General features: G+C 53.7%; 5 protein-coding genes, 4 non-coding genes and 1 pseudogene across 38 annotated transcripts; 2 read left to right on the top strand and 8 right to left on the bottom strand.

Annotated features, from left to right (window-relative positions):
• Positions 1-22,472: 22,472 nt before the first annotated feature.
• Pdgfb (platelet derived growth factor subunit B) lies at positions 22,473-38,300 on the bottom strand. 7 transcript variants are annotated; one of them, XM_004845583.4, is made up of 7 exons: positions 38,169-38,300; positions 30,650-30,746; positions 28,428-28,517; positions 27,582-27,787; positions 26,279-26,423; positions 24,138-24,288; positions 22,473-23,895 (listed from the first exon to the last, which is right to left on the bottom strand). In XM_004845583.4, exons 1-6 carry the CDS (start codon positions 38,229-38,231, stop codon positions 24,164-24,166), a joined length of 726 nt encoding a protein of 241 aa, XP_004845640.1. In that variant the 5' UTR covers positions 38,232-38,300; the 3' UTR covers positions 22,473-23,895; positions 24,138-24,163. The 7 variants fall into 7 exon arrangements, with proteins under 7 accessions (XP_004845640.1, XP_021114642.1, XP_087069997.1 ...); XM_021258983.2 differs by having other exon boundaries at positions 22,473-23,726; XM_087213871.1 differs by lacking the exon at positions 38,169-38,300 and adding an exon at positions 38,023-38,159.
• On the top strand, positions 36,568-45,399 carry LOC110349379 (uncharacterized). Of its 19 annotated transcripts, none has more exons than XR_015452291.1 (5): positions 36,568-36,672; positions 39,102-39,267; positions 39,634-39,713; positions 41,359-41,483; positions 41,779-42,149. XR_015452291.1 is itself a non-coding variant. In XM_021258979.1 (2 exons), the coding sequence occupies exon 1, from the start codon at positions 38,230-38,232 to the stop codon at positions 39,262-39,264; it is 1,035 nt and encodes a 344-aa protein (XP_021114638.1). In that variant the 3' UTR covers positions 39,265-39,267; positions 41,896-42,149. The 19 variants fall into 19 exon arrangements, 6 of the variants coding, with proteins under 6 accessions (XP_021114638.1, XP_021114637.1, XP_021114636.1 ...); XR_015452290.1 differs by having other exon boundaries at positions 41,359-41,532; XR_015452286.1 differs by lacking the exon at positions 36,568-36,672 and adding an exon at positions 42,529-45,393 and having other exon boundaries at positions 38,230-39,267; positions 41,779-41,895.
• Positions 45,400-85,147: 39,748 nt separating this feature from the next.
• Rpl3 (ribosomal protein L3) lies at positions 85,148-91,407 on the bottom strand. The gene is made up of 10 exons (XM_004845582.4): positions 91,379-91,407; positions 90,277-90,469; positions 89,513-89,681; positions 88,757-88,892; positions 87,461-87,647; positions 86,900-87,060; positions 86,145-86,246; positions 85,730-85,825; positions 85,369-85,488; positions 85,148-85,246 (listed from the first exon to the last, which is right to left on the bottom strand). Exons 1-10 carry the CDS (start codon positions 91,379-91,381, stop codon positions 85,202-85,204), a joined length of 1,212 nt encoding a protein of 403 aa, XP_004845639.1. The 5' UTR covers positions 91,382-91,407; the 3' UTR covers positions 85,148-85,201.
• LOC147827467 (small nucleolar RNA U83B) lies at positions 85,900-85,994 on the bottom strand. Its single transcript, XR_015452385.1, has one exon. It is a non-coding gene; the product is annotated as a small nucleolar RNA U83B (small nucleolar RNA).
• On the bottom strand, positions 87,301-87,394 carry LOC147827466 (small nucleolar RNA U83B). The gene has a single exon (XR_015452384.1). It is a non-coding gene; the product is annotated as a small nucleolar RNA U83B (small nucleolar RNA).
• Positions 88,893-88,948, bottom strand: LOC147827465 (small nucleolar RNA U82P). The gene has a single exon (XR_015452383.1). It is a non-coding gene; the product is annotated as a small nucleolar RNA U82P (small nucleolar RNA).
• On the bottom strand, positions 90,848-90,911 carry LOC147827464 (small nucleolar RNA SNORD43). Its single transcript, XR_015452381.1, has one exon. It is a non-coding gene; the product is annotated as a small nucleolar RNA SNORD43 (small nucleolar RNA).
• A 7,295-nt stretch (positions 91,408-98,702) lies between the features above and the next one.
• Positions 98,703-111,727, bottom strand: LOC101722521 (PRAME family member 12). Of its 2 annotated transcripts, none has more exons than XM_004845904.3 (4): positions 111,330-111,727; positions 100,490-100,830; positions 99,646-100,236; positions 98,703-99,461 (listed from the first exon to the last, which is right to left on the bottom strand). In XM_004845904.3, exons 2-4 carry the CDS (start codon positions 100,804-100,806, stop codon positions 98,813-98,815), a joined length of 1,557 nt encoding a protein of 518 aa, XP_004845961.1. In that variant the 5' UTR covers positions 100,807-100,830; positions 111,330-111,727; the 3' UTR covers positions 98,703-98,812. The 2 variants fall into 2 exon arrangements, with proteins under 2 accessions (XP_004845961.1, XP_021114635.1); XM_021258976.2 differs by lacking the exon at positions 111,330-111,727 and adding an exon at positions 101,841-102,009.
• Positions 111,728-111,831: 104 nt separating this feature from the next.
• Positions 111,832-137,456, top strand: Syngr1 (synaptogyrin 1). Of its 4 annotated transcripts, none has more exons than XM_004845579.4 (4): positions 111,832-111,992; positions 128,373-128,610; positions 129,680-129,825; positions 130,927-131,373. In XM_004845579.4, the coding sequence occupies exons 1-4, from the start codon at positions 111,894-111,896 to the stop codon at positions 131,089-131,091; spliced, it is 648 nt and encodes a 215-aa protein (XP_004845636.2). In that variant the 5' UTR covers positions 111,832-111,893; the 3' UTR covers positions 131,092-131,373. The 4 variants fall into 4 exon arrangements, with proteins under 4 accessions (XP_004845636.2, XP_012927935.1, XP_004845635.1 ...); XM_013072481.2 differs by lacking the exon at positions 130,927-131,373 and adding an exon at positions 134,154-137,456 and having other exon boundaries at positions 111,833-111,992; XM_004845578.3 differs by lacking the exon at positions 130,927-131,373 and adding an exon at positions 134,088-137,456 and having other exon boundaries at positions 111,834-111,992.
• On the bottom strand, positions 123,439-130,927 carry LOC147827463 (coiled-coil domain-containing protein 152-like; annotated as a pseudogene). Its single transcript, XR_015452282.1, has 3 exons — positions 130,679-130,927; positions 124,186-126,439; positions 123,439-124,077 (listed from the first exon to the last, which is right to left on the bottom strand). The product of XR_015452282.1 is annotated as a coiled-coil domain-containing protein 152-like (transcript).
• Positions 137,457-138,255: the final 799 nt, after the last annotated feature.

Here is a 138,255-nt window from a genome sequence, read left to right as displayed (position 1 = left end):
AACATTGTCCTGCCCTGTGGGGCCCAGAATCTGCAGCTGCCAACCCATCTGGGGCACAGGGTCTTCTTGGGACCAGCCTAGAGTGTGGGGGACATTTGTGTCCTGGTTGCCATGGAAGCCTCCGATTCCACACTGGGCACTCTCTCCAGTGTCCTGATGGTGACCCCAGCACATCTCTGGCCAGCAGGCCTGGGAAGGGTTGGAAGACAAAGCTGCCTTTGGCTGCAGGCGACGGGTGGCAGAGAGTACGTCAGCTGCTCAGCCGGCCAGAGACCTGGACACCAGCCTTGTTGCCCCCCGGCTGTGTCTCCACACGCATCTTGTTTTTTGTCATGATGTGATGTGGCAGATGTTTCTTGTCCATTTTTCTGCTGAAGTATCCCTAGACCTCTGCCCCGACAACCACTGTCCTGGTCACCTCTCCACGGCACTCCTCCTCCTGTCTCCCTCCCTCTCTGTCTATCCTGCTCTCCGCAGCTAGAGGGAGCTTTTAGAAACACAATTCAACCATGTTCCTCCTTGGCTTAGAATCCTTTGGTGAGTCCAGCAGGCCTGTGTCCTTGGGTCCACGTCCCAGCGTTTGGCATTTGCATCTGCACTGAACACGTAAAAGCTTTTTCCTTGTCATCATTCCCTAAAAAATACAATAGAAGGACTATTTACTACTGTAGTAGTCCTATTGCATTAGGTTCGATAAGTAATCTAGAGATGATATGAAATACATGGGAGGAGGGGCACAGGTTATACTCAGATATTGCACTGTTCTCATAAGGGATCCAAGCATCACAGATTTTGGTATCCCCAGGGTTCCTGAGCCAAAGCCTGGCAGACACTGAGAGACAACTGCATTTGCAAAACAGGTACCTGACAAGGACTCATATCTAGAATATATTAAGAACATCTACAAATCCAAAGGAAAAGAGAAGCGGTCAGCAGAAAAGCAGCAAGGGACTCTGAGCAGGATCTTCACAAAAGAGCTCCTCCAAAAGGCTTCTACATAAATATAGGAAAACATTATTATTCCCCAGGGGAAGGCAAGTAACAGCCACTTCAAGAGACTATTTCATACCCACTGAAATTGCTAAAATGAAAATCATAAACAATTCCAAGTGTTAGGTCACGGAGCAACTGGATCTCTCGGGACACCGCTGCTGAACGGAGTGGAAATTGCTACAGCCACTTTGGAAAGCTGTCTGGCTTTAACTGCTACGAGCTGAACACACTTCCCAGGATCACGGCCACTTCTGCAGCAAGAGAGAGCCTACTGTGTGCTCACCTGTGCTTGGGCTGCCTCCTTCTTCCTCCCTTCTGGCTGCATCCCCAGCAGACTGTTTCACTTCTGTGATCTCTGCAGTCCCAGTCTCTCCCCGCTTCTGGATGTTTCTCCACCCCAGGCCCTTGTCTCCCTCCATGGGACCAGGAAGGGTGCTCCTGATCCCCGGGGGGAAATCCAGGGGCACGGAGTCATTCATGAGCCCAAACATTGACTAAGGGGGCAGCTGTTCACTTGGCCAAAATAATCTCAGCCTAACCAAAGGATCCCTAAGGTGACTTTAATTAGTCTTCCCAACAGGATTTCCCAGTTGCTGCTGGCAGGAGCATAAACAGGGGCTGCCTAGCAGAAAGCAAAAAGCCAGGACTCACAACAATCACAAGCACCTGCAGCACAACAGCCCAACCTGGTGCAAACCCAAAAGCACGGAGCAGCCGGGCCTGTGCAGGGTATAGGGTTGGGGTGAGGGTGTCCCTGTGGCAGCTGAGAGCTCCAGGCCACCCAGATGTCCCCACAGGGGAAGGGCAGAAGAAAAAATGGTGCACGGTTGGTGTGACAGGAAAAAGCAGCTAGGCATCTGTACAGCCACACGCATCAAACCAAAAGAACTAGTTTTGAGTAAAAAGAGAAAATAAAATAAAACGGGATTATTGGCGCAATGCATATGTGGAAACATAACACTTACACACAAAGCCTACTTGTTGAGGACATGTATGTATTTGAGGGCATCTATCAACTAATTACCCTGGAAGCCTTTGTGGGGAGGGGAATGACAGTTTGGGTTCAGAGATGGAGTTTTTGTTTGTTTGTTTGTTTTTGGTACCGGGGATCGAACTCGGGACCTTGAGCTTGCGGGGCAGGCGGCGGAACCACTGAGCTAAATCCCCGGGCCTGAAGGAGGTTTTCTAACGCACACACTTTGTATAAAATTGTCAGGTATAGTAGCGCATGCCTGTGATCCCAACACTTGGGAGGTGGAGGCAGGAGGATTGCCCAAAGTTTGAGGTGGGGGTATTAGGAGTTTGGGGTCCTCGGGAATCTGCCTTCTTGGAGGGGTTCCTGCAGTTCCGGGACAGAGGGTTAGTTATCTAGAGTGGGCTGTTACATGAGAGCCTCAGTCTCACTCCTACTCATGCCTCCTCTCCGCACAGACTGGCTTTTCTTTCCACTTGTTTCCTGGGTTGCGATGCAGCATTAGGCTCTCATCAGAGGCCAAGTAGATGCAGGCACCATGCTCTTGAACTTCTCCACTGCCAAACTCATGAGCCAAAATAAACCTCTTTCCTTTATAAACTTCCCAGCCTTGGGGACTTTGTAATAGCACCAGAAAACAGCCTAAAACACTAGCCAGACACCTCAGAAAAATCCGTGGCCCCACCCATGCCAGCAGAAGTGTGAAAGCAGGACGTTTAATACGACACAGCATCTCCTAGCTTGACAAGCCAGGATGTGGGTGTCAAGAGGGAATCACGTACTATGCTGAGAACCAGGCAGACCTCAAATTAATGAAAAAGATCATCCATACGCAGCAGGTCCACAATAACCAAAACGTCACAAACACCTGAGACAAGAGAAAAGACTGAAAGGCTCAGAAAAGCAATAGAAAATGTAAAGAAGGACCTCAACCATAGGAGAGCTCAAAGAGTCAGCCAGCTGAAAGAAAGTAACAATAGACATCACTTAACCCGAACCCCAGAGAAAAATTGACTGAAAAAATTGAATAGGGCCTCAGGGAGCTGAGGAACAATAACAAAAGATCTATTGTGGGTGTCATTGGAGCCGCTGAGGATGAGAGAGCACTCAGAGAAATGAGGACTAAGAATCCGTCTCCAATTTGGCAGAAGACACAGCTACTGAATAAAGAGGCTATGAAAACCTAAAATAAGGTAAACTTGAAGAAATCCACTCATACTCAAACTTCTCCTGAAAACAAAAAATGAAGAAAAATATCTTGAAGGAAGTGAGAGAGAAATGGCAGCTTAGAAAGATGGGATTTCTCATCAGAAACAGCAGTGTCCAGAAGGCAGCACACCACTGTTTAAATGCTAAAAGAAAAGACCTGTCAGCTCGGAGTCGTACATCAGAGAAAATACTCTTCAGGAGTGAAGGGGAAATCAAGACATTGTGGGACTAAGGAACATGAAGAGCTTGACACCAGGAAACCCGCTCTAGGAGAGCTAAAGGAAGTTTTCTCCAGAGACAGGAAATAGTGGAAGAGGGAGACTGCAGCATAAGGAAGGCAGGTGTAACAGAACATGGAAAGACGTGCCCAAACCCTGCAGGCTTCCTGCTCTTCTTGTGTTTGACAGTTGAAGCAAAAATTATAGCACTGAGCTGGGTCTGGTGGCACAGGCCTCTAATCCCAGCACTCTGGGAGGCTGAGGCAGGAGGATCACAAATTCAAGCCCAGTTTGGGGAATGTACAGATATAGCAAGTCCCTGTCTCAAAATAAATTTAAAAAAAATTTTTTTTAGACAAGGTCTTGCAATGTAGTTCAAGCTGGACTTGAACTCACTATGTAGCACAGGCTGGCCCTGAACTTGCAGTGATCCTCCTGTCTCAGACTCCCAAGTGCTTGGGATTACAGGCGTCTGCCACCATGCCTGGCCTGTCTCAAAATTTGAAAAAAAAAAAAGGACTGAGGATGCTGCTTAGTGTGAAGGCCCTGAGCTGAATCCTCAGTACCACAATCAACCAATCGATCAGTCAATCAATAAAATTGTAGCACTGTCTGATGGGATTCTCAGTCTGTGTAGAGGAATAGTTAAGACAATTATTCATGATAGAGTAAAGGACTTGAATGTAAGTTTATATACTTTACTGAAACTGATAAAACCACCAGTATACTATAGTGTGTTATAAAATGTAATACCCAGAGAAACTACTACTAAAAAACCTACATACTCGGGCCGGGGATTTAGCTCAGTGGTTTCGCTGCCTGCTGCGCAAGGGCAAGGACCCAAGTTCAATCCCCTGTACCAAAAAACCCCAAAACCCTACATACTTAAAAACACTGTAGATAAATAAAAATGGAAGTCCAAAGAATATTCAAGTCATCCAATGGAAAGCAAGAGAAAAAAGAAAAACAGAACAAACAGAAGCATAAAAAACAAAAATTACAGAATTTAACCTCTAACATAGCAATAGCTACATTCAATGGGCTTTTTTTTACATTAAATGTTGATGATCTAAATACACTAAGACAGAAATTGCCAGAATCAGTTTAAAAATATGTCCCAATCATATGTTTTCCACAAGAAATTAACTTCAAGTAGAACAATACAGGCAGGTTGAAAGTAAAAGTATAGTATACTGTGCAAATCTTTAACCAAAAAAGGGGAAGTGATTATAGGAATATCAAAGTAGACTTTAAAGCAAAGATAATTATCAGAGGCAGAGAAAAACAAAAAACATGATAGAAGGGTCAATCAATGTCAAAGACATAGCAATTCTAACACGTATACACCCAACAACAAGAATGTAAAACAGATAAAGCAAAAAACAGAAAACTGAAAAGAGAAATAAACAAATCCTCAGTCTTCAACACCTCTTTCAGTAATTGATGGGGAATCAGAATACATAGAGAATCAGCAAGGACAGAGAACTCCACCACACCATCAGCCGACAGACTGTTGTCAACATTACAGAAGACTTTACTCACAACATGGAGTGCCTATTATTTTCAGTTGTCTTTCAATACGGACCAAGATGGACCTGAACAATATAACAAACCTCAGTAAATTTAACACAATGGAAATCATACAAGGTGTGTTCTCTGAACACGGTGGAATCAAATGAGAAATCAGCAACAGAAAGGTAACAGTAGTATCTCCAAACACATGGAAACTAAATAAAATACTTCTAAATACAATATTTTACAGATTGTTATGGTTTGTGTTTAGATGTTCCCCCAAAGCCTCATGCGGATGAAGTGGGACTTGCTTTTTCAGAGGTAGTTGAATCTGGAATGTGTGATGGGGTTAAGGGTGTGTGATTACTAAACCACTACACGTGAGTGATTAGTTTGGCACCGCCCTAATCATGGTAGCCTAGATGGGATAAAAGAGGCAGAAAGACGCAGTGAAGGCCTCTTGTTACCTTTGCTACCTTGTGCACGCCATGTTGTTTCTCCTCTGTGATGCTTGTTTGCCATCCCTGTCTTAGAGCCGTCCAACTATGGACTGAAACCTCTACGAACTGTAAGCCAAATAAACCCCTTCCCCTTTAGCTTTTGGATGCCAGGTGTTTTGTCTCAGCAACGAGAGAAAAGTAACTAACACAGATCAAGGAGGAATTCTTTTTTTTAATTTTTTTTTTTGGTACGGGGATCAAACTCAGGTCCTTGCACTTGCGCAGCAGGCGGCAAAACCACTGAGCTAAATCCCCAGCCCAAGGAGGAATTCTTAAAAGAAATCCAAGGATACATTGAACCCCCAAAATGAAAATACAACACAGCAAAATGTATGGCTACAGCTAAAAGAATACTAATAGGGATGTGGCTAGCACTAAATGTACACATTGTAAAAGAGAAGTATTCCATGTAAGAACCTAGGAATAGAAGAACAAAATAAATTCACAACAGAAAAAGCATGGAACTAAAAGAAATAAGAGCAGAAATCAATGAAACTGAAAATAGAAAAGCAATAGAGAAAAATCAGTGAAACGGAGAGCTGGCTCTTTTAGAAGACAAAAAAAAAGCCAAACTTCTGGCAAGACTGACAAAGAAAAAAAGAAAAGGAAGGAGAAAGTGCTAATATTGCCAATATCAGGCATGAAACATGGGATATCACTACAGACATAATAGATCTCAAAAGGATAATAAAAGAATACTATGAACTATCAATCATATTTAAATTTGACAATGTTATATTAAATGTGCCAATTCTCAGAAAAATATAAATGATCACAACCCAGCCAATATGAAATCATTTGAATAGCCCTGTAACAAGTAAGGTGATTGGGCCAGGGATTTAACTCAGTGGCGCTGTACCTGCCTTGCAAGCGCAAGGTCCTGAGTTCTATCCTCAGTACCAGAAAAAAAAAACCAAGTAGGTGATTGACTATAATTTTAAAACACTTCCAAAAGAGGTCTTCAGGGCATGATGGTTTCACCAGAGAATTCTTCCAAGCATTTAATAAAGAATGAATACCAATTCTACACAAAATCCACCATTCATTCATGATCAAACTCTCTGAAAAAAAGAGCTAGATGGGAAACTTCCTTAACGTGATAAAGAGTGTGGAGATGGCCGGGGATTTAGCTCAGTGGTTCCACTGCCTGCCTTGCAAGTGCAAGAACCTGGGTTCAATCCCCAGTACCAAAAAAAAAAAGAATGTGGAGACAAAACCTATACCTACAGCTAACCTGATCCTCAGTGATCATGGATAAGGCAAGACTGAGCCGAGATCAGGACAAGGTCAGTATATGCCATACCCTTATTCAGCACAGTGCTGGAAGTGCTAGCCAGTTCAATAAGGCAAGAAAAAGAAATAAGAGACTAATAGATCTGAAAAGAAGAAGCAAAACTGCTCCCATTTATGGATGACATAATGGTCCACATAGAAAATTCCAAAGATTCTACCAAAAGTGTCCTAGAACTCATCAGTTCAGCTACACAGAGAAATACAAGATAAATCTGTAGAAATCAACCTTATTTCTATATTCTAGCAATGAGCACATGGTCACCAAAATTTAAAATACCATTTAAAATGGCTCAAAAATATTTAGGTATAAATTTTGAAAAAGCAAATACACTGAATTTGCATGCTGAAAACTATAAAACAGTGGTGAAAAAAATCAAAGAAGATAAGTAAATGGAAATACTTACCATATTAATGAATTGGAAGAGTCAACATAGTAAAGATGTCAATTCTCATCCCAGATTGGCATGCAGATTTAATGCAATTCTTTTTTTTTTTTTTTGGTACTAGGGATCAAACTCGGGTCCTTGCACTTGCAAGGCAAGCGACGGAACCACTGAGCTAAATCTCAGGTCCATTAATGCAATTCTTATAAAAATCTCAGCAAGATATTTTATAGATATAGAAAAGATTATTCCACAGTTATATGCAAAAGCAAAGGAACTAGACTCTTTGAAACAATTTTGAAAAGAACAATGTGTGAAGAATCTTGGGCCAGGGATTTAGCTCAGTGGCGCTACTCCTGGCAAGTCCAAGGTCCTGAGTTCTATCCCCAGTATCAGGAGAAAAAAAAAAGAATCTGACTAGCTGATTTATTGTATATAATGTGCATAAGACTTATTAGATACTGATAATGATCAGCATTGCGGTATTGGGAAGTGAGACACACAGATCAATGAAACACAGTAGAGAACTCAGACACAGGCCACAGAAACATGCCTGGCTGATTTGTTTATCAGAATGCAAAAGTAATTCAAGGGAGGAAAGACAGACTTTTCAACAAATGGTGTTGTAGCAGTTGAACATCCATAGGCAGAAAGAAAAAGAACCTTAAACCAATTCTCACACTTTGTACAAAAAAGAACTCAAAATAGATCATTATCTTAAATATAAATGTAAAAATACAAAACTTTTAGAAAATAAAATAGGGAAAATCTTTGGAATCTAGGGCCAGACCAACAGGTCTCACAGTTGATGCCAAAAACATTATGTACTAAAGAAAAGGTTGATAAATTGGAGTTCATCAAAATTTATATTTCTAGAATCAGGCATGGTGGCACATGCTTGTAATCCCAGCACTCGGGAGGCTGAGGCAGGAAGATTGCTACAAGTTCAAGCTAAGCCTGGACTACATAGTAAGCTCAAGAGCAGTCTAAATTACATAGTAAGACCCTGTCTCAAAAAACAAACAAACAAACAAAAAATCCCATTTCTAATGTGATGGACATGGTGGCACACGCCTGTGATCCCAGCACTCTGACAGGGTTAGGCAGGAGGATCGCTGTGACTTCAAGGAGAGCCTGGGCTACATAGTGAGTTCAAGGCCAGCCTGAACTTTATATCGAGACCTGTCTCCAAAAAAAATTTTTTTTTACAACATTTGCTCTGTGAACAACCCTGTTATGAAGATGAAAAGAGGGCCGAAGATTTAGCTCAGTGGTTCTGGCACCTGCCTTGCAAGTGCAAGGTCCTGAGTTTGATCCCCGGTACAAAAAAAAGAAAAAAGCAATGAAGATGAAAAGAGAAACTACAGACCAGAAGAAAATATTTTCAGCCATTTCCCCAACAAAGGACCAGTATCTAGAACATATAAAGAATTCCCAAAAGGCAACAGTTTAAAAAAATCCAATTAGCAAATGGGTAAAACACAGGAAGAGACATTTATTTCATCCAGGCGGGTATACAGATGGCAGATAAGCACATGAGAGTACAAAAATAGGTGTGCTGTCATTAGCTATTAATGAAATGCAAATTTAAACCACAATGAGACGCACCTATCAGCATGGTTGAAATCAAAAGCAGTGGCCAGCGCAAATGTTGGTGTGGATGCAAAGAAACTGGGTCTCTCGAGCACTGCTGGTGGGAATGCAGCGTGTAGCCACTCTGGAAAGCAGTTTGGCAGCCTCTGCGAATTAAACATGCAAGTACCATACAACCCAGCAATTGCACTCCTGGGCATTTCTCCCAGAGAAACAAAAACTTATGTTCACACAGAAACCTGTACAGGAATGTTTATAGCAGCTTTATTCATAGCAGCCCCAACCTGGAAACAGCTCAGACGTCCTTCAGTAAAGGCAGAGTTAACATCGGCATGGAACACGGCACTACGGAAAACTACTCTGCAATAAAAAGGCCTGAACTACTGATACACAGCACCCTCGATGACTCCAGAGAATCAGGCTAGGTGAGAAAAGCCTATCCTGAGTGGTTGCAGACCATGTGATTCCGTTTATAGGACATTCTTGAAATGACAGAGTTACAGAAATGAAAAACAGAATAGTGGTTGCCGGGGTTCAGCAAGGGGCGGGGCCTGGAGGCTGACAGTGTGGCACGAAACGGCAACAGGAGGGGTCTGGCTGGTGCGAGCATGCTGGGTCACGGCGGTGCCCATGGCCATAGCCAGGCTCAGACATCTTTTGTGAGTTTTGCAAAATGTCACCATTGGGAAACTGGATAAAGGACACTTGGAATCACTCCTGCATTTTGGTTTTGGTTTTGTGCTACTGGGGATTAAGCCCAGGGCCTCACACAGGCTAGGCAAGAGCTCTGCCACCAAACTACACCCCCAGCCCTTTATGTTTTTGAGACAGGGTCTCAGTGAGCTACCCAAACTGACCTTAAATTTGTGATCCTCCTGCCTCAGCCTCCAGAGTTACTGGGATTACAGGCATACTCATCATTCTTGGCTTGCTGTAATTTCTTACACATGCATATGAATTAATAATTGTCTCAGAATAAAAGGGTTAATTAAAACCTGGGTGTGGTGGTTCACTCCTGTCATCTCAACTACTGAGGAGGCTCAGGCAGGAAGATGGCCTCAGGTTTGAGGCTACCCCGGGCTACTAGTGAGTTCGAAGCCAGCCTGAACTACATAGCAAGTTTAATTTTTGAAAAATAAAGCCAAATCACCCTTCCTTCCCCTCTTCTCACTCTCCACTCCGTGAAAGCTGGGGTTGATGCCCAGCTTTGGCCACCAAGCTGCCACCAGGAGGGTCCAGCTGTGTGTATGGTGCCATCGTCTCTGAGAAAACAGAAGGGGCCAGAGGCAGACGCTAAAGGCACCCAGAGTTGTTCTAAAGATTGGGAAGGTGTAGCATGTGCCAGAACAACAACAAAACAAACAAAAGCTGAGAACGAGGATGGTTGGTATCAGAAAATCTAAAGTGCTGGGCTTGCATCAACCCTGGTTGATTTCCAGGGACGGTGAGGACCCAGGTGACGAGGATCAGAGAGGGGGAACATAAATCACCAGCAGTCCACACAGGTCATCTGAGAAGCAGTTTGGCCATCAAGGCTTGGGGTCTGTGCAGGGCCAGCTGGCTGGGAACCCAAGGAAAAGCCGGGCACTGCTCTGCAAACTATGTTCCAGCACTTGACCTCCATGCCAGGCACCCTTGTGCTAAGATAAAGACCTGGAGCTAGGTGTGGCCTGGTGGTATATGCCTGTAATCCCAGCATGATGGGAGGCTGAGGCAGGAGGATCATCAGTTCCAGCCTCCCTGGGCAACTTAGTGATTCGGCAAGACCCTGTCTCAAAATAAAAAAATTAAAAAGGATGTATCTCAGTGTGAGGGCCCTGGGAGCTCCCCACACACACATCAGGAGGACCAGCATCACCGAAGCCCGAGGGCCAGTCGGCCATGGCCATGGTTTGTGATCATCTGTCCCACAATGGGTGCTGAGGGCCAGCTGTGCGCCCAGCACAGTTCTAGACTCCAGGGAAGATCAGTGGACACACCACACCCATGTATCCCAGTCCCCCAAAGAGCTCACACACCCAGGATCGTGAGTGCCCCATCCAGATCTGCACCCTCCACCTGCACCCAGGTTGGCCCCAGCCTCTCTGCCATGGCATCTGTGTCTCTTCACGTGCTCTCTCCTGGGATGGGGAGAAAGATTCCCAGCGGAGAGCAAGAGGATCAGGGCTCAAGTCTGGCTCTGTGAATTGCTTTGAGTCCATTCTCTCCCCTTTGAGGCCTCAGTTTCCCCTGTAAAGAGGGAGCAAGGTAGTGGCCTCAAAGTTCTCTTCCGACACCTCCACAATCTCATCTACTGACAAGGACAAGGGCTGTGACTGCCTCTCAGCGTGTCTCTCAGTGCACACAGTAAGTCTTCAGAGAACGAGTAGAGGATGCGATGTCTCCAGCAGAGTCCAGCCGTAGAACAAGCTGGTTTTCTCAGGCACCTCAGGACCCTGGAAGCCCAGACATGGGCAGGCGATGCCATCCTGCAGCTCTGGGGACAGGGTGGGGACACCAGGGAGGCTCACAGCCGGCTCAGGGCAGGAACTGCCAAGCTGACCCCTGCTGATCCCCACTCATCTCCCCACTCTTCCATTCCTGCCCCCAAGGCTGGGGGGCACCTGGGAGCGGGTTTGAATTCAGGTCTCAGGCCCAGACCCACTGAGTCACAGTTGGATCGTAAGATGCACTTGCTGTGTTTTGTTTTGTTTATTAGGGCAGTAAGTGCCTGATTTATCAACAATCGAGGGGCAAAATTTCACAAATGTACTACTCACTTTGCTGGCTTACAAACAAATCCAACTTATGAACAATTGTCCCAGAACAGAACTTATTCAGAAGTCTGGGACTTAATGGTCTATGCTTTCGATACGAAGTGCTTCTGGGCTATCAGAATGAATCTTTTTTTTTTTTTTTTTGGTGCCAGGGATTGAACTCAGGTCCTTGCGCTTTGCAGCAGGCAGCAAAACCACTGAGCTTATCAGAATGAATCTTGATCATTTTTACTCCATGACCCCTACTCTCCCCTCTCCTTCCCTTCCCAGATCCCCTCCCAATTTGTTCCTCCTGCTTCCTGCCATCCGGAATTCCCTGCGGCCCAACCATCTTTGTTCAATTAACCAAGGAACCAATGGGTGAAATATTTCTTAGATGAATTCTAGTACCTTCCATGGACCCCTGGGGATGAATCTGCCATTCCCAAGCCCACCATCGAAGCAGCCACCAGACTCCCATAAACACAGAGTCAGCCCCACCTGTCAGCCTGGACACCTGCTCAGCACACACCTGTGTCCGGGGGTGGGGGGTGTCCCCATGCCCAGGCGACCATCCTGTCCTTGCAGGAACCACGTGGCCTCTTGGTGGGAGCCCAGCTTTGAAGAGCTTGTCTACTGTAAAAGTGAGAAGCCAAAGCATGTCCCCACCCCAGCCTCCTCCAGCACATGTTTGTACACACATAAACCCACCTGTGCCTACTTGCTCCGGTGCATGCACACATGCTCTAATGCACACTTGTCCAATGCACTCAGCACACCTGCAAGGCCACTCACCCAAGTACACACACACACACACACACACACACACACACACACAGAACCAGGCCAAGTACCTCCCATCCCCAGCCCTGCCTCTGTCCTTGGTGACTCACACAGTGACTCACAGGCATTTCCCCCCTGCCCTCATTTTCCAGGGAGAGACAAAGACAGGGCGAGGGAGAGGAGATGTCTCAAAATTAGACCTAAGAAAGTGACTTTGGGCCAAGCTGGGGCCAATGGACAGCCTGGGTCAGGGCCCAGGGGTTCCCATCTGTGCTCCCTGGGAAACAAGCTGAGTCTCCAGCAAGTCCCAACTCCTCCTCCCCTCAAAGGCTCCTGCCAAGGTCTCTTTCCACCCTATAGCAGCCTGGTGCAGGAAACCACCAGAATGAAGTGGGAGACAGCGACATCCTCACTGAAACACAGCCCCAGGATGCCATAGCCTGGGAAACCCACCATTCACCACTGTGGCAATGAATCTTTGGGCTAGGCAGGAGCCATTTGGACCCCAGTGGATAATCACCAATAACAGCAGGGCCTCGACGCCACCTCAACTTCAGGTATAAATCCCCAAACACCCAGGCCCTTGTGAGCTCTTTACCTACAGCCACTGGAACACATGCAGGACAGGGGGGAGACAATCACTGGCCTCAGAGACAGAAACTTGAAGGTGGGCAGGACCAGATTTGAACCCAGGGAGGAGCTAGAGGTTCTGGGGAGCTTCCAGAAGATCTAGGCTGGGCTTCAGCTGGCAACACCACCCTGGCTTGGGTGGTTGTGTTACCTGCCACCCTTGGTCCCACCCAGAATGTACACTGTATGGAGTGACAGGACCAGGTAAGGGTGGCCAATGGGATGGGACAGTCCAGAATGAGGTCAAGACCACTGTGGCAAACACATACTAGTAAAAATAAATTTTAAAAATGGAACATGAAACAACAAAAAAAGAACTAACCTTGCTGCCACCCAGATCTCAGACTTCCAGCTTCCAGAACTGTAAAAAATAAATGTCTATTGTTTTTTTGTGTGTGTGTGGTTTTTTTTAAAAAAAAAGGCCCACTGGAGGTAGGAGGACCCTGCCATTTCCTAACTGAGAGACCCGGGCCGATCAGCAGCCCACCTCTGCCTCAGTTTCCCCATTTAGGTCATTTCCAGCTATCACTGACTGTGCTGGGGTTCAGAATATCGCCTGTCCTTGCCCAGGTTGGCTGTGGCAGGGACCTTGGAAAAGGGACACATCCTCACCCCTGGCTGAGGAAAGCCACTCATGTGTCTTGCTCCCCATGCCAAGCCCCGCTCCAGAGCTCCTCCTGACAGCATCATCCCAGACCCCACAGACCTCACCACCCTCAGTGGCACTGGGGGAGGCAGCTGAGAGGCTGGGGTGTGGACTTCCCAGGCCTCGACAGGTGGCCACAGCATGAAGCTGGAGAGGCCTTTGCTTTCCGCCTTGATTAGCCGAGACATTCCTGCATCAGTCATGGGAAGGCGGCTGGCTGGGAGCCGCAGTCACCCGGGAAGTGCAGACAGGCTGCAGCTGGGCCAGCCTCTCCCCAGAGCAGGGCGGACAGGGGAGCCCCAGGCCACAGCTGCTGCCACTGGGAAGGTCTGTCTCACACCCTCCCAGCCTGGCCTCACTCCTTACACACACATACACACACTCACACACTCACACTCACAAAGCTGAGCAACTCCGATACCCTCACAGGTACACAGACTCCCAGCCACACCCACGGACAGCTGTGCACACACACACCCCCGCTCACCACACGCTCAAGAGATAGGGTGCATTCACACACACTCAGGGACACTCCCGCTGGGCCAAGCTCCCTGGGGCAGAGATCTGGCTGCCTGGTGCCCAGGACACAGTAGGTCATCTTTGACCCGCCTGTGTGACCTGTGTATTTCTGTCATCCACCGCTGTGCCAGCTCCTCACTAGGACGTGAGCTCCCCGTGCACAGGAGCCTGGTGTCCCAGTGGCCAGCACAGGGCGTAGCGATTCGTAGGGGTACAGGGCACATGCCCTGGCGGAATGCATGACCAGCAGCCCTGCCTGCCCACCACGCTGTCCCCGGCTCCTGCCCTGGCCGTGCTCCTTCCCTGGCAGGCCTGATCCACCCGCCGCACCTTGAGGTCAAGTTCACCTGTGCAGGATGAGCCCAAGAGCAAGATGCCCTCAGTCCTGGTCTCAGGGAGCCCGGCAAGAACAGGCAATGACAACACAAGTGCCACGGTGAGGCACACAGGTGATTGTGCAGGGGCCCCCAAATAGGATGGCTCTTCCCGTGGCCATTCCCACTGAGCTCCCACTGGTGCCCAGTCATCACCAGTGTCACTGTTCTTTCCCTCCTGTCCTCCGTGTCACCTGCAGAACCCCATGTCACCCCACTCCTTCACTTGCCCTTCTCCTTCCCTCATTCTCAGGGCCTTTGCACATGCCACCCTTCCCCTCCTCCACTCATCCTGGCTCCTCCTACCTCTTCTTGCTTGGCAAAGTTGCTCTCAAGGCCTCCCATGTGACAGCCCCACCACCAGTCCTGTCCTGAGATTGTCGAGCTGCCTCCATTCCCAGTGGCCCATGGGCATCCCGAGGGCAGGGATGATGTCTTGTAGTCTCTATGTCCCTGGGCCCAGCTAGGCTCAGCACATAGAAGGCTTGAGTTAATGTCAGATGTCAGGTCCTTGGGAACGGGCAGGGTGATGGCGCCTTCCCTTAAACCACGTACCCCGTGCAGTGGGTGCATGGGGACATCTTGCCTGTCCAGTGCCCACTGTGTGCCATGCTTGTGGCACACAAAAGGGCTGCCCTGGAGCGGGGCTGGACTGCAGGGCTGCCTTGGGCCAGCGGGACTCAAGCGCAAGTGTCAGACCCAAATCCCCTCCCCAGGAACTGGGGAGAGCAGGGGTCCCGCCCAGCGTGGCCTCTGCCCCGGAGAAGTCTTCTGTCTTGCTCTCTCCTCTCTTGCAGGGTTAACTCCTCTCTCATTCAGGAAGCCCTGGTCCCTGGAAGGCAGCACACAGCCTCCTCCTTCCCAGCAGAAGCCCTCACCTTCCCCAGTGATTTCACAGCCCGTGCCTCCTGTCATCCTCAGGGAGAGACAGGCAGCTCCACCTCTGCCTTAGAGAGGATAGAATGCTCAGGGAGCCCAAGGATGGAAAAGAGCATGAAGGGAGGGCCGGGGATGTAGCTCAGTGACACCACGCCTGCCTCGAAAGCACAGGGTCATGAGTTCAATCCCTGGTACCAAAAAACCCAGAACATGAAGGTAGATGAGCAATAACCTTTCATGGGCTGTATGGCTGTGCATTGTATACATAGACACTCAGTAGTAAATATAAGAAAAATCCAATGTGCAATGGCTTAGGAGAGAAAAATAGAGATTAACTTTTCTTCCATAGCAAGAAATCCTGATTGGCATGACCATGTTCCTACTCTTGTCTAGACCTCTTCATTTTTACTGCCTCATTACTGCAAAGTGGCTGCTGATCCTTCAAGTGTCATATCTGCTTTTAAAGCAGGAAGAAGGAAGAAGAAAGTGCTGTCTCCCCTGGAAGCCTCTGCCTTTTTGTTGAAAAATAGCTCCCACTGTCACCTTCCCCAAATACCCAACAGACTTCCTCTTACATCTCATTAGCCAGAATGGAGTCCCATGGCCACGCTTTGACCAACCATGGGTCCGTCCAGAGGAATCGGATGTCCTTCGTGGGGTTAGGCCAATCGCAGCTCATCCTCTGGCACTGAGACTGGAGCATTTCCGCTGGTTCAACCAGCAGATTAAGGTTCTGCTTAGCGAGAAAAGAAAAGGGAGGGCCTGGGCAGAGCCTGTGCCTCTACCACCAGGCAAGCAGTTCACGTGCGTGTGATCCTCCTAACAGAGCCTCAGAGATGTTATAAAGTCAGGGCTTTGGTGCCAATTTGGTACATGGGAAAGACCTAGCTATTGGCAGAGGCAGCACCTAAACCCAAGCCTGAGTCCTTAACCACTCTGTCCGCTGCCAGATCACAGGAGCCTCGGAGGCCAGGGAAGCCTAAGGGCCCCAGAATCAGGCCAACCTCCTCACATGCCTGCCCTCGGTGGCTCTGAGTGGGCAGGGCCTGCCCTGAGTGCCCAGGTCCCGACAGGCAGCTGTGCCAGGGTCCGGGAAGGGGCAGCCCCTCTGACCCCTGGAGCCAGGGCTAGAGCTGCAGCTGAGTCCCCGATGCATGTTCCTCCCTCCCTCCAACATCTGCAGTGCCGGGCACCGTGCCAGGCCCCGGGGGCGCAGGATGGTGGCCCAGGTACAGGTCCTGGCTTCAAACTGAGACCTTGCCCCCAGCCCTTCCTAATTCGGGGAACTCTTGAATAGAACATTTGGACGGGTTCAGAGGAGAAAAAGCACTTCTGGCCAGGAAAGCCAAGGGAGCTTTATTTTTTCTTCCTCATTTTTTTTTTATTGTGGTAAAATACACATAACATAAAATTTACCATCTTTATTCCTTTAGGTGTACAGCTCAGTGGTGTTAAGTACATTCACATTATTATGCAACCATCCCCACCATGCATCTCTGGAATTCTTTTTATCTTGAAAAACTGAAACTCTTTGTACTCATTAAACACTAACTGCCCATTCTTCCTTCCCCCAGTGCTGGCAACTGCCACCTCACTGTCCATCTCCATGACTGCAACTATTTTGAGGACCTCAAGAAAGCAGAACCAGCCAGCATTTGTTCTTTTGTGTCTGGCTTATTTCACTCAACATTGTATCCTTGGAGCTCATCATGCTGAAACGTGTCAAAATTCTCTTCCTGTTCAAGGCTGTATAGTATTCTTTTGTGTAGATGGATCATCTTTGATTTATCCAAATTCCTCACTGGTTGCTTGGGTTGCTTCCACCTTTGTGCTATTGGGAATAGTGCTGCTCTGAATGCATCCATACAGATATCTCCTGGAGACTTATCTTTCAGTTCTCTTGGGTATATATCTCTTGGGTTCATACCATTCTTTTATGGTTAATTATTTTTTGAGGGACTCCTATACCTTTTTTCAGAGCTGCTATACTGTTTTGCATTACTCGGGCATAGTTTTTCAGTGAACTTGAGGCTGGCCTTGAAGATGCTTGGGGGGGTTAGGTACAGAAAGTCCTCCATGTGGGCCCAGAGGGGAGGGCACAGCCAGAACATGGAGGAAACAGTAGGTCAAGTGTAGACGTCTGGGAGCAAAGATCCAGGCAAGCCACAGAGGGCTTTGAGCCCACTTGGGGACAGGAGCTGGGGCAGGTGTCAAGCAAGGGAGTGATGACCACTCTGTCCCCAGGAAGCCTCAGGGGGCAGCTGAGAGCAAGGTGGGCTGCAGAGGGATATGCTGGGGACAGAGGACGGCGTACCAGAAGCCATGGCCACAAAGGGAGTGCCACTCAAGGACAGGGCCAGCCCCTCTCGTGGAGATTTTGTCATTCGATTTATGGTGAGTTTTTGATTTCTTAAAAGCCTGACTGGAACAGTGGCTCACTTGGATTGCTAAGCTCCTGGTGCCCTTTGACCCTTGGTACCCAAGCTAAGAGCCCCTCTCGCCTGGCCCTCATCCTGGCCCCACAGGACAGTGACCTCGTCCCTCAATACCAAGGCCCATGTGCCCATGATGTGTCCAAAACTGCGCCAGGACCTGGGATCCGGCAACAGGTGGAAGCACTGCACTTCTCCAGCCTGCAGGGACAGGAACGTGGACTCTGCCTGCACCAGCTGCACAGATACCCCAGCCCAGCTCTCTCTGAATATCCATCCCTTAGCAGCCTCTCTACTGAATTAATAAGAGTTGGTTTCTGTTGCCTGCAACCAACAACACTGCCCAATATACAAACTGGTGGCAAAAGTGGCTCTAGGCAAAGGCTGTCAGGAAACTGGGAGAAGCCAGAATTGGACATCAGGGCTGCTTGGGGCTGAATCAATAAAAACCAACAGAGTAAGGACAGATCCAGAAACCTGTAGTGTGTGGTGGACACAGGATGTCAGCTTTGTTGCCTGGAATCAGTGAAACGAGGAATCACTGAAGACAGAGCTTGGTGGCAGAGGCTCAGGGCTTAGTGAGGAGGATGGAATGACTGGTGTCACTACAGTGTGGCCCTGGCAGGCAGGGTAGTGTGAGGATCAGAAGGCAATATCCTAAGACCTTAAATTCTGGCTCAAGACCCAAGAGAGCCTGGCTGGGGGTGACTCAGTTTTGGAGCACTTGCCGGTGTGCGTATCAGCAAACGACATCATGAGCAGATGCTGTGGCCTCCTCAGCTCTTCGGGAGATTCTGGATGATTCTGGTCACGCTACACTGAGTCCCCCTCCCACTGTGCGAGGCTGGGCTGCCATAACCAGCACCCTGCATGGACATCCTCACATCCTCAGACTACAGTCAGCTCCCATACACCCCAAGGGGGCTGCAGGACTGCCTATCCACCCAACCAAAGTCTGTGCAGAGCTTTCCTATTCATGTCCTTGAAAATCCAGGGACGACTGTTAGTGGGCTGGGAGGATTCATACCAGAAAGAGGGGACACACTCTTTCATTGGGCTGAATTTATTAATGAAACTTGCTAATCAGTAGCTCTGGATTTGAGGTTCTGGCTTCATCAGCTGGGGTGATTCTGACTGTTCCCTCACCAGATCTGGTGGGAAGCTGAGCCAAAGCAGTGCCCACACTAACTATGGGGAGGATGGAAGTACAGCAGTGTGGTAGGGAGATGGGTGCACAGGTGTTGGATGGATAGTATGGATGGTGCATGGATAAATGAATGAAGGCGTAGATGGATGGTGGGATGGATGGACATAAGGTCAGATGGATATATGACCAGATAAATGGACAGATGAATGGATGGATGGATGAATGGATGCACGGGTGGTTGGATGGATAGATGGATGCATGGATGGGTCAATGGACAGAGAGATGATAGCTAGATACGTTGAAGGCAGATTCAACAAGATTCCAACCCGTGAGATTCTTCTAATCAAGGAAGACGCTGAATTAGGAAGATGCTGAGTCAAAAAAGATGCATGGAATTAACTGAGAAGTTGAAATATCTATAGTTTGTGGTGACCTCAGAGTCTACAATTTCTTAGCCACATACAGTGCGTGACAATTAGCCAGGCAAGCAGAAGCTTATGGTGACATACTACAGACCTTTTTGTTCACTCATCCAATGAGTTTTTTGAGCATCTACTATGTACCAAGTGCTTTCTGGGCTCATGAACACAGTAGGAAACAAAGTAAGTCCGCAGGGAGTGTCCTTATGGGGAGCTGGGATAGACAAGGCACACAGTGCTTGCAGACCAGGCCAAGTGAGAATATGAGCTATGGAGATGGAAGAGCAGGGATCTGGGCAGGGGCTGCACTCTGGGGAAGGTGCAGGGCTACACATGGGCAGCTTAACAGTTGCACAGAGCCTACAGTAAGGGCAGTGCCATGGTCTGCTGAGGTTTCTTTTGCTCCATTCAGACAGAAATCATGAGTCAGCAAAGTGCAGCTCTGCTAGCAGCTCTGGGCTTGGAGCGCCAATAGCCCTTGGCCCTCAACATTACATCTCTGGTCCCTCGTACCATAAGTCAACACCAGTCAACACCGGATGTCACTGGTCACTGCTACTGCTGGCCACTGCTGGCCGTCAGTCACCTGACTCCAATTGCTGGTCTCTGATGCTGCGGGCAGTACACCGGCCCCACCTGTTACTGGTGTCTGTCAAGGATCTTCATTAGACACTGATCCCTGGAGCTCTTCAGGAGTAATAGCCTGTAGAGTTTGTGGCTCTTTTGAAAGCAACCACTCTGTCCACACCACTCAGGATAAGAATCCTAAGTACTATAGATTTACAGAACCTTCCAAGCCCATACTATGCAAGAAATCCATGAGATTTACCAGAGTGAAGCTTTTTTTTGACAAGATCTACGCTGCAACACAAGAACTCCAACAGACCAAAAGGAGCCATCCAAGTCCAAGAACTATGGGAACAGTGCTGCTTATATAGCAACAGTAGGCCTGTGATTGGTCCAAATCCAAGCCTCGAATTGGTTTGAATTCAAGCCTGCCAATTGGTCCAAATTTGAGCCTGCTGATTGGTCCAAATTCGTCTAAATTCAAGGGTTCTGATTCAAGCCTATTGATTGGTCCAAATTCAATTCTGCTTGGTTAAAATTCAAGCTCTCTGAGGTGAGGACAGACATCTGCTGGAACTGGTGTGGGGCCTCCCGGATAGTTACAGCTGTCATCCAGGCAGTTGTACCCAACATCCGCAAACTGCTTGACAGCTGTTGCATCTCTTCAAAACGTACAGGTCAAAAAATACCAGGTAGGGCTGGGGATTTAGCTCAGTGGTTCTGGCGCCTGCCTCACAAGCACAAGGTCTCGAGTTCAATCCCCGGTACCAAAAAAAAAGTACCAGGTAATCTTCAGGAGCACTAGTTGTGTACACCGCTTATTTGGGGTTTGAGGTGGCTGGGGGTGTTAATAGCCCAGATCCCTCCCCGAGCTCTCGTGTTAGGGGCAGTTCTTCGGAGGTGGCAGCATCTAAAGTGGGGCAGGCAACATGGCTGACAGCCAATACACAGGAGGACACCAAGGCAGGTTGTTCCAGTCCATCCTTGCGGGGGGGGGGATGAGGGGGGTGAAGAGAACAAGGGGGAAAGATATTGACAGCTGTTGACAACATGCCCCCCTCCATCCATCACAGGAAAGGTGTTTGAGTCCAGTGCTTCTCATCTGCCTCAGCAGGCTGAGCTGGACCACATCACAGAAGAGCAGTGACTTCCCCAGGGTCACACAGCAACCATGGGCTGGATGAAGACTAACCTGGGTCTGTGGACAGGTGTTGGGCCCCAGGCATGAAATAGCGGAAACACCAGAGACAGAGTCAGTAGGGGAGGGATTCATTCAGCACCCGTGTTCTCTCAGCCTGCCCTCTGTCCCTCCACCGTTACCTTCTCCACTCATTCCTTAAAACAAGCTCGCGAGTGCCGCGACTGGATGTTTTACTTTATAAGCAGGACGTGTTCATTAAGCTGTCGCTTTAGGGAGGCAGCCCATGCTGAGCCTCCAGAGGTCACAGTCACGCTGTCTGCCTGAGAGGAGTTCCCACCCAGACTCCACAGGGGCAAGGGGAGAGACAGCTGGCTGCACCGGGAGGTTCCTGCAGCTGTCAGTGGAACAGCCCAGCTGTTGGCAGCTGCCAAATGCCATATGCGCTGTCCCCATGCCCCATCTCCCACCAGAGGCTTCTCTGGACCCTGGGAACTCAGAGCACTGGGGCCCAGGGAGAGGGAAGGATCCTGCAGACAAGATCCATCCAACAGGCAGGCAGATAAGCATTTGCAGGTAATCCCTTGGATCTGCACCGCCCACCACCAGGGCGGAAGCCACTTCCTCCAGTGCAGGGAGGGAGTTGCTATGAAAGTCCCTGGCAGTGATGGGCACACTGGCAGGGCCACATGATGGTGAGTGAATGAATTAATGAATCAGTGGATCTGTCAGTCACGGGGAGTCCAAATGTTACTCGGTCTAAGCTCAGCCGCGTTGCAACCCAGCTCTCCCCTGGAAGTGTCACACACTTCCAGTGACAGGGAGCTCGCTGGCTCCAGAGGCAAAATGGCATTAGCTTTTCAAAGCCAGATTCCCCACTTCCTGGCCTTCCCAACAGCCCCAGTAGACACTACAGGTGTGACCCAGAACACATTTAGCACCTTTGTTATGGGTTGCTACCCAAGTCTTTGTGAGCAAGAGAAAGCCCAGTGGGGCTGAGATTTAGCTCACTGATAGAGCACGCTTAGCACACGGGTGCCCTGGGTTTAATTCCCAGTGCTGCAAAAATAAAAAATAAAAGAGAATGCACAGAACCCCAGGGCTGGACCCACAGACCCCAAGTCTCTTCCTGAGGCCAGGATCCGGCAAGCTTGGGCTCTGACTGGGTGATCGAAGGCTAAACCCAGACCCCAGGCCCACTGATCAGCTGTTTGCTTAGGAACCCGCAGCCCCTCAGCCTCCTCCTATACTCCACCCGCCACACTGAAGCCTAGCTCGCCTGGGACAGGTACAGTCCGGGCCCTGGGGCCCAAGCATCCAGAGCAGCTGTAGGGTGGGGATGGGCCATCCTCTGCTACACAGAGGGCTCCTCCAGAGCTGAGGCCCTGTGTGCGCATGCGTGTGTGTCTGCGTGCACACCCGAGCCTCCGGAGCGAGAGGAACACGCAGCAAGCTGTCACCACATCCTGCCAAGGCAGAAAGGTTAATTGTCACGCACGATGCCAACAGACAGACCTCCGGCGGATTCATTTGGTTTTGTTTTGTGGTTATTTTTTTTACAACTTTAAATACGGAATATAAATAAATTTTACATTTAAAAAATAAAAGGAAAGCCCCCAAAAATATAATCACCAACTTTACAAACCGAAGGAAGCAGATCTTGGAGGGGGGGAGGGGAGGTCCAGTGGGAGAGGGAGCTCAGACCCCCACCCCAGGGTTCCTGGGGCTCTTTTCCCTTTTCTCCCCACCCCGTCCACCTGCTGGGGTCCTGGGAGGAGCCACCAGGTGGGACTCCAAGAACCCAAGATGGGTGAGTACGGGGCAGGGCAAGAGGGGCTCCCCACATCTGCCTGGAACAGGTGGAGCTGAGGCCTGGGGAATGGAGGCAAGGGCCCACACACCACTGGCTCCCTCCCATCTGACTACTCCAGGCTGAAGGCTGGGTCAGGGGCACAGCCCATCCCCAGGGACCCTTGGTGTGAATTAGGAAAAGGATTCCTTTCCTCAGACACTTGACCTACATCTGCCAGAAACTGTCATAATAAATAGACAAATGGGTCGTATGTAGGGTGTGAAGAGTGCTCCCTGCATGCAGTGCCCTTGTGGAGTCCACACTCTGCACAACCTTACATGGCAGTCTTGGCTGGGTTGAAGTATGATGGGCAGGTCTATTGCCCTGGCCTGTGGTCTTCTGTCCTAGGGAAGAATGACTGGGGTCTCAATCAGGGGCCTAAGAACCCATTGGTAGAGCAGACCAAAGGGCCAGGAAGAGTGGAAGATGCAGGGTAGAGGTAGAGAGATGAAAGGAAACAGAGGAGGAATGAATTGGGGTGGACAGGGGAGGCAGGGGGTGCCCAAGTTGCCATCTACATTCACCCAAAGAGCAAATTTCATCTGTAACCTGCTGGAGGGGGCACACAGCCCCTGCCCCCGGGAGTCTGTCTCCGAAGATCTCACATGGAGGACATGAATGACGCCGCCCGCAGTGAGCAGAGCTGACTGGGAGGGTGATGGCCATCTGGGTGTTGTGGGAGGGGCTCCCCCAGTCTGTGCTCCCTGTGTGGTCTTGGCCACTGTCCGAGGCCCCAGTCTGCCTGGAGGGGTCCCCTCAGAGCTGGCCGGGTCCTCAGTGCAGCGCTCCTGGGGCCAGGCGTGGGGGAGGGAGGCCCTGTCCCCAGCAGTCTCTCTGCTCCTGTCCCATGTTCTCCATGTCAAGGGAGGAAGCAGCAATGGAGCCAAGTCCTGTTTCCTCCTCCAGCCGCAGAGCAGGATGCCAGAGGTCGCTGGCAGGGACAGATGGATGGATGGACGCATGGAGGGGATGGTCGCGTGGAGGGCGGGGGAGCACCATTGGCCGTCCGAATCAGGCATCGAGACAGACGGACGAGGGGGACAACATTATCACTCCAAGGACCCCATGGGGGCAATACAGCAAATACCATATTAAATACCCTGTGGGCCGAGCAGAGGGACTTGGGGTCAGAGATAGCCCAGGCCTCTGGGCCCACTGTCCTCACAGGCCAGGCCAGGGAGCCCCCAGGATTCCCACAGGCTTAGGGACAACAGTGTGGCACCCAGACCTCCCTCCCCCGGGGCCAACCGGGGTATAGCTGGCCTGGTCCCCAGAGCCCGGCTGCAGGTCAAGGGGAAGGAAACACGGGGCTCCAGGCCTCAGTTTCCCTTCTGGGCCTCACCTGCCCACATTCTCCTGCCGCCACCCCTATGCTCCGAGGGTCTCTTTCAGCGTCTCCTTGTCATGCGTGTGCTTGAACTTGCGGTGCTTCCCCTTGGGGGGCCTGCGGACTCGCACTGTCCGGACGGCCGTCCGAGTCTGGGGAGTCCTGGCTGCTCAAGAAAGAGAGAGAGTTTGTGAGCATGTGGACAAGCATGGGGTTCATCTCTCCGCCAAGGCCCACTGTGACCTGGGCTAAGGAAAGGGATGACAGAGGAGTCAGAGACCCTATTACCCAGGCTCCAATCAGCTTCACTGTTCATCAGCTGTGAGTGCCTAAGAAGAATTACTGAACCTCCTCATGACTCAGTCTCTCCATCTGTGAGATGGGTAACAAGACTGCCCACATCACAGGAGTGGTGAGAGGAACGAGGGAGCTGGCAAAGTTCTTTGTGCAGTGCCTGATAGACAGGGTGGGTCAAATGTGACTTCCAGTTTGTTGTTACCCACGGACAGATGGGGTTTACTTCCTTCCCCTGGAACCGAGACTGCACTTGAGCTGTATGACCAACAGAAGGAGCCAGAAGCGATGCCCTCTGCTCCAGGCAGGAGCCTTCGGAGGACCCAGAGGCTCCCACTTTTGCACTTTTTGGCGCCCTGTCCTTCCATGAAAGAAATCTGTCCAAGCTGGTGGAGAGGCCATGGGATGCCATGCTGGGACTGGAGCCCAGGAGGTCTGACTAACCACACAGTGCACGGGCCACACCGCCGAGCCTCAGCCTGGCCAGGGACAGCTGCCCCTGGTGGCCAACACCTCCACAGAAATGCCACAGCTGCGCGGGGGATTTAGCTCAGTGGTTCCAGCATCTGCCTCACAAACGGAAGGACCCAAGTTCGATCCCTGGTACCAAAAAAAAAAGAAATGCCACACCTAAGCCAGGAGACTTTAGGTTACCTAGACTCACTGCTTTAATGCGACTCCCAAGTTACAGTGTGGACTCAGTCATTAATTACAACGTGTCCATCTGGAGCTGTCGGTGACCAGCCCCTGGGTGACAGCCCAGCTCTAAGCACAGGACAGAGGCCGAGAAGCAGTGCTGCCTCTAGGCTTATTAATAAAACATGAGGACAACAGTCCCTAACAGAAAGGCACCGACAATCAAAATCGTCACTTACCTGATTTTTTAAATGTTCACCTCATTGTATTCACTGAATAATTCGATTCTTATGGGAAACGTTTAAGACAGGTGAGAGACAGAAAGAGCCAAGAACAGAACTTTGGGACACCCTGGACAGGCTTTGTGGCCTCAAGGAAGACATCATCGCATCTGGGCCCTAGGCATCTCCTCTGTAAAATGAAGTGGGCCGGGTCATACTCTGGGGCTTTTTCGACTGTGAACTCCTGAAATCTACGGGCACAGAAAGAATTCCAACTCCACTCATCCATCTGATGAGTGTTTGAGCCCCTCAGGCCTATCCTAGCTCTGCAGCCGCCCAGCCTTTTCTTGCCCACCTCCAGCGACAGGGAGTTCACTACCCCACACGGCAGCCAAGTCCATTCTGGAGCCTTGACTGGTCACCAGCTTTTCCATATCTGGAGCTAAGATTCTTCAGTGGCTTTTCCCACTGGTCCTAGTTCTTCCTTCCATCTAGGGCCACAAGAAATTAGAGTCCTCATCCAGAGCAAGTTGTCAAATATCTGAAGATGATGTGCATGGAGCCCTCTTGTATCTAGATCTTGGAATGGTCTTCCCACCATTCCACGCATTCACTCCCCCAAGCAGGGGACTGCGGTTGTGACACTGGAAATGGGGCTGTTCATGGCAGGGTAGCTGAGGCAAACCTCTGAAGGCAGCTTCAGAGCTGAAGCCCAGAGGAAGAGAAAGAGCCAGGATCTGAAAAGCTAGGAGAAACTTGGTCCAGAGACCAGTATGTGCAAAGGCCCTGGGGCAGAAACTCACTCCGCCACTCAAGGACAAAGCCCAACCAGCGAGGGTGGCATAGTGAAGGGGATTGGTTGCTATCCAGGCCAGGCCAGGCTACATTCTCAGTGTAAGGTCTTTAGGCCAGGGGGTTCTAGACTGACCCATGGGGCTCCCAGCTCTGCAGGAAGATGAGGCTTTTTGTGGAGCGATTCATAGTAGCCCCCGGGAAGGAGGTTACCTCGCTGCTCCTGGGAGCTCCCCTGGCTTCGGGTCACAGGCCGGGCAGACACCACTGTCTCACACTTGCAGGCCAGGTGGTCTTCCAGTGTCACCGTGGCCTTCTTAAAGGTCGGCTTCCCCCGCACAATCTCGATCTTCCTCACCTAGAGGACAGGATACCAAACCTTGCTGTGGAGCCGCACACAGCCCACCACCTGCTCTCCCACCCAGGCCTGCACCAGAGGCAGAGCTTTCCTCGAAAGCCCAGAGCGGGCCTGCTCGGCCCTGCTTCGGGCCAAACAATAGCAGGGCCTTGCCCTCTGCCCTGTCGGAGCTTTTCCATCAAAACAACCCCTCCAACCTGGCCTCTGGCTTGGCCGCAGCCCCAGGCCCCCAGAGAGTGAGAAAGGCATTTCCGGGTTGTGCATGGGGCCCACGGTGTCCTCGTTCCTGGAATGCCTGCCGTGGCCAAGGCCAGGGGCTGCACCAGAAGCCAATGGCTGTCTGGAAGGAAGTGGGGGAAGGTTTATCCAGGAGGGCGACAGGAAAGGGAGGTCAGGTGTCCATCCATGGGGCTGGAAGCCTTGGGGACAGGAGATACCGTGACAGGGGCTGGCCGGCTAGACAGTGGCATTTGTAATTTCAGGCTGTGGCCCTAGGCCAGGGTTGGAAGGTGGGCAGGGTGCAGGGCATAGGCCACCAGTCATGTGTGGCCAAGCAGGCGACATACTTGGCTAGGGCTAGTTCAGAGCCCCCGGTGTAGACCCAGCAGTGTGGGCCACCCACATGGGCACAGCGGCCCCAGGGTGCAGAAACCTGTCCAGGTGATCAGAAGACACGCCCAGTGCAGTGTGTGCTTGGTGCTCCCTGCCACAGACAGCCTTGGGACCCATGTCCATGTGCCCACTTCCTCCCAAAAAGAGGCAACACAGCGCTAACCATTTGCTGGGGTAGGGGTGGGGCAGTCTTGGCTTCCACAGTGTCAATCACCTGAGGAGTCCTTGATGAAGGCACAGCTTGCCAAGGTGACACAGGAAGGTGGCAGTGTGCAAGGCCCTGCCTGAGTCTTTCTCTGAGAGCCCCAAATATGGGGCAGTTGCGAGGGAGCTGCCCAAGGCATCTGAGGTTTCAGATACTGGCCGACTCTTCAAGGCGGGTCATGGGGTTTCACCCCTGGAATAGCATGGCAGTTCCCACACCCATCTTTCGGTGACCATAACCTGGGTCACCTTGGTGGACGAATGGTGCAAGCCCAGGGACATCCCAGGATATCCCGAGACACCCCGCACCAACACTGAAGCCGAGGGGTGGGGGCCACACACCTGCACCGGCCGCAGCTGCACCTGCGTGGGCCGGCATTGCACGTTGCGGTTGTTGCAGCAGCCGGAGCATCGCTGCACCTCCACGCAGGGCGGCCACACCAGGAAGTTGGCGTTGGAGCGGTCGATGAGGTTCCGGGAGATCTGGAACACCTCAGTGCGCGTCTTGCACTCGGCAATCACAGCTGGCTCGGCCACTGTCGGGGAACCTGGGGGACGGGAACCTGGTCAGGGGGGCAAGGCTGCAGAGCTCTGAGAGTCCCTCCCACCCTCACACAGCAAGCACCCTCTTCATCTGCTGGGGCTCCTGTCACTCACGTACAGAGAAACTGAGGCTGGGAGAGCTCCGCTAACCCACCCACATCACGGATGGAGCCAAAGAGCTAAGGGACCCACTGCCCCCTGTAGGCTTCCCAGCTGCATCCACAGGGCTCTGGAGACTTCCGCGGGACAACCCGGAGGAGGCCCCAGCATGCGCACTTGCCTGCCCGGGAAGAGCTTCTCTGGGGCCTAATGATCTAGGGGCTCCCTGGCTCTACCAATTTTAAACTGTGTGATCTCATCTACTTCTTTACCCTCTCTGGGCTCGTTTTGCAATTCTGTGAAGCCGACTGATGATATTCATCTTCAGGGGCACAGTGAGGAAGAGATGAGAGGAAAAGCTCTCTATGCAGGGAATGTGATACAGGCACGGGGTAATGTGTAATGACTAAAGCCAAGGCTGGTCACAGGGGCCTGCTGGCTCCAGCCCGGTAGTAAAGAGAGTCTGGGGATGTCCTGGAGTCACCCTCCCCTGCCCCCCTTGGCTCCCAGACTTTGAAGGGCCACTACTAGGGCCCTGGGTCTTACCCAGGCTCCTCCTCCCGCGAGATGAGCCTTCAGCCTCACGTCCTGAGTGGGCCCGGGTCACATTCAGGTCCACCTCGGCCCCATCCTCATCTGCAAGAGAAAGTACCGGATGCTACTCTGCATGGCTGGTTAGTGACCATGTATGGGGCTCCCACGGAGCTCTGGGCAGCATGAGGACCATTCATCGAACCCCAGGGAACAGCCCCTCCATACTCAGGCTCCTGGACCTCCAACTAGGAAACTCTGGGCGGCCATGCTTGCGAGTGGTGGGGGCCTGGCTGCATCTTTGGGGCACCCCTAGCCCCATTCTGGGTTCTTCAGCCACATTTTTGGCCAGAACCCATATGCATGGAGTTAAAAATAACCCTTCCCCTTTGCTACTGTAAGTGAACCCTTCTCGGCCTCCAGGGTGGGGCAAGGCCCCAGCACTGCAGCAGGCCAGTTCCCAGTGCCCCTCCGCCCAGCGTTCCCATAGGAAGTGCTGAATGGAGAAATTCCCAGAATCCCCGGGGGGCCAGCAGGCCCTGATCGCAGCCCCTCCGGAGCCGGACAATGGCCTTGCAGGGCTGGGGAGAGAGAGGGTGGAGGGATGGGGGTGGAAACTGAAGGCAGAGGAGGCTGGTGAGCCGCACCACATGCCCTGCTAGGCCTGGGTTGTATCCTTGTTCTCAGCCTCCATCTCCCTTCTCTCCCTCTTCTCCAAGCTCTCCAGGCTGGACAGCTCTCACCTCACTGCCACCAGCACTTCTTGGGGACATTGTCCCCTTCTAGAGATGGTGGCCAGAGTTACCTACCGGAAAGCAAGGCTGGGGAGGAGGCTTTGAGCTGAAGCTTGAAGGCGGACAGCCCCTTCTGTCTCTCTCATACCTGCAAGCCAACTAAGGGGTCCTGGCGACAAGCCCCCCTCCCCTGGCACCAACAGCTCACACCCTCCCGTCAGCCCTAGTCCTTGTCAAAGACAAAGGGCCCTGCAGGCTACTGTTCATTGTCCGGGATCCCAGGGGATCCTGTTTGGAGGAGACCTGCAGTACAGCCTGTGACTGGTCCACCTCTGCTGGAAAGGCTCCCATGTCAGAGCGTCTGTCTGTCCCTCTCATTCCCTTCCTTTCTCCCTGCTATCTCTGGAATGTCCCTGGTGGGGAGGAGATGGGGAAAAGATGGGCTTTCTGGAAAGGTTAAATTGATTAGGAAAAAACAGCTCCATGGCTGCCTCAAAACAGGCCCGCTATTGAAAACCTCATGTCCAAGATCCCGACCCCCACCAAGGGTGTGGAGGGCCGGCTGAAGGGGGCGGGGCCTTGGAAAGAAATGGCAGAAAGGCTAAATTTGGAAGTTGCCCCATTGTGTGGCCAGGGTTGGCCACTTGGGCACCGGGTGGGGGTGCTGGGAGATGTCGGGTGGGGGCCCTGGTAAACAATAAGTGGGCCCAGCTGGGGCCCCTCCTGCCTGCCTCACCGCCCCCCAGCACAGGCAGGACTGAAAGGGCCCGGGAATGCTTTTGAGAGGGAGCCAGGGGCCCAAGGGGAGAGGAGACAAAAGCAGGAAATGCTGTTCCCCCGTAGATAGCGTCTGGGCAAGGATTACAAAGTGACAAAGAGACAGAACCCCAGAGGGAAGGGGACCCGGGGGTGCAGGGAGGTGCTGACCAGGGCTCCAGGGACCAGGCCAGAGGTTAGAATAGAATGGAATTTGCTCTGAAGACAGCGTTTATAAATACATTCCCGGCCCAGCCCGCCAGCCCCGCCACGTGTGTGCCACCGAGCACGTGCCCACTCACTGAGCTTGCTCTTGGGCACAGGCAGGGCTGCAGGCTGGTCCAGCCCAGGTGTCCCCAAGAGACCTCACAGACTGGGCCCTGGGCCAGGGGGGCAGGGAGATGGCTCCTCAGGCACCACCCTGCCTGGCTGTGCCCACACCTGGATAGGTACTCAGCACATGCCCTGGGCACCTTCTCCCTGCCCGCCCTACTGCAGCACCCCACCCTCTGCACCACGCGGGAGCCCCACAAGGGTGCTTCTCCTACCACACCCCACGTCCCAGGTACCGGCCCATCTGCCTCCTGGGTCCGCCCTGGGAGGGTGTAGTCAGCCCTCTCTGGGGTGCAGGTGGTCAACCATGGGCCCCTAGTTCTCCGGATGTCCATGGAGGGGTGGCCTTGCCCTACCCACTCCCAGGTCCCCTAAGGGCCACCAGAGGCCAGAGTGCTGGAAGATTCGATTTACCTACGGAGTCTCCATGCAGCAGGCGCTGGAGGTCATCGAAGGAGCGGATGGACTGGTCACTCAGCATCTCATAGAGTTCCTCGGGAATGGGGTCCCCCTGCCAGGCAGACAGCAGAGGGCTGAGTGAACTGGCAAGCGGGGGCCTCTCTCCCCAGCCACTGACTTTCTCCATGGGAACTTCCTATGGGGCCCCTTCAGACTGGGGCAGGCAGGATCTGGGCTGACAAGCACCAGGACCCTGGGGACTTGAATCCCTGAGACGCGGCTCTGAAACTACCCTGGCTTCACCCTCCAGCCAGGAACCCCAGCCTGCCGCCAGCTAGACCTGCCTGTCTACATTGTCTCCCCCATCAGACTACCAGTCTCGGGGAGGCTCCAATAACCCAATTTCTCTCTGCTTCTCCTGCCACGTCTGATAGCTAAGGCCAGCTACTATACATCACAGGTGATCTAATTATCCCCATTCTACAGATGAGAAAACAGAGGTTCAATTAGTGAACAACTTCTGCCCAGAATCCCACGGCCTATTATTACAGAAGCTCACTGGAGCCCAAGCCTTTGTGACAACAGAGCCTGCACCCCAACCTCCTGGAAACAAGGCGTGCTTAACAATTCTTGCAAAGTCTTACGGTCTCAGAAGGCCACATGTTCCAGCCATGCCTATTTTGACTCTTGCCAGAAAGAGAGGAGGGAATCCTCAGACCCAGCCGGGAAACCTGAAAGCTAACCCATGCCTGTGCCCGGGCAAACCCTATTTTTAGAGCTCCTCTGGCCTGTCACCAAACACACTTGAAATTTAATAAGCACCTTAATAGGCCTCGCTCAGAGCCGGGCTTTCTCCAGGGAAACCTCAGGTCCTACAATACAGGTCCTGATAGGAAGGTCCCCCCTGCATCCCCATGATCCTGGGAGACCCAAAGGCCTGGGGCCAACAGTCCCAAGAGGAAGAGGGCACAGGAGACTGAGCAGCACAGTCCCATGCACCAGCCACCACTGCCACATGTCTGAAGGCTTGGCCTGACACAGCTGCACACATACAGGCAAAGCGCGCAGGGCCATGTGGCCTGGGGGAGGCCGGAGGGCACGAACACTGGGGAAAACCACACTGTGCCTCAGTTTCCCTGCACTGAGAAGGAGAAAGCCCTGTCCTCTGCTCACTGAGCACCCTGGGACTGCAGTTCGGGAAGCTAAACTCAGACTGCAGTGGCGGAGGGCCGCATCTCAGTCCCCCAAAGTTCTGTGGGGTATGCCCACCGTGGGCTGGAGCTGTAGGAGCCAGGAGCAGAGTGGACGAGACCCCTTTGAATGCTCCTTTCTTGAAACCCCTCTCCGTGGAGCTGGGAGCCCCTCTGGTGCCTCAGGGCTGCTGCAAGGTTGCGGGAAGAGAGGTGGGGGCCGGCCTGAGGATTGGGCACTTCCCTCACCATTCCAGGCTGTATGGCTGGCTGGCCGGGATGCGCAGGACAGAGGAGGGGTGCCAGCCCAAGCCCTCATTTTCTCCCCACCCCACCCCCAGAAGACAGACCACTCCTTTGATGATCTCCGAGTGCTGACCAGGCACCAACCTATGGGACAGAAGGCTGGCAGCTGGTGTCCAGTGAAGACCAGGGAAGGCCACTGGCCTGAGTCTTGTCCGACACAGAACTGGTGGTCCACAGGGCACTATTACCAACTGCCGTGTGACCTCAGGTTGGTCACTACCCCTCTCTGATCCTCACTCTCATCTGTCAATCAAGGGGGTTGAAAATATTCAATTTGATTCTAATGCCACCTGGGGGTAACAGTAGCAGCAGAAGAAAGACAAAGTGGGGGTACCCAGCCCAGGCACCCTGGATCACTCCCAGAAGGGGAACAAGGGGTGTTGTGGAGTAATGATTCAACTGACCTCCAGGGATGGGGCCCAAAGGCCAAATGGCACTTGCTGCTTGTGCCAAGATCTGCTTGGCCACTGGAGAGCTGGCTTTGGCTGCCAGCTGGGGAAAAACAAGCAGACAGACCCTAAACAAACCCAGTGGATGCCCCAGACCCAGGCCCACGATGCAGAGGAGCTGACCTGTGGGAACACACTTGGGTCTTTGGAGGTGTGGAATGCATACAGTAGGTGCTCAATAAATGTTGGTAAAATTAGTGCAGGACCCTATACCATCACCCTGAGGTCCTCTCCAGTATGATTCTCCCATCCCCTCCACCAGGATGGCCACCTGGGACGTTCTTCCCCCCACATCCAGGCAAATCCTCTCCTCGGGCCCATGGTGCTCTAAGCAGAGAGGCCACTCCTACACCTGCTGCTGGTGACCAGACCACTAGATGCCCAGCATTCACTGAGCCCCCTGGATTGGACAGCGACGCCACACGCACCCTCACCAACCACTGACCACAGCCAGTCACCGGCCAAGCAAAATGCAGTACATTCCTAAGAGGCTGGCACTATTTTTATCTCCATCTTCCAGATGAGAAAAACTGAGGCTTTGAGAAATTAAATAAGCAACCACAGGTCTAGATGACCGGTAAGTGGCACATCTGGGCACTTCCCAGACCCCAGAATGAACCCCCTTTTCTGCCCTGCATGGAGTGCTGCTCCTCCGTTCCAGGGCCACTGGTCCTGGGCACCTTTCGAGGTTCCTGTCAGCTCTTTGCTCCCACAGTAAAGAGCAGTAAGAAGACACCGGCAGGCTCTGAAGACATTTTTGGAGGCCACAACTATGGGGGGCTACTGGCACTTAGCAGTAGATGGGCTGCTCAACACCCCCCAGTGCACAGGACTGTGCTGCAAAATAAAGCATCACTGGCCCCAAATATCCGTAGTGCAGGGGTTGGGAAACCCTGCAGCAGAGGAGATCAAGGGCTTCAGATGCCAGGGCAACCTGGATCCTCAGGTCATATCTTTTTTTTTTTGTACTGGGATTCAAACTCCAGACCCTGTGCAAGGCAGGCAGCGGAACCACTGAGCTAAATTCCTGGCCCTTGGGCAGATCTTTTAATCATCGAAAATCTCGGCTTCTTAACACCTCTTGAGAGTTATTCGAGGCATAACTGCACCCAGCAGAGAAACCAGCAAATAACGGGTACTTCGTGAGTTGACACTGTCACCATTATTACTTCTTTCAACGTGGCACCTTTGAGAGCAGCAGCAAGTGGTACAGGTGCCCTGGGACATTCTCCAGGATGACAGTGGGTGGGTGGAAAGCCACATGATCATGGTAGGGTGCGTGACTGCACTACTCCCTGTGCCGGGCCACAGGAAATGGCACCCTGGTCCCACTGACACCACCTGGTCCTGTGTGGGTTGAAGGGGCCCTTCCGGGCAGGACTGGGGGTGGTGACGGGTGGAGGCAGCCAGCCTGTGGTCAGCTCCAGGATGCGATGTCCTGGGGACCCTCGTAGGACACCTGTTTACTCAGAAGCCCTGTTGGGCGTAGGAGGGTGACAGCTCTGAGCCTGGTTTTCCTGGCCATGGGTTCTGGAGCCCTCTAGGTGGACACCACAGGCAGGGAAAGAGGCCTGGAACCCCAAAGAAGCTGCCCTAGATCTTAGGTCTGGGGCTCCTGGCAGGGTGAGGGTGTGGCAAGGAAGCAGTTGGGGCAAAGCCAGCCCTGGGAGCCAAGGCAAACAGCCTGCTCCCCACCCCACCCCCAACACCAGCTGCAGGAGGCAGGAAGGGCACAAGCAAGCCAGCAAGCGTGAGGCCAGGTGAGTTACCTGCTCCCAAGCAGGCTGGCAGATCAAAGGGGCTCAAACCCCACCCTCCACCTGGGCCCCAGCACACACAGGAGAACACACACACACACAAACACACACTCCCCCCAAAACCAGGGGCGGTGTCTGCAGCTGGCAGAGAGAGAAGCTGACAGGGCCTCCTAGTGCCTGCCTGCCTGCCTGCGACTCTCAGCCCTTATTTAGATCGGATGCCAAAGCCAAGCCCTTGAAGAAGCCCTCTCCAGGCAGACCACAGAAGCCATTTCGCTTGCACCAGGTTTTCCCACCAGCAGTTCCCTTCCTCTCGGCTCCTGGGACTCTCCCTTCTGCTCAAGCCTCCCCTCCTCCAGCAGCCCAGCCCACCAACCACCCTACCTCTTGCTGGAGCAAGAAAAAACATGAAAGCAGAAAGAGCGCAGGAGCTTCACACAATCCTGGCAGCTCACTGCAATCACTACCCCTGCTCCAACCCCAGAGCAGGTAACGGCTGTGCAGGAAACTGTTGGCTGATCCAACCTGCTCAGGTTTGTTGTAGGTGGCAGAAACTGAGGCTTACTAGAGAGACACAGCCTGATTCTTCCTTCTGTGTATTTCTCTCTGTCCTTTCCAATCCTGACAGTCCAGGTCCCAAGACAGGGAGGAGAAACATGCTGGTGTCTCATGAAGGGGGTGGGGGTGGGGGGACTTTGGCAGACTGATGCCAGCAGGAGGGCAGTGTGCCACGTGGGCTGCTCTCAAGGGTGAGGATTCAGTGAAGCTGCACTGATGAAGCACCTAGCTGGCCTGGGCCCCACCCACACCCAGCATTCACTGTCCTGGCCACACTTACTATCCAATCTCCAGGTACTGTGCTGGGGACCCAGAGTAAAGCGCTCTAGTGCAGTCTGCAGCCCCATGGAGGAAGATAGACAATAAACAATAGAATAAACCAGAAAATGAAGAGTTGCCATAGAAGGAACATCTGGAAGAGGGGAAGGGAAGACTGTGAGGCACCTACAGTAAACACCTTGCCTTAGTCTCTGGCACACACTTCCTGGCTCTTGCACCAGAGCTTCCAAATTGTTTGACCTTGACCGTAAACACCTCCAGGGCTGGGGGATTCCAGCAAGTTGGTCTCCCATCCCCTAAGGCCATCAGCAAACCAGGAAGAAGCTGGGTGGTTAGAGGCTGGGGGGGGGGGGCACTCTGCTTCCCGGAAGAAGGGTGCTCAGGCAGAGAACATCACATGACAGTGGGTGTCACCTTCCGGGAAGCCAGCTCAGCTGATGAGGACAGGACCTCAGAGGCCTCTGCAGACCCTGGCCTGACCCCGCCCCACAGCTCCCACCTCCCTTCCCAGGTGGCTGAGGCCTCCACCAAGAGTATGGGCAGCTCCACGGCCACCCTCGGCAGCAAACCCTCCCTGAGTCTCCCTACACTGGCACCTAGTAGGTGGTCCTCCCATTGCCATGTGGGCCCCTTCCCCCAGGGCCACAGAAATTTTTGCAGGGTTAAAATAGCACTTCACAAACTGCAAAGCTGCAGGTACAATGGCCCGGCCCTACAGGGGTGTGGGGTGTGGTCAAGGCTGCTGGGACCTGAGTGCGAAGAAAAGCTGAGTTTCTGCACTCGGTCCTCCACCCCAAATGCACACATGAGGGGGTGTGGGAGAGGAGAGGTGCTGGGGGAATGGTAAGGGGCGGCCGGTCCCAAGCACCAGACATCAGGAAAGAGGGAAACAACCAGGGGTAGAAGCAACCTCAACACTACGGGCAGCATCCCTGGTGTCCCGGAGATTCACATAAAAGCTTGTTGAGAGGAGAAATACACCGGACATCCCTGTGCCCTTCAGTCAACTCCACACCATTTTTGGCCACATGAGAGTGTTTGAAAAAAACAATCACAGAGGGGTAAGGTTTGAGGGGCCTGAAGCAGCTCTGACCAGGCAAAAAGAAAAATGGTGAGAAAAAAAAGACTGCTGTGGTGCCAAGACCTGATAGGAGAGCTCTCTTCCTTCTAGGACCCCAGGAAGGAAATGGGGTCTCTACGGAGGCGGAGGTGGCCAAGTGCCAGGGCCCACCTGTTGCGCGGGGGCGCACACCTGGCTCTGCGTGTATGGGGCCGTACGTGCCTGTGTGCGTGCGTAGGTGCTCGCGCACGTGTACTTGGGCCGTGTGTGCAGCGGCCGTGCGTGCGTTCGTGTGCGGTGCGCGCGCGTGTGGCCCGCGTGTGCACGGGCGTGGCGGCGGCGGGCGCGCGACCTGGCCACGGTAGTGCGTGCCCGTCGCTCTGCGCGCCCGCCCGCCGGAGCGCAGCATCGCCTCCGGCCAGGAGTGTGCATGCGTGGGGTGAGTGAGCGAGTCGGGGGGCCGGGCGGGGTGGGCTGCGGAGAGCAGCCGCGGGGCGCCGCCGTTCCCAGGACGCCCTGGCACCGGGCCAGCCCCCAGGTCCCGCGGCGAGGCGAGGCTAGGCGAGGCGGCAGCTGGAGCTGGAGCTGGCCAGCGCCCCCCTCCCCAACAGCTGGCAGCGGCCTGGGTGGCTGCGGGAGAGGCGGGGAGGGGGCGTCGCGAGGGGCCGGCAGACGGCCCGGCCAAGCCCGGCGTCCTCCCTCCCGGGTGCGGGCCGCGGGGGGCGGCCGCGGAAGGGCGGGGCCCTAGGGCGGGCGGCCGACGGCCCTCGAGGAGCCCGGAGAACAAAAGGAGACTGCGACGGCTCCTCCGAGGTCAAAACAACCTGCGCTGGCGGCAGCCCAAAGCCCGGCCGCGGTCTCCAAGCCAGGCGCCTTAACCCCTTCGCCACCGCCTGCAGCTTCCTGCTCCTGGGGGGAGGCCGAAAGCGCCGGCCTCTCGGGATCGGCGGGGCGCGGGCTGCGGGCGGAGGCGGGACGGGACCGGGCGCGCTGCTCTCCCGCCGCCCTCGCCGCCCTCGCGCCCGCACCTCACGCCTGCCCGGCCCCGCCCCCTTCCCACCTGGATTCCGGGTAGACTTGCCAACTCACTGCTTTTGAGGCCGGGTGGGGTGGCGGCACCGATCCGACCCGATCGCTCCGCAGACGTTCCCGCGCCCCACCTCGCTGTCAGCTAGGTTTTGGCAGGCGGCGCCGCGCTCCCTCCGCACCCTGCATGCGGGGGAGAGAGGTGCTTCCTCTCGCGGGGCGCGGGCGCAGGTATGGCGGGCCTCAGGCGCACTCCGCCCTGACGGCTGGATTTATGAAGAGCCCCGGGTCCTCCTATCACCCTAGGCGCCTGAAGCCCACCCGCTCCTGCCTGTCTCTCTGGGACCCCCACCCCCGCGCCCGGGCCGCAAGCTGCTACTGAGGCGTATTCGAGTGTCGGTCATGCCCTGCGCAGCCCGACCAACCCAGAGCAGAAGCCAGGGCGGACCCGAGCCCTAGCCAAAGGTCGGCGTGGGTATCACGGGTGCGCGAGCTCACACCTTCTGGGCAGTCTGGGTCCTGGACAGACACGAAGGCCACCTTGGAGCCGACGTAGGCTTGGGAGGACTCGCTGCCTTGTGCGTCCTGGGCACCACCCTACCTCTTCTCCCCGACCCGCGGAGCTGATTCTCGGGTTCCTTTGGGAGGGGGCAGGGCCACACACACACCCTCCCCAAATGCTAGGAAGCTCCGGGATCTGGGTTCGCCCCTGGCGAAGAAAGCCGCCGCTGCCCCTTCCCCTTAGAGTCTGGCACCTACGGACCTCGTCTCCCAGACCTCGGGGTCATCCAGCGCCCGGCTCACGAGCTGCAGGAGTCCAAAGTTCACCGCAGGAGAGGAGGGGGCGGCCGGGCGTCGGGGTGGGGGCGGTGAACGCAGAGAACCAGCCCTGCCGCCGTCGCAACTCACCTCGGCGCTGACCAGGCGCAGGTAACAGCAGAGAGACAGGAAGAGCGCCCAACAGCGATTCATGCCGACTCCGGGCCCGGCCCCGCGGGGCCCCGGACGCGTAGACGGAACGCGCCGCCCCCGCGGCCAGGGTGGGGGGCTGGGGAGGAGGGTGGGCTCCGCTCGGGTCCGCGGATCAGGAGCTCAGGCCGCTGCAACCGCCGCCGCGGCTCACCCGCATGGCCCCTGGGCTCCGCCGCCCCCGGCCCCGGCTCCGTCGCTGGGGGGTTGGGGAGGACCAGGGTCCGAGACCGCTACCTGGGCGGATCCCGAGCCCGCTCGAGCATCCACGGCCAGGGGGCTGCGTCGCGAACCAGCAGAGGCGTGTAGCCGTGTGGGGGCGCGCAGGGGACTCCAACCTCGGAGAGGAAAAGGAACACGGCAGGCAGGCGGGCGATGGTTCGTCTTCACTCGCCGGCTGAAGGCGTTTCCCTCTGCCCGCTGGCTTAGCTTTTTTGCAACATTCTCTGGAGAGGTCTCCCAAACCAAAAAGCTCAGGGCTGGGCACCTCAAAGCCCAAATCTCCCCCAAAAAACTTTTTCCAAAGTTGTCTTTTCAGCGGCGGCCCGAGCACCCGGGCAGGGAGAGGTGCAAACTCCAGCCCGGGCCGGTGGGGGGGCAGGAGCGTGTGCGCCCTGGCGCGGGGCCCGGGCGGCGGGCACGGCTGCTCTGCGCGCACGGCGTGCCCGTTGCGTGCTCGGCCCGGCCGACAGGTGGACGCAGCGCGAGTCGGTCGGTCTTCCCGCGGGCTCGCCGCTCTGGGCGTCCTCTGCGGGCTGCGAGCTGCGGCTGCTCCGGTTCTCTCTTTACAACGAGGCTGGAGGGTGGGCTTTTTTTCCCCCTCTTTAGCGCGCGTCTGTATATGTGTGTGCGCAAAATATCTCTCCCTCTCAGGAATGAAAGATGGGCGCTGGCGGCCGGCGGGGAACCTTCAGGGAGGCAGCGGGGGGAGGCTTCGGGCGCGCAGAGAGGCAGGCGAGCCGCTCCCGACTGCAGGAGGAGAAGTTGCCACCCTTTCAGCTGTTCCGGCCTTTATAAAGGAGAAGGGAGCGTGTGAGAGGTGGGTGGAGACAGCCTTTCCTCTTCTGGCCCGGAGTCACTGCCAGGAGGGGGGGCAGAGCTGGAGGAGGGCCTGGGGCGAGGGCGGGGCGTTTAGAGGGTCTCTAAGAGGGTAGCCCCACAGTCAGCGAATCTGGCCCCTGGGAAAGAAAAACTAAGAGGACCCACCGCCCCACCCCTCAGCACCGTGACCACCACTGGTTAGGAGCCTACGTGGTTAGGGGAGCGTCTCAGGGCCAGCCAGAAGACCAACCCCCCCCCCCCACCGCGAAGGACTCAGGCTCTGCAGCCTGACACCTTGAACTCGGATCCTGTCTGGCTGAGTCACCTTGGACAAGTCACTTTCCTTCTGTGCTCCTCCATCCAGCCTCAAAGTGGGAGCATTGCTTACTGTGTGGATGAAATGTCAGAAAGATCAAAAAGCATCCAGCAGGAGCCAACCACAAGGTGAATGCTCCAAACCCCACAGCTGATACCATTCAGCTGCAAGCCGGTCCGAGAGTCTCCTCCTCCTAGCTGGTTGCCTGGCACACAACAGACTGTCAGCATAGGCTGAATCTGAATTTGTGGAACTGCAAAGTCACACAAACCCCCACAACACTGCAGCATCCTGGCAGGGCTGCCACCCTGATCCTGCCGACACCCTGATGTTTACTACCTCCCTCAGCCCCCAGCTACAGACTCGGGGCCTGCCCACCCACACCAGCATTCACACAGTTAACGCCTTCCACTCCCAGCTCAGAGAGCTGCTGTGTCCCGGCCTCCAGCAGTCACACTGTCACAGTGACACAGTCACAGGCAGGCACGCTGAGCCCAGCACCCACCACAGGACCGCAGGCTCACTGCATCGCCCAACCGCCTGGCTTTAGGGCACCTTGATCTCACACGTTTACACTATCTCTGTCATCTACCTGTCATAGCCACAAGCATCCCTTTGGGATGCCAGCCCCTCCTCCCACAGGCACACCCTGAGTGCACTGGAGCCTCTTCATGGTCCTAGATGGGGCAGAGCCAACCAGGGGGGACTTCCCAGGTGGTCTCTTTACCAGCAGCTGCAAACACCCACCCTCTGTGGCCGGGAGGCACCCTGGGCATAGGTGGCCTGGTTCTAACCCTGGAGTGTCTCTGGGAGGACTGCTTAGCCTCTCAGTACCTTGCTTTTCTCCTCTGTCAGTTGGAGATGTATCTGTAGTCGGAGGCAGGGAGGGATTTCGAAGCGGCATGGGAAATGTTTAGGGTGATGGAAATGTTTGCTGTCTTTGTGGTGATGGGTTCCCAGGCATACCCACGGAGCAGAACAGATACATCCCATTTATTATACCTCAGTAGAGTTGTAAAAGAATTTCTGCCCACATCCAGAGCTCGGGTGAGACAGTCCATGCTAATTCAGGCCCTGCCCTGGACAGACACGAGTAAACAGATATATACCAAGGAGGCAAAGTGACAAGATGGGGAGGGGGTCACAACATACTGCATTTGATGTCTAAATACTTACAGGCTAAAAAGTCCTGCCCACCAGACAACCAGGTGATCTTGACCTTGACCTGTATCCTTGCCTACGAGTGGATGATCATAGCTACCATTACTGTTGAGCTGAACCTGGGGTGGGAGTGTTCTTTCTCTCAGTAGCCAGTCAGTGCTTCTGTGTGATATGTTAGTCCTGTCTTACAGGTGGGCAAATGGGCACAGAGGGGCCAAGCAATTTGTTCAAGGTCACACAGCCAGAGGGTGCTGGAGCCATGACTTGAACCCAGATAGTCTAGCCACAGAGCTCCCATGCTTAGACTTCTGAGATGTGCTGTTCCCTGGCAGGCAACATGACGGTCATGACAATAAGACTTTTTTTTTTTTTTTTTAGTACCGGTGTTAAACTCAGGGTCTCATACATGATAGGCAAGCATATTCTACCACTAGCTAACCCCTTTCTTTTTTATATTTTATTTCATTTTGAGACACGTTCTCATTAAGTTCCCCAGATTGGCTTGGAACTTCTGTTTTGTTTTGTTTAACTTGTAACCCTCTTGCCTCAGCCTCCTGGGATTATAGGCGTGTGCCACCGTTATTTTTTACCTTTTTGTTCTTTATTTTTTAGTACCAGGGATCGAACTCAGGACCTTGTGCTTGCCACACAGGCAAGGCACCATTGAGCTACATCCCCAGCCCTGGCTTGGAATTTCTAATTTTCCTGCCTCAGCCTCTGAGCAGCTGGGATTACAGGTGTGTGCCACCACGCCTGCCTCAACAATGACACAAGTCACGGGCTTTGGTGAGCGCTAATGCATTAATACATATGAACAAGCTCTGCCACCGGAACAGGGTGGCTCAGCAGGACTCTGCCTTCTGTCCAGAGCACTACAGGGGCACACAGCATGGCTCGGGGATGGGGTGAGGGTGGGGTGAGGCGATTCCAGCAGCAGCCTTGAGCACCTACTGTGTGGAAGCCCTGTGAGAAGCACTGCAGGATGGAATGACCCAGTCCCGGCGCTCAGGGACACAAATCATTGCAATGCAGATGTCTGCGCAGATAGAGGTGGCCTGACAGAGACCAGCAGAAGCAGCAGGGGCAGCCTGGCATGTAGGCTTGAACACCATGCGGAGGGGAACTGTGCCCTGCACCCTCTCCTTGCAGGTAGGCGCTCTCCTCGTATACCTCCACCTCTTCTTCTGCTGTACTCTGGTAGCCAGAACCTCCTCCAGGAAGCCTGCAGGCCTGGCACTCACTCTGGGCCCTATGGCACGTGCCCCGTGGTCTCATCTCCATGTTGCTTGTCTGTCAGTCAAGCCCTACACTGAGCTCATGGTGAGCAAAGGCTGCAGCTCCTGTGTATAGTAGTTGCTCAATAAATGTCCTCTGAAGAAAGGAATAAATGAATAAACATCTTGCCTATGTCTCCCTCTGAATCATAGTCAGATGGTACAGAGATGCCAGGCCCTTCCTAAAAGGTGGTAGGAGGTCGGGAGGGGTTCACAGCATGAGACTTTAAACCCGGGTGCACAAGGGCTTTGGGGGCATCACTCCCCCCAGCAACCAAAGGAGATCCTGGAGTGTCAGAGCTGAGGGGGCCCTCCGGCCTATCACCAAGGAACTGTTCTCAAGGCCCTGGGGCAGGGCCACGCCCCCGGAACCTTCCACCCACACCCCCTCCTGGCCCCTAACAATTCTGAACCTAGCAGGAGAAGCAGCGGGGCTGTGGGCCCTGGTAGGTGCAGGGTGGGGCCTGCCAGGACCAGGCTTTTTAAACTGGGTTCATTTCCATCCAAGGGCCCCTCCAGGAAGATCATCAGATCATCTCAGCCCCGGAGTGGGCGCCAGCCTCCCCCTGGGGGTGGGCAAGGAAATGCTTCGGAAGGAGGTGAGTTCAGTTCCAGGGGCGCAAGTCCAGAGGGGCGAGAATGCTGTGTACAGTCCCCTGCTCTGTACCGAAGTGCTGCCACTGACTGTCCCAGGCAAGTTTCCTTTTCCCGCCTGGTAGAGGAGGGAGCAAAGCTGCCAAGGCCATGCGGTCTGGCACTCTCCAGCCATGGCCTGTGTGATGGCAGAGCCCATGCTCCACCACTACACCATATAGGTGCCGCTGGGCCCTCTACCCCCCTGGCTGTCCCCTCCCACAGCTCCCTGCCCAGAAGGCCTTGCCAGTGGATAAAGCACTTCCTGACCTTGTGCCCTGGGCCACCTCACACTCACCGGGGGAGGAAAGTGTTGCCATCACGTGTGCCCATTTTACAGATGGGCAAAGTCAGGCCCAGAGAGCAAAAGAGTCTTCCCGTCAAAGAGGACCTTGGTGAAAGCCCTGCTCTACCCGTTCACTAGCTGTGCCACCTTGGGCAAATCCTGTAACCTTTCGGAGCTTTGCTTTCCTCCTCTGTAAAGCATGGGAACAGTAGCACTCACCTCACTGGGTTAGATGAGTTAACTTCTCAGTGCTGAGAGCACCCAGTGGGTCCTGCACAAATGTCAGTCATCGTGATGGTCATTCTCACCACCCCGAGCTGCATGTGCGTGAACACACATGTGCAGCCTTACACACTCCCTGGTTTCTGAGCGCCAGAGCCAGGGCTAGGAAAGGGGCTCAAGGCTGGAAGGGTGGCCACCTTCACCCTGGCCGCTTGTCCTCACAGAGTCCCCACCCCGGTGAGGCTCCTGCTGCCACTCAGTGAGCTCCAGGGAGACCCAGGAAGGCAGGCAGACAGACCCCAGCCCACTCTGCATCCTCGGCCTGGGCTGTGTACAAAGGGGAGGGAAGCTCTGTTTGTTTTCCTGGGGCCAGGCCGGTGCATTTTTAGCTCCTCCGGGCTCCAGACAAGGAAGAGGATGTGGGTGTTTGGACGGTAGCTGGGGATACCTGCCTTGGAAGCAGCTGGAGCTGGAGTGCAGCCCTCCTGGGGTGAGGGAGCCTGGGCAGGTGGACTGGGAAGACACATGAAGACTAGCTGTTCCCGCTAAGGCCCTTGTGGTCGGCACAGTGCTCCTTGGATGCACACACCACAGCCCCTGGCCCATCCCTACAGAAGCCACCAGGTCATCCCTAGCAGTCCCAGCACAAGGCGGAGACCCAGGCAGACCCCAGCCTGACCCTGGCCCTCGGCCACCCCAGGGGCCCCTCCTGGGCCTCCAGCACTGTAATACTCAGGGCAGCCTCCCCAGCAGGGCCAACCCTCTTCCTGAACCACAGTCCCCTGACCGAGGTAGGACAGTTACTACCCTTTCCCAGCAAGGACAGGAGGCCTGCCAAATCTTCCCCACATGCCCTGCCAGCTGGTGTCCTGATCCTGCTCACACTTGGAAGGGAGGCGACTGAGGTTCACAGTGGCACTCCAGCTTGCCCAGCATCACCCAGCAAGGAAGTGGCAGTGCCAGCCTTGGACCCAAGACTGTGACACCAGAGCCCACACTTCCACCAGCTGCATCTCGTGATGCCTCCCCCATGGCCTGGATCGGAGCTGCCTGGCCTTTGGCTTGTTGTAGTTTGTGCAGCAGACACATCACACGGAGGAGACTGGGGTGGGGTGGGGGCCAGTTGCTGCCCCCCAGGTGTGGGGGGCTAGTGTGGGTCAGCACACCCTCTCCCAATCAGGATGTGCTTTCTGGAGATTCTGAGGGTCCTGGAAAGGGGAGCAGGAGGGAGTGGGGCAGGCAGGTAGCAGGCAGCCCCTCCTGGTGGGGAACCAGTTTGCCAGAGGGAACTATTTGTAAGTGCCGGGAACATGGCGGGCCTGTCACAAGAATGGGAAGCCAGCCACGATATAAAAGTCACAAATCTTTCATCAATATTCATAAGCACAGGCACTCAGTGGCACTTGGTGTGTCAGGCAGTTGCTCCGAGGCCCAGGGTGCATTCACTCACATTAGCTGTGTGACTCGCCTGTAGGAGCTGGGCCCTGGCATCCTTTATAGGTGGGGAAAGCAAAGGCCTCCAGCAGTTTTGACAAGGGCAGGATTGGAGAGGGCTGTGCTGGGATTCCAATACACACAGCAAGTGTCAACATCACCTGGTGACCTCCCTACCCATCTGCCAGGCACGGGGGAGGTACAGCTGCCCAGTTCCCCACCCCACCCTCATTCTTACCATAGAGGTGTTTCTGTATCTCCCTCTCGCTTTTACTGTGAACCAATAAATAAATAAATAAATACTTTTTTAAAGTCAAAAAGAGGTTTTTCTTAATGATTTCTACTCATGCAGCAATCCCCCAAACTGGCCAACAATCTAGGGAAAGTATATTATCTACCATTTTATAGATGAGGAAACAGTCCTGTGCTTGGAAGAGCAGAGTACACGGTTTACCTGTAGAATGGGGGTCCACACACACTCTGATGGGGGCTAGTGTCCAGATGGGCATGGTGCCCATGACGGTGTCATCACAAAGAACCGGGCATAGCAGTGCCAGCTCAACATTCCAGAGCCCCCTGCCCTCGGGGGCCTACAGGCCAAGGCAGGCAGGTGCGCAGACAGACAGACAGAAAGACCAGACACTTGCACAGACACCCTGGGGCATGGTTACATAAGACAGAGGCCAGGCCAGCGGGAGTGACTAATGGCCTCAGTGGTAACCCCCATGGCTGGGCACAGTGCTCCTCGGGTGCACACACCCGCAGCCACTGGCCTGTCCCTGCAGAAGCCACCAGATTGTCACCAGTGGTCCCTGGTGCAAGGCAGAGGCCCAGGGAAAATGGGCCACCTCCTCCATCTGGGCCTCTGACGAGGTCCCCTTCTTTTTTCCTTGGGTGAGAACAGCTCCCACCGTGTCCTGGCTGTCCGGCCCTGTGACCTGGGTGAACCCAGTTCCAGAACCTACGGAGTCTGGAGATGGGGTTCATCGAGTGGACGAATGAGTGAAAGTGCCGAGCATGTTTGGCCTCTCAGGGAACGGAAGCCATCGGTACAGTTCCCTAGAGTCCCCGTGATTTCAGGTAGCAGCCTGGCCACAACCACAGCCCTGTTACAGACAAGAAATGACTCAAAGAGGAACGGTGGCTTCCCCAGGGTCACTCTGCTGATGAGAGATGGAGGTGTCCTTGAACTTGAGTCATAGGACTCCAGGACAGTGCTCGAGGGGAGGGAGGAGAAGTCAGTGGACAGATGCCCCGTCTGCCCACCTGGGTTAAGTGAGACACTCCATGTGGGACCTGGGGCTGTGTGGGGAGGGTGAGTGAGGCTTGGGCACCCGTTGTGCACAGCATACAGGCCTGGGAGTCAGGGGAGGAAAACACCCCTGGGGGCCCAGATGGCCTGTGAGGGAGACACCCAGGGCACAGCCAGCTGGGTCCTGTGTACAGACTGCAGGGCCCCCCACCCTGAAGACCACCTCGGGTAGAGGGCACATCTCAGCCTCCACCCTGCATCTCCCGTCCACCCCCACCTCCCCAGCTCCTTCCTGTTTTGATGGAAGGAAATTTTTCAGCTTTTTCCTTCTTTATTTTTCCAGACGGGTGACTCGCTTGGGAAAGGAATTCCCCCCTCCCCAAACTGTCCTGATCCTAGGTATCGATGCCATAGATCCAGGCCCATCCTGTTGTGCTGGGGCAGTCATGGTTATTTTGGGTGCCTTTATGGGGGTGGCGCCCCAGGGGAGGGGATGTGGGGGTGCTCAGCTGCGTCCCCCCTCCCAGGTTCCTCGCCACCCCCACCATGTCCTCCTGGGCTCGGCCACCAGGGAGGAGGGAAGGAAGCCTGCTAAGCCAGAGTATAAATAACTCAGGTGGTTACTCAGCCCCGAGAACATGATAACATGAGTCATGATGTGTTTCAAGAGGAGGGCAGGGCAGGGGGCCTGGGAGGAAGACACAGTTCCCCAGGAACCGAGCTGGGCAGCCCCTAGCCACCAGGCAAAGCTGCCATCCCGCCCAAGGAGCCTGGCTCAGACCTCAGTTTACTCAGCTGGGGCATGAAGAGGTTGGCTTCCAAGGCCTCCCGGAGACCAGAGGAGGAAAGAGGGCAGGGAGCATCCTCTGAGCATTGGGAGTCCTCTGTCCATGCCTGTCACTCGTCAAGACTTGTGCTCCCCTCCCCTCATCTCCAGGCCGAGGGTCCCAAGGCATTTCCTGGGCCTCAGTGGGACGTGTGGGATAGAAGTAGGGGACTTGGACAGCAACCAGAAGGGCCCAGGCACTTGGCCTGCGGGTCTCTCGCCTACCTTGGTGGCCCCAAATCAAGGACAATCCCATTGCCACCTGCCCTTGGCTGCCTGGTTACGCGTGGGTGCAGAAACAGGACGCCCTCGAGGCCCAGTGGGATTAGCCAGGCGGCTCAGCCAGGCCGAGGCCCAGTCCCAGCTCTGGCAGGCCGGGGGTCAGAAGCCAGCCAGCCCCCAGCCTCCTCTCCACGCCCTCAGCTCAGGCTCATCTCTAGCGCCACACAGGCCTGGACCCCAGGTTGCCATGGCAATGTGTTCTGGAGCCTGCGCAGGCCCAGCCTGGTGTCACCTGCGGCTGACTGCCTGGTCCGGTCGGGGACAGCAGGGCTGTGTCAGGGTAGGAGCCCATAGCACCTGTCCTGGTGGGAGGGTGTGGGCAGAGGGCACAACTGGTGCTGCTGACCTAGGCTGTGAGTCGGGGCACTAGGGTGTCCATGTGGCCTTTGGCAGCTCCATTCCTAAGTCCAAGCCGGGAGAACGGCACTGTGGGGTGGAGAAAAATGGCTCCCCTAGTTGCAGGGCGAGCATACAGCTTCTGGCTGGTTATCAGGACCACTGGAACCCCCTCCTCACCACAGCAGCACCCCTTCCCACCTTTGGCCTGACTCCGCCCAGGGCAGCTCATCCCCCACCGACCCTGCCTAACCCTTGGCCTGGCTGCTTCTCCAGCGGGAACAGTCGCACCCCTGCCCCCAGCCCATGTGCCCAGACGCCTTGGCATGGCTCAGGCCCCCATTCAATGGACAGCCTGCCCTCTGGCCCCTCATGAACAATGGGGGCTCCAGGAATCCTGTCCTGGCTGGGCTGAATCAAATGCTCTAAATTTAGCCCATCTGATGTGTCCTCCGCTTCCTGCCCCTCTGCCCTCCTTTTGCAGTGATGAGGTCACCCCAAAACCCAGCCTGGTAGTCTGATCCAGGGGGTTTCCAGGTCTGGGGCTACACTGCTCTCGGGGCTCCAAGCCTTGTGGGGATCAGAGGTCGTGAATACTCCTCCCTCCCTCCTGCCCAAACTGCACCAAAGTGACTTACGGACACCCTGCTGCATGCTGGGCCAGCACTGGGAATGTGTCCCTGGCCTCCCAGAGGTGACAGTCCAGAAGGAAGAGGGACAGCTAGGAAGTAAACAATAAAGGAACAAGACAGTTTCGGTCATGAAAAAAGTGGCATAAAGGGGACAAATCACAAGTGTGATGGAGACATGGGGTGGGTGCAGGGGTCAGAGAAGGCCACTCGAGGGGTGACATTTGAGCTGAGGCTTGGATGACCAGAAAGAACTATTCGAAGACCTGGGTGGGGCTAAGCCCTCCAGGCAGAGGAGAGACTTGGCTGGATTGAGGCCAGGAGGCCAGTATGGCTGCAGGGAGGTGACAGGGACAGACGCTGGTGGGTCAGCAGGGAGCAGGGGGCAGAAGGGGAAGAAGCTTCGACCTTGCCCGAGCCCCGCCCCCACCAGTGCCCAGCGGGGGCGCCTGACTCACAGTTTTAGAAGGACGAGTTGGCTGCTGCTGGAGATGGAGGAAGCCAGAGGGCTGAAGTCACAGGAGCTTGCACTAATGAAACCTGAGTGTCCTAAACTGTTTGTTAGAAGGCACCCTCAGGAGACACCTGCTTCAGTCTTTTGTGAGTCACTGAGGCCCAGAGAGGGCAAGTGTCTTGCCCAAGGTCACACAGACGATCAGAACTCTCCCAGGAACACCTTTGACAGTTGGTAGTAAGAAGTGTTTCTCACCTGCCTTTGGCCCAGCTCTGGCCCCAATCAGCCCGGGGGGAGGGGGGTCTGCCCATCTCCTACCCGGTCCCTCCCTAAATCCTCCCCACACTTCCACCCTGAGCATCACCCTGAAGCCCCTGCTCTCCTGCTCTGCCAAGAATCCAGGTTTGGCAGGGACTAGGGTGGGGGGTGGAATGTCACTTTCTGGTGCCAGCACCAGCATGCCAGCCTCAGCAGAGCCCTGGGGGTGGATGGGGGATCACCAGCTCTCTTCTGGAAAGGGAAGGCTGGCAGCCATGAGCAGGGGTGGGGAACACACATGCGGTCCCACCATGGGAGCTGCCCCAGCACCCTGAGCCCTTTGCCTTAGTTCTACCTGCCATCCTCCAGGGCTGGGCGCTAGTACCCAGCAACAGGAGGCTGTTGACTCCGTTTACTCTTGACTCCTGTGGGAGGAGAGGTAGGTTGCTGCCTCCTGTGCACCCCTCAGACACTGGAAGGAGAAAGTGGTGGACCAAGGCTGCTCTGGACCTCCGGGTCCTCCCCTACCCCTCCCACAGGGGTTGGTGTGAGCACAGACCTCCACCCCAGGCCCTGGCACACTCCAGGCCCCGGATGTGTTTCTTCCCTCCAATTCCCTCTTGGTGTTCTCTGTCCCTGGCCACTTAGGGGAAGTAGAAAGCTGCCTGGCTCTGCTGGCCAGAGGTAGGGTCTGGAATGGGAGCCCAGAGAAGCCTTGGAGCCTGGCCTGAGTGGCAAGAGGCAGTGGGGTACTCAGGACCCCAACTCAACAGACCTCCCCTGGCCAGCTGTGTGGCCTTGAGTAGGTTACTAAGCCTCTCCGAGTTTTCACTGGTCTAATGGTGGTGTCTGAGCCGCGGCGGGTAACACTGCTATTCTTAGGTGAATGGGTGGTGGGTGACAGAGGGTTCTGGGGGGAGCTCATGTGCCCCTCATTGGGCCCAGGGTGCTGGGCTCTTGCTGCACCCTGACCCCGACAGCTGGTGCCTTCCTTGGCAGGAGAAGCTGGGCGCTGTTGACTCTCTGGGGACTCCCTCCTGCTCTGGGCTGATGGTAGAGTGGGTGAGGCCCCCTCTGCCAGCCAGATGCCCTTCAGGCCTAGGCCAGAGCTGCCCCCTCCCCTCTGCCAGCAGGGCCCAGGCCAAGAAGCCTTTATTTTTAAACCTTGGAACAATGGCTGGCCAGGCACAGCCTCCTGTGGAGGACAGAAGAGCTGGGAAGGAGGGAGCCACATTCCTGGGCCCTTGTTCCACACCCAGGCAGGTGCCAGGTGACACTGCACGGAGCCCACTGTGGTGCCACTCACCCTGTCAACCCTTCTTACCTTCGGGGGTCTGGGCTGTAGAATCCTCAGTCATCCCTGTGCCTGGCTTGGCAGGCCACCCCCATGGGACAGGCACCGGTGAGACTACTGTGCTGGTGACTCCCCTTCCACCCTGACCCACTCCCCTAAGCCACACGGAGCTTTCTACCCCCTGGAGGAGGCTGAACTCTGCCCCAGGGTACCCATGAGGCTCTCATCCCTCAAGAGGGCAGCAGGATGATGGAGTGAGTCCCCTGAGGCCACTCCACCCAACAGCAGGACTAGGAGTCATGGAGGAGTACACCCCTGTGTGACCTCAAGCACCATGACTGACCTTTGTCCCTTGAGTTCTCTTCTGTACCATGGGGTGGGAGCCACCCTGCAGGGCGGGAGAGGGCTCTGTGTGCTATCAGGGCTGAGCACACTTGGGTACAGGCTTCCTAATGGGCAGGAAACATGGTAAATGGGGATCCCTGACCCCACCCAGGACTCTGTAGCAAGCCACAGACAGCACACCCCAGACCGGCAGCCTGGCTTCTCTTCCCAGGCCACCTCTGTCTGTTTTAGATCTTGCAACCTCTGTTTTCTCATCTACAAAATAGGCTGATGACAGCCCTGCCTCACAGAGCTGCTGGCAAGATGGCGATACCACTGCTAATAAAGAAGTGCTCAGTAAACCTCAGCCCTCACTGGTGGAGTACTTGCTAGGAGGCCTTGGGTTCCATCCCCAGTACCACCACCCCCAAATCCACATACACATGTGTAGGCAGGTGTGTGCAAGTGTGTGTGCACCATCTGCTGTGTTTGTGCCAGAGGCTGTGTGCCCAGGGCATGGATGCCATTGGATGCACATGGAAGTCATGGGCACCAACTTTGGGCTGTGGCTTTGCACCCGGGCTGGAGCCAGGTGTCTGTGTGTGTGTGTGTGTGTGTGTGTGTGTGTGTGTGTGTGCGCATCATGTCCTGGCGGGAATGTGTGTCCAGGCCCAAAGGCAGGTCCCCTCCTCACTCCTACCTCCTCTGCTGGAACAGGTCCCAGCGTCCTCTGTCCCGGCCTGGCCCCAACCCAGACCACTGTGGGCCCCACACTCAAAGGGAACCTTCTGGGAGGAGGAAGTGGGCAGGGGACAGGTCACAGAGCATCGAAACAGCTCCTGGTCACCCTGGCTCCGTAGGCCGCTCTGGTTTCCCCTCAGCATCCTTAGTGTGTCCCCACTCCCACTCATGCTATTCCAAGGGATCACTTTCCAGCCATCTCCTGGCCGGTGAGGATGGGGACTCTGTTTTGGCTGCTGCTGGCCCCGTGTCCAGTTGGTGCCAGGCACACAGTAGATGCTGAAGAAGCATTTGGATGAATGAGGAGACAGGAAGGCTAGGTGGCTGATGTCCACTTTACTGAGGTGGAATTTCACACAACAAAACTCACCAATGATCCACACTTAGATGGATAGAGAGCCGTATAATCACCATCCCAGTCAGAATGTCACACGCTCTCTTTGATCCTGAAAGTTCCTCTGTAGCTGGGCATTGCACATGCCTGTTACCCCAGCGCACTGGGAGGCTGAGGCAGGAGGATTGCAAATTTGAGGCCAGCCTGAGCAACTTAGCAAGACCCTGTCTCAAAATAAAAAATAAAAGGGTTGAGGGTGTAGTGCAGTGCAAAGGACCTGTGTTCAACCCCTAGTACTGCAAACAAAACAAAACCAAAACAACTTCCTTAGGGCTCCACCTAGACTGTCCCTCTCCCTCTCAGCCCCAGCAGCCACCCCCTGCCTTCCAGCACCATAATTTTGCTTTTCCTAGAATTCTTCATAAGCCCAGGACTGACCTGACCCCAGCTGCCTCTGCAGAGGCCACTTCCACTGCTGCATGGGACTTGGAGAGGGGCAGCCAGTCAGCAGAAGGTGATGGGTGACAGGTGACAGGTGGTGAGTAGAATCCTCGGCCAGGTGTAGGCTGTCCGGAGCCTGCAGTCCCTTCCCAAGCCAAGGCTCAAGAGACCATTCTGGCTGGGGTGGGAGAGAGATGTGCTCATGGGGACATGAGTATTCAAGTGTGCACACAATACACACACCACACGGCAGCCCGGGCCAGCCTTCCGGCCGCTCAGCACTTGTTCAAGGCTGTCTTCCCGGCCCGACAGAGCCTTCCCCAGTCTGCACAGTGAGGGGAAGTGCAAGTTCATGGAGCTGACCTGGGCAGCAAGTGTGTAGTCCACTGGTATCCACATGACATCTTTCCTCACAACACAGCACTGGCCTTCCTCCGTGGGGAGCAGGGGTCCATGCTCCCTCCCTTGAGGCTCCATAAGATGATTATGGTTGTTCTAAGAGGCTACCTTGTGAGTGGATTCACTCTGCAGGGGGCACTGTTTGGTCCTGACCTACTGCAGAACTGCTGGGTGCTGCTCAAAACCACTGAGGCCTCCTCCTCTCCCCATCCATCTCTCTTCTTCCCTCACTACCTGAGCACCCTGCCAGCAGGAACTTGGTTTACTCTTTACCCTCAGTGCCCAGACCAGGGCCTGCCACAAGGTACAGGTGCAAATGAATGAATGGATAGATGAATAGTTCTAGAACCTTTCCACCTAACTGAAACCCCTGGTGGTAAGAGGGTAAGAAAAAGGGTCCTGAGTCTTTCAAGACAGATTGCTGTCAGCAAAATTAATAATAATCCAATTAAAAAGCGGGCAAAGCATCTGAACCACGTTTTTCCAAAGACAAAGGATCGGCCATTAAGAGCATGAAAAATGCTCAGTATCACTCATCATGGGGGAAATCCAAATCGTTACAATTTTAGTATACGTACTGCCAAAGCAGGCATGCGAAATCCAAATCAAAACCACACAAGAGGTCATCTAACCCCATGTAGGGTGGCTGTCACCAAAACCAAAAAATAACACACGTTGGCAAAGATGTGGGGAAAGGAGGACTCTCACACACTGTTGGTAGGAGTATAAATCAGCACAGCCATCATGAAAACAGCATGGAGATTCCTCAAAAGACTTGGAGAACTATTCTATGGCCTTGCCATCCCAGCCCAGGGTGTGTGTTCCAGAGGAAGGAACTCAGCAGGTCCCAGAGACAGCTGCATTGCTGTCGTCTTGCAGCGCTGAGTACAGAAGCCAAGAAACAGAAGCAGTCAGGGCCGGGATGTAGCTCAGGGTTAGAGAACTTACCTAGCTGGGAAGCACCACCAAAACTTAAAATAAAACCCACATTTTCTTTATCCATTCATCTGCTGATGGGCATAGAGGCTGCTTCTAGGATTTAGTGCCGCTATAAATGGGGGTATGCATGGATCACAGTAACATGAGGTCTTTAGCTCTTTCAGGAAGATACCCAGAAAGGGAACAGCTGAGTTGAAGGGAGTTTCTAGTTTTAGTCTTTTGAGGAATCTCCACACTGATTTCCATAGTGGTTGTACTAGTTTACATTCCCACCAACAATGAGTATCCAAACCTGCTGGGCTCTCCAAACCTCCAGGGTTCCTATCTCAGGCCTGCCACCTACAAGCCACTTTGCTCTCTGTGCCTCAGTTTCCATGCATCTAACATGGGCATACCCCCACCCCAGAGGCAGCCAGATCTGCCTCACAGCTAATTAATTGAGTTACTGCCCAAAGGACAGTGCCCGGCACCTGGCCAGTGCTCAGTGATGTGTTGGGGAGTGTTCCCTGCATGCCATGCTCTGTGCTGGCTCCCAGCAGCGAGCAGAAGAGACCAAGCCCTGTCCCCAGGGGGCTCATGTCCCAGAAGGGGGATGGATGAGGCACAAGTGAGGCAAGTGAGCAGACAGCCACAGGGCAGTGAGGAATGGGTGGTGTCGGGGACAGAGTGATTGCTGTGGGTTTGGGCAGTGCACCTCACAGGCACCAGGAGATTCTCTGTGGAGGTGACACTGGGAAAGACAAATGGTTAAAAGAACCATTGTGGGCAGCAGGAGCAGCAGGTGCCAAGGCCCTGTGGTAGGAACAAGCATATCATTAGAGAAATGGCAATGAGGCCAGGGTGGCAGGAGGTGCTGTCAGAAAACCAGGGAGCTGGTTTGCCTCTCTCCCACCTTCCCCTCCTTGAGGTACTCGCTGGGGTGCTGTTCAGTCGCCCCCTCCTGTCCACCCAGCCCCACTCCCAACATTCACTTCTCCTTCCAGATGACCCAGCAAGGCAGGGGCCACATCCTTTCCTAGACTGCATTTCCCCTCCTTTGACGTCCTTACAGGAGCGGCCTCATCCCTGCAGAGATGGGGGGCCCAGCAGCGGCCCCTCACCCTGACCCCTACTGGCCCTCCACAACCTCAGACCCTAGAAACTCCCTCTCCTTCCCCTCTCCTCATCCTCCCAAGAGCCCGGGTTTCCCAGGGGATCAGACATTCTCTGGGCCTGGAACGCCCTTCCTGCCCTTCTTTACTCGACCAGATCTCAGCTGTGGCCTCCTCCTGGAAGTCCCTAGGTTAGGAGCAGAAAACGAGGCTTGGTCATCTCTTATACCCCAGGGCTAGTGCAGGGCTGGCGCAGGCAGAAGGATGAATGAATGAGTGAGTGAGTGAACAGGAAGTCAGTCAGGTCCAATCAGCCTTTGGCCCCACTCACACTCGCATGCAAAGAGCTCGTTCCTCAAACCCAGAGGTTGAGACCAGATCTAGGTCCTGAGCTCATCTGCTGTGTGACCTTGGGAAGTCTCTGATCTACGCTGAGTTCTAATTTTCCAGAGCGGCAGCTGGAAGAGTCCCCCTGTTAGCAGAGCACAAGTCCTAAGGTGGACTTGAGCCAGGTGGTCTGGGTTCAAATCCTGACCTGGCCCTCACTGCTGGTGTGACCTTGGGTGGTCTCTTAGCTCCAATTCCCCACCATCCCCATCTATGTGTGAAGAGCTTCAGAGGCCAACTCACAGAACCCTTCCCAATATTCACTGAGATGGCGCTGGCCAAGAGCTGCCCGTGGAAAGTACTGGGCACACGTGAGTCATCATCAGGTCTGCGGTCCTTGCCGTGTGTCTACAGGGCCGGGACATGTTTCCGCACACACATCTTCTACGTGTATCGGATCAGGAGCCTCGGAGAATCCAGTACCGAGGTTCTGGGTTCCATGTAACACCCAGGACTCAGCAACCGGAAGCCCTGCTGAGGGGAACACGTGCACATGTGCCAGGCGCATGCTTTATCCCAGGCCTGGAGGTGGGGTGCATCCCTCCACCCAGGCACCCTTGTCTTCCCCACCACTGGCCCCTCTGAGGCCTAGATTGCCACAGAGGGGACTGAGGGAAACTGAGGCAATCCCATCAGGATGCACTGAGCTTCCCGGAGCCCCCTGGGAAACGCCCACCCCCACACATGCACCCTTCCAGGGGAACCCTGCTGGAAATAGGCCACAGGCCAGACTTTCTGGGACTCGTGCCAGGAAGGGGCCGCTTCTCAGGATCCTGGGGCCCTAGTTTAGGGTTCCGAGTGATCCCTGTGAGCAGTGCCTGTCTCGAAGCTGAGGCCTAAGGTCACACGGTGGGGGAAGAGCCTGCCCACAGCCCCGAACGTTGACTCCTGGCCACACTCCTCCCCCGCGGTGATGCGTTTCTGGAAATCACCCCACTTCTATTTTCCAAAATGAGTCAAGAACATCTGTACCTCCAGGGCCAAAAATACTCCCAGGGACTCCCTGGCAAGAAGGCCGCCATCTTTCCCGGGATGTCTAAAAGCAGAACTCGGGCTTCCTGGGAACTCATAAGAACCATGACATTCTAAGCCGGGTCCTGATCTTCCTAACCCTGCCACACAGATGACCAGGCCCCATTTGACGCAAGGCACCCCTGTGGCCCAAAGGATTTCCCAAGATCATGCGGGCAGCCCTGGTTCCAACACCCACCTACCCCCTTCCAAGGCCAGAGCCTCCCCTGCCCCCGGGCAGATCTTAGACAGCACTGACCCCCATGCCCAAAATTCAAATGCTTTTTCCCCCCATTTTTAGCGTCTTTACTATAAAAGGGACAATACATGCTTACTCATGAAAATCTGAAAAAATGCAGAAAAGTCAAAATAAGGAAGAAAAATCACCACCCACGGCTCCACCACCCAGAGACAATCATTGTTGAGGTTTGATGTATTTCCTCCCATAGTTTTTTGTTGGAGGACTTTTTTAAAAACACAGCTGAGATCATACTGTATATTAAATGAAAAAGGCAAAATGGTAGTACCCTGCTTTTTTCTGACCTGCCATTATATCATGGGCCTTTTCCTATCTGTACCCTGGTGTCTTTTTCCTTTCTCTGAACCTCAGTTTTATTGGCTGCCTAATATTTTGTCAAGTGGAAGTTCCATAGTTTATGTAGCCATACCCTTATTGTTGGACGTCTCAGTTATTTCCAGTTTTTTGAAGTTATAAATAATAGAGTCTGATTGATATCTTCGGGCAAAAAGTGTTCTGTTTTCCATATTTAGGGAGAGCTTTTTGGCTGGGATGGAATTACGGGGTCAGTGAGTCATCTCTGCCCTGTTGCAAAGAGGACACTGAGGCCCAGGAAGGTTAAGTGACTCGCCCAAGATCACGAAGCAGAGGTGGGGCCCTGGTGTCTTTGGTCCAGTGGTCTTGGGAGGACCTGAGCCACACCTATTCTATAGATAAGCAAAGAGAGACCCCAGAGGTCATGGCCAACCAGCAGTGCCCACACTCCTTCCTCTGCAGCCTATCTCTCTTCATCATCACGCTCCCTCTCGTCATTCATTCATTCATTCCTTCCTTCATTCATTCAATTTAACTCAACCAATAAGAGGGACCTACTGTGTGCCCAGCTCAAGTCTAGGCCAAGATGCTGCAGGGAAATAATAATGCCGTGGCCTCAAGGTTCTTCCATCTGCAAGGCTTGAAGGGAAGAAGCAAACGGGAGGAAGGGCAGGTGCCTCCCCACCTCCTAGGCCTTTGGCTATATGCAAATCTGGGCATTCATTTGCATATCACCTTATTTGCATGTCACCCAAGGAAAAGCCAGAGGGTTGAGGTGACTTTGGCATCTTGCAGGGCAAGAGGCCAGATTTTCTGTGGTCCGGACTGTTTTCCAACATCAGGCCTTCCCTTACAAATTGGGAGATGTCCCCAGAGCCTGGATTTCCTGGCTATTCTGGACACTCCAGACCTGGCCACCCTGGCCCTATTCCCAGAGGTCCCTGAGGCCCTGTGTCCCTCTGCCCAGACTCCATCCGGCCCCCTCCTGCACCTTGTGCTCACCCCCTTGGTATCCTTCTTGAGGACATGGGTACAGTCCATGGGCCTTGGTGATGTGAATCAGCTGGGGGGACAGGTGACAAGAAGGTGACAAAAGTGAGGTGACAGAGCTGCAAGAGGCAGAGGCAGGATCTGGAAGGAGATGGCCAGGCTCCCAACTGCACTCAGCCAACAGCCCCAAGGTATGGGGCCTGCCACAGACAGGGGAGGCTCAGAGGGCCCCAGAGACAAGAGGCTGGGAGCTGAGACTCAAATGTTGGCTGGGGACTTCTGGTGTCCTCTGCCAGAACACCCCAGCTCCTCCCTTCCCCTGTTCTGCTGAGCCACCCCCTCCTCACAGAGGGCTCAGAGGGGCATGGACCTGCTTGGGAGAGGGAGCCTGGGCCACCAGGGACAAGCACATTCTGTAGTCCCCACCACCACCCACAGGACATCTGTGTGGGTTAGGAGAGGAGGGAAGAAGAGCTGTGGCTGCAGGATGGGTGGTGGCCCAGGGAACCCCAATCCCAGGCATGTCCCAGCTTCTGTCTTACTGGCTGTGGTCTGGGTCCACTCCTCCTAATAAAAGGACCCATTGGCCCCGCCCACTCAGCCTGGTGCCCTCCCCCTTAAAGGGCCACCATGGGTTGTCTGTCCTGTACCCAGCCAGGGCTGGGTCCCCAGCCTTCCCCGCAAAGACTGCCTCCCGGTCCACGGAGGGAAGGTGGCTTTCTGGCCTGAACAGTGGGGCTGGGATGTCCCTCAGGCTTTAGTGTACAGGGGACATCTGACAAGGACACTGCTACGCAAGGACTGCAGGGAAAGGGGATGGGGGCAGGAGAGGGGCAGAGTGGAAGCAGATTGGGAACACTCCTGGCTTTGTGACCCTGAGCAAGGGGCTCTACCTTGCTGGGCCTCAGTTTTCCCATCTGTAAAATGGGGTGACAACATCTGCCCCACACAGTGGTATGAGATGACCAGGCCTGGTGAGGCCAGGCAGCGGGGTGCAGCCATCTCCTGCCTGGGGGAGAATCTCACTCTGCTGTTGGCCGCTGGGTACCCTTGGACAACTTACTTAATCACTCTGTGCCTTTTTCCTCATCTGTGAAATGAGGATAACAGTAGTCCTGCAAAGGGCACCTGAGCATGCGCTGAGCTAACACAGGTAAGGAGCCTAGAGAACATGGCTGGGCCCTCACCATGTGCCCATCACTGGCAGCTGTCACTGAGTGTCCTGGGTTAGTTTCCCATGGCTTTTGTAACAAACAACCACAGCCTTGGTGCCTGGTGCATGGTTTGAAGAAAGTTTGTCTCCATGAAAACTCATTCTGGGGCTAGGTCCCTAATGTGATTTAGTCATCAGGAGGGATTAGTGCCTTTCCATAGAACTGGGCTAATTCTAGCACACTGAGTTCTGCTCTTGCAGAACTGGACCAGCTACCCTGAGAACAGGTTCTTACAAAGCAGGGCTACCCCTCAGGTTTCTCTCTCCCACCCACATCAGTTTGCCCTTCCCTGTTTCCTCCCTGCTGGGCCAGCATGAGGCCCCAGATGAGACACCTCCCAGGGTCCCAGGCAAGGGCTGCTGCTGTGCCCTGGGACTTCCTGCCCTCCAGAACCATGAGCCAAAAAGCCTCTTCATAAACTACCCAGCATCAGGTGTTCTCTTATAGCAGCCAACAGTGGTGAATTATGCCTTTTTTGTTTTTTAGTACTGGGGATTGACCAGGCCCTTCACACTGAGCTACATCCCCACCCTTTAAAAAAATTTTTTTTTAATTTTGAGACAGGGTCTTACTAAGTTGCCCAGGCTGAGTTTGAACTTGCAATCCTCCTGCCTCAGTCTCTCAGAGTGCTGGGATTCCTGGCATGTGAGACCTCGCCGATCTGACTTACACATTTTTATCTCATGATTCTGAAGGCCTGGGTGCTGGTGGAGCTGTGCTCCTCTGGCAGAGTTGGAGGAGAATCTGCCCTCGTGCTTTCTCAGGTTCTAGAGGTCACCTGGGTCCCTTGGGTTGTGGCCTTTTTCTCCGTCTTTCTAGCCCATAGCCGACATCTTCAAAACCACCCTCTGATTTCTCCTCTGTTGTTGTCATGTCTCCTCTCTAACTTTGACTGGCTCCCCTCCCTCTATTCACGTTAAATTTTCATTTTGAAGAGCTTAGATTTATAGAACAGTAAAGATAGCTCAGAGGGTTCCCATATACCCTTCACCCAACTTCCCTGATGTTAACACCTTGGGTAACTGTGGAGTGTGTAACAGCATCAATTTGATCCTAAAAGCCAGACTGGATTCTGACCCCACCAGCATTCTTTTCCTCTCCCAGGATCCATCCAGGACCCTGTGTCGTTTGGTTGTCAAGTCTCCTTAGTCACTTCCATGTGCAATGGTTCCTCCATCTGTAGTTGCTTTTCCTGATTTCAACACTTTTCAAAGTATGCTGGCTGAGGATTGTGCAGAATGTCCTCCATTTGGGGTTTAGTTTGGGGGGTTTTTGTTTGTTTGTTTGTTTGTTTGTTTACTTGTTTGTTATTTTTTTGAGACAGAGTCTTGGTATATAGTTCAAGCTGGCATTGAGCTCACTATGTAAAACCCAGGCTGGCCTTGAACTTGCAGCAATCCTCCTGCCTTAGCCTCTTGGGTGCTGGGATCAGAGGCGTGTACCACCATGCCTGGTTCCATGTGTGATTTTTTTTTTTTTTTGGTACCAGGGATTGAACTCAGGTCCTTGCGTTTGTGCAGCAGGCAGTGAAACCACTGAGCTAAATCCCCAGCCCCTGTGTGTGATTTTTAAACAGCTGTATTACGATGTAATTTGTATGCTATATAATTCACTCATTTAAAATCTATAGTTCCATAAGATTGGATTCATTCCTATTTATTTATTTATTTATTGCAGAACTGGAGATTGAACCTAGGGTCTTCCCACTGAGCTACATCCCAGCCCTTTTTTCTATTTTTATTTTGAGACAGGTTCTCACTAAGTTACTAAATTTCCCAGGATGGGCTTGAAATTCTGTTCCTCCTGCCTCAGCCTCCTGGAATCCTGGGATTACAAATGTGCACCACCATGCCCAACTCCATTGTGAATTTTTAATGGTGGTAATGTGTGCGGCTCAGCCTGCTTCCCTCTTATAAAGACCTCGTATTTACTTGGGGCCCTCTAGGTGACCCAGGGTTGCCTCTCATTTCAGGCCCTCAACTCGATCTCATCTGCAGACTCCCTTGTGCCTCATGAGGTAACAGCGACAGGTTCTGAGGACCAGGATGCAGACACCCTTCCCACCACTGGCCCCCTGATGCCCACAGTTGCCTGTGTCCTGTTGGACGTGGGCTCCCTGCTCGAGGATATGTCCCCAGCACTAGAATGGGCCCTGGGACGCCTGTATTCCCACGTTCATCAGCGCATGCTCTGACCCAGACACTTGAAATGGCCGCCGTTAGGGAAATGGGCAAAGCCCAACAATGTCTTCCCTCCTCCTCACCTGCTGCAGCACCGTACACGGCTGCCTCTGTCCTGTTGCTTGCAGTGTGAGCCACTCTCAGCCCCATTTCACAGCCGGGGAACCAAAGCTCCCACACCCACTCAGGGTACATTTGCACACAGCTGTCTCTGCCCCCTGGCTCCTCACCGTGACATGGTGACACTGAGGCACTGTAGACTGGGATCACGGGGAAGCCACTGCAGGTTGCTGAAATCCTGAAACACAGAGGCTCCACATGGCCATGCTCCCTGCTCCAGGCTCCAAATGCCCCCATCCTAACCCTGTAACTGTCAGGGGGTCACTGCCTGTACTAGCCAGGGGTCCCTGGTGCCTGAATTGCTCAGTGCCCAGGCTGCATTGGGTGGGACAGCTTTGAAATCTCCCTATGTCCTGGCACATAGTAGATGCTCAGTGAGGACGCGGGGGGCATGAGTATGTCAGCCCTGGAGTCCTCCTTGCCTCTGACCCCTTGCCCACTCATTGTCCCCACCTGTGGCTCTGGAGAGAAGCCACCCAGCCCTCAGGTGGTGCCCCATTCCCCCGGGGCCAGGGGTATTCGGGCATCAGGACAGAACAAGAGGGCTTTGAGCTGCCTATCTCCGGAGGGAAGTGGCAGATAACAACCTCTCACGTTCCCGCTGTCCCCGCCACAGATAATCCAGGAGGAGCCAGGCCCAGGCGCCCACAGTGTGGCCACCCACCTGCCCCAGGTCTCCCACGACCATGCTATCTCAGACTCCAGGCTGAAACCCAAGGAGCTGCACGGAAGAGCGGCTGAGACAGCAGGTGATAAGCCAGGCAGGCCTGGGGGCGCTGCAGCTGTCCCTTCCCCAAGCTTGGTGCCCTGTCCACCCTAACCCTCATCCAAGCCTGCTCCCCAGAGCTGCTGGAAGACACAGCACTGCCTGGTGGCCAATACCACTCAGGGCCTTCACTGACGAGTGAAGAAGCTGAAAGCAGAGAGGTTGAGGGTCTAAAGAAAATCACACAGCATTTTTTCAGTACTAGGGATTAAACCCAGCACCTTCACACTGAGCTACATCCCCAGCCCTTCTCACTAAGTCACTAAGTTTCCCAGGTGGGCTTGATCTGATCCACCTGCCTCAGCCTCCTAGAGCACCGGACTTACAGGTCTGCACCACCGCACTTGGCTGCCTCACAGCATTTTGATAACAGCAGGAGGACTCGAACTCAGATCCTGGGTGATCCTCCAGCACGGCAGAATTCTGCACTAAAATACTGGTCAAATACAGGGACGAGGGGCCTGGGTGTTAAAGAGCCCCAGATCTAAATTCTAGGGCCTGCAGAGGGGGCCTCCTCAGACCTTGAGCCCTGTCCCTGACACCCTCTACCCCAGGGCCTTGTCACGTTCCAGGAGCCTCATGCCCACCGCCCAGCGCGCTGAAGCCCTGCCCCCTCCCTGTGCCACTCGGAACCTTGATTTCCTTACCGTGGGTGTTGTTGACAGCAGTTCTGGTCTCACGCTGTGGTTGAGGGTTAAATGAGAGGCTGTCGCCCGGATGGACATTTTTCCAGAAAAGATGAATGCGAATAAGCACAGCGGTGCTGCCCGGCGCTGGCATCCAGGGAAATGGGCCATGAACCGCAATCCCGGCCTTCAGCTGCTTCAAGTTTTACCCTTGACTTCCACGCTCCTGCCACACGTTACTCTTTCCTCAGTGATCACAGGAGGAGACTTATCTGGATGAGTAACATTTCAGTGTTATTTGCAAGCCCAGAGCCAGCAGGGGAGCCCAGTTTTGACGCTGAAATAAGCAGTGTTGAACAGTAAATACACAGCTCTCAAGGGATGGAGCCAGGTCATTCAGAATTGAGTGGTTTAGGCCTGGGGATTCAGTTCGGTTTAGAGCACCTGCTTAGCATGCACAAGGCCTGGGGTTCAGACCCCACCACCCCAAAAGGACAAGAATAAGTAGCAGGGATGAGGAGAAATGGGCAGCCTTATCTACTGCTGGTGGGAATATAAAATCATTTAGCTGTTTTGGGAAACCATTTAGCAGCTCATCATAATGTTAATCATTTATTTATTTTGACTAGGTGAATTCTGTGGTCAAGTCCACACCACCCCAGGGTTCATTTTAATACAAAAATAGCATTACTTTTTTTTCAAAAATAATATCTTAAAATTATTCCTAATAGCCAGGCACAGTGACACCCAACTGTAATCTCAGCTACTTAGGAGGCTGAGGCAGGAGGATCACTTAAATCCAGGAGCTGAAGACCAGCCTGGGAAATTTAGCAAGACTCCGTCTCTGGAAAACGAAACAAAACAAAATGGGAAATGTGGGGTTGCCACATAATATAGCACTTCCCTTCCTAGACATATACAAAAGGGAAGTGAAAACACATGCACACGCAGACTTGTATACAAACACTCACAGCAATATTATTCTTCATAGCTACAGGTGGGAAAAGCCCAAAAGTCCATGAGGAGCACACAAGAAAATAGAGCAGAGCCACACTGTGGAATACTATTCAGCCATAAAAAAGGAATGAGGGACTAACACGTGCTACAATACTGTGTGAAGGAAAGAAGCCATCACATATCACAGATTCCATTTATCTGCAATGTTCAAAACACGCAAATCCTGCCTCGCATGGTGACACATGCCTGTAATACTAGCACTCAGGAGGTGGAGGCGGGAGGATCGCCATGAGTTTGAGGCCAGCCTGGAATACATGGTGAGTTCAAAGCCAGCTTGAACCATATAACGAGACCCCGTCTCAAAAAACCAAAACCGTGGGCCAGGGATTTAGCTCAGTGGTTTCTCCACCTGCTGTGCAAGCGCAAGGACACGAGTTTGATCCCTGATTCCCCCCCCAAAAAAAACCCCAAACCAACCAAATAAACAAACAAAGCCAGGCAAATCCAGAGACAGAACATAATTTGTGTTTCTAGGAGCTGTGGGAGAAGAGGTCGGGATTGACTGCTAGGGGGTGTCTGGTTTTTTGGGGGAATGCTAAAAATGTTCTGAAATTAGATTGTGGTGACAGTTGTACAGCTCTGGAAGTACTATGACCACTGAATCATATATTTTAAATGAGTGCACTTTTATGGTATGTAAATTATCTTTCAAGAGAGCCCTGGGCCAGGGATTTAGCCCAGTGGTTTCGGTGCCTGCCTCGAAAGCACAAGGTCCCAAGTTTGATCCCCGGTACCAAAAAAAGAAAGAAAGAAAAAGAGAGCCCTTAAAAAAAGCATCCCAAGCTGGGCATCCAGGCCCAGCAAGCGGCAGAGACAGGAGTCCCTGTTCTCTGTATCGTGTAGTCATCTCCTCCTCCTCACCCCAACACTCCCAGGTGGGCATTTGGCAGATGAGGCAAGGGGAGGCTTGAAGAAGTGGGGTGCCCCACCAGATACGATGGACCCTCAATACCTCCCTGTTCTACTGGACATCCGTGAGCAGCCCTGGGGCTGACAGGACAGAGTGCGGTGCCGTGGGCTGCCGACCCACTCGCCAGGCTCCTTCACAGCCTTCGGAAGGGGGCTTCTCCACCAGAGGCCAGGTCTCTGCCTTCCCATCTACCAAATGGGCTCCATCAGTGTGTTTCAAACTGTGCTCCAAGGCACCCTGGGACTAAGAGAAGATTTCAGCCACCTTGGACAGAGGATGTCTTCAAGGTCCCTGGGGACTCCACCCATGTCCCTGTCTCCCCTTGAGGCCTGGCCCACCCCTAGAAGGCAGGATGTGGCTGCCAAACATAGGTGGGGAAGAGGAAGGCGTGGGGGCCGGGGTACACTGGAATCTACATCCTGGGGACCAGGAGATGGGAATTCCAGGTGCTAGTGACCCAGCTTCCGGCTCCAGCCTAGGGAAGAAGCCTGGGCTGCCTGGCTGGGAGCCCACAGCCCTTCCTGGACCTGGTGCTGGCACTTCCGCTTCCCTTCCGGTGGGGGAAATGCCCTGGGGCCTCTTGCTCAGGTCTGGGACTGGAACTGGATTAGTTGAGGTTCTGCCTACTGACCCCAGACTCTCCAAGAGGGTGAAGCCGGGTGTGCGGGATGCTGGGACGCAGTTCACAAAGCATCCATTAGATCTGCATAACTAACCCCCCTGCAAACACCAAGGGAGCAATAGGGAACGGTGGGGACTGAGGCCAAATGACCACCTTTGTCCATCCAAAGGGGCAGCTAGGCCTTGACCTCAGCTGGCTGGTGCTGGAAGTCAGAAATCCAACCCGGTGTGGTGGCGCACGTCTGTAATGCTAGCCCTCAAGAAAATCAAAGTGAATTCGAGGCAGCCTGGAATACATAGAAAGATCCTGACCAAAAAAAAAGCCAGAAACCTGGATTTTAATGTGAAATCTCCAGACTTTGGAAAAGTGTTGCGATCAAACACAGTTTGATCGAGGGTACAGCCTACAGACCCCAATTGGCGACTTTATCTCACGAATGGATACAGCCACCTTGCAGATAGGAAAAGTGGGGCCAGAGAGGCGGAGAATCGTGTGAAAAGTCCCGGGAAAGCAGCAGCGCCCACATGCAAGCCAGCTCTCTAGATTCCACACTTCCCTTGATTTAAAAAGTCCGGCTAAGTAACAATGGCGCATCCATCCGCCTCGGTGCCAGCGGGGCTGGACACGCTTTCCGCCGGATCCGTGCTCTGTGATGGGAGCGGCTGCCACCTCTGCCGGCGTCCCGTCCAGGGCAGAAGGAAGACAGCAAAGCCTTCTCTCGGCCACTGGGGGAGAAATGGAGGGAGGGCTTTCCTCTCCGTACCCTTTGACGCAGTTTCATTGTTGTCCGTGTGAGCATATTAGCTCCTTAGCGAGCGAGATGTTATTCTGTTTGCTTGTTTCCATTGTTCCCTCTTCCACTCGCAGGTGTTCCTGAGATCTAGGGGTCCCCTCCCCAGGGAGCAAGAGGATGGGGGGAGCTAATCCTGGGTGGGCCCTATGGTGCCCAGGGGCTCGGGCACCTTCAATCCTTGCCACAACTCAAGATGCGGTAGTTACAGTCGGTATTTTCCACAAGGGGAAACCGAGTCACACATCAGAAGCTATGGAAACAGGCGGCGAACCTGAGGGTGGGGCCGGGCCCTCCCAGGTCCTTCCCCCTTCTCAGCTGAGGATTCGCAGCCTGGAGCTTGTGACAGCCCAGCTCTGGCCCGGCCAGCCTCAGGTTCCTTCCAGAGCCAGCAGCAGCAGCGAGTGAGCGAGTGAGCGTGGCAGGTGCAGCCGCCACACCCCCGCATTCCTGCCTGTCTGCTTTCCTGAATGGCCGACCACCTGGTTCCAGCTGGGAGCCCCCCCCCCCCCGCCTTCCTGGGTCCAGCTAGGGGCTGCAGCAGCCCCAGCAGAGCTTGTATCTGAGACTCCCAGTACTTCCTGAGAAAGGTCGGGTTTGCAGGAGAGATACCCAGGCAATTCATAGTGTCCCCTCAGGCCACACGAATCCCTCAGGCAAGGATTAGCACCCCATTACTTCCTTCCAATGAAGAGCCCAGAGACATTAGGCCATTTGCCTAAAGTCACACAGCAAAGGGGCAGGAAGATAAACTGCTGTGTTGGTTACAGGAGAAATGTGCAAATACATTCAGACTCTAAAGGAGTCTCACTATATGGAGGAAGCCTCTGACCCCTTTGTTCCACTGTGGCTACTACAAGCTACCACAATTGTTGCTGGGTGGCTGATGGTGTGTGTGTGTTTGTTTTTTGAGTTAGGGTCTTTCTTGTGTAGTTCAGGGTGGTCTTGAACTCACTATGTAGCCCAGGCTGGCCTTGAACTCTCTGAGATCCTCCTGCCTCAGCTTCCTGAATGTGGGATTACAGGCATGCACCACCACACCCAGCTTGGTGGCTGACGTGTCCTCACTGAATTCCTGGCACCTTGAGCTTTAAAATCAGGAGCTTATCCAGGGCCATGTAGGTGCACCCAGCATGATCACAGGGGTTCCCCCCCCATGTGGATGCAGAAATAGGAACAGAGAAGCCAGACTCAGATCCAGAGACATCTGCAAGGTACCAGGGCACCGGGTGGGAGCAAGAGGAAGGCAGAAAGAGGGGCAAAGAAGTCGTGGGCCAGGCCCATCTCACATTCCTGACCTTTGGGAACGGAAGGGCATGCAGTGTGTTGCTTGAACCAGCAAGTTTGTCGTCACTCATTACAGGAGCAGTAGGAAGCTAATACCGTCACAGTGTGACCCTGGAGGGAACGGGTTTCTCTCAATTTCCTTCTTTTTAGAAAATTTTTTTTAGTGTGCTGGGGGTGGAACTCAGGGCCTCACACATATTAGGCAAATGCTCTGCCCCTGAATTTACTTTTCTGTTTCTTTCTTTTTTTGTTTTTTTGTTTTTTTGGTATGGGGATGGAACTCAGAACCTTGTGAGGCAGGCCAGCTGAATTTACATTTTTTTAAAAAGCTATGTGTTGGGGCCAGGGATTTAGCTCAGTGGTTTCGCCACCTGCCTCCAAAACGCAAGGTCCTGAGTTCAATCCCTGGTACCAAAAAAACAAACAAATGGTACTTCTTCATTGGCCAGGGTGCCTGCAGGTGGAACCCCTCTTGTGCTGGAGCACTGGCGGGTATCTGGGGCCACTTTTCCTCTTTCACTGTCACCACAGAGTTACGAGGCTGTTTGGAAGCATACGAGGAACATTTCTCAAGATCTGCCTGGGCCGTTCTGTACTGTGTGACCTCGGGCCAGTCACACCACCTCCCTGATCCTCAACATCCTCATCTGTTTAAATGAAACATCTACTGGGAGACTGAGCCGGGAGGGTGGAAAGGTCACCCCAGCCTAGACAATTTAACAACAAAAGGAGACTCAATCTCAAAAATGTAAAAAAAAATTTTTTTAAACAGCTGGGATGTAGCACAATGCCAATGTACTGGGTTCAATCTCCAGTACAAAAGAGTCTGATGATGCCTCCCTCACCGTGGTCTTCCTGTGCCCAGCTGGGGCCCCTCCTGGTATCCAAAGGGCCTCCTGCATGGTGACTGAGAGCCCGGAGGGAGCCCCTTGGAAACGGAGATGGGGAAGACACACAGGGCTTTCAGAAACTTGGGTCTGGACATGGTGAGGGCCCCCAAGAGCGAGCTAGGAGCTGGAGTCAGGGGCCTCCTGAGGAAGGGGTCACAGAAGCCCTGGGGGCACCCCACACAGGGTAGGCAGCCAAGGACAGCCCTCCGAAGGTCAAGAGTCCAGCCAGACCCAGCGGGAAGTAGCTGGAGGCCTTGGCCAGGGGTTTTCTGGACAGAAGAGGAGGTGGGGTTCCTCCAGGGGGAGAGTGAGGTCAGAGCCTGGCTGACCTGGCAGGTGGTTCCTCCCGCCAATGCCAGGCCTACCCAGGAAGGCAGCCCAGCGCTGGGCTTCCCTGTCACCAGGCTGTGGTCAGGCCCGGCAGCCTGTGCCCTTGTGCTGACTCACATCCGGCTGGCTGGCCCTGGCCAAGGGAGGGACGGCCCCTACTCCCTGCTTGACCTTATCAGGCCTGGTTGTGTCCAGCATGGGGCCATGGGCAGGGCCTCGGCCTCCCCCTACCCTGGCTGAGCACAGCCTGCATGAGCTCATAGGACCCCAAGGCCTGGCCAGGGTGCCCTGTGGGGCTTGTTCTTCAGTCCCCTGCCCACTGGAGCAGGGCTGGGCACCGCCTATTTTTAGTTCCCAAATGCAGAATAGCAGATGAAGCAACTGCCACTATGCTGCACTTTCAATGCCACAGCCCAGCCCTGGACACCAGGGCACGTGCCCAGCAGGAGGGCACACTGTGGAGATGCACTGTGCACACAGCACTCACACAGCTACACAAAAACATATGGGATCGTGGGCATGACATGCACAGTGCTGTGTAGGAAAGTGTGTGCCCTGCACCCACGGTGCTCATGCAGTACTCACAGGTATCCACATGTGAACAAACATGTAAACATGACACACAAAGGCCTGCACTGTCAGCATGTGCAGCCCGACTCATAACCCCCAGCCCCCATACTAGTGTACATACACTGCAAGTTTGAGGGCAGCCTGGGCTACATAGCAAGACCCTGTCTCAAAAAACAAAACAAAACAAAATTAGTGGCTTCAAACAAATTCGATCACTCATGTCACTCAAAGATCTGCTCTGTGCACATCAGCTGGAGCCACTTGCTGCAGGCTGACAGCTGCTTTCCATTGGGTCTTTCCCTGGGGCTGTTGAGCTTCCTTACAACATGGATGGCAAGTTTCAAGCAGGTGCCTTTTCGAGGTGGACATGGAAGCTGCAGGTTCTTCCAGCCTGGATCCAGACACTCCCTTGGTATTGCTGCCACCATATTGACCAAGCATCTGCGGAGCCCAGATTCCAGGGAAGCCCTGGGGCTCCCACTTGTCAGTAGAAGAGGGGAAGCCATGGTCTAAAATCCCCAAAGTGGGTTGGAGGTGGCTCAGGGCAGGCAGCTAACGTCTCCCCCAGAGCCTCCTGCCTGGTCCCAGACCCCAGATCTCTAGTCATACCTGAGGTTCACCCCCGGGGCAGATGGCCCCATTTTCTCCACCCTCACCCCTTCCCTTTCCATTCACATTTATCTGTGCATGTGTGTGCCAAGCACCTGGCCTGGCACCTTAGCCTGAAAGGGGCACCACCCCTGGGACAGAGGAGCTGGATGACCAGGCCCAGGAGGGGCCTCACTGAGCTCCTGTCAGAGCTCCCCAGGAAACCCTCAGTTCCGGAGCCCCTATCCTATCTCCTCTGCTTTCTCCTTACCCATTCCTGAGGGCTAAAAACCCAGGTAGAGTTTAGAAGTCATCTGCTCCTTAGCAGAGTGTGGTAGCTGACACATGTCTATCATCTCAGCTATCAGGAGGCTGAGGCAGGAGGATTGCCTCCAATTGGAGTGGGTCTCCAGCATAGATGTCTTTCCAAGGTCCCCTCCCCCTGTGCCCTAAAAGTTGGTGATCTGAGGTTGGAAAGATCCAACTCTCTGGAAGCAGAAGCCTCTTTCTACAGTCTTCCCCTTCCTAATGTCCCAGCTGTCTAACCTGTTTGATTCACCCTGACCACACCCAACAAGCTGCAAAGGTGAGTGCTCTTCTCACCTGGAGATGCTCCTTCTGAGGGTCCTCAGAGCCTCTGGACACCACAGAACATGTGCAGAGGGAAAATGCGAAGGTGTCCATGGCATCTCAGCGAGGGCCCATTAAATGAGGGTCGGCAGAGCCACACAAAGGACTCGAAGACACCCCAACGGCCAGAGAGGATGAGGAGTCAGCTTTGGGAGTAAGAATGTGGAGCCGCCTCCCTGATAGTATGTGAGGCAGGGAACAGAGCCACTGACAGAATGGATATGAAGCATGCACCTGGTAAATCTTTCATTTTTCTTTTTTGAAACAAGGTCTCAGTCGCTAAACTTCCCGGGCTGGGCTCCAACTTGAGATCCTCCTGCCTCAGGCTCCCAGAGTGCTGGGTTTACAGCTCTTGGCAGCTCACCGTGCTCCTTGCCTGCAGGCCACATGGCTCCAATCTTAGCCTGGTGTCTGAGGCTTCTCTTCTCCCACTGTTGCCCTGGTGACCAGGCTAGAAGTCACCACAGTGGGGTCCCTGGAGCTCCAGGTAAGGAGGCTGCCCTGTTCTGGGCAGGATGACCAGCAGCAGTCACAGCCCAGCCCTGCTTTGGGGGACAGAGAGGAGGACCACAGGGGACCCAGAGCCCAGACAGGCACCAACGACCCCCCAGTCGTCACAGGCTCCTCAAGCATCCTGGGCATTCATGGCCCCCTTGTTTCACAGACAGGGAAACTGAGTCTGGGGGGAAGAAGGGTTGGCCAAGGTCACCTCTTGCGTTAGGAGTCATGTGTCCTGGGTAAGACAGATTCATTCTCCCCTGTACCCAGTAGAAAAGCAGGATGGGGGGAAAAAAAGAAAAGAAAAGCAGGATGGGAACATCAATCCTGCTGGCAGATGAGGGAACTGAGGCTCCAACTGAGGAAGGGACAGAGGGGTTCAGAACTGAGGACACAGGGACAAACCAAGCTCCCCTTGTCCCCCAGGGTTCTGTCCCCCTTCCTCTGCTGGCCCCAGCCCACCAGTCCTTTGCCCTGTCATTGTCCCCTGCAGGCTGTGCTGGGACCAGCGATTTGCAGATGGCGCTGACCATGACCCTGCCAGTGTCTGTGTGTCTGGAGACTATGTCGTGCATCTCCTGCCCACCTTGAGCATGGGCGTTGGGAAACTGGGGAGAGGACGCCAGGTCACCGACACCGGATACACTGGACCGGGCCTCAGAGGATCTTGGGTAATTAATTCATCATCTGGCTATTTAAAGATTAATGGTGGCAGCAGTGGGAAAGGCTAACCCCACCAGGGGGTCAGGGAGCCTTGCCCCTTCCCCAGCCACCCTTGGGGTCTGTGACTCAGCTGGGGTGTGAAGGAGGCTGCCCTGCAGCTCCCAGCCCTCCGGGCCCTGCCCCAGTTTCTCCTGGTCCCTAAGGAAGCAGGGCTGGGCTCACAGAGCAGGCTGGGAAGAGTAACATGGGGCAAGAAAGTTCCTCCTGCTAGGTGTGTACACACACCTGTGATCCCAGCACTCAGGAGGCTGAGGCAGGAGGATATCAGCAAGTTCAAAGCCAGCTTGGGCTATATAGTGAGTTCAAGGCCAGCCTGGAATATATGACAAGACCCTGTCTCAAAAATCAAAAACAAAATTCCTCAGACAAGAAGCATCCAGGGCTTATGTCAGACCTTGCTCCACCAGGACTTTGTGACCTTCAGTGAGTCCCTCCTCCTCTCTGCACCTCAGTTGTCCCATCTGCAAAATGAGAGCACTGACAGCCTTGAGGATCAGGGAGATGATGTCTGCCAAGAGGATGCTATGTGCCCGGCACTTAGTAAGTGCTCGGTAACCCGGTCATCCTTGAGACTTGACACTCTAATCCCCCATGGTTGAGCCACTGTCTCTTTTGTTGGTTTTGGTGTGTTGTTTTTGAGACAGGGTCTCGCTGTGTAATTCAGGCTGGTCTTGACCTCATGGCGATCCTCCTGCCTCCGCCTCCCAAGTGCTGGGATTACTGGCTTGCGCCACTATGCCTGGCTTGAGTCACTGTCTTCTAAGGATAACAGTCAAGTTCAAGTCCACAACCCTCAGGGAAGAGAAAGTGGGGAAGGTGAATCATCTTCCTCACCGGGCTTCTTCACACCTATGCAGAGGGCAGCAGGGAGAGGGGACAGCCAGGGTGTGCTCTGGGGCAGCCACATCCGCAGGCCATGCTGGAACATGTGTGTACGTGGGGGGGTGACATGGCCCCTGAGGCCCAGAGAAGCAGGGGCACCTTCATCCCACAGCACCCTGAGGCAGCTCCACCTCCTTCCCCATCTGCCCTGCACAGCGGGCAACTGAGGCCAGGCCTGCCCCGCCCTGCCCACCCACCAAGCCGCCACCTCCCTTCCTCCCAAGGTGTCCGCTGGGTCAGTCAGTGAGCTGCGGTGACTCAGGCGTGGGAAAGACCCATGAGGTCATCAGCAGCCTGGGCCACCTCGGAGCTCCTGAGCTATCTGGGCCCCAGACAGCGGACCGCTGACCTGGCGATTCCTGGTGCCCTTGCCTGGCTGCAGGGCGGAGACCTCAACCAGGGCCCGAAATGCACCCCTTGTGCCCTGAGAGGAGCGGAGCGAGGAGGCCGGGCTGGCGCCGGGCCCAGGGCTGGGCGGAAGTGAGCCCCAGGACCTAATTGCGATTGTTCCTATTCCAGCTGAGTCGCCTCAGCCTTTAGGCCGGGAGGATCAGAGAGCACACAGCAGTGCTGCCCAGGAATGAAGGCCCAGGCTGGGGGATGACAAGTGACCCGGTTCAGACCCTGGAACTCCAAGTTCAGGGTCCAGAGCCTTTGGAATCATCTCTCTGGCCTTGGTTTCTTATCTGTAAAGCTGCCCAGCCTGGGGTTGGAAAGACAAAGCCTGTTCACAGTGTCCTGGCAGGAAACCAAGTCCTGGGAGAAGAGGACCATTCAGGAGGGGCGGGGGTCTGCAGAGCTACGGCAGGGCCCCAGGAGCATGAGGTGGGTGAGGAGCAGGGCAAAGACCCCCTCTCCCTCCGCCTCTCATAGACCAGTGCCCAGGGCATGGGCAACCAGAGGGTAAAAGCCTTGGGGACAGCAGGAATAATAAAAAGTAATAAAAAGAATGCATGCAGTCAGCCCCAGCTCCGGCTGGGATAAGGCTGTGCTCCAGGCCTAGGGACAGAGTCGTGACTGTGACAAGTCCCTGCTCCATGAGGGAGAGAGATGGGTTAGCCCAAGGAAAACCCTGCAGTGTGATCAGAGACCATTTACACAGGTGGGGAAACTGAGGCCCAGCAGGAGTCCCCCAGCAAGTCAGAGGCACAGCCCTGTCATTCTTCCAGGGCCCAGGAAGCCCTGGTCCCACCAGAACCTCCCCAGCTTCCTGCTGACCCAGGCTCCGACCCAAACCCCAGTGTCACTGGGCGGGCAGGCTGCCAGGCAGGAGCCACCTCTGGGGAGCCAGCCCCGAGGGAAGCAGCACCTTCACATTCCCAGACAGGCCAGGTGCATTCCTGCCTGGGTGCCACACTGCCCGCCCCACCCTGACCCCACACACAGTGCCTATTGTCTGCCCTAGACACTCTGAGATGTCCTCGCCTGCAGCCCATGACACCTCCACACCCTCCCCTTCCCAGGTGGGGCTCTGCACATCAGAGCACCCATTCTCAGTCCCCAGCCCCAAGGGGCAGTATGCCGTGCACCTGGGAACCAAGCAGGGGTCAGAGCAGGGAAGTGACTTGCTCCAGGTCACAGGGCCACCTGCCAACCCCAGGTCCCTGCACCCCCAATTAATTGCTCTGCCCCAAGGACACAGCCTCCTCCAGCCCTACACCCCCACACCTCGCTCCCCCAGACCTGGTCCCCTGAATCTCCCCATTCTCCTGACCAGCAAGCAGACGTTTAGGGAGAGAAGCGGCTTGCCAAGGCCACCCAGCAGGCGGCAGCTGAGCTGACACCCAACCCAGGTCATCCAGAGTCCCAGCCCACGCTCTTTCCAGCCCCTGGGAGAACAGCTCAGCTCAGCGGTGTGGGCAGGGAGGGAGCAGCCGGGGAGAAAGTGTGTTCAAAGCAAGCCTGCCCGGGTGCCAGTGCTGAAGCGGGCAGGCATGTTTGCATGGATCTTGAGCCTAGCTGGGCTATAGACAGGCAGTCGCTCAGAGCCAGGATCCAGGGTGAGGTGGCAGGCACACTCTGCGCTCCGGGGTGGGGACCCAGGGTTGGATCATAAGTGCCCATAGCTAATGAAGTCTGCTCCATCTTAAGCGTCCCAAAGCCTCTTCCCTCTACCTCCTCCAATCCCTGTCTCACACTGCACCCACTCCCCAAATCCCCCTCCTTGCTGTCCTTCTAAGAGCCCTATACGGCAACCCTCCCAACACCTGTCCCTTGGAGCCTGGCTCCTTCCCTAGCTTCCTTCAGAGCCCTGTTCAGAGAACCATGCTAGAAACCTGAGGTCCTCAGCACCCAGCACCCCACACCCTGACCCTGCTCCCTTCTGCTTAGCCCTTCCTGCTATCTGATCTACATGTTCACTTGTTTTTCTTTTTTCTTTCCTTTCCTTTCCTTCTCTTCTCTCTCTCTCTCTTCTTTCTTTCTCTCTTTTCTTTTTCTCTCTTTTTCGTGTGTGATACTGGGGATTGAACCCAGGGCCTTCATACCAAACTGAATTGCCAGCCCTTTTTATTTTTATTTATTTTAAATTTTGTCTGTTTGTCTGTTTGTTTTTGTTTGTTCGAGACAGAATAGTTCAGGCCGGCCTCAAACTTGCAGCGATCCTCCTGCCTCATCTTCCAGGTATGTGCCACCATGCCTGGCAGCCCTTTTTGGTTTTTATTTTGTGACAAGGTTTCTCTAAGTCACTAAGTCACCTAGGCTGAGCTCAAACTCGCAGTCCTCCTGCATTAGCTTCCCGAGTGCTGGGATTACAAGTGTGCATCCCTAGGCCCGGCTGAGTTTTACATCTTTTGCTGTGTGAAGTAGATGAGCGAGGGAAGAATCAGGGCCAAGGATTAGATTCTTTTGAATTCAGTGTACCCATAAAAAGGGCTTGGTGATCACAACCTACGCTGGGCAGCTGCCTTCAGCCCAGCCTGGCCCGCCGCAGCCCTACCCCCCACCACAGCGGCTCCCGACCCCACCTGCAGGAGCCCAGCTCGCTTGACCTTCATGAGTACGGGCCAGATGTGCTCTTCTGTGCTCTGCCTTCTGCTCCTGGGGACATCGCCAGGTGCTGCCAGGAACCATATGACGGTGGGCTTTTAACTTAAGCAACTGGGCCGGGGATTTAGCTCAGTGGTTTTGCTGCCTGCTGCGCAAGCACAAGGACCCGAGTTCGATCCCCGGTACCAAAAAAAGAAAAAGAAATCTAACTTAAGCAACTGGATGGAGGTGGGGTGAAGGCCAAGAAGGCCCAAGTTTTGTCTCAGGGGTGAGCAGCCTCCAGAGGGTGAAGGAGGCAGCCAGGCCCAAGACGGGACTGGAGGTGACAAGCAGCAGCGTTGCATCGGTGACATTTAAAACCATGAAAGTAGAGTCCCAGGCATCATCCATGTAGTTGGGGGAAGCATTTCTTGCCACCAGCTCCAGCCACCTCCTGGGTCTTCTCCATTGGGTTCTTTTGGCCAGAGTCTGGGGCTGGACCCCTATTTCAGGAGAAGAGTCAAGGCCCAGCAAGGGAGTGTGACTTGCCCAACATCACACAGCTGGCTACGGCTCTGATCTATGGGGAGGCCCCGGGGAGCGGGGCGGGGGGCTCCTCAGAGGCAGGGACCAGGCAGGGTATGCCCCTCCTGAAGTCACATCTCCCTAGCAGTGACATCATGAGACAGCCAGACTGCTTGGGCCAGCACAGCTGGAGGACCAGGCAAGCTGAGGCAGGGCCAGGTGGGTGTCTAGAAGTCATCACCAGAAGGAGAAAAAGAAAAAGGGGAAAATACAGGGCTAGAAACGCATCAGCACCCTCAGGCCAAGCATGATCAGTGGCCAAAGGCCGGGGTGCCTTGGAAACCAGATTAAGAGGCCAGGAGTTGGGAAGGGTGCCTTTCTTGACAGATGGGGAAACTGAGGTCAGCAGAGGGCGGTGGCTATGTGGAGTTGACGCAGCTAATGAGGACAGATTCGGGATTGGAACTCGTCTCCCAGAACCACTCTGCCCTCCAGCAAGGTTCCTGGGACATCTTGGGGTCCCTCGTACCCCACTGGGTTGGGTGGTAGGAGACGCACAAAGGCTGGCAGGTGGCAGGGGCTGTGCTCCCGGGGTCCTGGGGCTCCAAGGGCAGCCTCACCCCAGGACTTAGACTGGGGAGACAGGAGCCTGGCTCGGAGCCCTCTGCCCGCTGTCCCGGCCTCATTCCTTATCTTCTTCAGCTCCTACTGAGTTTCTAGGAATTTGACAAGCTAGCTCTGAGGCGCTGTCATTATTGAAGTGCTTAAACTCGCATGAATACTTCCTACTCATCGCCTGCTCATGACTCCACCAGGCCGTACTGTGACCTGGGCTCCTGGGTTACGGGCGCCCCTGGGCTACTTCGCCTCAGAGTGGGAAATGGAGTGCGGTGGGGATACCCACACCGTGGACCTCGAAAATGCTACGAACCCAGATCTTGACTGCTCCAGGGAGAGGGAGCCTCCACCCTCTGGCCAGCCACCCCCTTTTCTGGACCTCCCTGCCTCCCTGCAGCCCAGCAGAGCCTCTGGCCTCTCCCTTCTCTCGGGCTCTTGATATCCGTGCCTTGTCCCTACCACATGTCTCTGCCGAGAGACCCTCCCAGTCCCTCTGCTGCTGAAGTGGCCCCAGGTGTCCATCTTTGAGAGCAAGAATTCGACTCTGTGTGGGCAGGCTTTCTCTCTGTGGCCCCCTGGCTGTACCCCAGCAGCTAGTGCAGACCCTGGAACATAGTAGGTGCTCGGTAGATGCTTGGAGATCCAGACATAGTGGGACACATCTGTAATCCCAGGACTTGGGAGGCTGAAGCAGGAGAATCACTGTGAATTCAAGGCCCGGCTGGGCTACATGGTGAGACCCTGTCTCAAGAATAATGGAACCATAGAAGGGTACAGAAGAACTAAAACTGGTCACCTGTGCACGTGATGGGATAGAAGAGAAAGATTCCCGCTCGGCTCCCACCCTGCCTGCCAGGTGTCCCCCGTCATGGCTCCCTCCCCTGTTCCCCACTCCCCACTTCCAGCCAGTTCTCTGGCTCTTCCCACAGCACCCTTCCCTCCCCTGGGGCTTGTGGGGAGCAAGCAGGAGGAATTCCTGGCCCTGAGTCAGAGGAGGTGCCCCAGCAGGCAGGCAGGAGCAGTGCACACGCCAGGGACCGCTCCGAATTCCAGCTCCCACGGCTGCTGGGTGGCCGCCAAGTGGGGCCAGTAGAGGCGGGCACCCCATGATGGGAGCCAGGAGGGCATAGGGGAGCCTGGGCAGGCGGCAGAGAGCAACAGATGCCCAGATGGGGAGATCGAGGGCTCCAGGGGCCCAAGTCAGCCCCCAACTCATCCCAGATGGCCGGGGGTACTTGGGGACAAGATAGGGCATGGAGCAGGTGTCAGTCTCCAACCAGAGCACATCATCCAGGAGGAAGAGAGTTTCCGGGGCTGGCTGGGATCAGACTCAGAGAGCCCTGGGCTGTCCTTGCCCCCTGAGCCTGAACCCGCTGCCTAAGGTGAGCCTGGCCCACTCAGCCCCTGTGCATTCAGTGGGCAATGGGAGGAGTCACCAGGAGGGCAGAGCCAGTGGCCTGCCACAGAGCCCTCCGCTTCCTGGGCTATGGCCAGGTGTGATGGGCTCAGGCAGCGGCCCCTGCCCTGCACCGTCTTGAAGCTGCCACCAATGCCCACACCAGCACACCTGGCCTTCACCCCCACCGGCCACTACTGCCTCCGCCCCTCCTCCGGCCCCCAGACCTGGGACATTCCCAACCCACAGAGTGGTGTCACAACAACACCTGGGGCCAACTCTACAACCACAGCTCCTTCTGGTGGGGGATTGAGACAGGGTCTCGCTATGTAGGCCAGGCCGACCTGGGACTCTCACCCATCTCCCGCCTCAGCCTCCCGAGTGCTGGGAGTACAGGCGTGAGCCATCACACCCACCTACCCAGCACCTCCGAACTAGAACACTCTAATACCACACCTTCTTGCCGGGGATTTGGCTCAGTGGTTTCGCCGCCTACTGCGCAAGCGCAAGGACCCAAGTTCGATCCCTGGTACCAAAAAAAAAAAAGAAAGAATACCACACTTTCTGACCACCAGAAAATCCCAGGACCAGGGAATATGGCAACATTTTCCACCCCAGGCCCAAGAACTGTGAGAACCAAATAATTTCAGGGACCCCATCTTCCCGAAACAGGAGCTTAGATAGAGGAAGCTACAGGGGCCCTAGAACCAGACAGTTCCTCGGTGACAAGGTAACAGGCCCATTGTTCAGGGGACAGGACACCACCCAGACTAATAGATCTTTAGGCCGAACACTCCTAGCAGGGGACTTGAACAATGAATGTCTCGGGGGAGGCTTGGGGAAGAGAGGGGTGCTCTGAGCACAACCAGAGAGGCCCAGGGCCTCCTCCTCCTCCTCCTCCCTCGGAGGCTCCTTCACTTCTGCCGAGAGTGAAGGCAAAAGAAAGAACTCGGATGCCAAGGCTGGGGAGGCGGGTGTGTGGTCACCAGGGGTGGCGGGATCTCTCCCCGCCCGCAGGCTGTTGGGAGCTTGGAATTTTCTCCTGGCAGGAAGGGCCTACCCTCCTCGGAATGGAGAACAATCCTTGGCATCTGGCCCCTGAGGCGGGCAAGGCCTTTGACAATCAACCATTATTCGCTCTCTGCCCAACCTCCAGCCCAGTGCAGAGGGGAAACTGAGGCAGGTGGAGCCTTGGACAAAAGCATCTGAGTTGGCCTCTGGTGGATCCTAGTCGTCCCCATCCCTGACTGCAGAACTTTGGTGCAGAGAGATGCCAGTGGGGCCAGGTCAGCCCCAGGCAGGGGAGTGGGAGCTGAGACCAGAGTGGGCAATGGTGTGTCCAAAGCCAGCCAGCGCTGCTGCTCTTTTGTTCTGTGTTTCTGAGACAGGGTCTTGCCATGTAGTTCAGGCTGGCCTTGAACTCTATGTAAGTAGCCCAGGCTGGCTTCAGACTCATGGCAATCCTCCTGTCTCAGCCTCCCAAGTGCTGGGATTACAGGCTGGCACCACCCCATCTAGAGACACTGCTGTTCCTGTGGCCAGGTCCCGCCCTGTGGGGAGCCCCAGGCTCACCCTGCCTTAGGGTCTTTGCCAAGCCCCAGCAGCGCCCCTTACTGCTGCTTTCCGGGAGTGTTCCTGTGAAAGTGCCTCCTCCTGCCTGTGCTTTGACGGTGTCTCCCATCTGCCTGGACCCGGAAGCCAAGGGCGGTGGCCTCCAAGCCTCTGCTGACTCTTCACTTCCCAGGACAAAGTCCAAGCAGCCTGGTGCTCAAGGAGCCGACGCTGTGCCTGCCCCCTGGCCTAGTGCCCATCCTGCCGGGCATGGCCCCCTCTGCCTCTGCCCTCTGCCTACCCCTGCAGCCCTTTCCCTCTCCGCCTTTGCTGGGCTGGTTCCCCAACACCTGGGTGCTCAGGAGACGCCTTCCTGGGAGCCCTCGCTGCACTCCAGCCCTGCGGCATCCTGCCTTGGTTCATCACATCCAGGCAACAATGACAGGAAGTAGAACCAAAGTCTTCTCCCTATTTCCCAGACTGGGAGTCTGAGGCACAGTGTGCTTGACTCGCTTCCTCAAGAGCACATAGCAAGGCACAGAGCTGGCATGGGGACTCTGAAGGTCCACTCCAGAGCCCATGTGCAGTCCCTTCAGGTGCTACGCCTAGGGAGGGACGGACAGGAAACCGGGCCCCACAGCCTGGGGAATCCCGAGATGGCTGGGCCAGGGCCTCCTAGCTCAAACCCTGAGGCCCTGAGACATCCCCTGTCCCAGAAGCCACCCACCCCACCCCTGTCACATGCAGGCCACACAGCCCCCCTTGGCCACACAGCCGCAGACGCCTGCCCCTGCTGCAGGAAGCCCTCTACTGCCCAAGCCTTTTTCACTTCTGCTTTTCCTAAATTTGCTCTGAGGAACTTGCTGCCACTTGGGGTTCTCGCCTCTCTCTCACACACTCCAGACCACATCCCCCCCCCCCACTTCTCTGGAAGTCTGGATGATGGTGACCAAATTAAAGGTCCCTGGCCTCACTAGCCCGGTGAGCAGGTAGGTCCTCGGGTAAGGGACAGAGGCCAGGCGAGATGGGTGGGGGTGCAGGGGGCTGCGGAGGTGGGGCAGAGGACAAGGTGGATGTTCACATTTCTAGGGGATCAGTGGGCCAGGAAGAGGGACAGCTAGTGCAAAGGTCCTGAGGCAGGAGCCGGCCCGCTCTGTTAGAGGAACAGAAAGGAGGCCAGTGTGACCATGTACCAGGTTGGGACAAGGAGGGAGGTGAGATTAGGGAGGTGCAGGGCCAAGGCCACTGTGGTGACTTGGGCTTTTATTTTGCATACAGTAGGAGCTATGGAGAGCAGAGGAAGGCTGCAATTGGAATAGGGTCTTCTTGTTGCTTTTTTTTTTTTGGTACCGGCAATCGAACTCAGGACCTTGCACTTGTGAGGCAGGTGCAGCGCCACTGAGCTAAATCTCTGGCCCCGTTTTGTTTTTTGAGACAGAGTCTCACTATGCAGTTCAAGCTGGACTTGGACTCACTATGTAGCCCAGGCTGGCCTCAAACTTGCAGTGACCTGCCTGCCTCAGCCTCCTGAGTAACTGGGATTACAGGTGTGTGCTACCACTTCCAGCTTACCACTTGCATGTTTCAAGTGAATCAAAGTATTTCACATGTATGGAAAGGAAATGAGAAGATATCACCATATCAGGGCCTTTTTTCTGTGCCTTGCTCTTTTACAGTGACGCTCAGAGGCCCCTCTTGCAGGGAGTGAGCAGCTATAGCTCCTGGCTCTGCACTGGGGACAGCACTCCCCGGCAGAGGAGACTACATTTTCTTTTTTCATGTCTCTGAATGATCACAACTTCTGGATTGTCCTCAGGATTGAATATTAATGAGATTTTCAAAAATTAGCCAGGCCTGGCATGCCTATAATCCCAGCAGACCCCCAGGATGGGGACCCAGAAGGTCCAATCCAGAAGGCTGAGACAAGAGGATTGCCATGAGTTTGAGGTCAGCCTGGACTACATAGTGAGACTCTGTCTCAAAAAACCAAAATAAATAAATACACAAATATACCCCATTTAATCCTCACTGTAGCCCTAGGTTCAATCCCCAGCACTGTATAGTAATAATAGTTAATAAATTAATCCTTGTTACAGCCCTGAGAGTGGCAGATTGGGCCGAAACCGTGGGGAGCCCTGACTTCCTAACACACAGTAGGTGCTTCATCAATGCTGCTGACATGTGAATAAATGCGCAGTAAGGAGCCACAGAAAGCCTTTGGTTAAATATATCCATAAAGCACTCAGAGGGACACATTAAGCTTTCTGTCTGTCCCTCCATAGCCTCAGAGGACCCTAACCCTTGCCCCGTGGCCCAGGATGCTGACCTCTAGGGACCTCAGCCTGGCTCCTGGGCCACTTCCGGTTGGGTGGTCAGCAGTGCGTGGCGAAGGCTCCTCACCCAGCACTGGAAAGAAGTTCCTGATTTGCAGTGGTTCCGGATTGTAAGCCCTGCCACCACGGGTGGCGATGACTTTGTGTATGAATGGGTGATGGCACCACCTCTTAATGGGCCCTAGCATTGCCAGGCAAACAGGGTCACAGGGTGGAGGGGGACAGGATGGGGCTTGTGTCTATGTTGGAGTGCATCTTCCTGGGAGCTGTGGGGTGGTGGGGATTATAACGCCCTTCCTCCTATGGAGGGGACTCAAGCACACCCTGCCTGGCCTGTGACTGGGGTGTGGTGAACCTTCAGCAGTCACAGCTGTCATCACACCATTTGTGACCATTGCCTGGGTCCCCATCTTCTACCCTGGGCTGGGTGACCAGACTCAGGACTAGGTGGGTGCCAGACATGCTAGAGGGGCCTGCTGGTGACCAGACAGTGGCTGGTGAGGAGAGGAAGCCGGGTCAGTGCCTTCCACACTGCCCTTTCCTCTCCTGGCCAAGCAGAGGCCAGGGAGGGGCCACTTCTCCACTGTCACATGGAGTTGGTGACCTACAGGCCACCATGGGTGACAGGTCCCCAGGAGGGCAGGGCTGGCTGTGGTACTTGGCTCCACCCCATCTATCTGAGGGAAGCAGCCCCTGCCACTGGCATCAGGAAGATAGAAGGTCACAGCATGAGCTGGGGCTGGGGCAAGGGTAAAGGGATCCTGGGCCACAGGGGCTGCTGGGAAGTGTGGCCTCCCATTCCTTACCAACTCTGGTGGCCTTGCTCAGCAAGGGTGGTGCAGGACAGAGAGTAAGCACTTAATTCCTGGAGGCTGAGTCTGAATTCCTGCTTCACCACTCCTAGGAGTCTGAGCTGAGGAGCCATTCCTTGACCTGTCTGTGCCTCAGTTTCCTTCAGGGCTGTTAGGATCATCTGTAAGGGGCCTGGCTGGGGCATTCAGAAGCCTCTGAACCACATAGAGCCTCATTTTCCCATCTGGGAAATGGGAACGATCGCTGCAGAGACTAAGATCTCTGAGAGCTAAACACAAACCATGGCACACAGTAGGTGCTCAATAAATGAGCACTCTCCTCCCTCGAGCCAGAGTGTGCTTTCCACTCCCCTGCTAGCACAGGTCCTGGCTAAGGGAAGCCTGGGCTCAGGGCCCTGTCAGTGCTGTGTTGCCCTGGGCACATTACTTGTCCTCTCTCCACCTCAGTTTCTATGTAGCCCAGACTGGCCTTGAAAATATGGCAATCCTCCTGCCTCAGCCTCCTAAGAGTTGGTAAGGTGTGTCCCGCCATGTCTGGCTCTCTCTACCTCAGTTTCTGATCTATAAAATGAGGTAATGATAGCCAGCAGGCACCCCAAAGAGCCTGGTTTCTGGGAAAAGCACTCAATGCCTGATGGGAACCAGGACAGTTATAATCGTTGCCACCTGTGGCTGGCACCACCCCAAAGTCAGTGAGAACGCAGATCCTCATTCAAAGGTAGGTGAGGTTGGGCGCTGGAAGGTTTTGCATTCTTCCTCCCTCCATCCTGCACTTCCTGGCCCTGGCCATTGCTTTTCTGCCTCCCAGGAGTTTTGAGTCCAGCCCCTTTCCTTGATGGTCCAGCCTGGGCTCCAGGGCCTGGCTCCAAGGGGAAGGAACCACCTGGGACCAGAGGCTGGACCAGAAGTGGCCCTGGTGCTGGTGAAGTGGCCAGCCCAGGTGCCAGGCTGACTGGCGGGACATGGCACGGAGGGAGGACAGGGAACCCAGCAAGCTTTGGGCAAGTAGCAGCGTGCAGCAAGCCACTGGAGGGGGCGCCAGGGGCCCAGTGGGGAGGGGACGGAGGGCAGAGCTTCGGACCCGGACCCACTTTGCAGGACCCCGGCTGGCCACACCTCCTCGCCCTGGGCCATCTCCAGGTGAGCTCCACAAAGACACTTGCTCTGTCGTGCCTTTTAAGGAAATGGCAGCTCCTGCCACCACCTCCCTGTTCCCACTTGCTCAGAAATTCCCAGCAGGTTTTTGGGTTTTTTTCAGGAGGATTGGAATGAGGCTCCATGTTCTGTCACCGCAGGATTCTGGTGAGGCCCATCTGGGGGTTCTCCTGAAGGCAGCGTGACAGGAAGTGTGTGCCACAGGCACTGGGCAGTGTGCCCCGAGCAACATGCAGGGGCACAATGACCAGCACCCCACCTGCTGCTGCCCCACAGCCTGCCAGAACCCCAGCAGACCCCACTCTGTAGGGCACCACCACTGTCCTTTATGGAGAAGTTGTGGGCCAGGCTCAGTGCTAGGGAAGCTGGGCTCCTGCAGTGATCAAAGCCTTGAGTCCTCACTTAGCCCCAGGGCCTTTGCACAGCTATTCCTTCTGCCAGGGCATAGGGCTCCTAGGCCCACTGGCCAGACCCTTGCACCTTCCGGTGGCAGACAGGCCTCACCACTCTGCCCCAGTGGTCTTATTTCTTCACACCAGTCACTTCTAAAGCTGTCTTGCTTATCTGTGTGTATCTTATGCGTCTCAACTGGGACCTCGAGATGCTCCTTGGCTCAACAATGGCCCCAGGGGTGGTGGCTCTCCGTGCTCCTTTGCAGCCATTACCTGCATCAGGTCTTCTTGGACCTCAGCACCCACTTCCTCTCTGGGCTGGGAGTCCCTGAGATGTGGTCAAGGTCACCCCACTGGCAGGGCAGACAAGGGCCCGGGTGTGGCTGGCCAAGGGTTTCTCGGCTTCTCACACACGTAGCCCTAGGCTCCTGCCATCCCCCACCTTGCAGACTGCCCTGCACCTTGGCTTTCTGGGACCCACATCCCTGTCACCGTGGCCACACCAGCCAGGCAGAGCTCTGGGCAGAGCACAAGGTCCAGTCTAAAGGTGGGAGGGAGGCCACAGGCTGAGGCCAGGGGTTGACAGAGGACCCCGGACTCAGTGCCCAGGACTGGACATGGGAGACAAGAGGGTCCTGGGGACACAGCCCAGGCCTCTCTGCCAGGGGTACCTGGCGGCCATAGTCCAGCCAGTAGGGCCCAACTCCCTGGGCTGTGCAGGTCCCAGGAGACTGCCCCACACAGCTTCTACAGGTCAAAAGGGCAGGCCCAGCCAGGCGCTGCTCATTCTCGCCCCCTGGCGGCCACAGCCTTCAAGCGAACCTCTAGCCAGAACACAGGGCTACCGAGGTCTTTCCCTGTACCAGGCTCCCAGAAACACACATGGTGCTAAGTGCGGAGGCCAGCCTCAACTACAGTGACAAAAAAAAAACCATGGGAGCCTCAAGAAGCCTGTACCTTCCCAGTTCCCCCAGCATGTCTGTAATTTTAGACACCTGTCCTTAGGACATTTTAGGACCTCAGGGAGGTGCAAACTGTGTTAAGCGTCACTCCACATCCGGCTATCCTGCTACTCATTTGGATATGCCAGCTGCTGAGGGCCCAAGGTCACAGGTGGATGCTGTGGCCCTGAGAAGGGCAATCAAGTGTCACAGCTATAAGGCAGCACCCTCAGCCCCAGGTCTGGACAGGTCACTTTTGTGTACACAAGACAGGACATCAGGGCCTCTCAAAGCAAACAAGCTCAGCTCCACTTCCACGGGACACCTCTCTTGCCCAGGGCCTGTGCCGAGTTGGGTACAAAACCTCAAACCCAGACCAGAAGCTGGCCCTGCAAGGATCCAACTGCCTTTTTTGAACACTAGGCAGCCCCAGGGTTGGCTATGCCCACAGCAACCAGTGTCACCAAATACACCAGAAAACACCCAATCCCGCTTTGCCTTTCCACAGCACTGGCGTCACCCAAACAGTATGAACAGCAGATCCTGTCTGGCCCTGGTGACAAACACATGTAGCTGTATAAGTGCTCCTGGGCTTGACTTCCAGCTGCCATCAGCTGGGCCTATTTATCTCCACCGCCCACAGCCTCAGTTACTCCAAGTCACACGAACAAGTACAAGTCACTGGAAAACATTTTATTGAGACCCCACCAGCTGCCGAGGGTGTTCCTGCTGTTAGGCGCCCTCTTCCTTGGCAATCCGGTCTTTCTTGAGTGGTCCCTGTAGAGAGACAGGGTGGGCAAGGCTATTTTAATGGATGAAAGGAGGCAGCAGCATAGGTATCCACAGCTGGGGGACAAAGGTCTCTGCTGCCACAGCACGAGGAAAGAGGTGGGACTCACCATGAACGCCTTCTTCTCCTCTATGGTCTGGAAGCGGCCATGGCCGAACTTGGAGGTGGTGTCAATGAACTTGAGGTCGATCTTCTCCAGAGCCCGCCGTTTGGTCTGCACCAGCAAGGACTGCAGGCCAAGGAGGGCGGTGAGTTGTGGCTCACAGAGGAGCCCTTGGAGCAGCCCCTGCCCCAAGGGCTGATGAGTAGAACAAAGAGGCAGAGACCAGGCAAGGCCAGGCAAGGCATTTCCTCCTCTGGGACTTCAAAGCCTTTGTCAAAGGACCGCATCCAGGGCCCTTCCTCTGCACCCACACCCCCTCCAGTCTGGCCCTGTGAGCCTCCACAGGGGGACTGAGCATCACACTCACCTTGCGGAGGGTGAGCACTCGCTTCTTGGTTCCCACCACACAGCCTTTCAGCATGACAAAGTCATTGGTCACTTCACCATAGTGAACAAAGCCACCCTGGGTTTAAAAACAAGGCCATGAGGGTCAGCACTGAATGGGGAGTTACCCCAGATTCAGACTGTCCCCAGCCAAGTGTTCTCAGAAGGAAGGCAACAGGGAATGGGCTCCTCAGTGTGACTCGGGCGCTGTGCACAGCGCGCATTCCAAGGCCTCATCACAGAACAGCTGGGCCACCCTGCCCTCACTGGGCAGAGACCAGTCAGGGACTTTGCAGCCAGACAGGCCAACAGCAGCAGCAGGCCTGCCCCTAACCCAACAAGAGGGCAGACAGAGGGCCAGGATTCTCTACAGGCCCAGGCCAGCTCCCGGCACTCACCAGAGGGTTGATGCTCTTGTCAGACAGGTCGTAGTCGGTGGAGGCGTTGTTCTTGATCAGCTTGCCATCCTTGATGAGGTAGCCCTGGCCAATCTTATAGATCTGACAAGAAAAACCAGTGTTATATAGCACCTGCAAAAGACAGCGGCCAGGAGGTCCAGGGGGAAAGCCAGCCACTAGGCTGGAGCAGGGTCAAAGGCAACCAATACACCATTAGGAGCTGGCCATGAGGATTCATGCCTGTAATCCCAGCTACTCAAGATGCTGAAGTTTGAGCCCATCCTGGGCAACTTAAGTGACTTACCAAGACCTTGTCTTAAAAAAAAAAAGTTTGGAATATAGCTCAGTGCAAATATTGTAGGTACAATCTCCAGTACCACACAAATATATCAAATGCTGGGGTGCAGCTCATTGACAGAATACCCCAAGTTTGATCCCTAGCACTGTCAGAAAAATGAAGGACAAGTACCTTCCCTGCACTGGCCTGAGCCACATGCAAGGACATGTGTACTGTATGTTCCTCCTGGTAAATGCCCAGAGGGCTGGGTAGACAGACACTAAGATGTGGACAGCGAAGGAAGGCTTTAAGAAACCCCTTGTAGGGTGTTATAACCCCCAAGTCACACCAAGGGCTGGACTCTCCCTGCATTTACATCAATGACACCTAGGAAGCAGAACTGGCTGAGAAATTGACCACTGAGCAGTGTAACACCCAGCACAGATGAGCTCTCCTTTCCCAGGGAGGAACAGCTCACCTTCTTGTTGATCTCTGTGCGGTGATGGTAGCCTTTCTGCCCAGCACGTGCCACAGAGAAGGCCACGCGGGCAGGGTGCCAAGCTCCAATACAGGCAACCTTGCGCAGCCCTCGGTGGGTCTTACGGGGCAGCTTCTTGGTGTGCCAGCGACTGGTGACCCCTGGAGGACACATGTCATTACTATACCATCAGAGGCCTGGCCCTTCTAGCTGTGAACTCCCAGTTAGGGTTCAAATGTGGCACTGGGGCCTAGGACATTACACAGAAGCACACGCTGCCCAATGACTGCTTGGTTTTGAACTACAGTTCCAGGCTCATGTCTGCTTTCTGCAGTGGGCTCTAGGAGCCCAAGCATACAGCAGGATATCATCCCTGCCCCACAGGACCCCAGCTGCTGAGGGCTGTTCTCAGAAGGAAGGCAACAGGGAAAGATTCCTCAGTGTGACTCAGGCGCTGTGCCCAGCGCACATTCTAGGACCTCATCACAGAACAGCTGGGCCACCCCCACCCCACCCCCGCCCCGGTTAACACAGAACACCCAGGCCTATGGCAATGCTCACCTTTGTAGCCTTTGCCCTTGGTCACCCCGATGACATCGATCATCTCGTCCTGCCCAAACACCTGGCTCACAGGGATCTGCTGCTCCAGCCTCTCTCGGGCCCAGTCCAGCTTCTCAGCCACAGTGCCCCCATTCACCTGGATCTCCATGAGGTGGGCCTTCTTCTGCCGCAGAGGAAGCAGGCGCATCTAGGAAAAGGAGCATGCGTGGCTTAGCTCAGCCTCAAGGACTCCTCTGGAGGAGAACCTGAGGCCGGGGCACATAGTCAGACATCAAGGATGTGGCAGTCACTGCACCTCTACACAGTATGGGGACCACCTTCATTTGGCAGCAGGAAAAATTCCTCTTTGAATTGTGGTGCTTGAAACACTGTAGGGATGAGCCAATGGGGCCCACACCAGGCCAGGCAGGTTTAAGGAGACCCTGGGTTCCTAGTAGCCTGTATTCCCACCTGTCACTGACCTTTCAGCCAGTTCCTCTGGAGTTTGCTGTAGCCAATCTACACCCAACTTTTAATTAAAGGGCCTTCAGCAATTGGGCAACAAACAACAGGCTGTGCTAGTATCTCTGTCCCTAACCACACAGTGCTACAGTGAGCACCTGCAACCAGGGAAGTGCCAGAAAGGCAATTCCCTCAGGTCAGATTCAAAGGACAGTGGCCAGCCAGCACTTCCCCACTGTGGAGCACCTTCTGGTGGTCTAAGTGTCACCAGTGGGGTCAGTCACTTCAATTTTTGTGAAAGTTATGGCTTCCCTTGCAAAGAGAATGAATACACAGCGCACTCTGCTGGAGAGGAAGCTTATCCAGCACAGGACTTGGACAGTACAGTCCAGAAGTGACCCCAGAAACCCAGAGCAGGAAGCAGCTTCCAACATCACAGAAGCTGCTTGGGGGCTATCACCTCTATCAGGGAGTCAATCTCCAAAGAATTGAGGATAAATATAAAAATTGCTGGGAGGGCCGGGGATTTAGCTCAGTGGTTTCGCTGCCTGCTGCGCAAGCGCAAGGACCAGAGTTCAATCCCCGGTACCAAAAAACCAGGAAAAAATAAATAAATAAAATAAAAATCACCAGGAACTGACATCAACCAGAAGCCATCAAATGGCACCTTTCAGGGGACTCACAGCCTCACAGGCCTACCTAGCATGCTTGAGGTTTGGTCCCTGGCACAGCAGGAGGTGCGTGCGTGTGTGAGTGCGTGTGTGTGTGTGTGTGTGTGTGTGTGTGTGTGAAGGGGGTGGGGGGTTGGGACGGACACCTCCAAGCCACCAAGCAGCACACTGGATGCTTGCTTACCTGGGTGTGGGCGATAATGCGGATGACCTGGCAGTACTTCTTCATGCTGCTGAAGTCCTTGTCCAGCTGCTTCTTGCCCATGTCATCCTGCCATTTCTTGCAGTACTTGGTGAAGGCCTTCTTCTTAGATTTATGCCTTCAGGAGCAGAGCAGAGTTGGGGGAGGGGACCAGGTGCAAGCCTTCATCACCCCTTTGAGGGGAGAGCGGAAGGCACACTGGCACCACGTAGGGATGGGGCTCATTGCCGGCTTCTGAGCCTTTTCCACCGGCAAGCGGAGCCTGGATGGAGCTCATCGGGCACAGCCGAGCGGAGCTGAGCAGAGGGCCACAAGGTTAATACAAGCCACAAACATTCACAACACAATTCTTGCTCCAGAGTACCAGAAAGCTCCCTTTTTCTACCTTGGGGTGGGTGGACCATTCTAATAGTAATGGAGGAAACAAGGAATTCAACCCAGGGACAGGGGCCCTTGCCATGATCACTGGGGTAGAATCATCCTGCTCCTGTCTCTTGGTCTCTGGATGGATTGAGGACTACCTAGCAACCCAGGAAAACTGGGTCCTCAGCCAAACAACACCCACTAACTAGGCTACATACACAACGAAGGTGTCTGCTCCAGGTAGCATCCTGTTGGGGGGGTGGGCAACAAAGCCTGAGAACAGAGCAGCTCCTTCCCACTAGAGCTGAGGCCAGACATGGGTGCTCCCTGTTCTGCAGCCCCACCTGGTGACTGCATGGCCTACGTCCCACTTACCAGTTCTTATAGAAGCGTCTTTTGCACTCATCACTAATATGTTCAGCAAAGACAGTCTTGAAGGACCGGAGGCCTCGAGGGGTTTCCACATAGCCCACAATGCCCACAACCACCATAGGTGGTGTCTCCACAATGGTCACAGCCTCCACAACTTCCTTCTTGTTCACCTCTGCAAAGAAAGTTGCCAGACTTGAGTACACTGGCAAAAAATGACCACAAAGGGTTTTGCAGAAAATAGTCAAGTGCCTATCAGGCTGGGGAGAGCAATTTGCTTCAGCTTACAGGAGCTTGGCAGGAGTGGGGCCCACACGAGGGCTGTCCTCCCTTTATACTTCCCACTGTGTGAACCTGCATTTAACTTAAACCAAACTATGCAGACCTTAGCCAAATACTAGACTGGGCTCAGTTCGAGAGAAATCTATCAGGATCTCTACAGGAAGACAAATGTGTTCAGAGTCCTAAGTACAACAGTGACAGCTGACTTTGACTGAGGATAAATAATGTTAGGTGACTAACTGGCTACCACAAGCTCAGTAGCCAATGCTGCCTGTGTTCTACTCACGGGGGCTCACTACTAAGTAAACCATCAAAATGTGAAGGCAGTTTCTATTCCAGTCCCTACTTAAATCACCTAAGCTAAACACTACTGTGGCCCTTGGCAAATTTACTCTCAACATGTTCCAAAGCTCCACAGGTATCCTGTGAGTGTCAATCAGTCCTAGAGTTTAACATTCCCACCCTCCTGAGGACAACAGTGTACGTACTGGATCCTGGCCTATCCACTTCTCGCACTATGTGGGTCATGCCAGCCTTGTATCCCAGAAAGGCTGTGAGGTGGATGGGCTTGGAAGGGTCATCCTTGGGGAAGCTCTTCACCTTCCCTCGATGCCTGCTGCTGCGCTTCCGGGGCAAGAAGCCCAAGGACCCATGTCTGGGAGCAGAGAACTTCCTGTGCGACTAAGGAAAAAATAATTAGCACCCAAACCGAGGTAGCTCTCCCTTCTCTGCAGCTCTAAGTGTTTTCAGAAATACTGAATCCGTACTAAGCAGGTTCCCAGGTTACCAGTACTGAGCTAGTTAGTATTACATCTGAAGACAATTCTCAACATGCCCTGGGCTGAAAATTTCCAAGTTTTAAAAGAAAGTGAACCACACAATTTCCCCAACACCAAAAAAAATCAAATACTGCCATTAAATATCACTTAACAGATGGTTTTATGGATGACTCTCCAAAGATGACCCACAAAAACCTGTAGCTGGTGATGGTATTATAGAACCCTCTAGTTCCCTCAACAGGCACCAGCCTGATCCACGCAAGCTACTAGAACCCAGAGCCAAATCAGAACTTGACAATCAGCACACAGTCTCTGTCCGCCCGTCATTAAGTTCATCATTTGTGGTTTCTGGGAATTCTAAAGGCCTTACGAATTGCAGCAGACATTTCAAAACAGGACCTCCACAATCCCGGATCAAAATCCCCCCTCCCTCCTGCATCTCTTTCCCCGTCCAAAACACTCAACGATTCCACTCAAGGCCCTCTGACCCGGCAAATTGTTCATGGGCCCTTATCGATGACGACGGCAAATCTGATGGGAAAGACCCATAGTTCTATTAAACGTAAGGCCTCCAGGACTACTCCCGCCCCAAGGCCTCTCAGGCCGACTCGCAGGCCGCAAACTAATCCATGCTCCCTTCTCCACAGGGCTTGCAAGTTTCCGTAAAATAGGCTTAATCGCTGTTCCTGCTGTGTCCCAGGTGCTCCTAGAACAAGGCCCTGGCGGCAGCCACACCGAGATGGCGACGATAAATTGCGGATTCCATTCTACTGGCTCCAGGAACAAGACCGAAAGCAAACACACCACATACCATCTCCGCCTCACGTCCTGCCGGTAGAGGTCGGCCAGACCGAAGTTCGCAATATATAAGGCTACGTGTGTCCCCGCCCCTTCCGGCGTGCGAGCGCGCGCCCGCGACCAACGTCAGGTCAGAGGGCAGATATGGGGCGCCATTTCCGAGCTCGCCTTCCTACTCCAGGCAGTTGTTTAGATGTAGATGTCCTCTTTCGGGAATGAATTTGAGCCCGTACAGCGGGTGGTTGGGTTCAAACTTAGTGACAGCTGCGGAGATACTGCGTAAGGGTTTGGGTTTTTTTTGGGGGGGGGGGTTGGTACCGGCGATCGAACGCAGGACCTTGCGTTTGCGAGGCAGGCGGCGGAACCACTGAGCTAAATCTCCAGCCCCTGCGTAAGGGTTTAAAGTGCGACGAATATACGACATACGGCAGCGCTCAAAGGTGATGATAAAAAAAAAAAAATGGCTGCGTTGTATCTCTTCGTTTGGAATACAGTCATCTCCGGAATTGAGGGACCCTGCTGTGGGCCTCATTTCCAGAGCTTTTACATATCGTGGTCCATGTCAGCACCTCACACACGCCAAGAGTTGCTGCTATTCTGCAGCGTTGTTGAAGAAGCTAGCGAGCTTGGGTGAAAAGACCCAAATTGTTACCTCTTGATTTTGGGCACGCCTCCCTCGAGCCTCATCTTGACCGTTCCAGTACCCAGTTGCAGTGTCACGCGCTTCATTTTTTGGGTCTCCCAAGTCTGAGTCCTGACCTGGAGTCAGGCTCCCAGCAAACCTTTGTAAGGATCAGATATCATCTGCTTACTTCCCATGGCACTCCTTTATTTCTCCGACGTTAGGCATTAACTCCTGAAGCTGCCGCCCAGAACTCCTGACTTGGTTATACTCTTCATCCCACCCTGCCAACTCCATTCTGGGCCTGGCCTTAGCACTCACTCATTGCTGTTAAAAACAAAAACGAAAAACAACTTTTAAATCCTCACAGCATCCCTGAGGGGCAATATTGATATATCCTTAACCTATTACTGAAAATCTTTGGCACTAGAAGTGCTTCAAAATTCAGCATTGTTTGGGTTTATGTAAGCTAGTGTGGTACAACAGCATGCACGTATCGTGTTATGTAATCAGCACTCTGATGAAGCATATTAATATTTTTGTAAGGAAATAATGAATCCAGTAGTTCGCCCTTACCTGCAGGAGATACATTCTAAGACCACCAAATGATGCCTGAAACCACAGCTAGTACTGAGCCCTGTATATATATTGTTTTTCCTGCATACATATAGTACATACCTGTTATTTGGCAAGTACTTAGACACTAGTGAGCTTGAAAGACAAAGGAATGAGGGTCCAAAATAGCATGTGTTGTCTGTTAAGAAACAGATTCTTCAATATATAATACATTTATAATCATTTGTTAGGTCTCAGACCTAAAAGCTATCCCGTAGAGCACAATGACATTTTAAGGTTACACATTGTGCATGTTCCTGTTACCTGACCACCTAGGTCCAGAACAAGGCGTACACCATTCCTGGCTTCCATAACCTACACCCCAATGATATCAGGGAAGGAACTGTTTTTAATAGACTCTTTCATTATGGACTGGGACCTGGTTTCAATTAAGAACTTATCTTTCCAAAGTTTCTTGCATGATTAAACCCACTGAAGAAACATTGACCATCTAAAAAGGACATGGAGATTTAGCTCAGTGGTTTCACCGCCTGCTGCACAAGCGCAAGGACCCGAGTTCGATCCCCGGTACCAAAAAAACCCCAAAAATACAAAATAAAATAGGGATTTGGGGCCAGGCGTGGTGGTGCATGCCTGGGATCCCAGGACTTGGGAGGCTGAGGCAGGAGGATCACTGGGAGTTTGAGGCCAGCCTGGGCTACATAGTTCAAGGCAACCCTGAACTACATAGTGAGAGCCTGTCTCAAAAAACATGGGCCGGGGATTTAGCCCAGTAGTTCCGTCACCTGCCTCGAAAGCGTAAAGACCCGAGTTCGATCCCCGGTACCAAAAAAAAAAACAAAACACAGAGGGCTGGGGATTTAGCTCGGTGGTTTCACCACCTGCTGTGCAAGCGCAAGGACCTGAGTTTGATCCTGGTACAAAAAAAAAAAGAAAAACACACACACAAATAAATAAATCAGGGATTGGGGGCTAGAGATGTAGCTCAGGAGTAGAGAACTTGCCTAGCATGCTAGTTTTTGCTGCCAAATGATTTAAGTATCATTTTAAAGAATGCAACAAGGGATTATGACCTGTATTATGCCTTTTTACAGAGAAAACTATAGGTAATTTTTTTTTTTTTTGGTGCTGGGGATCGAACTCAGATCCTTCCACTTGCGCAGCAGGCAGCGAAACCACTGAGCCAAACCCCCAGCCCTTTACAGAGAAAACTAAGCTTTAGGCCAAGAGGTTAATAACTTAGCAGAAAGAACACAATTAATTAAAAAGTAAACTCCAGAGTCTGGGAAGAAATGGGCTGACTTTATCATGGTCATCTATCAGTACTGATTTTCAAAATGGAACTTCAGTATCGTAAGCAGTGGGAAAGGTGCAAGGTTTTGCTCAAGTACTTGAAGGACAGAGTTGCCAGTGGCCAGTGATGTGGATGCCAATGCAGTGGAAGGTCTACATGAGCTGTGGAGGAGGAGGAGGAGGAGGAAGCAGGAGAGTAGCAGAGCAGCCAAGTTCAACAGCTTGGTCTCCATGGAATTTAAACATCCTCTCCCTCAAGAGACTGGAAGCTGTGCGTCAGCCCCTTGCAAAGGCCACATAGACAAGACCAAGTCACGTGAGGACATTGAGGTGTCACTGTTGATGGCTTCCTGTCCCTCACTGACAGTAGCTCACATCCTGATCTTTTGTGCTACCATTGATTGTTTCAAAACAACCAGGCTCAGAAGACAGGAAGCACTTGGTCCAGAGGGTCACTTATGGTGGGCCTGTGGCCAGAGTGCAGCTCCATGGCCAGGGGCAGGAGCCCGGGCACAGAGCCTTCAGGTCATGGGCCCCCCCAGAACCAATACCCAATGCCCCAACACTCCCTCTCCTACCATCTCCACTCTTTGACCAAAATGCTGCAAAATGCAGCTTGGGCCTAGCATGCTTCTGTGCACCCCTCCTGGGGCTAAGGGCAGCGATGCCAGCGTGGTCTCCCACAGCCTCCACCTCCATGAGATGCCTTTGTTTCCTGTCCTTCCTGTGGTGCCTACACTAGGAGGCCGCACAGGCCCTACTCCCATAGCCCCGTGGCTTCTCCAGCTTGAGTGGCACCCATAAGAACAGGCCCTGGAACTGGCACAGCTGTGGCCATGTCCTGCTGGTCCGCTGCCTGGACAGACTGCAGAAGACCATGGGATGGAGGCCTGGGCCATTCTGAGAAGCAGCCTGCACCTCCTGGGCCAGGCCAGGCTGCACTGCCAGCCTCCAAAGACACAGATGCTGTTACCATTACCTTCTCAGTGACCACTGTCCATCTGAGCCAGTGCTCGCTGGGCCTGACCTGGCCACCTTGAGGATGTTCTCGCCATCTTCTGGTGCCCCAGACCCAGTGGTTGAGAATAAACATACCACCAAGTGACAGGGAAGCTGTGGCTTTGGGGCCACCCACACACCCCTTAGACCTGGCTCTGGAGCACCAGGCCAAGCAAGATGGCCTTCAGGTCTGCAAGACAGCCCTCGCCCAGCAAGTCACAGCTTCTGTGCCTCTTTCACCTTCGAAGAACTGAAAGTGATCAAATGTGTGCCTGCCCCTGGCAGGGCCCCTGCCAAGTTTTGTCAGAGGGGAGGAAGAAGGGGGAGGGGTTTGAATGGTGATTTTGTTGATGATGTTGGTTTGAAACAGGGTCGGCCTTTGTAGTTCAGGCTGGCCTCAAACTCACCACCAAGGCAGGACGATCACAAGTTGAAGCCCAGCCTGGGCAACGGTAGTGATTTAGCAAGACTCTGTCTCAAAATAAAAAATAAAAAAGGGGCCAGGGATGTAGCTCAGTTTGGAGGCCCTGGATTCAATCCCTAATACTGAAGGAGGGAGGGAGGGAAGGAGAGAGAGAAAGAAAGGAAGAGAAGAAAGTTAACATTGACTCTCATCCTGACATAAAATGAATATATGTCAAAGATTACATTTAACTCATTAATGTTTGTTTGTTTGTTTGTTTGTTTGAGACAGCATCTCACGATGTAGTTCAGACTGGCCTTGAACTCTCAGCAATCCTTCTGCCTCAGCCTCCCAAGTGCTGGGATTATAAGCATACAACACTACACCAGACCTAGCTCATTAATTAATAAGGGAATCAGGCAGATGCCACAATTTGTTTTTTAAAAAGACAAAGAACTACATGTTTATCTGGAGTAAAGCAATGTTGAAATGTATTTCCAAATGAGTGTAAACGTGGATTTTCTGCAGGAGTGGGAGGCAGCCCTGCATGGGACAGAATTTATTTTCAGGTATGTAGATAAGGATCCCTTGCACTGCTATCTTTTATCCACTCTGTACAGAGTTGTAAAATAGCCTAAGGACAAAGAAGAGCCTTTAATCCACGCAAGAACTAGATAATCCCAGGGCTCTAGCTTGTCACTGAAAGCAAAGCCAGTAATCTCTTTTGCTTATTCCCAAATCTTTCAACTTTCCTTACCCTGTCAGATTTTTTTTTCATTTCAGTGGTGGGGGTTGAACTCAGGGCCTTTGCACTGAGCTACATCTCCTGCCCTTTTTGTTTCTGTTTTTTTTTTTTTTTTGGTACCGGGGATCAAACTCAGGACCTTGCACTTTCAAGGCAGGCAGTGGAACCACTGAGCTAAATCCCTGGCCCTTGGTTTGCTTTTTACTCTGAGGCTGAGTCTCATTAGATAAGTAAATTGCCCCGGCTGGACTTGAATTTGTAACCTCCCTGCCTCAGCCTTGCAGAGTGCTGGGATTACAGTCCTTGTACAGAATGCCCCTCCAGAGCTCTCTTGGGAGCCTTTCCCAGTTAGTTGATCTTGTCTTCTCCCTCCCTGTTCTTCTCCCATTCCTGTTTCCCTCAGTGCTTGTTCTCTCCTACATTTTCAGTCATCATTGTCAGCTTCACCATCTCTGTTTTTGCCCAGCGATGCCTGGCACCATGGCATTTTACTTATTTGATGAGCAGATGGGATGGGCCTCTGAACTTTGGTTTCCTCTGGTGTAAAGTGGGAATGAGCTCATCTAAACCTACGGCTTACTCATGCATTCAAAAAATACATCAGGAGGCCTGTCCTATGGCAGATTCTGTTATCTTCATTATGTGTAATACTCAGCATCTCTGTCAGTCTTCACCAGTCCCTAAAACAGTGGTCTCAACAAGTCACCGGGCAGCTTAAAGTGTGGGTTGTGAGCCAGGTGTGGCAGTGCACCCCTGTAATCACAGCACTCTGGGAGGCTGAAACAGGAGGATCACAAGTTCAAGTTCAGCCTGGGCCATTTAGCAATTTAATGAGACTCTGTCTCAAAAGAAAAAGGATTGGTGATGTAGCTCAGTGTGAAGCCCCTGGGTTCCATTCCCAGTACTGTGAAAGAAAAAAATGCAGTGGGTTCTGATCCAGGAGGATTGAGGGGCAGAGGCTTTGGGTCCTCGGGGTGCACTCCAAGGAGCAGCATTGTGTTCTCCCTGATGTGTGGAATCTAAAAAAGATGATGAGAAAATAAAAGGAGGGCTACTATTAGATGAGAGGAAGGGAATAAGGGGAGAGAAGTGTGGGATGGCAGGTAATGGGGGATATATATGAGTAAAATAAATATCACACACATCAAAACCTCCAAAATGTGAAACTAAGGGGATGCAGGGCAAGGGGGTGAAGGGGGTGAAAATGATTAAGTATGTTATATGCATGTAGGAATCTGTTAGAATGAAACCCATTGATCTGTAGAACAATTTTTTTTTTTTTGGTACTGGGGATCAAACTCAGGTCCTTGCGGCTTCGAGGCAGGTGGTAGAATCACTGAGCTAAATCCCTGGGCCTAGAACAAATTTTTAAAAGTGATAGCCAGGCGTGGTGGTACACCCCTATAATCCCAGTACTCTAGAGGCTGAGACAGGAGGATTGCTGGGAGTTCAAAACCAGCCTGGGCTACACAGTGAGTTCAAGGCCAGCCTGGACTATATAGCAAGACCCTGTCTCAAAAACAAAACAAAAAAAACAAACAAAAGAAGTAAGCATGGAGGTCACAGAGGTCCTGAGAGAAGGGTGCCACCATGTTTTGATGCCACAAGATCCTGTGGTTGATCCCCTAGACTACAAACAACCCAATGCCTGTTTTTCCTCCACACAACGGAAAATCCTGAGGACAAAACTTGAAAACCAGTGGACATGTTGGTACACGGCTGTAATCCCCACTCTGAGGCTGAGGCAGGAGGATGGTAAATTTGAGCACACCTGGGGCAACTTAGCTCCTTAGTGAGACTGTCTCAAAATTAAAAGAAATAAACTTGTGCAAATGGAAGAGGACCAAAACATGGGAGGAGAAGGGAATGGGGCCTCAAATGAATTAAGATGTGTTCTGTACATGCAACAGTTCCTCATGATGAATGTGATCATTATGTTGTGCAAACATGTACTGATAAAAATGAAAATTTAAAAAATAAAAATAAAAATAAGATATAGGGCTAGGGATTTAGCTCAGTGGCACCGCACCTGCCTCACAAGCACAAGATCCTGAGTTCAATCACTGGTACCAAAAAAAAAAAAAAGATATAAAAAGAGCTGGGGATGTAGTGCAGTGTGAAGGTCCCGAGTTCAATTCCCTGTGCCACAGGGAAAATGCTCCCCTAGCCAAAATGAATGCAGTTGTTACATATGGCAAACGTACATTAATATAAAGAAATGAAAAAATATGTGAATAAATAAATACATAAACTGGGAAATTGAGTCTTTGTTCATGAAGCACAGAAATGAGAACCTAATGTTAAATAAGGCACACAATCTTAAATGTCACATGGTGTCTAATAAGATAAAATATATCTAAAATTCAATATATATAAATTATATATGTACATAGAGCAAAAAACAAAATAGGAAGCAGAGAGAAGTCCAAATAATTCCAATTATCTACCCTGTTGTTTCAAAAATGTTTGAACACATATGTTAATGTTTCATTTATAGTACTAGTTTCTCTGTTCTTTGAAGAGAGTTTTCTGCCTTTATCAGTTAATTCTTTGTAAGACTTTTTTTTAATCTGTGACTTGTCCTCTGAGTAACATTTTGGCCATTCTTCTAAGATTACAGTACAGTGTACTATTGCTATTCTCTGATTATTTTGTTATAAAGTTTTATTTTTCATAGAAATAAGAAGAGGGATTTTTAATATTTTCTTCATCGATATTTATTTGTATTACATTAAAATAACAAAGGAAAAGCACTTTCCCCAAAGCTTCCCTTCGTGTGGCCCACGTCTTGACAATCATCCACGCGAGACTAACTTTGGTTACAGGTACCCAACTCGGGGTGGACACAGTTCTGACACTGAAGGCGAGTTCCATAGCGACACTCCTGTGTGATTTCCCAGCTTCCCGTGGGCTCCAGGCTGTAGAACTGGCACATGGTGCAGGAATCACAGGAGTAGGTACAGATGCGGACCCTCAGGGATGGCCTGATGTCCTTGAGTAGCGGCGTCAGTCTCTCACGGACCCAGGGAAACTGCTCAGGGCACACAAACTGGCTCACACACTTGGCCTCATAGCTCTCCCGAGGGGCGGGGTACAGGCCCTGGGTGATTTGGCTGAGCCCCAGGGTCACTCGCAGCAGCTTCTGCAGGACGCCTAGGGAGATGTGGTTGCCATAGCAACTGAAAGTCTGGAGCCGGGAGCAGAGGCTGAGGGCGGGCAGGATGGCGAGGAGCTTGGCGTTGGTGAGCTCACAGTGCTCCAGGGCCAGGGTCTCCAGGGTGCCGGCCGCTTGTTCGAGCAGCAGTGGGAGGACTTCACGGCTGAAGAGTTTCATGGAGAACTTCCTCAGGAGCAGGTGCTTTAGCTGGCTCATGGTGGGGTTAAAGGTCAGATGCAGCAAGTCCCCTTCCCTCAGCGGGCTGGAGCTCAAGGAGAGGGACTCCAGCGGGGTGGCGCTCCTGGAGAGAGGAGAGCAGAGTGACCTCCTCTGCAAGGCCCTTCCCAGACTGGCCTTCCCTTCGCGTGGTGGTTACGCCTGCCTCGCTTTGGGCCCCACGCGTCACCCCCTCGGCACCACAGCCGCCCGCAGCAGACGCCCTCTAAGATTCCTGGCACGCAGGTAGGGCAGGGCCAGCCACTCACCTGAGGATCTTGTGCAGACGTCCGCGCAGGAAGAAGACGTCGTCCACGTGGAACTCGCGCAGCCCCTGCAGCTGTGCCAGGTGCGTCGCGTACAGGCGCGAGTACCGCTTGTTTTTCGAGTGGGAAGGGAACCGGCGTGGACTCAGGCTACTGAAGTGAAACGTTTGCAGGTTGGTCATCTTCGTGAGCTCGCGGAAAAACTCTCTCGTGCCGTCCCGATTCCAGCTGCTGTGCACCACCAGCTCGCGGACGGAGTCCAGCTGCACCGCGCACAGCAGCCTCAGGACAGTGCGGGCGTTGCTGGACTCGATCGTCACCTTCTCACAGCACAAGTGGACGGCGGCTGTCCTCTTCCCGGCCCACTCCAAGAGGCAGCCCTGGGATCCGTCCCCCTGAACCCCGGATGCACCGGGAGCCTCGAGGCAGAGATGCGCCAGTACTCTCAAGGCCGGCTGCGCCTCCATGCCTGGCTCTGCCTCGCCTGCTTTCTTCTCCCCGGCTTCTGCCTCGAGGGTGTCGGTAACTGCTCCGGGGCCTCTGGACCAGAAGTCCCCGTGCACATCTCGAAGGTCTAGCACTTTCAGTTGCCACCTGCGGTGGGTGAAACAGGAAGCAGTCTGAGAATGGAGGCAGAGACCCAACTTCCAACCTGTGCTGCTCTCTCCCTTTTTAGACATCAGCTGCTCCCCTACTTTTTCCTTCCTCAGCATCAGCCAAGGCCTCTGTGATCCTCCTGGCTCACAGCCTCAGCGGCTGCCCCAACCTGCAGCGCCCACCCTCCCGACCCCCATGGCCCTTCCCGAGCCCCCCAGCACCCCCCTCCAGGATCCCTGGGTCCCCTCACCTGGAGGGATCCTTCAGGGCCAGCAGTGCATCCAGCCCAGCCAGCACGGCCTTGAAGGGCTGCAGGTTTTCTTCTCCCAGCTCAGTGTGGGAGGTCTCCAGTCTCCTCATCTTCATCAGGGCCCCCAGAGGGAGGCAGGGGAAAGGCCAGGCCTGCACCATGGCCTTCAGGACCTCAACATGTCCCCCAGTGAAGGCCTCCTTGAACAGTTCCGGGGAGATCAGGAGAGGCAGGTCATCCAGCATGTTGGGGGCTACGTTCCGTAGAAGCCTCTGCCCGAGCAGTTCCTCCACTGTCGGGGCTCTCTGTGTCTCCATCCTGTCAGATCTGCAAGAAGGGTCCTGGGGATGGCCAGGAAGAGGCATGTGTTGAGACCCAGCTCAAGAGACCCCTTCTGACCCATCCAGATCAGCTCAGGGCCAAAGCCCCTGGTCTGCTATGGTGGGTGACATCTCAGTTCATTCTGGATTTCTCCCTGACCTAGGTGGCCACAAAGCCATGCCCTGGCCCTGTGGGGAGCAGGACTTCAAGCTCCCACCCACTTCCAAGCCCCAACCCTCTGGGGTCCAGGCCTGCTGGGAAGTGGGTTCTGAGGGTTGTTGAAGCCCCGCCCCACCCCACTCTATGGGAAAGGTTTCTGATCATTGCTCTGAGGCGCCAGAATAATAGCTCTGGAAATGCCTCCCACCCAGCTGCCTTTCCATCTCTGGCCTAACTTGAGCCTGGCGTAGAGAGCTTAGGGAGACCCTGTAAAACAGGTGCTGTGGTTTTCCTTTAGGAAAGTTTATAAAAGCTGTGTAACATTTTTATGGAACATGGGGGAATTAAGAAAAACGCTAACTCTGCAATGGAAATAAAATCTCCGCTTTTCAAATATTGTCCCTAGCTGGGCTTGCTGACCCACTCCTGTAATCTCGGCACTTGAGAGGCTGAGGCTGGAGGAGTGATACAAATTCCAGGCCAGCCCAGGCTCTATAGTGAGTTCAAGGCCAGCCTGAACTAAATGTCGAGACCCTGTCTCAAAAAACAAAGCAAGTGGGATATGGTAGCACACGCCTGTATTCCTAGCACTCCAGAGGCTGAGGCAGGAGGATCCCTAAGAGTTTGAGACCAGCCTGGGATATATAGTGAGTTCAAGGCCAGCCTGGACTACATAGTGAGACTCTATCTCCAAAAAATAAAAATAAAAATAAACTAAAAAAAAACCAAAGCAAAGCAAAAACTATAAACACCCCAACCTGATCATGTGAAGAGAGAGAAATCATGAAACCCTCTGTGCTCCTAGACCCCTGACCCCAGGGAACCCTGGTGAGGGCTGCAGGCAGGGACCTCAGGGAGGGCAGGGGCTTACCAGATGCAGAGGCAGGCGCAGGCAGGGCACTCCGAGATCCCAGAAGGGCCAGGTGGGGACTGGAGGCTCCAGGAGTAAGTTCCCCTCCTTGGCCCCTCCAGCTTTTATCCCCCCTGTGAACCTCAACTCCCTCTTTTCAGCTCCTCCCTCCCATCACACCCTGATGCCTGATTGGATGTTTCAGCCCCCACCCTGATGCCTGATTGGATGGATGTTTCAGCCCCACCCTGATGCCTGATTGGATGTTTCGCTCCCCACCTTATTAATCCTATTATGGCTTTCTCTACCTTGATCGGTTTAGCAGATCTGGGCGGGAATGGGGAAGGATTCAGGAAAAGAGTTCAAAGCAAGCATTCAGTCCTTAATTCACGCTACAAATACAGATTCCATTTTATTAATGTGTGGGTGTCACAGTTGTGAGTGTGGAACACGAAAGGGATTAATCTGGTTCTGATTTAGACAGGAATGATCCCTGAGGATCTTTAGGTGGGTGTGGGGGCGAAAGGGATTAATCTGGTTCTGATTTAGACAGGAATGATCCCTGAGGATCTTTAGGTGGGTGTGGGGGCGAAAGGGATTAATCTGGTTCTGACTTAGACAGGAATGATCCCTGAGGATCTTTAGGTGGGTGTGGGGGCGGCACACGGCTAAAATCCCAGCATCGAGGAGGCTGAGGCAGGAGGATCGCTGGGGAATTTGAGTCCAGTCTGGGCTACATAGTGAACTCAAGGACAGTGTGAACTACACAGCAAGACTGTCTCTAAAAAAAAGAGGGAGTGGGGTGGGGGATCTTTGGCTACATCCAAATTTGACTGTGTTCCAGAGCTAGAACCACTGTATCCAGAGGGGATGAGAAAAGGAATGAAGATGTGCTATGTACATAGAGCCACTGCCCACACGGAATGCAAACACTGTCTACTACAAACATACACTAATAAGATGATCTGAGAAAGAAAATAAGATTAACCACTACATCAGGGTTCAGTGGCCTGAAGCCCCAGTCACACCTACTTTGGAAGCTGAGGCAGGAGGATCACATGAACACAGGAGCTCGGATCTGGCCTGTGCTACAAACAAAAAACTCTCCTCAGGGCCGGGGATTTAGTTCAGTGGTTTCACAGCCTGCTGCGCAAGTGCAAGGACCAGAGTTCGATCCCCGGTACCAAAAAAAACCCTCACCTCCAAAAAAACAAAAAACAAAGACGGAGCAGGGTCTGGTGGGCCATGCTGTCTGTCATTGGAGCACTCTGGCAAGTAGAGGCAAGTGAAGTTGGGCAATTTAACAAGTAAACAAGCCCCTCAAAAGCAGAAAATAAAAGAAGGGCCAGGGACGTAACTCAGTTCAAAACCTCTGGCTTCAGTCACCAATACTTCAACGCACATGTGCACACACAGACACCCACACATCTCCGTGAATCTATTCACACTGAGAATAGCAAGGCAGCACCACACTGTTTTATAACTCCAGGAGAGAATCCATTTTTTGTAGTACTGGAGACGGAACCCAGGGCCTTCCCTATTCGAGACCAGCCCTCTCCAATGAACTACATTCTCACTGAGTATTTGGACAAACTCCATTACTTTTAGGGCTGGGGATTTAGCTCAGTGGTTCTGGCACCTGCCTCGCAAATGCAAGGATCCCGAGTTTGATCCCTGGTACCAGAAAAAAAAACAACAAACTCCCTTGCTTTTGAAAAATAGAGCTATGGAACCCCTTTGTACCTTTGAATCCTTTAATAGTTTGTTTGTTTGTTTTGTTTTTTGAGACAGGGTCTCACTATGTAGTCCAGGCTGGCCTTAAACTCACTGTGTAGCCAGGCGAGCCTCGAACTCAGAGTGATCCTGCCTCGTGCTTCCTGAGTGCTGGGATTAAAGGCATTTGCCACCATGCATAGAAGGAATGCTTCTTTTTTGGAGGAGCATTGAGCCCAATTTCAACATCACAGGCTGCACTGCTAGAACATAATGCAAATCATCATGAAGATGTTTTTGGGCTGGGGTTGGAGCTCAAGGACTCTGGACCCTTGGGTACTGCTTGCGGTGAGTACACTAAAGAAATCACCTTGGAGCCAGGTGTGGTGTGGCCCCCTGTAATCCCAGCTCTGGGGGAGGCTGAGACACCAAGATAGCATGTTGGGTACCAGGCCCGGTGACCTGTGACTTAGGGAGACTCTGTCTCCAAATTAAAAAACAAAAAGTTATTTACTGCCAGGCGTGGTGGCTCACATCTGTACTTACAGCACTTGGGGGCGGGTTGAGGTGGGAGGATCGCCGTGAGTTCGAGGCCAGTCTGCGAGGCCAGTCTGCGCTACATAGCATGACTCTGTCTCAAAACAAAACAGAACAAATGTAGGACCAGGGATTTAGCTCAGTGGTGCCATGCCTGCCTTGCAAGCACGAGGTCCTAAGTTTGATCCCCAGTACTGGAGAACAAATGTATCATATGTCAGTATGATAGAGAAAATGTCTTTTCCTACCAGAAAAAAATATTCAGTGAACTCTTTTTTTTCAACTCTTGAAAGATTAGTAGCACTAAAAGAGTAAAACCATTAAAGTATAATTGAGAAGGCATTCTTTTTTGATTAACAAACTTGCACTGTGACTATTACCAAAACAGTAAGTTTGGCATTGGTGGTCCAGGCCTGTATTGAGCACTCTGGGAGGCTGAGGCAGGAGAATCGCAAGTTTGAGCCCAGTCTGGGTAATTTAGTGACTTAGGGAGATTCCATCTCAAAATTTAAAAAGGGCTGGGGATATTGCCCAGGAGTAAGGCCAGCGATCAATACCTTGCAGAGCCACAACAAAAGTGTAATAAAAACAGATTGCAGAGAAGGATTTCAGATAATGGAGGAAACTAAATCTAAACATAGGAACCATTTTATGGGTTAAGTAAAAACTGTGTAAAAATATCTACCTTGGGTCACTCTATACCATTTTCCATTTGGGTTTTTAAGTGATTTGTTTGTCCTTTATGAAACAGGCCTGTGCCAAGTTTGGACAATTGGAGCCCTGCACAGTGGAGTCTGGGTTATTCTGTGAGAGGATCCCCAGCCCACAGCAGTGTCGAAACCATAAATTAGCGAGAAACAGGTTTGAGTCCTGAAATGGTATCCAGCCTTTCCTATCATATCAACTTTGGGGCTTTAAAAAACAACAGCAAACAACAAAAAAATCTTCATAAAAATAGATGCACAAATTGGTTTTTGTGGGAGTTTTTGGTACCAGGGATCAAACTCAGGACCTCGAACTTGCCAGGCAGGCACTGTGCCTCTGAGGTACATACTGGCCTCACAAATTGTTTTTAATGTCTTTTTTTTTTCTTTTGTCTGTTTGAGACAGGGTTTCGCTATGCAGTTCAGGCTGGCTTTAAACACATATTCTAGTCCAGGCTGGCCTTGAACTCGAAGCAATCCTCTTGCCTCAGCCTCCCAAGTGCTGGGATCACAGGCGTGTGCCACCACACCCAGTCTATTTAATGTGTCTTGTAAGAATTTTTTTCCCACTGTGGTTACTGGTGCTTATTTTTTGGTCAGGTTCCTGCTCTGTAGTTCAGGCTGACCCCTGATTTTCCAACCTCTCTTGGTCTCCTCCATGATAGGATTATAGGTGTGTACCACCTTGCCTGGCTGTGATCATTAATCACTGAAGAATGCTGAAGTTCCAGCTCCAAATCCTCATTCTTTGAGAAGTAGTGAATCCGGGTGCTCTAAACACCCAGAAACACCTTCTGCTTCAGGTCTGGATTTCTGGCTACATGCAAAGTTGGGTTCTGAGAGCTGGCAGAGCTGCTTCATTTCTGTCTTAACATTAGGTTCACAGGATATTCCTGCTAAGGTCTGAGGACCAAGGGGGAGGCGAGATTGGCTTAGGGGCTAAATTTTGTGCATGCATGTGGGGGGGGGGGCAGAATCTCACTACGTGGTCCGGCAGACCTTGAACTCCCTGTGTAGCCCAGGCTGGCCTGGAACTCACAAGGATCTTCCTGTGTCAGCCTCTCAGGTGCTGGGACTACAGGCATGCGCCACCACACCTGGCCAAGGTTGAAAATTTATCAAGAATGCAAGATTTGGGCAGGGGATTTAGCTCAGTGGTTCTGCTGCCTGCCAAGAAAGCATAAGGACCGGGTTCGATCCCCGGCACCAAAAAAAAAAAAAAGAATGCAAGATTGGATTAACTGAGAATTAAACTGAAATGCAAATTTGGTTTAATATTTGAAAAAAGCAGGGTTGGTAATCCTAGCACTCCAGGAGGCTGAGGTAGGAGGATTAGAAATTGGGGCTAAAAAAGAAAGGAGCTTGGGGCTGGGGATTTAACTTAGTGGTTCCGGTGCCTGCCTTGCAAGTGCAAGGTCCTGAGTTCAATCCCCAGTACCAAAAAAAAAAAGAGAGAAAGGAGTTCAGCCTGGGCAATTCAACAACTTATTTAATTATTCATTTTCAGTACTAGAGAATTGGACCCAGGGCTTTTGGACTAAGCTACATCTCAAGGCTTGTTTTAATTTTATTTATTTAGGGGGTTTTTTTTGAGTCAAGGTCTCACTATGTAGTTCAAGTTCATCTTCAATCCTGCCTCTGCCTCTGAGTGCTGGGATTACAGGCGTGCACCACCACTGGTTAAATCTTTTGAGAGTAGTTCTCTTAAATTTGCCCAAGCTGAGCTGTAAATCACAATCCTTATTACAGAAGGGTTCCACCAAGTCTAGCACCCTTTATAACATTAAGAAGCCATTTATGTCTTTAGTATGCATATAAATCACAACACCAGTATTCGCACTGAAGCAGCCTTTCCTAACTGCACATTTTGCTGTGCATTGTGGCACACGCCTGTAATCCCAGCACTGGGAAGGCAGAGGCAGGAGGGTTGCCGCCAGTTCGAGGCCGGCCTGGGCTATATAGTGAGTTCAAGGCTAGCCTGAACTGCAGAGTGAGACCTTGTTTTAAACAAAACAAAACAACCTCCCTAACAGTTTATTTAAAAATCTACCGCACAAAATAGCCTTGCTTGTGAAAACTGCGCTCATCGGGCCTGAGCCACCAGCAGGGGGCGCTTGTCCCTCGGGGAATCGTATCTTAATGACAAAGGCTACCTCGCGCTGCCGCCTCCCACCCCGCCGGCTGCGGCAACGCTGCTGTTCTGGTGAATCCTGAGGAGATGGTGGCAGCACGCAAGACTGACTCGCGTTCGTGCCCTGTGTCCCTGCTTTCCCTCCTGTTACCGAGAGAGCAGAGGGAAGTGCATTTCTTTTTTTTTTTCTTTTTTTTTTTTGGTACCGGGGATCGAACTCAGGATCTTACACTTCGAGGCAGGCGGCAGGGAAGTGCATTTCTAATGCAGGCCGGCCGCCTTCCCTGGGTCACCGCACTTTGCTGTGTACAGAATGAACGTAAAGCACGGACGTGTCCTCATTTACATTTAGTCTTGCAAGGTGTTAAAGAGGAGGCAAAGCTGAGAAGCAAACTGATCAATTCAGTGCACTTTGCATTAAAATTTATAAGACTTTATGTATGTATGTATTTATTTATTTTTACAGTACTGGGATTGAATCTAGGGGCGCTCTACTACTGAGCTACATCTGGAGTTTCAAAAATTTTTCTATTTTGAGACAAGGTTTTGCTAATGCCATGCTAGCCTTGATTTTGCAATCCTTCTGCCTCAAGTTCTGGAGTAGCTGAGTTATTAGACATGCATTGCCCTGCTGGGGTAGGAAAGAATTCTTTTTTTGTTTTAGTACCGGGGGATCGAACTCATTTTTTTTTTTTTTTTTTTGGTACTGGAGACTGAACTCAGGACCTTGTGCTTGCTAGGCAGGCAGCAGTACCACTAAGAAAGAATTCTTAAAACCACCTATGTAGAGCTGGGGATTTAGCTCAGTGGTTCCACTGCCTGCCTTGAAAGTGCAAGGTCCTGAGTTCAATCCCCGGTACTAGAAAAAAAACCCAAAAACCACCTATGTACACTGGACGTGGTGATGCATACCTTTAATCCCAGCACTCGGCAGGCTGAGCCAGGATTGCCAAGAGTTTGAGGCCAGCCTGGGCTCTTTAGTGAGGTCAAGGCCAGCCTGTACTATATAACAAAACCCTGTCTCAATCAATCAATCAAGCGTCCTGTTATTGAGGGATCAGATAGAAGGACTGGAAGATTTTTGTCTGTATGAGGCTAAGAAACTGAATGGGAGACAGGTGTGGTGGCACACACCTGTAATCCCGGCACTCAGAAGGCTGAGGCAGGAGGATTGCTGGTAGTTCAAGGCCAGTCTGGGCTACATAGTGAGTTCAAGGCCAGTTTGAACTACATAGTGAGACCCTGTTTTAAAAAAACAAAAAGAGAAAAAAAAAGGGGCTCCAATAGAGGGCTAAATGTTCCTCTCCTGGGCTAACGGAATTTATGGTAAAAGCACACCTGGGCCAGGCATGGTGGACCACACCTGGAATCCCAGCCCTCGGGAGGCTGAAGCAAGAGGACTGCTGGGAGTTTGAGGCCAGCCTGAACTGCATAGTGAGACCCTGTCTTAAAAACAAAACTAAACAGGGCTGGGGATTTAGCTCAGTGGCACGGCACCTGCCTTGCAAGCACAAGGTCCTGAGTTTGATCCCCAGTACCAAAAAAACAAAAAGCAAAACCCAAAACCAAACAAAAGCACACATGGGTGGCTTAAAGGATCTTAACTATCCCATTCTGATGTCCATCATTTTGTCTTGCTGAGAGAGTCCCTAGGATCAGACACCAAATACTGTACTCCCCTGGGGCTTTCTGTACATTGACTTTTTTCCACATGTAGAACTAAAGCAGTTTTCTATGAGAAATCCCTGGCTAAACATTGTTCCTCTTACATAACCAGTTGGAATAGAAGTGTGGTAAAGGATTTGGGATCCTGTAGGCAGATATAGTAACCTGGACACTCCCCCTTTCCTACACACAAGCACGCACACAGAGTAAGCAGAAGTTTCCCTTTAAAATTTGCTAAACATGCCTAGGGATGTAACTCAGTGGCACCATGTCTGCGTGGCAAGTGCAGGGTCCTGAGTTTGATCCCTGGTACCAAAAAAGTAAATAAAATTTTTTTTTTAAATGGCTGAGCTGGCCCGGGGATTTAGCTCCGTGGTTTCACCACCTGCCGCACAAGCTCAAGGACCTGAGTTCAATCCCCGGTACCAAAAAAAAAAAAAAAAAAAAAATGGCTGAGCTGATCCTTTCTGAAACACTCTTGACCTTCTGGGGCCAAGTGAACCCTGAACTCCCTCCTTGCCCCCAAGGACACTGTCCCTGTGGCACAATTGCCATTATCTGTTTGGTGGCTCTTCCTATTTTTTTTTTTGGTCCCGGAGATCAAACTCGGGACCGTGCACTTGCCAGGCAGGCGTTGGCACCACTGAGCTAAATCCCCAGCCCAGGCTTTTCTTATTGAAAAAAATTTATTTGGGTTGGTTGAGACAGAGTCTCACTATGTACGTCGCCCAGGCTGGCCTCCAACTCATGGTGATCCTCCTGCCTCAGCCTCCAGAGTCCTGGGATTATAGGTGTGCATCACCATGCTGGCACCCATTTTAATTCCTAAACTCTGCCTTGACAGCAGTCTCAAAGTTTCCCCCTGACCTTTCCTGAAAATCCCAGACAGTGTCAGCTGTCCTGGGCCACTCAGAGTCCTATTGAGGAAGCCACCCCAAGCTCCCAGCTCCCACTGTCTCTCTGTGGCTCTGGTCTAATGCCTCTGACCCAAGCCCTAAGGACCAGTCCACCTCATGGTGCTTTTTTTCCCTCCCTGAGATGGCCAGGTGTGTTAGGAATAGTTAAATGCAGCGACAATCAGAGTGTGGTGGCCTGAACCTGCTCTCCCAGCACTGGAAAGCTGAGACACAAGGATCGGGAGTTTGAGGCTAGCCTGGACTAACAGAGCAAGTTCCAGGCCAGATTGGGCTTCATAGCAAGACCCAGTCTCAAAAAAAAAAAGGCCAGTGATGTTTGATGCACAAATATTTGCTCCATTTTGGGGCTGGATGACATCACTGTCTTCACAAAGTTGCTTAATTTTCAAGCTGGGCATGGTGGTGCACGCCTATAATCTCAGTACTCAGGAGGTTGAGGCAGGATGATCACCAAAAGTTTGAGGGCAGCCTGGGCTGCCTAGTGCATTCAAAGCCAACCTGGACTACATAGTGGGGCCCTGTGTCAAAAAACCCAATAAATAAATAAATAAATAAAGTTGTTTAACTTTCAAACATTTTTCTTTTTCTTGTTTTTTTAATTCTTTGAATACTCCTGTTTTCTTCAGCTCCTATAAATTTCTCATCAATAGTTCACATTTTTTGGATTTATTGACACGGCATTTCACTATGTTAAGGCTCACCTTGAATTTACAATGGAGCCCAAGGTGGATTCAAACTCGAAATCCTGGTGCCCCAGTCTAGAGTGGTGAGGTGACAGGTGTGAGCCATGGTATCCAGAAACTCACACATTTTAGTAATTTTTTTACTCGAGTCTGAGACTTTAACCCAGTATATTCTCACCGAGCTACATTTCAGTCATTTTTTAATTCTTAATTTTGAGACAGAATCCACATGCCTGTGATCCCTGCATTTGGAAGCCTGAGGCAGGAGGATCACTGTGAGTTCGAGGCTGGCCTGGGCTACACAATGAGTTCAAGCCCACCCTGAACTACATACTGAGATCCTGTCTCAAAAATTTTTCTTCTACCTGCCTCGCAAGTGCAAGGTCCTGAGTTCAATCCCTAGTACCGAAAAAAAAAAAAAAAAAAGAAAAAAGAATTTCTTCTAGCTTATATCATCATGGTAGCCACCTCATAAATTTGCTGGATTGAGTGTCGCAATGAGGTAAAGCCCTGAGCTCAGAGCCTGGCAAAGAGTGAACGGTCAATAAGCTGAGTCTGAGTTGGACAGGGCCCATATGATGTTGGAAGAGGTGCTCTCAAACTTCACACATTTCTCTGCACAGATCTGGTGTCTCATCTCGGAAGGACAGGATCCCCGTGGTGGCAAAAGCTTCTGCAGATATCCTTGCCCCATCTGCTCCTTAGACCCACAGAAACTGAGGCGGGGCATGGAGAGCCACAAGGGCTGCAGGTCAGCAGAGGGGGCGCCCTGGGTGGTGGTTGTCACCCTCCAGCCTGCACTTCCATAAGACCTGGGGTGGGCAGGGGATTTAGCTCAGTGGTTCCGCCTGCTTTGCAAGCACGAGGGCCCGAGTTAGATCCCCGGTCCCCGAAAATACAAAAGTAAAATAAAAACCTGGGCTCTTGCCAAGACGTAATGGGGCGATGGGGACTAGCCCTATTTATTGAGTAACTATTTATTGAGCACCTATGCCAGCTTCTTGGATACAGCAGTAAACAAGATAGACAAAACCTGGGCATTGGGAGCCCTCAAACTAGCAGGGGAAACAATGAACAAATAATTACATAATTAATTGCTGTATTAAGGAAAGAGACGGGGTCCTGGGGCTGAGCGGGGAGGAATCTCCCAAAGAACTTACTGCTTTTTCTCAGCCTCTGTGCCCGATCCCCCCAGGTCAGGTGGGGGTACATGGACCACGCGGAGACACACGTGACGTCATCGGGAGCCAGGCCGAAAGGTGGTCCTGGCAGGTGAGGCTGCTTTGGGGGGCTCGGGGAGAGGGTTATTCATCTATAAATGTTCCTGCGGCGCCGACTGTGTGCCCTACACACAGTGTGGACGACGAACGCAGTCCTTTTCTTCTCGCTATATATGGGGTAGACAGAGCGACAGAAAACGGGCAAATAAATAAATGACGAAGGTGGGCGCCAGGGGCGGGGACGCATCTGCACTCGCTGGACACCCCCTCCCCCGCACCGTGCGAAGAGGTCACCGAGCTAGCGCGGAGAGAGCGCGTCCCCGAGAACCAGGGCTTGCGCCCGCGCCCGCGAATCGCTCCCGAGAGCCACGCGCGTCGCCCCCTGGCGGAAGTCCTGGGCAGCGCAAGCCGGGCGCGGGGGAAGGGGGAGGGGGCGCCGCGCACGCGCACGCGCACAGGTCGGCGGCGCGCGCCGAGCGGGGGGCGCCGCGCGTTGCAGCCGCGATGGAAGGGGGTGCGTACGGAGCTGGCAAAGCCGGGGGCGCCTTCGACCCTCACACCCTGGTCCGGCAGCCACACACCGTCCTGCGTGTCGTGTCTTGGGTAAGCACTGGCCGGCGGCCGTGGTGGGGTGTGGGCGAAAGCGGCGCGCCCCAATACCCGGATACCCTGTCACTCTGACACCCCCGGCCCCAGAGGCGCGCCAGCCGACGGAGAGGTACCCCGTCCGCGGAACTGCGTGGGCCGCTCCTCCTTCCTGGACCCCAGCGAAGAGTGCCGGCTCCCAGACACCCCCGTTTCCCGGGAGAGCCACCATTCGCGTGTTCCCCACCCCCGTCGCCGTGACCTCCAGGCGGCGACTGTGCAGCTAACGGCTCCGGTCGCGCGCGGCTGTGGGGATGTACCCCAGGTTTAGGTAGCCGGGGGAGGGGGATTGCTGATCAGGGCGAGGATCATCTCCGCCCGGATCTTCAAAGCCGCAGATGGACGTTGGAGAGGACACAGCATAGGATCTGGTCTGTGTGGTTGAGCCCCAAAGGTGGCAGAGAGGTACAGGAGCTCTAGACCTGGCTTCCTCCGGGAGCTGCATCTCCTGTGCCGCGTGACCTTGGGCTGGGAACCACCCAAGAAATGTTCTCAGGGAGCGAGGAATTCATTTCTGAGGTGGAAAACGCCACCTCTTCTGTCATGCCTCAGTTTCCAATTTATAGCAAGGGTGGGAGGAGCCTCCTGAGGCCCCGTTGGGCTTGGACAATTCCTGAATCCGGAACAACCCCTCCCCCAACAGGGACCTGGATGCCTGTGGGCCAGTGTCCGTGACCGGGAGGAAGGTCCCCTCCCCAGGCGAAGTACAGAGGCCCCTGAGGCCCTGTCAGGACCTGCAGGATCCCCAGTGCACCCAGTGCAAGCCTGGGCCGGGGCTGGGACAGAGTCAGCAGAGAGGAAGGGGTTCAGGTGGCTTGGCCTAAACCTGGGAAAGAAAGCCTGCTGGGCTGGGGGCTGTGGTCCTGGGGGCCCCTGGGTTGGCTGGTGAATCTTGTGCAGTTCCTGGTGGGCCCGGAGCGGAAGGGTCTGGACTGGGACACTGGGCAGGGACACTATCAGGAACCCTAGGGTGCCAGCTTGGTGGCTGGGTGGGACAGCTTTCGTTGTGGTTTTTTTTTATTGTTTTTCAGTACTGGGAATTCAACTCAGGGCCTTCCCTGGACTTTTTTTTTTTTTTTTTTTTCTCTTTTCAGACAGATTCTTGCCAAGATGTTAAGTTGCTCAGCCTGGGTTTAAACTTTCTATCCTCCTGCCTCAGCCTCCCAGAGTGCTGGGATGCATCAGGCCAGCTTGGGTAGTTACCTCTGGCTCCCAGAGCAGAAAGAAGCTAATCTTTCTTTTCTTTTTTTTTGGGAGGGGGATCTTTTGTTGTTGTTGTTTTGTGTTTTGAGACAGAGTCTTACTATGTAGTATAGGCTGGCCTCGAACTCACAGCAATCCTCCTGCCTCAGCCTCCCCCACCCCCTCAGTGCTAGGATTACAGACATGTGCCACTATGCCTGCCTTGAGCTACACTTTCTTTGTCTAAAAAAGTTAGATCCCCTCCTGGGACTGCAGGAACGGTGACCAGGTTTAAATGCCCACCAGGTGGGCAGTGCTTTGAGGACAGGGAAGCCTGGTTTTGTTGGTGTCTGTGTCCCTGCACCCAAGGTACATCCATGAGGGCTGCGGCACTGAATGTGTTCATCTGTGACAGTTTCCAGCTCCTAGAGTCCCTAGAGCACCAGTTAGGGGGGCCAGCTGTGTAACTGCTCAGGTTTGCCAGCCTGGAGCCTCTGGCCTGGGAGGGTGAAGGCGCTGGCTTGTGCGGGGGTGTGGGTGTTGTCTGCTTGGGTCATTGGTGCCTGTGATGGCTTTATTTGGCAGAGCTTTATTGAGTCTGCCAGGCCCTGAGGGAAGATGGCATGACTCAGACCCTGCCTGGTACTTAGGGAGCCCTCAGTCCTACTGGGGAGGGAGCTAGGTGCCCCCAGGCAGAGGCCGTGAGAGTTAGGAGGGGTCTCCCTGCCTGGAATGGGAGGAGCTGTGTGGAGCAGGGGGAGTCCCATTAGGCCTAGCAGGATGGGAGGTTATGCTCATGCACATCGGGGTGAACGGAGGACATGGCAAGCAGGGAAAAGAGCGCACAGACCCCAACTAGGTCCCCAAGCTTACACTGAAGGAACTGAGGCTTCCTGAGGCCAAGCAACTGGCTGTGGGTAACCGAGCATAAAAGTGTCACACAAGCATTGGAACCCGGATCTCCTGTCCCCAAAGCAGGGAGAGTGCCGAATCCTGAGATTTCACAATTAGAAAAGGCAGAAGGGTCCAATGCCCATGTCCCCATCCCTCCCAGCCCTGCCCACACCTGCATGCCAGTGCTCTCTCCCTTGGTCCAAGCAGAGGCATCTGATACAGACTGACTGACACCTTGGGAAACAGATGAAAACAAATAAGCTTTTCACAAAATTCCATTAAAGCAATACCTGCTGATTATTGGAAAATATAAACATCTCATGTAGCAGTTGTGTAACAACATGAACATGCTTAATTCCATCGAACTATACCCTTAAAACTGTGGCATTGGGGCTGGGAGTGAGGAAAACAAACCAGAAAAGTAAATTTCATGTTATATGTATTTTACCATAATGGAGAAAATTGGGAGATCACAGGGATTTAGGGAAGGCTGCAGTTAATATGATACTGTCTCTTCAGGTCTTTTAAAAATATTTGGAGCTGGCTGGTGGCACACACCTGTAATCCCAGCAATTTGGGAGGGTGAAGCAGGAGGATCAAAAGTTTGAGCCCAGGGCTGGGGATTTAGCTCAGTGGTTCCACCACTTGCCTCGAAAGTGCAAGGACCCAGGTTCGATCCCTGGCACCAAAAAAAAGTTTGAGCCCAGCCTGGACAACTTAGCAACTTAGTGAGACCCTGTCCCCAAAATTTAAAAATGCTGAGGATGTCATTCGGTGCTAAAGTGCTGGGTCCATTCCCCGGCACTACACACACACACACACACACACACACACACACACACACACACACACACACACACACGCACCCACACACACACACCCACAGTGGGCAATGAGCTTCATGAATTCCAGGTGTGGGGTGACTAATTCACCCTGGTTTGCTGGAACTTTCCTGGCTTTAGCACTGAAAGTCCTGTATGAGCCCCTCAGTCCTAGAGGATTGGTACCCTCTCCAGGCCCTGGAGGGGCCCAGCAACGTGAGCACATGAACTTGTGACTTTGTAAGATTTTTACATGAAAGATCTTTTTCTGTTTTTTAAAAAGCTGCTGGGCTTCACTAGACCTGGACCCCCATCCCCCAGGCCCTGAGCCACAGAGCCCCTTGGTCTGGCTGGCAAGAGCAGGGCCTCCCAGGCTCAGCTTATCCCTTGACTAAGGCCATCTGAGCTCTGCGTCACTGCTTCCCTGGCTGAGTGGGGGTGGCTGAATTGGGACACTGACCAGGCCAGGCTGCTGTGACCCGGGCTTTGGGGGAGCTGAGGCAGTGCTGACTGGGGGCTGCGAGATTGGCTGCCACTCCTGCCTCTGTCTCCAGGCAGCGGCTGTGACCTTCAGCTGGTGTCACCTACTTACCCCTGTTCCTTGGTCTCCCCATCTGAACCAAGAGGCTGGGCTGTTGACCCACTGCGTGACTGTTGGTAGTGACTCACTTGACCTGGAGCCAGAGGAGGAAGGACGGATGCAGTTACAGCCCAGCTGCACTGATTGAGAGTAAAGGACCACCTTTTATTTGGGGTTTTCGTTCTGGTTTTGTGGACTGATGACCTGCAGAGAAAGAGTATCAGTGCTGGTTGATAAGAAGGTTTTCAAAAATCTGTTTTGGCAAAATAAAATGATAAAATGTTAGAAATTTTGCCACTGTTAGAATTTATTATTATTTCCTCTTTTTCATTGTTATTACTGTGGTCCTGGGACCTTGCACAGGTTGATTTTTTTGTACCGGGATTGAACTTGGGACCTTGCGCTTGAGAGGCAGGCGGCAGAACCACTGAGGTAAATCCCCAGCCCCGGCCTTGCACATGCTAAGAACCCACTTGGCACTGAGCTGCGCTCCCAGCCCCCAGGGTTGGTCTCTTAAGGGTTCTGTAAGAGGGGCACAAATCCTCACCCCCATTTTACAGATGACAGAAGCAAGCCTTGGCCTGGAGAGCTGACTGCCACTGGCCCAAGGCCTGAGATTGTCGGGGCCACGGTTGGAACCTTGTCTGCAGGCCTCCTGTGGCCACCTTGTGGAGCTCGGTGGGGCGCTGGGCAGGTGTCTTGGCCAGAGGCCTGTGGTCATCCTGTTTGGCATTTGTCACTGACCATCTTGGAACCCTCTTGCCTCCCTGCCTGCTGGAGCCGTCTGTTTGGCTGCTCCCTCGCCTGGGACAGGGTCAGCCGCCAAGAGGCCTTTGGAAGGTATTGGCCATGGGTTTCAGGCAGGTGTCTTAGGCATTTCCTCAGGTGAAGGGCAACTGGGGGCTTGGGGAGCACGAGAGAACCTGGGGTTTAGCATCAAAAGTAGGACCTCCATGGAGGACCTTGGAAGCCCCCACTCCTCCCAGCCTCAGTTTCCTCATCTGTGACAAGGGGTTGTGCCTGGGTGGTGGTGGGCAGCTCTTCGTCGCAGGTTCTGTGGTCCCCACTCTAGCTGGAAGCTGAGGCTCAGGAGGCTGGCTGGTGGCTGGGACGGCTGTGGCTCTGCCTGAGGAAGGAAGTCCCCAGCTATGTGGGGAGGCCCATAACCTGCTGAGCAGAGCTATAGGCCAGCCTGAGCCTGGGGGAGAAAGAACAAAGGCTGGGAGGGGAGCAGGAGAGGGGTGAGAGGGAGGGAGAGGCAGATGGCAGGGCGGTTGGAGGACTCATGCTTGGCACTCAGACCAGAAGAACCAGCTGTCCAGCGGGAGGGGAGGCGAGCAGGGTGTGGGGAGCAGGTCACGGCGAGTGCCTTGTGGCAGCCCTCTGTGGCCCTGCCTGCCTGTGTGGCTCAAGCAACATGTCAGTGCCATCTGGGGCTCAGTTTCCCCATCTGTCAGGGAAAGGCATAGCTGGATTGGGCTGGTGGCGCCCAACTTTATTACCCTCAGGGAACCCAAGTTGTGTTCCTAGTGGCTGCAGGTGGGGGCTTTTGAATTTTTCTGTTTAAAGAAGCAATGTCAAGAACCACCACCAGGCCAAGCATGGTGGTACACGCCTGTAATCCCTGTACTCTGGGAGGCTGAGGCAGGAGGACTGCAAGTTCAAGTCCCACCTGGGGAACTTAGTGAAACCCTGTTTCAAATAAAAAATAGAACAGGTTGAAGATGTAGCTCAGCATGAAGGCCCTGTGTTCAATCCCTGTACTGCAAAACAACAACTACAAACCTCCACCCCAGGGGCCAGGGGTTTAGCTTAGTGGTGCCGCAGCCTGCCAAGATCAATCTCTGGTACCAAAAAAAAAAATCCTCCATCCCATGCTCTGTGGGGGCTGCAGCAGAAGGGACCCCAGGTCCGTGTGTGTGAGCAGAGCAGAATGTCACTGGCAGCCTCCCCAAGTTCCTGGGAAAGGGATGCTTCCTCTTGCAGGGATGGAGCTGTGCTCATTCTCCTCTGCTGGGCAGGGAGGGACCAGGGAAGGGGCCTGGGAGGGGGAGTGCAGCTGTTTGGCAGGGACAGCCCCAAGCTGCCAGACCCAGGCTGCAACCATGCAGGGACCCCAACAAGCTGGGGCTCCTCAGGTAGCTCACTCATAGCGAGGAGAACATGATCTGTGTCCTGCGTCTTCAGTGCCCCCCCCCAATGTCCTAAGGTCTGTGGCTTCTTTGTGTAAGCTGCACTGTAACCTGGCCTGTCTCCTACCCTGCTTTCCATCACTGCTCAGGGGGACAGTTTTCCACCACACCCTCCCTTTGCTGGGGCTTTGGGTGGCCAGGCCATGATCCTCCCGCCTGGGGCAGCACTGTCCCTGGGCCTCAGTCTCCTTTGTCCAGCACTGCCCCTGCCTTCCATCCCGGCCACTGTTGTGCCTGCTTCTGTGGCCTTTCCACACCCTGGCCTCCCCTCCCCCACAGTCCGGCTCCCACCTGCCTCAGCCGGTCACTGCCATCCTTAGGCTCCCACACTGAAGCGCACTGCTGTGCTGCTTAGCTCTGGGCCTCTGAGTCCCGACTGTCCCCAGTGTCACCCCTGTGTCCTCCCCATCCTGGGCCCCTGGTCATCAGTTCTAGGCCATCTCCCTTTTCGGCAGCCAGGCCACTGGATGCTGTGCCCCTCACCAGCTGGAGGACACAGACCCTGTGCTCTTCTCTCCCCTCTCCTCCTCCATCCTCAGCCTCACCCCCACCTAGGAAGAGCTGTCCCTCCGGCCCTCTGGTCCTCACAGCAGTTGTGCATGTCACCATCCCCAGGGCTCCTCCTGCTGCAGCAGGCTGCCTCCCTCCTCTCTGTCTTCTGACCTTCACCACCAAATGTGTCCTTAATAGATCTCTCTGCAGCAGCCAGTGAGGGCATGTAGTGTCCCGCCCTGGAGCCAGCCAGCAGAGGATGTGGACACACTGTTGCCCTGCGAGCACGAGCACGCAGAGAGCCTGCTAGGTTCCGGGTCTTAGCCAAGGAGGGGCGAGGGAGGGCGTGTGGCCCAGATCCAGTTAAAATATGGAGTGTGTGGGCGTGGTGGTGCATGCCTGGGATCCCAGCACTCAGGAACCTGAGGCAGGACGATCACTGCAAGTTTGAGCCCAGCCTGGACTCCGTAGTGTAGTTGAGAGGACTGCAGGCAGACAGGCTGGGGAGGGTGAGGAGGCATGGTAAATGGTAAGGCAGTGGCAAGCACCCTGGTCAGGCGGCAAGCACTGCAGGGCGGGGACTGCCTCTGTTATGTTAGTGTCATGGTTCTCCCCAGGGCCCAGCCGCTCCTGAGCAGAGAGAAGCAACAGTGTTGGCCCTGTGGGCACTGGTGGGCACCTACGTGGTCAGTCCTGAGTTTCCCAGCCTGGTGGCCCCACAGAGCCTCAGTTGCCCCATCTATAGAATGGATCCAGCTGCCTGCCTCGCAAGTGCAAGGTCCTGAGTTCGATCCCTGGTACCAAAAAAAAAAAAAGAAATAAAATGGATCCAGCAGCTGGATGTAGTGCTGCAGGCCTGTAATCCCAGCACTCTGGGAGGCTGAGGCAGGAGGGTCACATGTTCAAACTCAGCTTGCACAACTTAGGGAGACCCTGTTTCAGAATACAGAAATAAATATACAAAAGGGACGAGGGATGTAATTCAGTGTGAAGGCCCGGGGTTGGTTTCCTAATACTGCTTGGGCAGCATGTGGTTGGCATTAGCAATCCTTTTGCCAGGTGGTGATGTCATCCCTTCCCCTACTCTTAGCTTTGGAAAGGGCAGAGGCAGCAGGGTCTGGGGTGTCAGAAGTTTTGGGGATAGGGGTTGAGTGTGTCTCCCACTGAGCAGGAATCATGGGAAATCAAGCGAGCCCTCTGGGGGGTCAGTTTCCCCCTTTCTGATGAGGCTCCAGGGCCCTGTGCTTTCCCAGCCACAGGAGGATGAGGAGGAGACAGTCTTGGGGACATCTCAGGGCTGACTGGACAGGCCTCTGGCCAGGTCCCTGCCCGGCCAAGTGCACCCCGCCCCCTCGCTATCACTGCGGGGACAGCCTGGGGCAGCTCACTGCCTAATCCCCCGGGCCACTTCAGAAGCCTAGTGGCTGGCTGGGGCCTCCGGTGCCCGGCCCTGGCTTCACCCTGTCCCTCACGTGACCTGGGACTGGCCCCTTGTAGCCTGACTCTTCTCTCAGCTCTCAGCAGGATCAGGACTGCGGCTGGACCTGGCAGGGAGGTGGGACTCAGCTCCAGAGAGGGCACTGCAGCCCCTTGGGGGGAGCAAACTCCCTGTGTCAGAGGTGTGCAGGCAGAGACACAAGCCAGGGAGCCGAGGAGGGAATGCTTCCCCAGTCCCCAGACTCACTGTCACTGCCCTCCGGGCCCTTCCTGACCTGACCTTCCCTCTGGGTCTAGGAAGAAAGAAATTATGTAAGGGTGTTATCATGGAGCTGGAGCCAAGAACATCTTAGCTCTGGGACTCTGGTCCGGGTTTCTCTGCTGAGGTGTCTCTACTGTTGAGGTGTGAGTGCGGAGCAGCCGGCTGACGGAAGGTCTAGGGAAGTTATGCATCCCAGGCAGAGTGGCTGCCAAGTGCAAAGGCCCTGAGGCAGGATTCGCTTGGGAAGAATGGAGGGGAGCAGGGTGGAGTTTAAGGGGAAGGCAGGGGAATGGGGTTGGCAGTCGGGAGAAGGATTTCATATCACAGGTGGCTGAGCCCCAATAGAGTTTCCAGCAGGGGAGGACATGCTTTGACTAAGGTTTGAAGAGACTGGGTGCTGTGAGGGTATGCAGAATCCTGTTATTGCCAGGAGAATGGTGACAGTGGCCAGGGCTGGGTGGGGACATGGAGTGATTCAGAGTCATAAGGGGAGGCTGAAGTGACACCCCTACACCAGACTGGGTGGGCAGTGGGACACCAACTGGTGCATCGGTAAGGGGTGGCTTGAGGCCACCAGGAAGCCAGGAGGGGCTGTAGCAAAGAGCAGGCTCCCCTCGGGGACTGCAGAGCTGTCCTAGGGACACAGGCCTTATCCTCAGCCAGGATGCACTGGCTTCCCAGAGATCACTAGGGACAGGCGGGGAGGCCAGAGAGGTGGCCAAGGCCAAGAGGTGGAGAGCTGTTGAGCAGACCCTCTAGCTTGGGGACAGAGATGTGCAGGGCCATATAGATAACACCATCTGGGCTCCAAGTGTCAGCTCTCTGCAGCTCACCTGGGAAACCCAGCATTTATCTAGGATGTTGACAGCCAGGCCTCTGGGCAGTTCCTGGAGGAACAGGGACTTCTGTCCCCACACTGGCCCTGTGTAGCTGTCCCTGGAACCTCTGTGGTGCCCTGAAGTGAGTCCCAGGCACAGCCCTGCTGGCTCCATCTGCCATCTGGTCCCTTGAGGGTGGGGATAGGACTCCTTGGGGTCTGGAATAGGTGCGGGGGGCCTCTCCAAGCCTCGCCTCCCAAAGTTTCAGACTGCTCTGTGGGGATGCAGTCAGATTCATTTTTCCTTCCATGGGTTAGAGGACTGATGGGATGGTTTCATATGGGGCTTCCCATTGGGGCCCCATGGAACTGTGGGCGCCCTCAGGGTTTCATGGGGAAGGCAGACCTGTAAATAAGATCCACCAGGAAGGTTGGAGTGGGGGAGTGGCTGGGAAGGTGGCTGGGCTCACCACGTCCCTCCACAGTCTACAAGGGTGACAGGGATGTTTGTTCATGTCTGATGGATGAAAAAAGTAGGAACACAGCTGGATGTGGTGGCACATGACTGTAATCCCAGCTACTCAGGAGGCTGAGGCAGGATGATAGCCCAGACTGGGCTATTTAGCAAGACCCTGTCTCAAAATAAAAAATAGGAAAGGTCTGGGGATGTACCTCGGTGCAAAGGTCCCACATTCAATCCCCAATACAAAAAGAAAAAAAGAAAAAAGAAAGAAGGAAGGAAGGGAGGGAGGAAAGAAGGGAGAGAGGATATGGAGGTGCAGTCAGGGCAGTTTCTGGTCTCTGTGGCTGTGCCACTCTTCCACTCTAGGGGTGGGGGTGCTGAGTAGGACAGGGACCCTGGAGAGCTCAGTACTAGGCTCTGATTCTCTGCACCTCTGAACCCAGCATCCCAAGATCCTGAATGTCTTTAACTCTGAGCTTCCTTTCTTCCCATTTGTTTTTCTTTCTTTTTTTTTTTTTGGTACCGGGAATTGAACTTGGGTCCTTGCGCTTGCGCAGCAGGTGGCAAAACCACTGAGCTAAATCCCCGGCCCTCATTTGTTTTTCTAAGCACCATCTGGAACCTGTTTCTAAAAATGCTCAAGGCTGGGTTCAGAGAGGGTGGAAACTGGCAGAGACCTGGCCTGTTTGACTGGTTTGTTTTTCTCCCCTTTCCTTTAGCTCAGGGAAGGTGGTTTTTCCTGTGCCTGCCATTCCCCTGAAGCCTCAGGGTCCCCCCAGCTGTCACCCTTGGCCTCCCTGCTTCTCTGGCTTTTGTGCATCTGCCCCTGCCAGAGGCAGGGCCACTTGTTTTGACCATTTCCCCCTGGCCGGGGGGCATTTCCTTCTGGTTGAATTTCCAGTTCTCCGATGTCTCCTTGGACCACTCTGCATGGCCCTTGCTGTCCCTGCAGATCCAGCCTTTACAAGTTGCCCAGGGAGGCCACCTGGGCCAGGGCACCCATGCTGCATTCAGAGTCTCGGGGCCACATGCTGCATCCACCCTGACAGCTGCGTGACCAGGCAGGTCCTGGATGCGGCTGTGAGACAGCAGTGGGAGCATCAGCCTGGTGGAGCAGAGAAGCCATGTCCTGTTCTTGGAGGGCTCCCAGTCAGGATGGGGAGACAACTGCTCAGTAAAGGCAGAGGAGGCTGAGTCCTGTAGGGGCCTAGAGAGACGCAGGGTCCTGTGTGTGAGTGTTTGGAGATGTTCCCTCCCTCCTGAGACTCAGTTTCTCCCTCTGTAGACGCTCAGGCTGCCTGGGATATGAGGTCTTCAGGAGCACACCCTGTCTCCTGTTCCCACTGAGCCCCGACCCCGCCTGCTCCTCACTCATCCTCTCTTGTCCCATTTGGGACCTTTTGGCAGATTCAGGGACTGTCTTCAGCAGATGCTCAACAGCCCCCCATTTCTCCCCATCCGTGCTGCCTGTGCCAGTTCCAAGCCTCACCTTCATGGCCTTAGCGCTGTAGGAGTTCCTGGGGGTCTCTTCTCTCCAAGCTGCCTGGGTGATTCTGTCCAAACCTAAGTCAGATCAGGCCACTCTACCGGTTGCTCTTAAGTATGCAAGGGTCCTGAACTCACCCTGACCTTCAAGGCCCTGGAAACCAGCTTCTGCCTCCCTCAGCAACCTTACTTCCTAGGTGTCTCCCTCTCATTCCTGCTTTGGGAAGGGGTACACTCTTGGTCCCAGCTCTCAGCCCAGGAGCAGATGACTGTTAGGAGGTGTTGCTCAGGAGGGGCCTTCTGGTGTTTACCCTCCTTTTCTGGGGCCTCTGAAGAAGGAGAGGTCCCTGACTAAGCTCCTGCTAGGCCTGCCCTGCCCTAGGCACTTGCACATGGCTCTCCTTGGAGGAGAATTAATCTAAAGAAAAGCTGTCTCGGCCGGGGATTTAGCTCAGTGGTTTTGCCACCTGCTGCACAAGCACAAGGACCCGAGTTCGATCCCTGGTACAAAAAAAAAAGAAAAGAAAAGCTGTCTCCCCCCACTCCACCCCGTGTGTGTGATAAACCCAGGGCCTCATAAACACCATGCACATGTTCTATACCCTGAGCTCTACCCCACCACAGAGGTTTATTTATTTATTTATTTTTGGTACCGGGGATCAAATTCAGGACTTTGTGCTTGCAAGGCAGGCGGAACCACTGAGCTAAATCCCAGGCCCAAGAAGTTTATTTTTATAGAGGACCAGTGTGAGACTGGAGAGGTTAAGTTACTTGCCCGGGCCACACAGGATGAGCAGCAGGTCACTGATTTGAATCCGGCAGGTCTGTCTGACTCTTCATTGTCTGAAATCTCTGTTCAAAAGGCTTTTCTACAAAGCTTTTGTATATAGGGAGGGGACAGGGGCTTAAGGGGGGATGGGACAAAATAACATAAAATTTATTTTTTCTTTTTTTTATGTTTAAAGCTGTCTCATTTATTATTCAGGCTATCTAGGCAGTAAGCTTATGTTGAAAATGGAAGTGAATTTTTCAATTGCTTTTAAAAAAAGTAAATAGTAATTAATGAATTTACTGTTATACTCAAAATCGTCTACATTTAAGATGAGAATCTTTGCCAATAGAAAGGCGCTGCTCCAAATTGTGAATGGTATTACAAAGAATTGCAACCTCTTTGTTTTTTCTTCTTGAAGATGTTGAAGCTTCGTTCTGTAGATACTCTGTGGGGAAATAGTAGCATCTGGATATGGTTTTGATTTAGTCTGAACTCTTGCTAGTTTGGCATCAAACTCCAGCTGCAGTTTGATTATTTCATTTTGCTTTTCTTTTTCTTGAGTTATTAACTTTGCATTGAACTCTGAGATTTCCATCTCCTTTTTATTAGATCTTTGTGCTTTTCTTCATTTAATTCACCTTTTTTGCATATCTTGATAAAGTTTGCTTATTTCTATCTTATGTTCTCCCTCTTTGATTTTTATTTCATGTACAAGTTTGGCAATATTATTTTTGAGATTTTTTTTTTTTTTTTTTTTTTTTGGTACTGGGGATCGAACTCGGGTCCGTGTGCTTTGCAGCAGGTGGCAAAACCACTGAGCTAAATCCCCGGCCCTGTTTGCATTACTTTTAATAAACAGGTACTCTTTTCCAACTGAATTTCCAGTATGTTATTCTTTCCACTGGTTTTTATCATTTTCTTTTCTATCTGTGAAAAATCCTTTATAAGTTTGTCAATATTCACACTGCTAATCTTTTTTGTACATTCTTCACTACTTTGATCCATGCTTGAACTTGATAAATACAGTAAAATTCTCCTCTCTTCACGTCCTCTCCTCACCACCTCCCACAAGTTCTCCAGCCCGAAGCCTGGGGTCCTGGCCTCTCTCCACTGCATCCTGCTGTCCATCGGGGCCTAAGTTTAATTCAGCGGTGGAGATCAAGGACCTGCAACTATTAAACAGTTAGCTGGGATAAAACCTTATAGGGACACAGGATACTCTGAGGACATATGCAGGAAAGAATATCCTTGAAAAAAATCAAGAATTTCGAGTCATCCACGAAGCGTTCAGAATGTACTTGCTGTTGTTCCTGGTTCCTCAAAGTCTCCCCCCCGCCTCAATTCTACAGTTTATTTTTTCAGAAAGGCTTTTCTATTCTGCTGGTTTGGTGACATCTGGTGGTGGAGACTGGGCCTCAGAAACCTGACCTGGCAGTTTTCTGGTAGGAGCCTTGAACTTGTCTTGATGCCCAGGTTCAAGTTCACAGTTCACAAGGGCTGAATGGCAGTTGGCCCAGGCAGCTGGTGCAGGAGGCAGCCTTTGCCTGCCAGTGTCCAGAGTCTGTCTGGCCTGCCTGAGTATGAAGTCCCTTTGACAGTGACTCTCAGGTCCTGGCTTTGTGTCACTTCCCTCCCGTGCTCCTGAGCGCCAGGCTGGACTTGAGTCTTGATCCGTCACACTTGTGCCTGCTGGTCCCTCCATCTCTGACTGTGCCAACTTTTCTTCATGGCCACCTCCTGAGGCGGAGGGTCAGCTTGGCTAGTGGAAAGGAGACCTGGCTCCAGCCTAGCCCGTGCTGCCAACATCAGTGTCACACTTGCTCTCTGAGTCTCTGTTCCCTTCACTGGGACCAGCACAAATTGCCAATCAGGTTGATTGCTGTCACTCTCCCACCCTCTGCTACCCACTAGCCTGCTTTCTCTCTATTTTGCCATCCATGAATACAGCACAGAAAAGAAACCACACAGCCAGTGACCTCTTGTGTCTGTTTTTTTTTTTTTTTTGGTACCAAGTATCAAAATCAGGACCTTGTGCTTTCGAGGCAGGTGATGGGGAACCACTGAGCTAAATGCCCAGCCTGTGTTGTACCTGCTAGGCACATGCTCTACCTGAGCCACACCCGAGCGCTTTGTGCCTTGCTTCTACTGCAGGGTTTTCTTTCACTTGTTTTCAGCTTCCATCTTTGTATAGCCTATGTCAGTGCTCTGTTCTTTTTTTATGGCTGAATAATAACCTGTTGGGTGGAGGAGCCGTAATTCCTTTTTTTTTTTTTTTTTTGTTACCGGGGATCGAACTTGGGACCTTGTACTTTTTAGGCAGGCAGTGGAACCACTGAGCTAAATCCCCAGCCCCACAATTTCTTTCTCCATTATTCCTGGTGCCCATTTGGGTCCAAATCCCCCTTAAGGACACAGTGTCATGAATCAGTGGTCTCCAAACTTTGGTTCCAACATTTGCCTTCCTTTAAAGAAAAATGTTCATCAGTCTTCCCATTAAATGCAGGTTTGTTTGTTTTATGTGTTACTACTGCACTCATATGTCCTGGAGAAGATAAAGTCCAGGTAAAATATAGTTGGGCGTTGCTTAGCAAAGGGGACACAGCTTGAGCATGCGATAGGCCATTCTGTCACTGTGTAAATGTCAGAGTTGCTCACACAAACTAGGGCGATACCAGTCTCATGGGGCCACCATCATTGTTGTCCATCGCCAGCCAGAACATCATAGGTGGCATGTGACTGTCTAGACATCGGCAGTAGATAAGGTTAGGGAATGATTCTGACAGCACCATTCATTCTCTCCCCCAAACCCACAAGTACTCTCCTTGGTGACCGCTGTGGCGGAAAACGTACCTGGATCATCCGAATTATAGTTTTTTATTGTAGGAAAAATGGAAAGTGAAGACGAGTGGACATGGGCAATAGTCTCTTCCACACTCCACCTCCAGCTCATCACAGGGGCTGACACTTCTTGAGCATGTGTCCCTTGGGTCAGGGATTGCTTGTCCCACCTGGTTTCAGAGGAGGCAAGAAGCCCAAAGAGAAAGCACGAACTTTAAGTCAGGTCTCTGGATTTAGAACTCAGCTCTGTCAGGTTCCAGTTGTGTGACTTTGGGCATAGTCACAACACCTGTGCCTTGAGCTAGGTGTGGTGACACCCACCTGTAATAGGCTGAGGCAGGAGGGTTGCAGGTTCGAGACCATCCTGGGCAACTTAGCGAGGCCCTGTCTCAAAATAAAAAAGTGCTGAGGGTATAGCTCACTGGTACAGCATCCCTGGGTTCAATTCCTAGTACCGCAAAACAAGTAACAAAAAACCCCACCTGTGCCTTGACCACTTCATCTGCAGAAAGCTGATGTGTTAGCTGTTGGCGTGTAACAAACTGCCCCAAAACTTGTGGCTCAAAACAACAAATGTGTTATCTCACTATTTCTGTGGGTCAGGAATCTGCTTAGCTGGGTGCCGTTGCTGCTGCCACCAGCTCTTTTGCAAAGCTACAGCCGGTGTCAGCCAGGCCTGCAGTCTCGCCTGCCAGCTCCTCTGAGGGTGATGGTTTCAGGTTCACTTCCATGCTGCTGGCAGAGCCTCAGCTCTGCTGTTGAGCAGGGACTTCTTTAGGTCCCGGCCATGTGGGAAATCAAACAGGGCTGAGGTGCGGCCCAGTGGAGACCATTTGCCTCTCATGCACAAGGTCCTAGGCTCCAGGCCCAGCACTGCAAAAGAAGAAAAAGTAAATAGCTGGCTTGCGTCAGAGCAGCAGGGTTGGGCGGCAAAGAGTGAGCAAAGTGGGAGCCATAGTTTTTTTTTTGTACCAGGGATCGAACTCGGGTCCTTGTACTTGTGGGGCAGGCGGCAGAACCACTGAGCTAAATCCCCGGCCCCACGGTCTTTTTTTTTTTTCTGAGTTAAGTCTTGTTTTGTACTTCAGGCTGGCCTTTAACTCTCTATGTAGCCCAGGCTGGCCTCGCCTCCTGAGCGCTGGCATTATACATGGGTGCCACCACAGTCTTGTTTGGGGTGGAAGGGGAGTACCAGGGATTGAACCTGGGGCCTTTGCACTGAGCTACATCCCCAGCCTATATTTTATTTGGAGACAGGGTCTTGCTAAGTTCCTCAGGCTGGGCTGAAACTTGGAATCCTTCTGCTTCAGCCTGCCAGAGTGCTGGGATTATAGGCATGAGCCAACATGTGCAGCTGCTGGGCCATGGTTTTTGTGACCTACACTCAAAGTGAAACCCATCTTTTTTTGCCATATTTTATCCTTTAGAAGCAAGTCACTAACTAGGTCCAGTGCCCTCAAGGGATGTGGATTCTAGAGGATGGGTCAACAGGGCCATCTCACTGGCTGCCTATGGAGCTGTCCTACCTGTCTCAGGAAAGATCTGAATGAGGCTGAAGGGTTGTGACTGCTGTGATTTTTTTTTTTTTTTTGTCACCTATCTGCTCGTCAGGGCCATGGTTGCCCTGGCAACTGGGAAGTGGTGTAGAGCCAGGACATGGCCCCACAGAGGACACACAGGTGGGGGTGGGGCTGGACAGCAAGGCCTCTGGGGGAGTCTGCCAGGGTGGGGAGTGGCCGGGTCACAGCCTGCAGGCCCTGCAGCTCCCTTTTCTGCGACACCAGGCCAGTCCTAGGGGAACCTTGGGATCAGGGCCAGGAAGACCTCTCTGGCTAGGCTGCTGCATGTCTGGTAAGAGGGGTTCGCAGTTCCTACCACTATGGAAGGAAATAATTGATCCCACTCTGGCTGACCCCAGGCAAGTTGCCCTGCTTCTCTGGGCCTCCCTTTGAAATGCCTGCTCAACACCTGTCTTGTGGCTCACAGAAGGGCAGGTGGCAGGCCAACATGGAGGTGGCACCCACCCCGCCTCAGAGCTGGCCCTGGGAGACAGCTGTTGCCAGGGCTCACACCTGTCCCCACTGCACCCACGTCCACCCTCAGGTGTTCTCCATCGTGGTGTTTGGCTCCATCGTGAACGAGGGCTACCTCAACAGACCCTCAGAGGGCGAGGAGTTTTGCATCTACAACCGAAACCCCAACGCCTGCAGCTACGGCGTGGCGGTGGGCGTGCTGGCCTTCCTCACCTGCCTGCTCTACCTGGCCCTGGACATCTACTTCCCCCAGATCAGCAGTGTCAAGGACCGCAAGAAGGCCGTCCTGTCTGACATCGGCGTCTCTGGTGAGCACTGGCCACAGGACAGTCACCGCTCCCTCCCCGTTTCCCACAGGGAGACTGAGGAACAGGGAGGCACAGACACAGACTCAGGGGTGCATGCTGGCAAGGGGGCGACGAAACCATGGCAGAGCGTGGGTACTCAGGACAGCGCAAGGCCCTCCTGGGCAGGGGCTGGACAGGGCTAAGTCAGGTCTTGCTCCAGTGACCCCTCTGCACCCCTCCCCAGTGGGTCCCTTGGAGAACAAATGAGGGGTGGCTAGACCCCAGCACACAGTCAGTTCCTTTGAGCCTGTTTCCCATCTCTAGCATAGGCCCCTGACCCCTGTCCCTTGAGTCCCAGGAGTTGGCTTGGCAGATTCTCTGTCTGGTCAGACCTGTGTGCCTCAGCCACCCTGCCCTGAGACTGGGGACTTGGGGGTCTGGGGAGAGACGTCTCTGATTTCCAGGCCTAGGGCCCCTTAGGCCTTCTAGAAGGAACCAGGACTAAATTTAAGGTTCTCAAACTTCCACAGAGCCCCAGGGTCCCTGGGTACCTCTGGGTGCAGCACTCAATGTCCTGGGCAGCATTGGGCGTCTCTGGGTGACCCTGGGTCACCACAAGGCTCCCTCCCCTGCTACGTCCCCAGATGTCTGCTCTCCAAGAACTTTGTGAGGCTGCAAGGTACTGGAAGTCAAGGTCCAGACCCACCCAGGCTGAGCTGCCCTGCTTGCCCCCAGATCTCTTGCCTAAGCAGGGTGGAGGATGGTGGTCGTCCTCCAGGGACAGCTGCCAGCCTCAGGGGTGGGCTGTGGGGCCCAAGTCTGGGATGCGGCTGGAGATGGGGCCCCACAGAGGCTGGGGAAGTGCGCCTGAGCTGATTGCCTTCTCTCTCTCCCCGCACCCTGCTCCCTTTATTGCTGCCTCCTGTCTGCTCCTTCCCTGCGCTCCCTTCTGCCTCTGCCTCTCACCTGTGCCTTCTCTCACCCCCACCTGGCTCCCCTCGCCCCGCCTGGGGTGGGGAGCACGGGAGACCTGCTTTTGAACTGCCTCGTTCCTCCCCTCACCTGTTGCACCTGGCCTGGGGACCTCTAGCTTTCTGGGCCTTCCTGTGGTTCGTGGGCTTCTGCTTCCTGGCCAACCAGTGGCAGGTCTCCAAGCCCAAGGACAACCCACTGAACGAAGGGACCGACGCAGCCCGGGCTGCCATAGCCTTCTCCTTCTTCTCCATCTTCACTTGGGTGAGTATAGCACCCATGTTCGTTCCCATCCTGCAGGTCCCAGGCTGGTGGCCTCACTCCCTCCCAGCTCTGCCTGTGGGGTCACAGACCCCACTACCACTCTGTGGATGGCATTCAGCACCCCTTTTAGGCCTGCACAGGAAAGTGGGGCTCCAGGATTTGAGGCTGGGAAGGAGCCAGGCCAGGAGCTAGGAGATCGTCTCATACCTAGAGCTGCCCCACTGTCCTGGCTCCTGTCTTCCATCTAGAAAATGAGGGGAAGGAGGGGCCAGCGGTCCCAGGCCTAGGTGCTTGGGCTGGGTGGCCTGTGCCTGTCCATCCTAAGAGGAGCCCCTCTGCTCAGCTCCTGTTGCCAAGCGGGGATGGGGACCTGCAGAGGCCAACACTTCTAGTTTTTCCCAAGAAGCCAGAAACTGGAATTTTTACATGAAATCTGACCTCTATGTATTGTTAGTTTATTCAAGTTAAAAAAAAAAAAAATGTGAGTCAAAGAAAGCACGGCCCTGGGCCCGACAGCCAGGAGACCAGTCCTGTGCAGGCACCGGCCAGGCAGTGGAGGCCAACCCCTTTCTCCCTGAGTCTAGCCGTCTCCTTTCTCCTCGGTCCTTCTCTTCCTCCTGTGGAGACACAAGGTCTTTTTGGCTCCAGCCGCCATCCCTGGACTCCCCTTTCCCTGTCCACAGCACTGTCCCTCCAAGCCTCTCACAAGGCAACTTGGGGCTGTAGACAGGCAGCCAGCCCTCCGTATCCTCCCTGAGGTGCCTCCCCTACCCCTTCTGAGGATCACATCCAGGGGTGCTCTGCCACTGAGCTAAACCTCCAGCTCTTATTTTATTTTGAGATAGGGCCTCACCAAGTTGCCTCTTCTGGCCTTGAGCTTGTGACCCTCCCATGTCAGCCTGCTGAGTGGCTGGATTGCAGGTGTGGCCCATCATGCCCATTCATTTCTTTCTCTTCTTGCTTGGGCCCCTGGATATTCATTTTCTTCCGGGGCGCCCAGCCTCCCAGTCCAGTATTGGAAGGTGGAGTTTGCAGGGGGAGACCTGTGGCCCAGCTCCTCGTAGTCCAGCTATGGTCACTCTGGCTCTTTATGTCTTCAAGGCTGGGCAGGAGGAACAAGGTCACCCCAGGGGACCTCAGGCCCAAGAAGGCACCCCAGAACTGGAGACCACACAGCTTCCAGGGAAGAAGCCTGGCCCTGAGATTGGGCAGGGCTCTAGAGAGGAATGGGTGATTGGACACCAGGATTTCTGGGGGCGGAGCTGAAGTGCTGAGTCACAGTGGCCCTCTGCTGGCGCCTCTGCCCTTCCCAGTCCTCCCCAGCAGCCTCACCTTGCTCTCTCTGGCAGAGCCTCACCGCAGCCCTGGCCGCGCGCAGATACAAGGACCTTACCTTCCAGGAGGAGTACAGCACGCTGTTCTCTGGCTCAGCACAGCCCCAGCCATCCCCCGGCCCCAGGGTTTAAGATTCGCCACTTCTTTCCTTCATTCAGTGCCTTCTTCATTCATTGTTGTGTCTTCATTCATTCAGTAAACATTTACTGAGCAGCTGTTTTGTGCCTATGATGAGTTAGACAGGGTCCCTGGCCCCAGGAGCCCACAGACTGGGCGGGGGAGACAGACACATCAGAGCTGCCCCCAGATGGGCCACAGGCTCTTAGTAGGCTGGGGGGACTCTGCTTGCTGGAAGTGTCCATGGCCCAAGGTACTTGGCCAGGGTGTGATGGTCTGTCCTGGGGACAGGGTGTGAAGGATGATCTTGCACCCCCCTGGAGAGTGGCTGCCAGGAGGGGTGTAGCCTGGGATAGCGGGGCTCTCTCGGCCTGGTCCTGCTTACCCTTGCTGGGTGACTGAGAAACCCCTGCACACTCTTAGCCTCAGTCCATTTCCTTGGGCTGACAGATGATAATGGACCGGCCTCTCCAGGGGGTTGCACAGATGGAACAGGCCAACACAGAGCTTGGCACAGGGATGCTCAATAAGTGTAAGCTCTTGTACTTATTCACTCAGTCACTCATTCATTCATTCTCTCCAGAGAGCTGGGCTCCTCTGTAAGCTCTGTTGTAGGGGTGACCAGCCCTTGCTCTGCCAGAGGACTTGGGCCTCCAGCCCTGCAGAGCTTCCCTCCCTGGGCTCAGCTGCCTGCCCCTGCCCCCAGCCCTCCTCTCCACAAGAGGCAAGGAGCAGCACCCAAGCCGAGCTAGAGCTGAGCACCACAGGAGTGAGCATCCTGGCACCAGAGGCATACAAGTGCAGACTACCTGCTGCCCAGGGGGATGCTGCAGAGTGTGCTAGGAAGAGCACCAGGTGGACCCCAAGTCCCAGGACTGACCAGGACTCCTGGCCTCCCCTCTGCAGCCTCATCTGGTGTGGGCCTAGGCCGCTCCTTTGTCCCTGTCCTGGGCCCCCTTGAACTGCTTGGCCACAGGAGGCCTTGAGCCCATAGGGCCGAGGGCTGACCCCCAGACCATCACATCCTTGGCTCCAGTGGCCAGAGCCTGCTTCCTGGGAGGGTCTGCAGAGGCTATCTGCTCCAGCCCCCTTCCCGAGTACAGTAGGGAGCTGAGGGGGACCAGGCCTGCGGACCCTGCTCTCGTTCCTTTGGGCTCCCACAGGCTCACCAGCACCTCAGGTGCCCCCAGGAGCTCCTTGTCCCCACCCCACCTCTTGAGGCTCAGCTCTGAGCCCCCAGCAGCCCACTGACGAGGTGCACTCCTCTGCCCTACTTCCCTAGACATGGTCTCCCCTTCCCAGGCCCCTGTGCTTTGCCTCCCGGGAAAGGCTGCCCCAGAGTCCTCCAAGTAATGCCTGGCACCGGGCTTCTAGAACCCTCTGGGACAGAGCGCCAGGTGTACACAACTCCGGCCTGTTCACAGTTGGCCCTTTTGGGTTCCTGGTTGACTTAGTGTTTTGCAGGGGAGTGACCAAAAGGAAGGGGGTGAGCGGGTACTGGCCCAGGAAGAATCAGGACCCCATGCTTAGGGCTGGGCTCCAGCACTAACTGCCTTCCCTAGGCCTCAGTCTTCACAGCCTCCAACAGGAATGGGCAACATAGTGCTTCCCACCTCAGGCTGGCGGCCGGCTGCAAAGATCCACGGAGAAGGCTTCGCCATAACCCTTGAGGCTCTTGTTTGTAGTACTGGGGATTGAAACCAGAGCCTTTGTACTGAGCCATATCCCCAGCCGTGTTTTGTTTGAGGCACTAAATTGCCCAGGCCAAGTTCAAACTTGAAATTCTCGTGTCTCAGCCTGCTAGTGTGGTGAGATTATAGGCATGCACCACCTCACCTGGCTCAAGGCTGGTTTTGACCCCTGAGCTTGGTGTGGTCAGTGTCATTGTCTTAAAACAATAGTTTTACTGGAAAAAAATGTCCTAACACGTATGTGTGCTGTGTGAGAAGGGCTCCGGGGGTCAGGTGAGACTGGCAGAGGTGCTGTCAGAGTTCCCTGAATAGCCCAAGCTCTGACAGTCAAGGTCGTGACATCCTGAAACTTGTTTCTGTTTTACTCAACTCCCTACATTTGTTTGACTACGTGTTTCAGGTTTAGCAGCAATGATGGAAATCCCAAGTAATGGTGACTTAAAATCCAGGACTGGCATAATGACTTGAGGGGTCTTCAGTGACCCAGGCATCTTCCATCCTCATGGTCTACTTTGGCAACTAGAGCTCCAGCCATCTTATTTGCATTCTAGGCATCAGATCAAAGGCAAGGACAAAGAACATGAGATAGTGCCTTCGTAAAACTTTAGTCATATGACTGTCTGGCTGTGAGATACAGAAGGATAGTTTTTAGGAAATGCCAAGAGATCTGTCTCTGTCCTACTAGGAAACATTCTTCCCTATGCTGAATAATATCCCAGAAGACACATATTTCGAAGGCTAGAGACTTATGGGCTATCTTAACCCTCCACAGAGGAAATAAACATTCTGGTGGCCTAGAGTGACCTCTGGGTCTGGGGTGCATGGGGCAGGTGACTTGGGGGTGCTCTCTGGCTGGATGTGGTGGTTCTGGCCTCTGGATGGGATAGCTGCTGGGACAGCTTGGTTTTTGTTTTTGTTTTTTCTTTTTGGTACCGGGGATCGAACTCTAGTCCTTGTGCTTGCGCAGCAGGCGGGGGACAGCTTCGTTCTATGTCTGGTGCTTTGAGGATCTTTAACCCTGTGTCCCGTCAACTAACCACTACTAACCCAGAACTCTTGTCTGTCTCTCCCCTAACAATCCCCTCCCTCCCGTCCTTGTCCCCGTGGCCCCGTCCCCAGGCGGGCCAGGCTGTGCTGGCCTTCCAGCGGTACCAGATTGGCGCCGACTCGGCCCTCTTCTCCCAGGACTACATGGACCCCAGCCAGGACTCCAGCATGCCTTACGCCCCCTATGTGGAGCCCAGCGCAGGGCCGGACCCCGCCAGCATGGGCGGCACCTACCAGCAGCCAGCCACCGCCTTTGACACCGAGCCACAGGGCTACCAGTCCCAGGGCTACTGAGCCCCAGTGACCGCCTGCCCCACCCCACCCCCACCTTGGCCCCGCCCCACCCCCACCCTGCCCAGCCCTTCACATCTCCAGGTCGCTCCATGGAGGCCCAGGGTGGCTTGGGGCAGGGATGGGGGCACCAGGTGTGGGGGTGTCTACGTGTGTGTGCCAGTGTGTCCAAGGCCACGTGCCCATCGGGGTCCTGGAGGGTGGGACTGAGGACACTACGAGCATTTATTGAGCGCTACTCTGTGTCAGGCCCATGCTCAGCACCCCAAGAGGCAGTGCTGGTCCCTGGAAAAGCGAAGCTGAGATGTAGAGGTGGAAATGGTGGGACAGAGACGGGCATGGTGCCTGGACGTCTGGCCACGTGGGGGCTCAGTTCCAGCACGGGAGCTGGCACCCCTAGATCTAGATCCCCCTCTACACCAGGCCTGTTGGGCTTGTCAGGGCTGTCCCCACTGCATGGTTGAGGAAATAGGTCTGGGGAGGACAAGGTCACTTACCCAGGGTCCCTCAGGCAGCTGGCCAAGGGGAGAGCCCGCACCCAGGCAGCCCAGACCCCCAGCACCTGCCTGCTCTTCCCTGTCCTCTCACCGTCCCCAGCCCCTAGCCTGGGGCGCCACTGCTCTGTGTTACCCTCATCGTGGGGAACTTGGGGACCCTGGTCCCATGAGACACCCTGATTCTGCTGCAAGTCAGGGCTGGCTCTGCCCCAGCTGCACGTCCTCCCTGCAGGTCCCTCCCCTGGCCTCAACCTTCTCAGAGAGCACTTCTGCCTCCCTGTGTCACTCCCTGTCCCTGTGCTCTGCCTGCTCCCAGGGGGCTGATCACTGTCCTCCGCCTCTTAGAGGACTCAGCGAGTCCTCGCCCAGGGCTGAATGGACACAGAGGCCCAGGGTTCTTCGAGTGCGTGGCACCAATGGCCTCATGCCTCTGTTTCCTGGCCTGAGTTGCTCAGCAGGTGCCTATTTGCCACCCTTGTGACCTCCCTGGAAATGGAAGTGACCTAGGACAGTCAGGGGTCAGGCTGGATTGAGGCTGGAGTCCTGTGGGCCTGGGGAGGTCTGTGGGAGGTGGAGCCGGGGGGGTGGGCTTTGGATCACAGGGCCAATGGTGCACCGGCCCATGGGGTATGCTGCCCTGAGGTGGCACAGGGAGAGCTCTGGGTAGAGTGGGAGAGGGGAGCTGATGGCACCAAAGGGATAGAGAGGATGGGACTCAAGGGGCAGGCAGGCAGCACTGCACAAAGCATGCTCTACCTGGAGCCTCTAGGGATGGGAGAGCAGCCCGTCTGTGCGCAGTACACACTGGGAGGCAGAGCAGCAGAGCTGTGGGCAGCCCATGGGGACGGGGTCTCCACCGCTGTCACCCCAGGCCCCCCAGGATCTGACAAGTCAGGTCACTTGCTGGCCCTTTCTGGCACCTGCGCTGGGGCCCCTGAGGATGTGTGGCCCCGGCCTCCCAGAGCTCCCAATCTGGGGAGGCTGAGCTCTGAACAAAGGTACAGGCTCTTGCTGGTGAGACATGCAGTTCACATGTACTGTGGGCCTGAGGCTCTGAGGAAGGGCCTGGAAGGGCCCTGAGGACGACAGGAGTGGTGGGGGAGGAACTTCAAGGCAGACAGGTAGTGTCTCTCCCCACTTAGGAGAAGGGGAAACTGAGGCTCTGAGCACAAGTGAGTTAGCAATGAAGCACAGATCTGAACTCATCTGTCCTGGTTGCCCAAGGGCAGCAGGGATGGGAGAGGACCCCGAATGTTGCTGATTTCCATTTTCCACATCTGGGGAAGGGGCTCTGTTGACAGTCCCCCCAGTGAGCCGGAGTGGGGCCAGCATGGGGGCCAGTTACCTCGGGGCTGAGCAGAGGGGCCCTCAGCAGTAGGGTGGCCGTGGGAGTGTTTCTGTGCCCACTGCAGGAGCCCGGGACAAGTCCTGACCCCACCAGGAGCCTCCCCTGCTGTGGGCCTAGAGAGACTCCATCTGTTTCTCATTGGGCGCCAACCAGCTGCTGCCAGTGCCGGGCCAGAGGGCAGGGTGGCCCTGCCAGGAGTGGTGGTTCTGAGTCATCACAGTAAGCACCCCTCACTCTCCTTGGGTACACCCCAGATACAGGCACCCAGCATGATCCACCATCGGGCAGGACCCTGGCTGGGACCAGCGGTGGAGCTGAGAGGTGGACAAGGTAGAATTGGGATGAGACACAGAGCTGCTGACTCCACTACTGGGAGGAACCTGGGGGGGCCCAAGCCGACAAACCAGCAGCATCTGGCATCTCCTTCCCCTCCGCTGCCCTCTGCTTGCCCTTGCTCGCACACTGTCCTTGAGGAAAGGGCCCCTGAAAGCCCTGTGGAATTTGGGACCCTCCTCACCATCAAGCACAAGAAGGTACCCAGGACACTAAAGTTCCACCCAAGTTTAGAGCTGCAAGGACCCTTAAAACAGCTTAGAACTGGGACAGGAAGACAGTGACCTGTCCTAGGTAAAGCACAGAGCATGAGGTGGGGAGCCCAGGCTTCTGCCTTCTCCATAGACACGGGTGGGGGTGGCTCCTCACCTACACGGGAGTGTCACGGTGATGGGCTGATTCCCAGGGAACCAGCATTGGTCAACCACTCCATCCTGCCCTGGTGATTCTTGATCTTTAAAGACTCCCGGGGGTCCCTGGCTTCTCCCATGTAACTAAGACCCCCGACTTGTTACCCTGGGGGACCTTGACCTTGGCCCAAGACCCCTTTGATTCTCTAAGGAGCAAGAAGGGGGAATCCCCTACCCCAGAGTTTATGGAGGATGGCCTAGTCCAGCCGTCGCCCAACACCGCCTCTGCCCCAGTCCCCTGCCCTGGTGCCCACAGCCCTGCCTGGGTGTCCTGGCCCCTTTCGCAGCGTTACTGCCTGTGTATAGTATAAATATATATATTTTCTATATATAAGATGTATAATATAAGGCTCCACAAATATATCTGTGTGTGCGGTGAAGGGCGGGCCTGGCCCCGGCCCCTGCTCTTGACCCCCACCACCTGGTTAAGTTTCTCAAGAGTGAATCCAGTGGCCCTGTGGCCCCCTCCTTTATGACATCCATCCATTTGTGGTGAACCAAGTGAAGGTGGTAACTTCTGGTGACATAGTAATAAAGTGAAGACTCAGAACCCACCAGCGAATCGCAGGTGTGTCCTGGTGTTTCTTTGTTCTTGAGTGTGTCTTGGGATTGCCTGACCCCATCTCCCCGACCCGAGCCAGGCAGGTTTATTATTATTTGACTTTAAATTTACACAGTGAAGACTATATTCTCCTTCTGAAAAGTAGAATCACCACAGTTATAGCCAAAATCCCCACCTCATATGTATACACACACTCAGTCACTCTGTCCTGGTTGCTTCCCCAACCCCAGAGGAAACCAAGTTCAGGGGTTTAGCCTCCTTCCTTCCAGGCTATCTCCGCTTTCTTCTGTGTGCACATCATGATTATAGGACTCATTCTTGACAGTAGCCCTAGAAAGTACCAGGCACCGCTGAGGCCTCAAGTTCAACGCAGAACCAGTGGAGTCCCTGCCCTGGCAGACATGGCCACCTAGGGTTGAGGGGATTAAGTCAACATAAAAGCAAATGTGGATACAGGGGTGGGGTGTGAGAAGGTCCAGAGATGCAGCTGAGACCAAGAGGAGCTGAGATGGCCTCAGAACAGGTGACACCTAACCTGAGCTCTGTGGGATGCATATGGGTGGGTGATGGGGTGGACTGGTGTGTTCTAGAGACTGAAAGGAGGAGGACCCTGGCTAGGGGAGAGGTAGTGGGAAGCTGGAAGGCAGGTGAAGCAGTTGCCCAGAAGGACAGGGGCAGGATAAGGGGCAGGCCAGGGGATCCTCCAAGGACCTTTGCAGGCCTCCATAGGGGCTGGCTCGTTAGCGACAGGAAAATACTGAAGGGTGAGTAGCCAAACTGGGGTGTTCGGTTTTGATAC

Source organism: Heterocephalus glaber, unplaced genomic scaffold (assembly GCF_053883595.1).
Source record: "Heterocephalus glaber isolate CG9 unplaced genomic scaffold, H.glaber_assembly_v1.0 deba00001444, whole genome shotgun sequence".
NCBI lineage: Eukaryota > Metazoa > Chordata > Mammalia > Rodentia > Bathyergidae > Heterocephalus > Heterocephalus glaber.
This window is presented reverse-complemented; position numbering and strand designations above follow the sequence as displayed.

Excerpts from the sequence above, each read along its gene's own strand:
- Pdgfb (XM_087213870.1), bottom strand. The coding sequence starts at position 30,821 with ATGGAGAAAGTCAGTGGCTGGGGAGAGAGGCCCCCGCTTGCCAGTTCA. Across the intron at positions 26,424-27,581 it reads TGCAGCTGCGGCCGGTGCAG|GTGAGGAAGATCGAGATTGT; the intron begins GTGTGTGGCCCC and ends CCTGTCCTCTAG. Across the intron at positions 24,289-26,278 it reads GAGCTCCCAGGAGCAGCGAG|CCAGGACTCCCCAGACTCGG; the intron begins GTAACCTCCTTC and ends TTTCTTGAGCAG.
- LOC110349379 (XM_021258979.1), top strand. The coding sequence starts at position 38,230 with ATGCCGACTCCGGGCCCGGCCCCGCGGGGCCCCGGACGCGTAGACGGA.
- Rpl3 (XM_004845582.4), bottom strand. Across the intron at positions 89,682-90,276 it reads AGTGGATAGGCCAGGATCCA|AGGTGAACAAGAAGGAAGTT; the intron begins GTACGTACACTG and ends CTTTCTTTGCAG. Across the intron at positions 86,247-86,899 it reads GCACAGAGATCAACAAGAAG|ATCTATAAGATTGGCCAGGG; the intron begins GTGAGCTGTTCC and ends TTTTCTTGTCAG.
- LOC101722521 (XM_004845904.3), bottom strand. The coding sequence starts at position 100,806 with ATGGAGACACAGAGAGCCCCGACAGTGGAGGAACTGCTCGGGCAGAGG. Across the intron at positions 100,237-100,489 it reads GCCCTGAAGGATCCCTCCAG|GTGGCAACTGAAAGTGCTAG; the intron begins GTGAGGGGACCC and ends CACCCACCGCAG. Across the intron at positions 99,462-99,645 it reads CGTCTGCACAAGATCCTCAG|GAGCGCCACCCCGCTGGAGT; the intron begins GTGAGTGGCTGG and ends TCCTCTCTCCAG.
- Syngr1 (XM_004845578.3), top strand. The coding sequence starts at position 111,894 with ATGGAAGGGGGTGCGTACGGAGCTGGCAAAGCCGGGGGCGCCTTCGAC. Across the intron at positions 111,993-128,372 it reads TCCTGCGTGTCGTGTCTTGG|GTGTTCTCCATCGTGGTGTT; the intron begins GTAAGCACTGGC and ends GTCCACCCTCAG. Across the intron at positions 128,611-129,679 it reads GTCTGACATCGGCGTCTCTG|CTTTCTGGGCCTTCCTGTGG; the intron begins GTGAGCACTGGC and ends GGGGACCTCTAG.